The following is a 144179-nucleotide window of genomic DNA, read 5'->3' on the forward strand; positions in this document are numbered from 1 at the left end:
TTACTTATTGTTATTATTATTATTATTTATTGCAGGAGGTACTAGAAAAGACACCATGCCACCCTACAGAGGTGAGAATTTATAAAAATCACCCTTCCTATGTCAAAGATTTTGATGTTACCAGTCCTCCTGGCATATCTTTGAGAAACACTTGGAATACTTCAGTGAGCTACTATTGCCAATGGAAATAGATTGGCCCCATTTGGGAAGGGAAAATTAATGAAAGAGAAAGAGTCTGAAGATCTTTCGGTATAGAACTCAGGAGTGCAAACTCCAATTTCTACAATGGTCAGATGGGCAACATAAAAGTGTTACTCTTTCAGGGGCAGGAGTATAATACTAAGTAGAAGGCAGAGACTGGAAATCTATAGAGTGCATATCCTATTTAAGAAGATGCAATTGTTTTTGTTTGTTTGTTTTTAAATATGGAGCTAGCCAAATAAAACACATATGAATGGCACTGGATTTTGATCTTTAACAAATAGTCAAAGGGGGAAAAAATGAGAGGGTGCCCATTTTACTTGGAATGGCTTATAATATTGATCAAAATAACTGAATGTCTCAAAGGTCTGTAGGAGTATTTCTCAACCTCAGCACAATTGAAATTTTGGTCTGGCTAATTATTTGTTGTCTGGAACATTTGTGTGCGTTGCAGGCTATTTAACAGCATCTCTGGCCTCTACAAACTAGATGGCCACAGTAGCCTCTTCCCCTCTGGTGCAAGTCATAATATTTCGATGTGTCTTCAGGCATTGCCAAATGTCCCTTGGAGGGTGAAATTGCCCCCAGTTGAGAACCATGGGTGTCACATACAATTCAGAGTTTATAAATGCTTATGAAGATATTTTCATTAGTAAATAAAGGAGAACAAAGATAAAACATTTACATTAATGTAAATATTTAATAAAATAAATACCCAAACAAACCTAAGATAAAAAGAAAGAAGAAACTAATAAAGAAAAAGATAAAAATACTGATGAAACAAATAGAGTGAATATTGATTCCCCCAGAAAATCTAGAGTTGTTTTTTTATACTTGAAAATTATTGACAAATATAACTTCAAAACTAGAACAAAAAAGCCTAGCAAATACATAAAGAATATGAAATATATAAAAAATAGTGTTAAAAGAAAATATGCATAAATTTATGTCAAAATACTTAAAATTATCAGTGAAAGAAAATTCCTTATAAGAAAATAGATACCAAACTAAGAGAAAGCTAAACATATAAGATTTAAAAATCACTAAAAATAACCTCATAAAAAGAGACTAGGCTACAAAATATTCTAAGTGAATTTTTGAAACTTAAAAAAAAGCTGAGTCATACACCACACAATCTCTTAAAGTAGAGAAGAATATGAAAAATTAATTTATTTTTCAGAGTTCTTAACTATTTGCATTTTAGGAAAACCTCCCTCTCAAAAAAGGAAGAAAATTTATATCTCTATCCCAACCAACAGCCATCATCACTATTAAAATATTAGAGAAATTCCCAGTGTTACCACTACTAATAATTATTATTTTGTCAGTACAATACTATAAGCAATATAAACCAGAGGTAAAATGACTGAAGAAGGTGAAGATATATACATAGTAGAGTACTTCCATAGCTGGAAAAGTGAGAAACATCTGCTACTAGAGAAATATTGAGGACAGCTTCTAAAATAGGAGAAAAGAAAATAATCCTCCATATCACCATTTTAACACAACATTGTTTTGAGATATGATTAGCCAGCACAATAAGAAAGGATAAAGGGATTAAGATTGGAAAGAAAAACAAGAATCTGATTGTTTTGCAGTTGATATGGTCTATATAGAATCTTAAAATTTCAACAAATTATTAGAAGTAATTTGAATTTAGTAAAATGACTAGATATCCAGAACTAATTTCAATTCTCTTCACTAACAAGTAACTAGAAAGTAGTTTTTAAAAATACAGCATTTGATATAGAAGCCAAAATTATAAAATACCAAGTCATAAATCTAACAAAAATGGGTAAGATTATACAAAGAACATTTTAAAACTTCAGTGAAGAGACGCCTGGGTGGCTCAGCGGTTAAGTGTCTGTCTTCCGCTCAGGGCGTGATTCCTGGAGTCCTGGGATCGCGTCCCACGTTGGGCTCCTTGCATGGATATGTCTCTGCCCCTCTCACTGCGTCTCTCATGAATAAATAAATACAATCTTAAAAAAAAATTCAGTGAAATTCATTAAATAAATGGAGAAGTTGCACATATTCATGAAAAGAAAAAATATCTTTCAGAGATCAAATCTCCTCAAATTGATCAATTTTTTTGATGCAATCCCAATCAAATTTCCAATAGACTTCTTCAGGAAATTTGACAAGTTCCTTCAAAATTTTATATGAAAAACAAGGGATTGTTTACCACCAATATTTTCTGAGGGAGAAAAGGTGAGAGAGTTGTCCCCTATCAGATATTAAAACATATGAAAAATATATTCTATAGCTATGTTAGAGCTATAAAACATATTGTAGAGCTATAGCAATTAAGAGAAATTGACCAGTGGAGTAAATATTAAACCAGAATAGCCCATGCATACAAAGAATTTTAATATGTAATAGAAATATATGTCAGATCATTGAGAATAGAGGCTGTTAGTCAAGAAAAATGAAAATAAAAATAGAAGATGCTTTCAATACTATATTTTAAGAGGTTAAAACTCTTATAAATTGTTAAGAAAAAGGAAGTTCAGTAGAAAAATAGGCAGAAGACATGAGGGACATTTCACAGAAAAGAAAATCTGTATGTCCAGCAAACACATGACAAAACCCTCTACATCACAGCATCAACATCATTAATCAGGGAGGTATAAACACCAATTATGATAGTTGTTGACAATTATTCATATCGTAATAATTAAGAATTCTTAATAATACCAAGAGTTGGAGAGGATGTGACTCAATGTAATCTTGGACTTTGCTCTTGGTAGTGTAAACTGCTATGACAAACTCGGGAAATAATTTGGCATTATCTTATAAAGTTGAATACTTACCCCAGATTTTCCTCACTAAGGTACAGACAAAACAGAAACTTTTGCATATATGTACAAGAATGCTTACTGCATCACTTTAGTCATCCAGAAACAATGTAAGGGTTCATCAACAAGCAAATGGATAAAAACATTGAGGTATAGTTACACAAAGAATTGCAGAGAGGATAAATGAAGTGAAATAAAATGCAATGGAACACAGCCACACTTAATATTATGAATGACTCTTGGTATAATTTAAGTGAAAATTCCAGAAGACTACTTACAGACCGATACATTCCTTTTATAAAGTTTAAACCCAGCAAAATCCCACAATATGTTATTCATTGACATGTACATATGTCAGTGTGTGTGTGGTGGCTGCCTTGCTCTCTCTGGGAAGAGCTGTATCTCTTCATCAGTGTCTCTCATTTCTTCTGATCAGCAGAGATCACTTTCAGCTCCCCTCGGATGTCACCAGCTTTCAGTGAAGCACCTGTAAGTAGTCAGTGAAGATGCAACAAGAATTGGGGGATGGGGGCAAACCTGTTATGAGGCTAATGCACTGTGGAATTCTAATCTGTCATGCCAGCCCACTTAGAGCCATTAAAAGACCATTAAACTTAAACTGGTTTCTCCTTACTCTTTTCTATGGCCTGTCCTCATTCTCCTGAGCTCCACCAGGGATGACAGCAGCTGTTGGTCTATTGTAATCCATCAAGGGATCTTTGCCTTAGAATTAATTTAACTTTCTTTGTGTTCTTGTTTCTCTGATGTTTTTAAAATAAACTATGATTTTGTAGTCTATCCAGTTTATTTTGCTTGTTGTGGTGAGAGTAATGAACTCTTTCAATTCTCTACAACCTCAGCCTTGATGGCACAACATTTTAAAGCTACAAATCATTGAAAACTATCAACTGTTGTCATGTGTTATTCTTATTTTTGTAACTTTGTCATTCATTTTTTATTTTTTTCAATATATATTGATTTATTAATTTATACATCTTTAGAATCATTCCTTGAGGTTTTCTATTATGCTTAGAAAGACCTTTCTTAGTTTGGGATTACTTACAAAAAACATCTTCTCATGTTTTCTAATAGTACTTTAATGCATTTATTTTTAGTGTAAAATCTTTGGTCCATCTGGAGTTTATTTTGGTGTTGGAAATAAAGTAGGAATACAATTTTATTTTTTTTTCCAGATGGCTACTAAGTTGTCCTAACTCCATTTATGGACAAAGAATATGAACAGAGTTTTACATATAAGTAATTTTTAAACATACGAAAAGATATTCAACTACAGTCACAATTTAACAAACTGAAAATAATAATGTAGTTAAATGTTATTTGGCACTCTACACCTAAATTAAGTGTGCAGATATCTCCCAATCCAACAATATTATTTCTGGGAGATTAGGTTATCACATTTATTTATAAATACTCAACTACATGGATATTCATTGGTACTTTGTAAGAAAATAAGACAAAAAAAGTACAACCATGTAAATGCCCTTTAAGATGAATTGGTATAAAAATTTTTGTACATCCACAGTAAAGACTGTGAAGCATTTACAAAGATATAGATTACACGTTAATGTTAAAGTATGATATTTAAGACATATTATTAAACTTAAATCAAAATGCTTTTATGTATGTACCATACACTATCACTTCACCAAAAAGGAACACATATACACATACACATACACGCAAACATATGAGCACTTGCAAGTTTATATGCATAGACTTCTCAGAAAGGCTTGTCACAAGATTCGGTGTGGAACAAGGTGAGTCTGGAAGTAGGAAGAAATCTCCTCTAGTTATTTGAAAGTAAGGAGTATTTTTCCAAATGTGATTTCAAGAATATTGTTGGGGCACCACCAAATTGAGAAAAGTGACTAGTCAACTTTGTGAATACAAAGGCCCACTTGTAAAGTCTTGTGATACTCACAAGTTCTGCTGGTGGTTTTGTAAACTGAAGCCAAACGAAGAGCAGAACATTGGACTTAAAGCTTAACTTGAAACTGAAATGCATTGTTTACTTAGTACAAATTTGCTGAATGCAAAAAGAGAAAAATTCAGTTTCCAATACTTCTTTCCTCCATCACTGCCATTACAAACAGAACACCCCCACAGGCTCATTTTCTCAGCCACTGATTTTCACACTGGGATTGGTGGAGAGCCAGGCTTTCCTCATACAGGTTTCAGATGCTGCCCTGAGAAGTGTGTGTGTGTCTGGGGGTGGGTAGGGGCCAAGGGTGCTTCCCACTTCCCTCCCCTGCTTAACCAGCACAGTTTCGCTATTGTCTTCTGTTACTAATAGGGATGAGGGGGATTCTAAATAATTTTTCTTTTTAAGAAATAAATCTTCAGTCAACTAAAGAAAGGTATCAAAGCATATTCTTCTCTGTTACTGCTTCAATAGACATGATGCAATTAACAATGAAACAGCTTCATAAACTTCATGAACTTAAAACCCTGGAAGTTTAGGGCTAGGAAAGACCATACAGAAAATGTAGTCCTGTCCTCTCATTTCATAAAATAGAAGGACAGTGAAGTCACAGAGATGAAAGGATATGTCCAAGGTCACACTGTAATTACTGGTGGCAGATTCAGGACTAGGGAGCCAGCCTCTCAAATTGGTAAATGATTAACCAGCCTCTCAATATTGACATTTGACAAGGGATTTGGATCAACATTTTGCTGTTGTGGCTGTAAGTTACTCATGTGACCAAGCTCCCCAATTCCTCTCTTTGGTAAATATTTACTTTTCAGTTCAAATTTTTTTAAGATTTCCACCAATCAAATTCTGCCCAAGAAAGACAACTGCTCCCACTGGTTGTCACCTTTGACAGTCATGTATAAACCTAAACCTAGTCAAAGACAAAGCAACTCATCCAAACGGGAAAATGCATCTTTAGAATAGGTCTGAAGGTAAAAGCCTTGTGATCATTGTATCTATCTATGCATTTGTATTATCATTTCATAAGGCAAAACAGAAGGTGGCAAAAGCCTACTGCCATCCCCTAGTTTTTGATGGAACATATTCATCAAAAAAGCATCCAGTCCCCTGAGCTTGCAGCCATATGCTACAGGAAAATGTCACCAGTTAAAGATGTATTCATTTGCTGTTTTGAAAACTCTGTTTGATATTCATGCATTCCAAGTGTTTTGACCTAGATTTCTGTAGAGGCATTAGATCCAGTCTTGTGCAGGCAGCTAGACAGCTGTTGCTTATGTAGTCAAAGGAAGAATCTAAAGTTAAAAAAAGAGAGAGAATGAAAAAATGAAAACATTTATTAATGGGTGCCAACATTTTGCACAGCCAATATGTTTAATACTAGATGAACTAATATAAGCATATGGGGATGCATTTGTTGCAAAGCTTTAAAGAAAAGAACAAAGAAAAAAGTTGGAAGTAGCTAAAGTTCAAGGGGAATGGAATTTGCACTTTCTTCTGTAAATGAAAGCTTGGTGAAATGGCAACATACTTTAATTATAAGCAAGTGGCTAATGTCATAGCATTTAAGATATTTTAAGAGGAGATATATGATGTTTCATGCTCTGTGCACATCTTAGATAAACCTAAATTCTACATATCACAGCATATTCTTGAAATCTTTTTGGATATCAATCTTGTTCTTAGCCAGAGTTGTCTTTTTTTTTTTTTTTTTTTTGATGCTTATAAGGTCTAGTGAGTTCAGTTGTGAATTCATGTTAAATAATTTAATAATAATGGTAGTAATAAATACGAATACTGATTCATCCTCAGTTCTATATTCTTCCAGCAAGGAGAGCAAAAAGGTTATGTTACTCATCTAAATATTTCCATATCGCATGTCTACAAGTTATACTGAAGTTATTCATCAACATCTTCTCCCCACCTCAGTAGGATAATAGTAGTCAGTTGAGTTATAATGCAGAATCATTTAGTGACACACTCCCAGACTCTGTTCCTCTACCTCTTAGTGACAGTGTTGTCAAATACATATTTATGTAGCAACTAGAAGTGTGAATCCATTTATCTGCCCAACTGCAAATGGCTATTGAAGAGCCAGTAAGAACAGACACTGTGTTAGATTCCAGGACCATAGAGATGAAAGGCAAAGTCTTTGTCTTTTAGTGGGCTAGAGATTAATAGGTAATTACTTCTCAGATGTACAAAATGATTTTGTCCAATCAAGTCCCTAAAAGAGTTTCATTCAGCTGAAGTGTGGATTTATTGGAAGCACAGTGAGAGATCTGGAAAATCAGTACGCCATGCAGAATTACTCTGAGTACCTAGGTTCTAACAGAGGAACACAGCATTTAGACTGACCACAAACCATGTTTTCCTAATCACTATTTATTGCTGGCTTCCCAATTTCCAGTAGGGGAAATGGACTGAAACTCTCCCTTTCACACACAGGTATGTGTTAATTCAGTAAACACTTATGCGAGTGTGTACACTGTAGTAGACATTGGAAAACTAAGATGGTCACCTAAAGTCCTTGCCATTAAGATGCTTGGAGTTCAAAAGTAATGATAAGTACTTACACACCTGATTATAATACAAAGTAATAAACAATGCTTGAGATTTATGCAATGCCATTGAGTTGCAGAGTCGAGAATGATTTACGGCTGGGGAGGTAATTTATGGAATGGGTCATAAAGGATGTTTATAACAACCATTTAGAAACTTGGGAATTGACATTTCAGGCAGGAATAATGAAATGTGTGTGGAGATACAGGCCAGAATATGTTAGGTAAATGCTGGAATTGAGAAACCCGAAAATAATACAACCATGTCTTTGAAGCCTCTGTAGATGTAATAGCTTCCTTACTTCTTCATAGGGGCAATCTTACTTTCCAGAAGAATCTTCTTAGTAACTTAAATAAATACTTTGGTAAACTTATTGGGTAACTGGCAAAATCCTCAGGATATGGATACTTAAGAAAAAACTTGTGCAAATCAGTATCCTAGAATAATGAAAATCAAATGTCTGATTGTGGGGGATGATGAAACAAGAGAATGGAAGGAAGAGAGAGAGAGAGAACCATGAGATAATAAAAAGTGACTGACATTGAGAACTTATTTGAGATTGGGAATGTTCCATATGCCTCATACACAATAATTATAATGAATAATTAATTCATTTTTCACAACAACTCTGAGATGAAAATTACTGTGCTCCCACTTTAAGAGAGAAAACCGAGGCACAGAGAGATTAAGTAATTTGTCCAAGGTCACATAGGAAGTGGGAATGCAAGAATTCTGGCCCCATGGGTGCCTGGGTGGCTCAGAGAGCTTAAGTGTCTGACTTTTTCGGCTCAGGTCATGATCTCAGGGTTATGGGATTGAGCCCTGCATCAGGCTCTGTGCACAGCATGGAAACTGCTTGTCTTTCTCCTTCTGTTCCTCTTCCTGTCTCTCTCTCTCATAAATAAATAAATAAATAAATAAATAAATAAATAAATAAATAAATAAAATCTTTTAAAAAAAAATTATGAATTCTGGTTCCAGAGTCAGTACTTTTAACGTTTCTGCTCCACTGCCTAAGAAAGCTATGAGGTACATGGTGGACCTCTGCCCAGGTCAAAACTTCAGTAAGTCCTGGTGAAGTAGGTGTTTAGTGGAACAACCTGAGGAGCTAAGGTTATCAGCTAGATTGGCTGAGAGGCAAATAAGTAGAGTCAAACAAGGAAACATAGCAACATGTCCATGGTGGTCTTCATTTGGGATACCCTATACTCATGGGACTGAGAGAAGGAGACAATTTGGACTTTCCATTCTAAACAACTCTATCTCCACTTTGCAAAATACACACTATCAAGCAGAGGTAAAATAGACCATTTTCAAAAGTGGATCCTCCAGATTTTTTAATAATTGGGAAGCCACATAAATCCCTCTGTGAAGTAGTCAATGTTATTTATAAGGTGCAAACTAATCAGTGAATGCATTTCAATTCAACAGACTGATTAGTATATTTGAGATACACAGTATCATAGCTAAGAAGACTCATGGTGCATTGATCAGCCCTGCTGTGTACTGACACATGTTGTATGTACTGTATCTAATGGGACCAGAAAGGGCTCCTGCTATACTAGGCCCCATGGGGATCCACAGGGGAAGTTTTCATCAAATAGAAGCAAAACTGTCATTTGAGCTCTTGCCTGACATAGGTATAAGGACATTTGATGCTGACCCACAGAGATAACATAATGAATGGGTATAACTTCCTTTGAATCTGAAGAAAAGATAAAGAATCTACTTTTTCTTCACCATAACTTGGAGTTCAGCAGTAAGGCAGAGCAGAAACTGAGCCCCAGATTGGGTTGGTTAGCAAAGGACATTGGGAAATGGAATCGTAACCCAGTGATTATCACAGAGTTGATTTGTGGTGAGCCCCTTGCAGATGAGAAGCTAGAATCAGGCAAAGTTCAAGGTTTTAAAATTGGCATATATTGATTACTCTGCCAAAGTGTATTAAAATCCACCAAATAATCGTGACAATCAACTTCCTTCAGTTGGAAGGAGGGGGTTCATATAAAAAAATACACACAAGTAATAAAGTTGAATTTAAAAGACATAAGAATTACATGATTAAAATCATACATAAGACTTGATATAAATTTTGTTTTTATGGTAAGATGCATAAAGGACATCCCCACACCCTCCTTACCTCCCTGCTTCCTAGAGAACAAGGTCGGTTTCCTCTGCTGTTAGAAGAATTAGTAGAAAAGATTTAGATGATCCTGTGAAGAATATTTGCTTTCTGCAAGGACTGAGTATGTAAATACTGAGAGAGGATCTGGGGAAGTAAATGGTAGAAATGATGAGGGAAGAGCTGCTTCTCTAACAGATATTTTAAATTTTATTTTTAATTTTTTAAAAAGACTATTTGAGGAGAGAGAGAGCAAGCATGACAAAGAGGAGGGGTAGAGGGAAAGGGAGAAGCAGATTCCCCGCTGTGCAGGGAGCCTGGCTCTGGCTCAATCCCAGGACCCCAAGATCATTACCTGAGCCTAAGGCAGACACTTAACCAGCTGAGCCATCCAGGTGGCCCTCCATCTGATTTTAAATACTTCCAGAGCTGGTGGCCTTCTTAGTACTTCACCATGTTATGAAGGAGACCTGCTAAGTTTATTATTGCCAGTAAAGGATCAGCTTTTGATTAGAAAATGAAAGGTCCCTGTCCTCCAAATCACAATTTTTCAAGGATATAATTAACAAAGTCCAAATCCTTCTGCAATAAATGTTAAAATCCTTACCTATTACCAATACTATAGATTAAAAGGTTTTCTTCCTTAGTGCGAGTGACTGTGTTAATTTTATTAAAATCCCTCCACCAATTATAATTAGAGTAAAATGAGAATATATTTGTTTTAGCAGGTCAATTATATGTGGTATTATTTTCAGTTCAGCAAGTGTTGATTGATGACTTGCCATCTGCCCACCGTGATTAAGTAGCAGTACCTGTGGTGTGTGTATGTATATGTGCACATGTGTCTGTATGTGTATACACCTGTAACATACACACACCATATGGATTTTTTAAGGTAAGAATAGAAGAGTATACTTGATTATCATTGGACCAATTTTTAATGAAAACATTCCTTGGTTGTTTTTTCTTCCTTAAGAAGTCAACAGAGTTTTTTGGAGCAATGTATATCCTGAGGTCCCTTGCTTTTGGGTTTCACAGTCTCAATAAATGTGGCCATGAGGAAGCAACATTCAACTAAACTCATGCCACCCCATGTTTTACAAAATATTTTAATGCCATAGATTCATGCTTGTCTCAACACTCATTAGGGACATTCTCAGAATAGACTAGCTTCTACTCTGGCAACAACTACTTAGGCATCCATATGTAGCCTACTGGAAAGTCACAGAGATAAAACCCTGTACACAGTAAGGATGTTTGGAGCCATGCAACAGAGAAGATGAGTTGTCGATGTATATTCACTCTTCACGGTTACATGTGTACACATGGGAGGCAACTTTGCGTAATTAGGATTGCAGATCCGACAGTTTCCCTATGAGCTGCCACATTAGGTTAAGAACTGAGGATTACAGAAGACCAAATGTTTCTGTTTCAGCTCCAGAGGATTAATTTATATTTTCCTCTTTTTTAAACTTGGCAAAGGAAGACATATAAATGTGAAAACAGAGAGTAACTAAAGAATTGCAACCAATGCATCTTGGTTAGTCATCATAAAAGTAACAACCTCTATATAGCCTGTTTAAGACATTTGAGAAATGGACCTGGTTGGGTGTTGTTCCATTTCTAACCGGAAGTGATTTCCCAAGGAGCTTTTAGATTGTGACTCTCTTACCCCATGAGCCCAGATTACTGTATCAGAGGGGCTATGGGAAACAGTGAATATATTTTTTCATTAGTATCATCCCTATCTCTAGCCATAAAGCTGCATTTCCTAATGTGCTCCAATTTAAAACTACATGCAGCTAGCTGTATTACAGCCAGTTTGAACAGATGGATTTAAGACAGTCAGAGTCAAATATATTTCTTTTTGGAATTTGGCTGCTTCAGTCACTCATGTTACTGTTACAGAGGGAGTTGCATTACTGAAGCTGTCAGATGTTTACTCTTTTGCAAAGCTTTGTCGTAGGGTTCCCTTATTCCACTTGTAAGTAGAATTATTGAAAGGATGAACCTACAAGAGAATTAAAACATTCTCAGGTATGTATCTTTTTCTCTTGAGTAACTGGTACAGAGGTGTGTCTCTTGGCCAGGCAGGAGGTTGGCATAACCTCAGAGACATTCCAGCAGATCTAATGGGATCAATGGGGAATCCAGAAATAAGAATATGCAGAGTTCTGGAAGGTCTGACAGTTGAGATGGAGGTAAGTCCAGTCAGAGAGGAACTGGGCTACAGAGATAGTAAGTGGAGGGCATGGTCCCTGGACCAGTAAGTAACTGCAATATCAAGACAAGTCTCCAGAAAACTGTAAAGGGTATTAAGATAAAGAATTAAATATGAGGAGAAAAGAAGAGGAAGCCTTTGCTAGAGCTGAGAAGAAAAGGTAAACAGGATTGAGGAATGAGTTAATACCAGATAGAGTCAACTTGGCCGAATGGAAAAAGTTACAGGGACCTAAACTCCAAAAGGACTTATGTTAACTGAATCTGGTGCCAATGAGACTCTTTAACAAATGCTAAATATTTATTCACATAGCATTAGAGCTAATTTACTTGGAATTATTTGCTATCATTATTTGGATGTAATGGTACATCTTATAAAAGCATTAAATTCTGAAATCTATATAAAGGGTGAAAACCATCTCTTATAAGGAACACAGTTCAGAGAGTCTCACAAATCTCCCATAATCAATTTACAGAGGAGTTCTTATGCATATGATGCTTGAGAATACTGGTTAGACTATAGAAAGGAATAAAAGGAAAAGTCTATATGCAATACTAAGATGTTCAAGTCATCCTTCTTATACTAGAAAATACTAGCAAATCTCTCTTGACAATTAGGTGATGCGGGAAGAGTTCCAGTGTGGTGTCTGGCCTGCCTGCAAGATTATGTTATTCATATTTTACTATCAAGTTTCTATGACTTGAACATGTGTACAGAGATTGACATTTTGTTGTACAAGTTAAATAAGAAAATAAAGTAGTGTCTTACAAGGATTCAAAAGACAGAAGTCTACAGGAAACCAAAATACTAGGTTATAGTTCCAATACAATGTAATATATAGTTGTAGCAGTTTCTTTCTTTTAAAAAATAAGGTAGAAATAGTCCAGGAACCTTCAGCTGAATACATTGTGTACATTAGTTAGCTTAATCCTATGTGTAACCCTGAATGTTAGACATTTTTATGTATATTTTAGACATGAAAGAAGCAAAACTCAGAAATATGAAGTAACTTCCAAGTCCATACAAATAAACCCATGATTTTTGAAATGTCCTGTCTGCCTCTGTAGACATTTCACTTAATTTGCAAATGTAATTCGATGTTAATAATTTACATTTTTAGAAGAGCTTCCATAATGACCTCAGAAAATATCCCCCAAACTCTTCTATCCAATTTATGCAGGAAAGGTCAAGTTGGATGAGTAACAACCATACCCTTTTTGGATTTTATCCCCCAACTTGCAAGGTCTAAATCAGCAGAGAAGTCATGAATTGCTGGGGACCCACGAGATCAAATAGTCTAAACATCCATCTGTCTTTCTCAAATAATAATAATGATTAAAAATTAAATGAGGCAAGGTTATTTCTCAAGGACATGACTTACAAACCCTCTTAATTTCATTTAGCTAATTAATGTAAGAAGGAATGAAACTTCCCATTTTTAGCTGCTCACCATGTCAAACTGCTTCCAGACAAAATCATTGAAAACCAAATTCAGTGACCAAAAAAATAATCAATACTGTGTTAAGTGAAATTCTTCTCTTCCTTGTAAAAAACAAACAGGAAATCGGGAACTATTTAGTGATTTTATTTGAATATTGGAGGATTAGATTCAACTTTCTGACTGCTGTTGAGTTCGCAGTGTGTATGGTGTGTGTGTGTGTGTGTGTGTGTGTGTGTGTGTGATTTTATTTTGTTTTTTGTTTGCTTGGTTGCTTGTTAAGTTTTTTTGCGTCTACTTTTCAGCTAAGCCCTGCCCATATGGATAAATCTATCTTATTTTCAAGAATATGGTTGTCCAAGTTAGACCCACTGCTGTCTGAATTCATTAATCTAGCAAAGCACATGGCTAACCAATCAGGCTCTGGGGTCTCAGGACCCTCTTTTGTGAGCTTTTCAAGATAAAGGCAGATTTATGAACTCAGCCTCAGTTGGGGAGCAGACATCATGTTACATGTTTCCCATGAACTAGAACAGGGGTATGCTTTTGTGCTGGGTCATCAAGGAAGGTCTCTCCAACCTGTGATCCAAAGGAAATGCTTCACAGCAACTCTGCACTGCATTTTCTCACATTTGATAGACGAACAAGCTGAGGTCCAGAGAGATCAAGCAATTTTCTCAAGGTCTCAGAAGTATGGAGTGAAATAGGTGAAATTCAAATCCAAGTCCATCCAACTTCAAAGCCAATAACCTTGTCACCACATAAAGAAGGTAAGTTTGAACTGATTCTTGGAGAAATAGACATGTAGAGAAGAAGCTCACACATAAACCCAACTTGAGACACTTAGAAAATAGGCCATCTTTTTTTTTTGTTATTTCTTAATGTGCTGAGGCTGCTTTTCACTCAGAAAAATTTGTCTCATATAAGCCAAGTACAAGAGGGACTATACAGAGAGACCCAAGTCATCAACAGCCAAAGAAAACTGGAAAAGTTGTTCTTCCCTAGCAAATTGGCTCTGCTTCTTCTAATATACACAAAAACAGAATGATAAAAAAGGAAGAATTTAGACAAATATTTATACATATGGTGGGTGAGGACACCTGGCAGAGCAGGTGAATCAGCTACAGAACGATATGCTGCCTGCAGATACAACTATGAAGAGAAGTGACACATTTTACAGTTAAATTTAATGCAAACCAGATCTCCAAATTATCCCCCCAAACTCAATAGAAATGAAGGATCTCTTTGTTTTCTTTTACATCCACAAGATTTTAAAACTAGGTGCTTGTGTGAGCTGACCCTCTATTCTGCACAGACCAACTTATGAGGACAGAATTGAACATCTCTGCATATTACCCAAATTTGGGATGGCACCTACATCATCCCAGAATAAAATCTGGCCTGTGCAAGTATAGTTCTTACCATTAGTGTAATGCACAGACAGGCAACTGTAATGATTATTTAATTGAATATAGATGTTGGCTGAATACCAGTACAAAACACCATGCATTTTAAATCAATTATGTATTAATTCAGCACTCATAATAGACTATTTCCTATAACAAACGTAAAAGGGAAGAATCTCAGCCTTGAGATTTTATAACTTACACAAACACATATTCTACATTTAAATCTTTCATATTTGCTTGGAAAATAAGGGGAGAATTTGACAAAAGTTTAAATTTGGCATCAATGAGCAATTTATTTTTGCATAATGACGGTAATGCTTTTGAGAAAGCAATTTAAGGTTTTGCAGCCTTATTAATTATATAAATAGTCATTTTGCACAAATATTTATCGAGACATCTACTATGTACTAGGCATTATTTTTGATGCTGAGTGTAAAGCAGTGAACAAAAGAAAAAGGAGGGGAGTTGTACTGATAAACATATATGAGAGGGTAAAGATACACAACAAAACAAACAAATAAATGGACACATAAAACTACAGACAATAACCACAGCTATGACGAAGACAAAAAAATAAATTCAAGAAAATAGAAAGTAGAAGTAAGGTAGGGAAATGGTTTTATATAAGATGTTCAGAGAAAACTCTTAAATTACAAATTGTTTATTTAAAAGGGCTCTTTAACTAGTTATGTTAATGTCTACAGATGGAATATTCCAGAAGGAAGAAATGCTAAGGCTGTATTGGCATGTACATGAATGTAGAGTAGGAAAGGCAGTGTCAGGAAAGCAGAATGACCTTGGAGGGCAGTGGTTGAAGGGGAGGACAGAAATTGGGTGTCAACCAAATAAATCACAGAGCCTCTGAGGTCATTGTTATGACCCTCTTTTCCTCCCTGTGATATGGGGTACCCTTTGAGGATTGTGAGCAGAGAGTGATGATGGTTTTAGATGAATATAGACTGGAATTCCTAGAAAGCAAATGTTCATCATTCAGAACTTGCAGAATCTCCAAATTGATCTTTCTCTCCTAAAAGGCTGATGTTTTAGTCTTAGAAGCAATAAAGTTGAATAAAGCATAACTACTGAACTGATATAGACATTCTTCTTCATTTACATCTTTCTCACCTGAATTTGAATACTCTTATAATTACATGATTGTGTTTTAGTGGATGTGGACTTCTAATGCAGAGTTGGATAGGGAGGAAGGTGTTCAAGAGATTGCAGAACATTCTCGCACACCTTATAGAATTGACTCTCCTCATGTTTTGGTAAGTGTTGAATGCCAGATTGCCCAAGTACTTTATTTACATTATAACATTTAATCTTTCTAACACCTTTTGAAGTAAACATTACACTAATGTGTCCAGATTAGAGGGTGAGGGAACTGAGCCTTAGGGAACTATGTGACTTACCCAAGTTCATGATTAGTAGGAGGTAGTCCTGATGCACGAGTTATGTGTTCTCTCTCCCTGTAATGCTTAGCAAGAGCAATGTTACTTAGGTAAGGATAAGAGAAGTGGAAAAGAAAATATGAAAGATTAAAAATGAGTAACATGCTGTAGAAAGGAGCTTGGTGATTTCTCAAAAGTTGAACATATAATTACTATATGAACCCACAAATGCACTCTTTAGTATATACCAAAAGGAGCTGAAAGTAGAGATTCAGGGGCTCCTGGTGGCTCAGTCAATCATCTACCTTCTTCTCAGGTCATGATCCTGGCCGGGGTCCTGGGACCAAGCCAGGGTTGGGATTCCTTGATTAGCAGGGAGTCTCCTTCTTCCTCTCCCTCTCCAACCCTCAGTCTTTCTCTTGCTCACTCTGTCTCTCAAATTAATTAATTAAAAAATAGATATTCAAACAAATACTTGTACATTAATTTTTTATAGGGCACTATTCACAATAGCCAAAAGTAGAATCAATAAAACAAATTGTGGTATATCCATACAATGAAATATAGCTTCACCATAAAAAGAATGAAGTACTGATACATGTTATAACATACATGAACCTTGGGAACATCATGTTAAGTGAAAGAAGCCAGAGAGACAAAAGGCCACATATAGAGTAATTTGATTTGTAGAAAATTTCTGCAAGAGGGCAATCCATAAAGGCAGGAAGCAGATTGGTGTTTTCCAAGGGCAGAGGAGAAGGAGGAATGGGGTATAACTGTTTATTTGATACAGGGTTTACTTTTAAGGTGATGAAAATATTTTGAAACTTGTAGAGGCGGTGGCAGTTGCACGCCATTGTGAGTGTACTAAATGGCATTGAACTGTTCGTTTTAAAATGATTAATTCTGTTTTGTGGATTCACCATAGTAAATAAAAGGAGTAACAAAGGAAAGAAAGGCAAATAAGGGGGCAGCCCGGATGGCTCAGCAGTTTAGCGCCGCCTTCAGCCCAGGGCCTGATCCTAGAAACCCGGGATGGAGTCCCACATGGGGCTCCCTGCATGGAGTCTGCTTCTCCCTCTGCTTGTGTCTCTGTCTGTCTGTCTGTCTCTCTCTCTCTCTCTGTGTTTATGAATAAATAAATAAAATATTTTTTTAAAAGGCAAATAAATAAAAGGCAGGAAATGAATGGTTCAGAGTTGCTCACAACTTTTCAAAAATGGTGGAATATGATAGAAGCTATATGTAGTGATCCTTTCATTTCCACTGTCACCTGCTCTGGCTTCATGTTTATTGCACAGAATCACCATAAAGCCATATCTGTCCTGAACTATCTTTTCTGTTTTATTTATTTTTAAATATTTTATTTATTTATTTATTTATTTATTTATTTATTTATTTATTTATTTGAGTGTTCCCACAGAGTGAGAACATGCACTAACACGGGGAGGGGCAGAAAAAGGAGCAGGGAGCAGGACCTGGGACTCGATCCCAGGACCCTGAGATCGTGACCTGTGCCCAAGATAGATGTTTAACTGACTGAGCCACCCAGGGACTTTTCTTTTTTATTTTATAACTCAAATGTAGTAAGTTTCATCATTTAAAAGTTCAAATAAGGGATCCCTGGGTGGCGCAGCGGTTTAGCGCCTGCCTTTGGCCCAGGGCGTGATCCTGGAGACCCGGGATCGAATCCCACATCGGGCTCCCGGTGCATGGAGCCTGCTTCTCCCTCTGCCTATGTTTCTGCCTCTCTCTCTCTCTCTCTCTCTCTCTCTCTCTCTCTGTGACTATCATAAATAAATAAAAATTTAAAAAAGTTTAAAAAAAAATAAAAGTTCAAATAATATAGTAGGGCATAAAATAGTAAAATACAGTATTCTCCCATTTCCCCTCCTCAGTATTAACTGCTGTAACAATTAACCATGATTTTTTTTTTCTTTTATCTCATTTAGTGAAAAGTGGTTGCCTGGAGGATCAAAGGTCTTACTTAGGAAAACATCATCATAGTTTAATACTAATGATCCTTCCAAAAACCTACTAAATCATCTGAATCGTACCAAGGATTTATAAAGAATACTTTTTATGAGACATATTTACTCCTTACTAGTTGACCAGTTGTATCTCAGTGAACATTTTTAAAAAACAAACAGAAAAATAAATAAATAAAATTTTTCATAACCAACCATTGACCTAGTTGAATGAAGTGAGGAGTGCAGGTTAAATTAGCTAGGCTGCCATTCCATCGCGCTAAAGATGACAAACCAACTGAAACAGATAGAGGCAATGAAAGTAAATGGGACCAAAGAGCTTGCAAATAAACCTTGCTTCACCTCATCATAGAATACATGGCCTTCCAATATATTGTTGCCTTATTGTGTACGGCTAGTCTTGACCTACTATATCACAAATAAGGACTTACCATTGGAACAACTACTGCTTTTTTAAAAAATAATCTTAAATATAGAAGACTTTTCTGTTCTAAGAAGAAAAGTCAAGTTGTCATAAAGCCAAATATCTCCCATTACTATTACTATTAGCTAAATAAAAAACAAGTGAGATAAATATTCACACACTACTTTAAGTATTACATTGAAGATTTTACAAGCTGTTAAATTTAATATGAAGAGTATTCTTTGCTACATGAGCTCTTATAGTTGTCTAGCTCACAATCTACTAAGATAAAACTTTGGTATATCTCTCCCTACAGACACACACTTAAAAAAAAAATATTCTTGAATCTAGCTTTCACTGCAATAGCTGTATTGGCACAACACAGCTAATCATATTATTATTAGTAGTTGTTTGTAATGCTTGTTTATTTTTAAGTACATATTTGCTGTACAAGATTTTTCTAGCAATGATTTGCATAGCCAATCTACACTCATTATGAAATGCAACTGCAATTATGATGACACAGATAAGAGTATCATATGGACACATTTATTTTCTTCCTGGGATAAAGCTACTGAGGATTATTTTATGCCATTAATAAAGTGGCACAAATGCCTAAAATTTATTGTTGTAAAATTTATCTTTGGCTGCACTGAACACTTGGTCAATATCCATGTCTATATATCTTCTGGTAGTCCATGATGTACTATCTGTGAAGAAAACTGTATGACCTTTGTTCCTTAAGAATCCCAAGAAACTGAACATTTATTCTCTCTCGCATATGTTAGAGTGTGAAATTTTTGTATAAATTAGAGAATTTAAGAGGTCAGCTGATTTTTTTTCTTTTTGAGAGAGAGAGCACATGAGTGAGGGAGGAGGAGCAAAGGGAGAGGGGGAGAGACAGACTCTTTTTTTAAATTTTAGATTTATTTATTTATTTATTTATTTATTTATTTATTTATTTATGAGAGAGAATGAGCAGAGGGAGGGGCAGAGGGAGAGGGAGATAAATCCTCAAGAAGATTCCCCACTGATCATGGAGCCTGGTGCAAGACTCAATCCCAGGACCCTGAGATCATGACCTGAGCCAAAACCAAAAGTTGGGCACTCAACCACCTGAGCCACCAGGCACCTTGGGAGACAGAGAATTTTAAGCAGGCCCCATGCCCAGTGTGTAGCCTGACATGGGGCTCAATCTCACAAACCTGAGGTCATGACCTGAGATGTTTAACCAACTGAGCCACCCAGGTACTCTCTTATATAATATTTTTGATAATGTACTAAAAAGATGAAGTAAAACACTCTCTTAATGACATAAATCTGATATAGTTAAGTGCTTCAGAAAGTTCTGTACTGAAATTTAGTTGATTTGTTAAAAAAATTTTTTCTGCACCCTTGGGAACTACCTCCCAAAAGGGAAATAGAGTATATCTCAGAAAACCCAACAAGAATGATAATGTTTGGCAGGTAATTTGCCAACTTAGGCAAGAATGCCTTACATAGAAATTTGAAAAAGTGAATGCCATTATATGAAATCGAAGAATCTAATATTAGCAAAGATAATAAGTAAGACATGAAAAGAACCATAACTGTGGTTCTCAACTGGTCAGAAATTTACCTAGGGAGTTTTTAAGAATCTGCATTATCTAGACAGAATATTTGAGAGTGGGGCTCTGGAAAGTATTGTGGTTTTTTTAATTTCCTTTTTTTCTTTTTTCTTTTAAATATTTTCTGGTTATTATAATGAGAAGCCAGGTTGAGAACCATTGAATTATAGTTAAGGATAAGAACAATCTCAGATGTTTATGTATTGATACTTAGCATATAAGCAATAGCAAAGTAAACAGGTGTTATTGAAAGTTGACAAAATCAGATTTTCCCCGGCAATATTAATATCTTCTTCCATTGTGTTTTCATAGAACTTTGCAAATAACAATAGCAATTGTGTATTTATCTGTCTGTCTTCCAATAGGTGGCAAACTTTCTAGGAGTAAGGAGTGGATCACATCTTCATTATCCCTTTGTCTCCACATCATAAAAGACTGCCCAACACATAAGAATTCTTGATAAAAACCTGTAAATATGGCAACTGATATTTAACCAAATGGCTCTTAAAGTTTTTGGTTCCCTTCTGGAAAATCAATCCAAGGAAGAATGGAGACAAGACAGCACAATGAAAACTATGCAAAAACCACAGGAGAAAGAGAATTCTCTTTAACTTTTCACATATAGAGGATGGCACATGAGGCACATGGAAAGCTGTGGTAGGATAATACAGGAAAAAAAACTTTTTAGAGTCAGCTTCTGCTTCATTCCCACCATTGCTAGAGACAACCAATGCCTGTCCCCCAAACCTGAAAGTATCTTCAAAAGTAAAATCTGACAGCCCATAACGTGGTTAAGAGAGCAACAAAGTAAGAAAGTTCTGGGTTAAATAGCCTTGGAAAGCCTCCCTTACCCTCCCCTACTCTTTCAAAGCCATATAAAATAGATTGACTATAGTACAGGTAGTTTCTACTGTTGGGAAGGGACTGAGAGTAAGACTTCATTTGAGTTGTTCATTGGGGACAGAGGGATTAGCTGCATTTTTCTGTGTAGAGAGCTCTCCATGCTAGGGTTTATTTACTCTAGTGTCTTTGTCCTTGAACTCAAGAGAGCTGACAGTAATTAATATCTCAAGAGTGTTTGAGTTGACTGGATAAAATAAAGGTTGAGTGCAGACAAGTGTGAAAGGGAGAAGCTCCTGGGGTCACAGTCACAGGTAGAACCTCAACCTTTTGTGGATTACCTCTCCAGGGACCCCACCAAGTTTTCATGGTGAACACAAGTAAAAGCTCCTCAAGCTGCCCAGGCAATAAACAGATGAGAAGTCATAGTGAAAGCCTCCCAGAATTTTCTACCTAAAAAATCCTGGTCTCCATGGATTAGGAATTTTCCAAAGGGCACTTCTGAAACTTTATCCAACTGGGGGAAGAGAGCTCTGTCCTATGCCAGCCCACACGAGCCTTTCTGTCATATCTAAGGAATAATAAATAAATAAGAACCATGGTTAACAGAGGAGAATGCTTTGAGGAAATAGATTAGGGTTGGGGTAGCTAGGGAATGGACAAGAGGCAAAACGTTAAGAAATAGCTATACTCCCAAAGGAGGGACAAAATGCCTCTGAAGTCTACACTTCTAAGAAATGAGTCCACTAGGGGTACCTGGGTGGTATAATTGGTTAAGCAGCCAACTCTTGGTTTCAGCTCAGGTCATGAGATCAAGACCAGCATTGGGCTCTGCACACTTAGCCTGGAATCTACTTAAGATCCCCCCTCTCTCTCTCTCCCTTTCCCCTCCCCCACCTGGGTGTACATCCATGCATACATATTCTCTCTCTAAAGTGAATAAATAAATCATTAACAAAAAGAAAAGAAGTGAGCCCACTAAAAGACTGAGACTTGATAAAAATGTTAACTCCCTCCACTATACCTTATCACCACATTAGTAGACCACTGGTGATAATAGCAGTAGATTATGACAGAAAGTTCTTCAAGACACAGACTGTTTCTGAGAAACATTGTATAGGCAAGCAGAAAGCAAGAGCAGACAAAAACAAAGACACTGAAGGTAGTAGAAGCCTCTGGTGCCTGTAGCTACTACCATTAAATATAATCTACATCCTAGCTAGATTAATATAAATCCTCACCCTAAAAGCTTTTTTTTTTCTTTACCGCAGCTCTTGTTACCCCAAATTTCAACAACAGCTGCAAAAAATCACAAAAGGAAAGAAAAAAAAAAAACAGTCTGAAGAGACAGAGTAATCATCAGAACAAGGCTCAGGTATGACACAGATACTGGCATTGCCTGACAAGGAATTGAAAGTAAGCACAATTAACATATTAAAGGATTTAATGCAAAAAAAAAAAGGATTTAATGCAAATTATTAGGCAAAATGTAAGACTAAACTGGTAATGAAAGTAGCGAGATGACAAATCTAAGAAAGAATAAAAAGAAATGCTAGAAACTAAAAAAAAAAAGAAAACAACAACAACAACAAAAAAAAACAAGACAAAACACAGCAACAGAAATGGAGATACCTTCAAGAGGCTCATCAATACAATTGACACAGCCACAGAAAGAATCAGCTAACTTGCGATAGGTTGATAGAAACTCCCCAAGTGAAACATAAAAAGAAAATTAAATAATGAAACAAACATTACAGAACATGTAAGAATTATCGAATAATATTAAAAGTATAACATATACACAAAAGAAATGAAACAGTAGGGCAGAAAAAAAATCTCTAAATAAGCAATAGCCAAGAACTTTAAAAGATAAATGACAAACACCAAACCACAGATCTAAGATGCTCAGAGAATACCAAGACCACAGATCTAAGATGCTCAGAGAATACCAAGAAGGATAACAAAAAATTCACATCTAGACATGTGGTATTAAACTCAGAAAACCAAAGACAAAGTGAAAATCTTCAAGGAAGTCAGTGTGCAGGGAAGGAAACCTTACCTACAGAGGAATAAGGATACAAATTAGAGCCAGTGCTCATCAGAACCCATGCCAGCAAGGAAAAAAATGTCAGTAAAATCTATCAAAGGGGGGGGGGGGGAGAAAAGGAAAGGAAAAACCCTACCAATCTAGAATTCTATACCCAACAAAAGTATACTTCAAAAAAAAAATAATTAAAGACTTTCTTAGGCAACAAAAACTGAGGGAACTCCTTATCAATAAAGCTGTCCCCTCCAAAAAAAATGTAAAAAAAAATTCCAAAACAAAAAAGAAAGCTTTTTCGGTAGAAAAACCTATTATTCCTTTTGTCCTTTTTCTTAATTGATCTAAAAGGTAACTGCTGTTTGAGATGATAGCAGTAACAACATATTTGGGTATTCACATCATATGAAAATGTAAAATAAATCACAGCAATGTCATATGGGATAGAGGAATTTCAGAGTCCTTCATAAGTTACCTGTACTCCCTGTGGAGTGAAATAGTGTTATTTGAAGGTAGCTTAGATTAATTAAAACTATATCTTACAACTAGAGGGAAATTCCTTTAAAAATCTGGACACAAAAGATATGTAAAAAAAAACAAATGATATGTAAAAGAGAAGATAAACTGGAATAATATAAGCTGCTTAAGTAAAATCAGAATATGCAGGAAAAGACAGAAGCATAGGAGAAAGGAAGACACAAAATTAGCAAAGGCAACAGATAGAAAAAGATCATAACAATGGTAAACTTTATCTGACTATATCAATAAACACTTTAAATTTGAATTGTATAAACACAGCAATTAAAAGAAAAGAGATTGTTCAATTGGATGGGAAAAAAAAAATCCGAATAAATGCTATCTATAAGAATTCAACTTTAGGGGCACCTGAGGGGCTCAGTCGTTGAGTGCCTGGGCTCAGGGCATGATCCTGGGGTCCTGGGATTGAGTCCCACATCTTTTAAAAAAATAAAAGAACCCAACTTTAAATATAATGGCACAGATAGGTTAAATGTAAAGGGACAGAAAGAGAAATGTCATGCTAACAGTAATCAAAAGAAAGTAGGAGGAGCTATATTAATTCTAAATAAAGAGGACTCTAACACAAGTATGATGATCAGGAATAAAGGAGGGATATTATGTAATAATAAGGTCATCATTTCTCCAAGAAAAAAGATCTAAAACCAATAATATAAACTTCCTTCTTTTTTTTAAAAGATTTTATTTATTCATTCATAAGAGACACAGAGAGAGAGAAGCAGAGACATAGGCAGAGGAGGAAGGCAGGCTCCATGCAGGGAGCCTGATGTGGGACTGGATCCAGGATCTGGGGATCATGCCCTGAGCCAAAGGCAGTTGCTCAACTGCGGAGGCACCCAGGTGTCCCTATAAGCTTCCTTCTTAAGAAATTAGAGAAAGAAGAGCAAACCAAACCTAAAGCAAGAAAAAAGAAAATACTCATTTGGAAATAAATCAAAGAAATAGAAAATAAGAAAACAAAATGGAAATCAACAAAATTCAAAGCTATTTCCTTGAAAGTAGTCATAAATGCATCACTTTCTAGCCAAGCTAACCACACAAAGAGAGAGAAAATATAAATTACTCCATCATCAGAATAAAGAGGGTCATAACTATTGATCCCATGGACATTGGAAAGATAATAAATATGTGGAATATCTTTCCTTATGTTATTGGTATGAATGAAAAATGATATTGTCACTTTGGAAACAAGTTTAGCAGTTTCTTAATCAGTTACACATATATTTACCCTATGATCCATCAACCCCTCTATAGTATTTACCAGAGGGACATGGAAACTTAGGTTCACAAAAACCATGTACACAATGTTTATAGCAGCTTTATCCATAATTGCTAAGACCTAGACATGATTCCATTTGCATAACATTTTGGAAAAGAACAGTTACAGGAAAAATAATACACCAGTGGTTGCTGGAAGATGTGGAGGTAAAGGGTGGAATGTTCACTACCAAGTGGCACAGGGGAATGCTTTTGGTGATAGATGGTTTGGTATCTTCTTGTGTTGATGGTTACTTGACTGTATACATTTATGAAAACTCATGGAACTGTGTACCAAAAAGTGACGTTTTCTGTAATTAATTTTTTTAAAGTGAATTTAAAGAAATCCAAGGTCTGTCCGTGTTGTTGCAAAGGGCAAGTTTTCGTTCTTTTTTTTCTGTATAAACTTTGGTAAAAACACAAGTTGATGAGCAGAAAGGCAGCTCTGGAAATGTTCTAAATTGCTAGTATAGTGTTTGTATCTATATATCTATAATTCATGTCTATATCTATATCTCCATAAATCTCAGAGAGAGAGAGAGAGAGAGAGAGGATATATGTGGTTGTTTAAATCATGTGGGGAGGGATTTTTGATAAATTCAGTTCTCAAGAAAATTACCTAAAACCAAACTAAATTTAAAAATTACAAAAGAAAAAACCTCGAAGACATTATGCTAAGTGAAATAAATAAGAGAGAAAACAATAAGTACTGTATGATCTCCTGTATATGTGAAATCTGAAACAAACACAACCAGAAATCCCAGGTTCATACAAGGTCATAGATATAGAGAACAGATTGGTAGTTGCCACAGGCTGGGGTGGCAGTGGGTGAAATGGGTGAAGAGGATCAAGAATTATAAACCTCCAGTTATAAGATAAGCATGAGATAGAATGCACTGTATGACAACTATAGTTAAAAATAATGTATCGCATATTTAAAAGTTGCTAAGAGAGTAGATCTTAAAAGTTCTCATCACAAGAAAAGTCTGTAACTATGTATGATGACAGATGTTAGCCAGAATTATTATAGTGGTCATTTCTCAATATATACAATATATATGTTATACACTATGTTGTATACTTGAAACTATAATATAATGTATATCGATTATACCTCAATAAAAAAAAAAATCCAAGACTTTCAGTTGACCAGAAATATGTATGTCTACAGTTTCAACGGAACAGAGCAAAAACAAAGACAAAATAGAAACAGTCAAACAAATTAATCACACATCTTTTGTCTATGTTTTAAAAACTTGAGTATCCAGATTAGCAAATTTAGTAGTAATATTCTAGATTATTTTTTAGCTTAATTTGGTCCCAGTAAATAGTTCATCTAATTCCCAAGGAATGATCTGCACTTGAAAGTAGCTAAGCAATGCTTTCAAAGATGTACAGTTGGTAAGTAGATGAGCCCTGACTCCCCGTTCAGTGTCCTTATTTGTTATTTGTCAGCCACCCCTGATATTGTATCCTTTTTTAATCCTGTGTCTTACATGAATCATCCAGAAAAGGGCAATTTTGATAGTAAGAGATCTTGAAATATTAACACATGTGTAACACAATGAAATTGGTTACCCATGGTCTACAAATAAGTGATATTTTAGGTATGGGTGGATGTCCAAAAACAGTTTTCAGTGATCTGAGGGACATAAAACAAACACACAAACAAAAATTTGGACTTATCTCACATGTTTGAAGGTGTTCAAAGAGAATACATGACAAGTATCAGAGATCTTATAAAAAGTGTAAATAATAATATTGATAACTATCATAATCCCTTCAAATTCCTCACACTCTTGATTTGAATTGGAGTTCTACTGATGAGATGCATGTCCTGAAAAATATTATACCCTTCTTCACATGGATTTTTAAGAACCTCAGTTGGAAGTTTTGCCAGATGACTTTACATTTCCCATCAACCCAGAACTTTATGAGATGTATCTGCCATGTTATAAAAAGGAAACTCTTCACTAGGTGATGAATTAATGTTGGTGACTATGTTTTAACTCTAATACTCTGCAGATCTTAAGAGGTAATTAGAAGTAGATTGCTTCAAAACTAGTGAGTTTGCATTTGGGTTATAAACAGGAAATTATGAATTCTGATTTTTTCCCTCTTTATCTTCCTATTGATATTACTCAGAAAGCATAAAAAGATATACAGAATTCAAAGAATATTTGTTGCTATGTGCCAGTCTATATGTGAGTTCTACTGTTGAGACACAACAGCAATGACACACAGAAATAAAGAGAAGACTCTAATTTTATTTGACCAGTGTATCCTCACCTGAGAGAGGAAATTTCCTAAGTAGAGGTATCATCTCCAACCCCATCAACAAACCACATACACACACACACACACACACACACACACACATCACACATCACACATCACACTCCTATTGCACAGAAGCAATTTAAAGTGAATTGACTTTCTCTTCTGTATTAGCATTCTGGGTCTGTATTTCTTAACTTCAATGGGCTATTGCAAATATGGGGATGGGTTAGAAAAATTAAAAATGTCATGTCCAATAGTAAAATCAGTGATAGTTATAATGATTACCACACCTTCTCCATCTGTGTTGCTCTCTTTACCTCTGTTTGCTTCTTATCCTTTTATTTATTTTGAAATATATATATAAAATTTTTTTTTTGAGAGAGAGAGAGAAAGAGAGAGAGAGCAGGGAGTGGGAGCGGACAGATGGAGAGAAAGAATTTGAAGCAGACTCCATACCCACCACAGAGCCCAACGAGGGGCTGAATGTCACAACCCTGGGATCATGACCTGAGCCGAAATCAAGAGTTGGATGCTTAACCGAATGAGCCACCCAGCCACACTTTGAAATATATTTTAATCTATATTATTCAGCTATCAAGTACCTAAAATATCCACCAGGAATATGAAAAATGTTCCATGAAAAACAACATTTGGCACAGAGTGGGTTCTTTATTACGTTCAGGTTCTTCTGTAACACATAAGAAACAATAATAAAAGATAAACAGCAGCAGTGAGTAGGGAGTGTCCTGCATGTATTCAGAGAAAGGCAAGATTTTTGAGATTCAAAAGATCTGGTGAGGTGGAATTTTAGTTGAACCTTGAAGAACTGGTATACTTGGAGAAGAAGGAAGTCATATTCCAAGCAAAAATAGCCCTGCCACATCTACTTGATATTTTGATGACTCAAAGGCACTTGAAACTCCACATACCTAACACTGAACTTGTTACTATAACTCCCTCAACAAATCTGATTTTTTTCCACATTGTCTATGCTCAGGAATGGTTCCATCCTCCATCTAGTTTCATAAACTGAACATTTGGGGGTCCTCTTTATCACATCTCTTTCCTTTCTATTTCTCATTATGTTCTCATCTTAACTTCCTGAATACATATGGCTCCAAGCTTTCTCTTCCTTCCATTGCCACTTTCAGGGCTCTAACCGAATCAGTTCTCCTCCAGGAGCTGAACTAATACAATAGCTTTCTATCAATAGAGCATCTTGCAAATCTGTTCTGCATATACCAAAATCACCTAATGGGGAGGGGGATATATATATATATATATATATATATATATATATATATATATATATATATATATATATTTATATTTCAATCCTTTTCTAAATCTTTAAGTGGCATTCATTCATCATGAGATAAAAACTCAAAGGTCTAGGGGCACCTGAGTGCCTCAGTCGGTTAAGCAGCCAACTCTTGATTTTGGCTCAGGTAATGATCTCAGGGTTGTGAGATTGAACCCCCGTTGGGCTCTGTGCTGAGCATGGAGACTGCTTAAGATTTTCTCTCTCCCTCTCCCCTCTGCCAACCTACCACCTCCAGCATGCATATTTTCTCTAGAAAAAAATTCCAAATGTCTAATAGGGTCTATAGGGTATCCATAGCATAGCCCTGCCCACATCCCAGCCTCATCTCCAACCACACTGTCCCCCTCAGTCCAGGAGCTGCATCCACACTGACCTCCTTCCATTTTCCCATAAGACGCACCATTCTTGGGCTACCACAGTTGGGGACTTTGCAAAGGCGCTTTCCTCTGCCTAGAATATTCTCCTCTCCTATACTTGCCTGCCCTGATCAGTTCAAATTCTATTTTATACCTGAAAACATCATGTACCTCCTATCATACAACACAGTTACTATACTATTCCTATAGCCATGTCATTATTTAAATCATCTCTCTTCCTCCACTAGATTACAAATTTCATGAAATCACGACCTGTCGGTGTTTTGTTGTTTCATTTAAACACAGTACCGTAAGATTCAATAGAGATTTGTTGAATGAATGATTTTTTAAAGTCATTTATAGAAGATGAGTGTTTTGAAACATTTGAACTCTGCAGCATTCTGACTCCAAGGTAGACGTATTGATCCCTCATCTGTGTTCTTCTTTCCTATAATATAACACTTATCACATCAATTTTTAGTTACTGGTTATTATCTTTTCTGGCAACCCAGTGACTTATTGCTTTGGATATGAGAGTGTCTTACTCATTTGTGCATCCTCTGTCCCCAAAGAACACTGGCCCTTAGTGAGACCCCAGCACAAGGTAATTGGAGTGACCTCCACAGCCGCCAGAGGCTAGCTCAAACAATGTACAAAACTGGGTTGCCGTTTCTTGGTAACAATACAACTGAGGCCAGCTTTATACAAGACAGGCTCAGTCACTCATTGGAGGGGAATTTAGACCACATTCACCCAACGTGGATAAATCAGAAAACTGAAACTCCAGCCTTATTATTCCAGGTTGATTAATAAATTGTTTCAAATTTATTGGTGCTCACTTTGCTTTGATTTCCGTTTGAACACTTACCCTAGAAATGGCACGTGCTTTTCATAGGAGGGACATAGCCCATTTCAATTGAACAACCCTTCATTAAAACCCGGGGGGAGAGCCTGCGTCCTACAAAGTGTAGGAAATCATTAATAAGGAAGAACTTAATGAAGTTCCTTGTTCCTCTGACCTGTGAATTTTTGCTTTGTTACAAGATTTCCTAGAGAGCCAGCTCCCGGTTGGAGAAGAGCATGGGCTTGAGAAATGTTCTTTATTTCAGGGATCAAAATAAAATCAAAATCAAAACCATGGCAATGCATAGGTGGACCCAAAACAAAACAAAACAAAACAAAAAAAAGTTGCAAGACCTCCTTCCAGAAGTTATTGAGTATTGACTCTGGAGCTAGCCGTCTGGATTGTGATCCCAGCCACCCCAGCCAGTCGTTCCGTGTCCCCTTGGATTCTCTGTGTCTTCCTCTCCTCATCTAGACTAAGAAGGTAAAAATGCCACAGCACACACCGAGCTTGGGATGCAGAGTAAAGAATTAGTACATCCGAAGTGCTTAGAATAGCGTCTGGCGCTTTTTAAAACCAAATGAATGTCAGGGTCAAAATCGTCGTCGTCGGCATCGCCGAAGGACTCCGCGGACCATCGGGGGCTGCCTCTTAACGGAATTTGGAGGCCCTTCTCTCCGAGGCCGAGAGGCCGTTTTTAAAAAGCTCGGTCATGGCGTGAGAGCGAGCAGCGCCATCAAAGGCTCCGCCGACACAAAGGCGCTGCTCCTGGGACGCGAGCGAAGGCCGGGCCGGGCCGTCCCGCAGCCCCTCCCCGCAGGAGCGCGCGCCGCGAGCCGTTGGCCGGGGGAGCGGCTGCAGGAGGTGCGGCGGCCCCGGGGCGCGTGCGGCTGCGCGCTCGGCGAACAATGGGCTGCCCGAGCGAGCCCCGCGCCCGCCCGCCCCCCCCGGCGCCCCGGTTCCGGACTTTCGGCCGCACACATCCCCCCTTTGTTTGCCCGGCCCGGCCGCGCGTGTCGCCGCCGCGGCCACCCCACCAAGCTTTTCCGCCCGCCGCGCCGCGCCCCGGGGCCGCGGGGTCGCGGGGAGGAAGCGCCGGAGGAAGCGGAGGGCGGCGGCGGCGGCGGGCGGCGGGCGGCCGGGGGCCCGCGGAAGTGCGGCCGCCGCCCGCCGCGCTCGGGGAAGGCCTGCGCGCCGCGATAAGGCCCTGCCCGGCCCATTGTCTGCGCGCCGCGGCCGCCGGTGAAAGTTCCCGGCCCCGCGGGATGCGCCGCGCAGCGCCGCCTGCACCTGCACCTGCGCGCCGCGCCCTGCGGGGAGGGGGAGGGGGCGGGGGCGGGGGCGGGGGGCGCGGCCCAGGGGGACCCCGCACCCTGCCGAGGCGAAGCCCCGCGTCCGGGTGTCGCAGGCCCGGTGCGCCCCGGCGCACTTTTATTTTTTATTTTTTATTTTTATTATTTTTATAATAAATTCATTTTTTATTGGTGTTCGATTTGCCAACATACAGCATAACACCCAGTGCTCATCCCGTCAAGTGCCCCCCCCAGTGCCCGTCACCCAGTCACCCCCACCCCCCGCCCTCCTCCCTCCCACCACCCCTAGTTCGTTTCCCAGAGTTAGGAGTCTTTACGTTCCGTCTCCCTTTCTGATACATTCCTACCCCGCGCACTTTTAAAGGATCCTTCAGGCTCCTTGCCTGGCCCGCAGTTTGCCAAAAGAAAATGCCCTTGGCCTGGGGCCAGCGTAGGACCTACCAGTTCTCAATTCTGGGAGAGCTGAGGCCACTTCTTGCTCACTAAAAAAAAAAAAAAAAAATGGGGGGGGGGGGAGGAAAAAGGAAAAATATAACGCTGAAAGGAAAAGTGTTAATTTCTATAAATTAACGTGTTTAATATACAGACACACATCCGCAAAGGGGCACACATCGATATAAGGTTGTTATTTACAAGATTATTACAGCATTTCCAAAATATATATATATATATATATAATCTCATTCTCAATATATAATATATATTCCCAATTATATATATAAAATATATGTAATATATATTCTCATTCTCAATATATAATATATATTCTCAATTATATATATATTATATATATATATATATATATTTTTTTTTTTTTACTCTCAGAGATTGTGGTTGGAAATGATACAGTTGTATGATGAAATGTTTCTTTCTTCAGTCTGGTGTATAGCTGTGACTGCCAACCTCGCTTGGAGACAACTTGGATTTCAAAAATGTAAATAGGAGACTCTTCATAGAAGGCAGGACGAAGCCCTCCTACTCTGCGCTCTCTCCCGGGCCAAAGAACAGGCAATTGAACTAGTGGATCTAGGAGCCAGGATGGTGTGATACCCTTGTTTGAAAGCATTTCAAACCCACTTGCTCTACTTGGTAGGCTCTGTCTTTGCCTTCTTGCCAAACCTATGGGGATGTTAATTACAGACGCCACCGCCCAGAATCAGAGAATACCATAGAAAAGAACATGCCAGGGCAGCCCGGGTGGCTCAGCAGTTTAACGCCGCCTTCAGCCCAGGGTGTGATCCTGGAGACCCCGGATCGAGTCCCACATCGGGCCCCCTGCATGAGCCTGCTTCTCCCTCTGCCTGTGTCTCTGCCTCTCTCTCTCTCTCTGTCTCTCTGTGTCTCTCATGAATAAATAAATAAAATCTTAAAAAAAAAATAACATGCCATCCATTCTTAAACTATTGTATATGAGACTATCGCATTGTTTCTTTCAAACTGCCTGCTTATCTTTGGTTACATATAATGCTCTAAATGAGCTAGTCAGTACTACACCAAGGGCCTGTTGAAAAACAAAATGTATTTTAATATGCATCATGTATGTATAGCCCACTCTTCCAGCCCTGTTCGTTTCCTTTGAGCTATCTGGCAACTCTTTGTGAATTGTGGGTTATAGATAGTAATGTAAATTCTGTCCTATCCAATAAAGAAAGATTTTCATTGGACAGTACCACCTCCTTTGTGGAAACACCATTTTTGTTTCTTTTTGCGACCCAACTCAACATTCTTTTAGGTATCTGTGAATTGTGTGTATAATATGCCATATACATTTGTGGTCTTTTGACTTTTCCTTTGAACCAGTTATAAAATCTGCCTGGTTCCTTCATATCATAGAAAAATAAATTCTTTCATGTTTTCCTATTTGTATCTGTATGAGGATCACGATCTTAGCTATTTTCAAAAACGACCTTTCATCAAGCCTCCCAATGAAGAGTAACACAACTCAAAAGGAATGCATGAAGGACAAACAGCCAGAATAAATAAATAAATAAATAAATAAATAAATAAATAAATAAATAATAAACAGTGACAGCTAGTTCCCCATTCGATGCAGAAGCTAAATTCATTAACTTGTTCACCTTATATATGGAGCACTTTGTGAGAACCTTTTGCAGTGGGAGGCAAGTGTGAAGCAATTATTATCTCTTTGAATTGCTTTTATTAATCAGTGAAAAAACTGAGCGGACGTAGAAAGGGTGCAAGAATTGAGGCCAAAACATCTGTATTCAAATTGTGGATGCTGCCACTTAAAGCAAGTTACTTAAACCTTTGGACCTCAGTTTTCTATTCTATAGAAATTTATTTACCACCCCAGGGTTGTTGAAGAAATAAATGAAGTAGTCTTTCGTGACAGTGCTGCTACTGTGTCTGATGCTCTTGAAATGTTGGTTGACTCCATACTGTGTTGCATTCTGCTAGTTATTTTGGGTACAGATACAGGAAGGAGCAACATAGTACAAGATCCTGAAATTGAGGAGCTATCAACATAAGGTAGAAATAAGATTTCAAGGCAGAAGTACTTTTTTAAAGACTTTTCTTTTATTTTTACATTTTATTTGTTTATTTATTTAGGTATTTAGTTAGTTAGTTAGTTAGAGAGGGTGGTGAGGAGGGGCAGAGGGAGAGGGAGAGAGAAAATCTCAAGCACACTCCCTGCTGGGTGCAGAGCCCAAAGCAGGGGCTCAGGAGTTCAATCCCGACCCTGGGATCATGACCTGAGTCAAAATCAAGAATCAGACGCTCAACAGACTGAGCCACCCAAGTGCCCCAGATTCAAAGCTAAAATTCACATTGAGATCCTGTGTTTAGCAGTGGACCTTGAATGAGTAAAATAATCTCTCTGAGCTACCACTTCTTCATCTGAACAGAGATTAAAATGTCTAACTGGGATAGTTGTTGGAAGTGAGACAAGGAGTGCAAAATTTGGGTTGGGACAGTGCCGGGCAGAAAGAACACTCAGTGATAGATACCTCTCAATAAGGCATATCTAAATAATTAAACTCAACATCTCTCTAATTATGACCATAATTCTTGATTTGCAGCAACATATTTCATAAACAAGCCAAACACTGTGATTCCTTCTTTTCAGAGAGACCACTAATGAATCAAAATTTTTCGTTCCAACTTGTGCATATTCTATTCCCTGAAGCGACTGCCAACTGAAGAAGGGAAGTATACTTTGAAAAGTTAAAATAGCAAATCCGTTTCTACACAGAGAAAGGGATGTTTATTTGTCATCTGTAACCAGGACCGCCACTGGAGTATAAGGAAGCAGGAGCTTCAGGAACCAACCAGATCTTTAGGATAAAGGAGGAACTCTTCTCTCTTTCTTCTATTATACTGGCTAGATGCAGAAGACCTCAAAGTCTGAAGGTAGTGAAGATACACAAGACAGAAGGAGCCTGGATCCCTTAATCCTGTTGAGAAGACAGCTGCTCACTGGCCTGAATTCCTGCATGGGACTTGTGTGGGTTTCTTGTGCGAGTTAGCACACCTCTGCTGCCTTAAGTCACCTTCGAGTACACGGCCGTGAGGGTTCACTGCCACAAATTCTAGGCCATGTGTATCCCTAAAACACATCTTCACTTATTTTTTTAAAATATTTTATTTATCCATTCATGAGAGACACACACAGACATACACACACACACACACACACACACACACACACACACACAGAGGCACAGAGACACAGGCAGAGGGAGAAGCAGGCTCCATGCAGGGAGCCTGATGTGGGACTCAACCCCGGGTCTCCAGGACCACGCCCTGGGCTGAAGGTGGCACTAAACTGCTGAGCCACCCAGGCTGCCCACATCTTCAATTATTTGAGGTAACTTGAGCCAAACATCTCTGAGCCTTATATTTATAGATAGATAGATGAATGGATAGATAGTCCTATCAGTACACACACACACACACACACACACACACATGCAGTTAGAAGAGACTTATAATTTTTGTTTTTTTACATACATTTCAAATTTTCTAACATGAGCATATGTTTTCTGTAAAACAAATATGGGCATGCACCCATACATACAAATACAAACAGTCACTCTATATCTGGCATAATGAATATTTTCCTACTCATTGAGGTCCTAAAATTTCTGATAAATAACATACAATATCTTGATCCTCCTTGATAAAATATTTGCTATATGAAAAGTGAAGCAAATAAGCAATAGAAGAATCCCTGAACTTGCTGAAACAAAATATTTTTTCCTATAAAATAAATAACTAGGATTAGGGTTCTTGTTTTCCCTGGAGGTAGTCATGTCACTGATATGCTGAGAAGCTAATTACTGTTACTTATTATTGAAACCTGACTGGAAATGAGTCTTTTGTTGAGCTAGCATTATTCCTTAATGATCTCAACAGGTCACTTTTACACTGAAATGATTCTAGAATAAACCTGATATTAAAAGATGGGGGCATTGCCAATTGAAACTTCCAAACCCAGGAAAGAGAAAATATTCTCTCCAAGTTAGGTTCTCCAGTAACTAATTAAGTGTGAGGAGGTATCTGGATCTCTCCTATGACTAAAGAATATTTCTAGAAACTTAAAAAGAGAGAAAGAGAAAGAGAAGAAGGGGGGGGCAAAAGAAAAGAGAAAGAAGAGGGAAATTAAAGGAACAAAAAATGCAGAGCTATATTTTCCCTTGACATGCAAGGCCACAGTGTACGGAAATGGGATAAGTGTGTGTCAATTTCTGTTGCAGATACAAGATATAATAGTGTGACAACCCTAATGCAAATAAATGAACATCACAGCCAACTTTGAACGTCCTTTGAAAGTTAGTGGGAAAATGTGGCATTATATAATTTTTTGTGTGTGCAAAGAAAAGCAATAGGCAACATATATTTCAATAAACATATTTGTTGTAGCCAATATTCATTGGCTCTCGATTCTAAATATTCATTCAAACTTCTGGCACAAAGACACGAAACATATGAATTATAGAATCCTGACTGATTATTCTATCTTTATGTTTTGCCTTTGAAATGTGAATTTCTGCCTACCAGAATTAACAAACTCAATCCTAATCACATGCCCCTTAGGGAAGCCCTGTACTTATGGTCTTTTCGGAGGTACTGAATCATCTCTTTTGTAATACTATGCTCCTGGAACTTTTTGAGACTTCCCAAATATCGACTGGGAAGAAGCATATCTGTATAACATAGAAAGCATAAGGTACTTAATTTTAATGGAAAACTCTTTTTTCTTTCTTTCTTTTCTTTTTGACAGAGGCAGATCCTGCTGTGTTTGACAAATATGTTCTAGAAGAAAGCTCAATCTAGATGTTATGTGTAACTTTATCTTATTCCCCTTTGAGCACTACTGTTCTTACAAAATGATCTCTCCACTGCCCAAAGTCATTACATTCTTTCCCTTTCACATTGTCCCTCTGTAAATGTCAGGCATAACTACATTTTTATTTGCAGAGATACCACTGCTATGAATGAGTAAAAATTTTCTGCTCCCCCGCCTCTCTCTCTTTACCCTCTGCGCATTCTACTAATATGATTTGTTGGACAAATTGTTCCATTAATCTGGGGCTGTTTGACAGAGTGAGAAAATAAGTGCCAAAGTGAGAAGATTCACAAGAATCGGAAATCTCCGTGCCTCTTTCTCAAGGTAAATAGTTATTATATCAGGGTGTCAGACTGGTGAAATGGATGTGCTTTCATTCTCAGTTTGTAAATGTCACTTTTCCTCAGCCCATCAGGGTGACAAATGAGGTGTGGGTTACAGTAAGAGTTCATTCTTTGACAAAGTTCTTAACAGTCTATTTCAACAGAAAGCATCCAGCCTTCCTCACTTTTATAATCTAAACCCTGCACCACTGCCAGAAACTTCCCAGGGCTTGTCTTACTGCTGCATCACTGTCCTCAAAGAGAAACATGTCTATAACACAATTTAAAATCTCAAGTGAAAGTAAAAGTAAATAGATTAGAAGCTAGTTTATAAGCCGTAACCCTGATTTCCCAGGGAAATTCCATTAACTGGTTCTCAAGATTTTATGATCCCAGGGAAATTTATTATATTTTGGTTTTCTTTAAATGTTCTTTCACATTTTTTTACATCTAATCTTGAAAGAGATTTTTTACACCTTTTCTTTATGACTTAATTAATGATTATATTATATATAAATAATCCAGGTAAACCCGTTGCTACAACAACAAATGAATGAAGGTCTGAGTGGAAGATAATACTGCATCTGACTTAAATCCTTGCCCATAAAACATGCTCCCTTGATTACCATGAGAATATAATATTTGAACAGGAATGAGATAGGTTGGTTTTATATGTAAAAGAAGCTTAAGATAATACGTGCAAGTATACAGAAAACAATGTCATCAATGGCCACAAATACTATGATGGAAAGATCAATGCTAAAATATGGTGTGTAAATTGATGTCATTGCTCCAGGAATCACATTCATTTTTCTCTTGTGTGCAACTAGACATAGTTTGTTGGTGAGGCTCATCATCACTGTGATCTATCATATGCCAATTTGCCACATCAATACTTCTGCAATTAGCAATGGAACCACAGGTTCGATTATTGATGCATCATGGTCTACCTTGAACCATACCATTTGCCAACTCAGTTTTCATCTCTGTGACATTTAAGGTCCCTGAGCCTTGATCACATCTATAGAATGAATATGATGTAGTGTTTAAAAAGACGATTGTGAGGATCAGTGAAATAATGGAAGCATACCCTATATAAAGTGTATTTATTGGCACATATGTGTTTTTCTTGAGATGTAGATCAGTAGATTTCTAAAATCCAGGAATCCCCAAATGGTAAAGTACCACTGATTTTAAAATTGTTAGATATAGAGGAAAAAAGGGAAAGAATGAAAAGGAAGAGAGGAGAGAAACCTGGCATACTATAAGCCAAGAGAGAAGAAAAATGTATATTGCTCAACAATGTCATCCTCAAAGAGAGACAAGTCCTTGGGGTTGAAGAACCAGGATGTAAAAAAGGAAAGAGAAGATGAAAACTTCCTGCCAGTCCAAAGGCTGCAAGTGAAAATCTTTAAGGTATGACATGATGACTAGAAGATCACTATGAGCAAGCTCTAAGATGGAAGAAAGATAGAAGCAAAGCACCTCAAGAGGCCTTAGCTGAGGAGGGTGATGATTCTGCCATGGATCATCAGGCCTTGGACTCCATGAATGTTACTATGGTGAACAAGAGGTAAGTTCATGGCTACAAAGACACTGAGGATGAAAACACAGAGAAGGTAGCTTTCCTGCTTCTTTTACGTGGGGCATGTAACCAATCTTCTTAACTGTACATACTTTCAAAACTCATCTTTCCTTAATTTAAAAAAATACAGAGAATGGTAGCAGTAACCATAAAAGGAAACTTTACTAAATTCAACCAAAGTGTAATTGAAAACTCTGTATATCAAGATTCCATAAACAGAAAAACAAGCCACAAGCAGGCAGAAGTCGTTGCCAATGCATAAAACCAGAAAGTCTATTCTCTAGAATATGTATTTTGAAAACCTTACAAATCAATAAGTAAGTGGCAGTCAGTCCAAGAAAAAGACTTCAATGGGTACATTCCAAAATAGGAGACGTAAATGGCCAATGAACATAGAAAAAATATATTCAATCTCATTAGCATTCAGGGAAATTAAAAGAAAACTTCAATTGGCGATATTTGAAAACCAACTGAGGCAGTGTGGCCAAGGGTAAGGACTTTATTGTAGGCAAAGAGCAAAAGAAAAGTACTTAATCAAGAATGAAAGCTGAGATAAGACCATAAATGAGATGATAAATAGTGATGCTAGGAGCTCTTATTTATTTGGTTAGACTCGATGCCCAGGGTGGGGTTTGAACTCAGCACCCTGAGATCAAGAGTCCCATGCCTACTGACTGAGCCAGCCAGGTGCCATAAGGAACACTTTAGAATGTAGCTCCCAAAGTCGTTTGGGTCCTGCTGTTAAGGACTAAGCCCTGAATGGTGAGAGTATTTTAGAAACCAGTTAGCGTGCCATAGCTTTGAGAATGAGCCAACCAGGCAAGATAGGCAAGGCATAGATTCCGAATATCAATATGGTAAGTAACATGTGAAGATTTGAGTTCTGTTTCTATACCAATGAGTTTCTTTAAATAATAGGAGAATGATCTCTATCCAACCGACCTATGTGGCTACTTGTACAGTGGTACTTCCAAGTAGTCAATAGACCTCTGGAATAATTCCATGTCAGAGGTCTTCTATCTTGCCCAGTGCTCATAATTATTATCTGGGAAAGCAAAAGAAGTCTAATAAGATAGCTTCCCACTGTGCTAGAGAACTGGGCTGAGTAAGAAACTCCCATCAAAAGGGACAGGTGGAAATTGTGCCTGCAGACTTAATCAACAAGAAGTCAGAGTTTGCTATGGTGAAATAATGTTCATTAGAAAGTTAGTAATAACTGACTTATTTAACCAAGATTTTAAGGCCATCAAAAATTAGTAGTATAAATCTGAGTGACCCTAAATCCTGTTACCTGATTTTGGCTTTGTATATATTTTCCAATTCTTAGGCCATTAAGGAAGTATGTTGATGGATTGAGAGATGTGATTACAATCCCTTTGTATATGTCTTTATATTATTCATATTACATTATTTTATGTTCCCAAAAAAGTTGTAACATTGGCAAGACAGGTGTCACGTTCCTCACTTTACAAATAAGAAAACTGGGACCCAGAGTTTCTAAATTATTTATCTAAGATCTCAAGAGCAAGGGAGGAGCCATGATTGTGAAATTCAGACTTTCTGGTGGTGCTAAGTCCAGCTCTTTCAGCGATACCATACTGCTCCTGAGAAATTTTGCTGGAGCAACCGTGAAAGTATGGACGCTACCTAAAAGGAAACTTTTGTTTAGCATGTTCACCTGGAGTCTCTTACTGTGCATAGTCCTTGGTCAAGACAGCAGTCATGGAATGACAAAGTAGGAGAGTGGTGACTTGGAGGTGCTTTTCCATAAAAGACAGGTATGGAGGGTTATGGCTGAGGTGGATGGTGGTACTGACAGAAGAAATTGATAAAAAGGGACTGGGAAGAATAAGTTTGGGCTGGGGTGAGGCTGTCAAAGATAAACCTTATCTCCTTATATTACCTGAGGCCAAGTTCTATCATGGGTCTTTATATCTCTTTTCAAAAATGCATATTCATTAATTTATTTTCACAAAGAAAAGTTAACCTATGCATCCAGGGATGCAATTGTTGAAACTAAGATTCTAATTGAAAGGGTCCCTGTATATAGAGACCCTTTATTGCCATGTTAGATAGTTTTAGATTACTTCTATCTGTGTTCTTAATGTTTTTAGTTGAGAAAAATAACAAGCTGGGAAAATATTTTCTACATATTAAAGATATGTTTAATCTATAAGTGGCTCTTCTAAATCAGAAAAAAAGGGAGAATACACATGAGAAGTATAAAGAATGTGTACACTCAATTCTCAATAAGATGCAAATGATCACAATAAATATATAAAATAATATTCTCCTTCACTAGTGACCAAAGAAATTTATTTATTTTTTTTAATTTATTTTTTATTGGTGTTCAATTTACCAACATACAGAATAACCCCCAGTGCCCGTCACCCATTCACTCCCACCCCCCGCCCTCCTCCCCTTCCACCACCCCTAGTTCGTTTCCCAGAGTTAGCAGTCTTTACATTCTGTCTCCCTTTCTGATATTTCCCACACATTTCTTCTCCCTTCCCTTATATTCCCTTTCACTATTATTTATATTCCCCAAATGAATGAGAGCATATAATGTTTGTCCTTCTCCGATTGACTTACTTCACTCAGCAGAAATTTAAATTAATATGAGATCATTTTCATCTTTCATTTAAAAAATTAATGATATTTCATGGTGTTATGGAAGATATAGGAAAAGAGATGTTATATATTGCTGTGGGAAGGTAATTGGTATGTTTTTCTGGAGGGCAATTTGGTATAATATATATCAAAAACCTTAAAAATGTCCACACTTTTGATTCCTTAATTTCCACTTCGAAGAGGAAAAAGTAAAATCTCAGTGATTACCTCCTTGTATGAAGCCAGAACTATCCTGATTTTGCAACAAGACAATGACATTACCAGACAAAACAATTAGAGATCAATATACCTCATCAATACGTGTTTAAAATCTTTAAGAAAATATTTGCAAATCCAATCCAGCAATATATAAAAAGTACCATCCATATCAATTACAGTTTATTCCAGGGCCATAAGGTTGTCTTATCTTCTGGAATAAATCAGTGTAATTCTCCATTTTATTTATTTATTTATTATTATTTTTTAGAGAGAATGTTCAGAGTGGGGAGGGGAGGGACAAAAGGAGAGGGAGAGAGTATCTTAATAATCTTAAGCAGGCTCCACAGTGGGTGTGGACCCTGATTCAGGGTTCCATCTCACAACCCTGAGATCATGATCTGAGCTGAAATCAAGAGTTGAACACTTAACCAGCTGAACCACCCAGGTGCCCCTAGCTCTCCATTTTATTTCATTTTTTTAAAGATTTCATTTATTTATTCATGAAAGACACACACACAGAGAGAGAGAGAGAGATAGGCAGAAACACAGGCAAGGGGAGAAGCAGGCTCCATGCAGGGAGCCCGACATGGGACTCGATCCCCCATCTCCAGGATCCACCCCTGGGCCAAAGGCTGCTGAGCCACCAGGGCAGCCCTAGCTCTCCATTTTAATAAAATAAATAAAAACATATATTATTTCAGTAGGCATAGGAAAAGACACCTAACCAATTTTGATGCTCATTCATTCATGATAAAGAGCTTCTACATACTAGGGATAGTAAGAAACTTCCTCAACCTAATAAAGCATATACATAATAAATCTATAGGCGTCATCATAACTTATGCTAAAACAGAGAACATTTTCCTTTAAATTGAAAACAAAGCAAGGATGTCGATTCTTATCATTTATGATCAGCAGTTTACTGGAGGTTCTAACCAATGCCATAAGGTAATAAAGAGAAATAAAATACATCTATATTAAAATTAAACTATCTTTTTAAATGGTGACATTATTCCATACTTTTAAATTCTAAATAATTTAAAAGAATGAGAGAAAGGAAAAAAGAGGCAAAGAGGGAGGAAAGAAATCTTCTGTTCTTCAAAAGGCACCAATAAGAACATGTAAAGTCAAGCCTTAGGTCGAGAGAAAATATTTGCATTCTGCATCAAGAATGTTTAAGGTGCTCTTGAAACTCAATGATAAACAATCCAATAAAATGCAGGGCATACAGTTGAACAGATATCAGAAACAAACAAACAAAAAAGAAGAATGGTCAAAAAGCAAAAGGAAAATTCTCAACATCATTAGTCACAAGGAAATTCAAATTTGAAATCACAATGAAGTACCATTATTCATCTTCTAGAATGGTGAAAATTAAAAATATGGTTAGTACCAGGTTTTGATGAGGATGTGAAACAACTGAAATTCTCATTTGCTGGTAGGAGTGTAAATCATACATCCATTCTGGAACACATGTTGATAGTTTCTTACAAAGCTAAATATATGTTTAACATGTTACCCCCTAAATGAAAATATATGCTTACAAAAATCTGGATGAAAATTTTTGCAACAGTTTTATTTATATTATCAATACTAGAAACACTCAAATTATCCATCAACGTTGCAAGGAATGTATAAACTGTTGTTACATTATTATAGAATGGTACACCACCCAGCATTTAAAAAAAAAAAAAATGAACTACTGATATACACGATAACATGGAAGAATTTAAAAAACACTCATCTGAGCTAAACCTCACATACACATAAAAGATTATGTGTCCTATATGATTGTATATATATATGTTATATGTATACACACACATATATATATGTATACATATATAATGAGAAAAAAACTAATCAATAGTGATAGAAAGGAGATCGGTAGTGCCTGATACTGAAGAAAGGGGTAAATTGACTACAATGGGTTAAAAGGAGATGGAATGATGGAAATGTTTTATTATCTTAACTAGGGACATAATTACCTGGGTGCACATGTTCATCAAAACTAATTAAGCCATACATTTAAAATGGGTGTGAATTTTTGCATATAAAGTATATTTCAAAAAACCTTGACTTTAGGGGTGGGTAGGTGGCACAGTCAATTAGGCTTCTAACTCTTACTTTTGGCTGGGGTCATGGTCACAGGGTCATGGGATCAAGCCCTACCTTAGGTTCTGCACTCCACTTGGAATTTGCTTGAGATGCTCTCTCCCTCTCCTTCCCCCAGCCTCCCCCCACACACAAATAAATAAAACCCACAAACTTGTCTTTAAAAATAAGATTTAACTTTATGGAATGATAAGACAAATAACCCAATAAAATGGTTGGGTGACTCAGTTGACTGGGTCACTCATTGGCTAAGCATCTGCCTTTGGCTCAGGTCATTATCTCAGGGTTCTGGGATCCAGCCTTGAATCAGGCTCCCTGCTCAGTGGGGAGTTTGCTTCTCCTTCTCCCTCTGACATTCTTCCCTGCTTGAAATCTCTCTCTCTCTCTCTCTCAAATAAATAAAGATTCTTAAAAAAATAAGATTCAATGAGTGATTGGATGTGGAGGGTGAGGGAGAAGAGATTTCCTATTTCGGCAACTGATGTTATCATCCATTGAAACAAGAATCCAGAAGAAGCAAATTGGAGAATAAAGGCAAGAGGATGAATATAGTTTGAGAACTGGAGAGTTCAAAGTGCCAGAATATCCAAAAAGAGATGTAGAGTACACAGGAGAATATACGTCTCTGCTGTTCAAAATGTGAGAAAGATATATAAATGTAGGAATCATCTGCATATCATTGATACTGGAACTTGCCATAAAAGGTATGTAGAATACCAAGAGGTTGTTAGGAAGTTTATAATTTTAAGAAGAGTCAGCAAAAAGAGAAAAACAACACTTGAGTTGAATGTCATGTTTCATTTCAGAATCTCCAGTTTCTTGGAGATTGGGTACTTAGCTATAAATAAATAATAAACAGATGGAGTTGAGTCCTGTGACATTTCACATGAGGAGAAATGGTTATTCTGAAAAAGACAGTTAAAGTTGACCTATTCAATGGCAACATGTTATGATTTTGTGAATGATCCATGCATGGTTAACTGGTTTGCAGTGATTATTCCTGCTTGCTGTAAAAAATAATCAAAGATGCCTGTTTATATTTTACAGTTAACTATGGTTTACAAAGGACCTTTGCACAAAGTACTTTATTTTTCTATGTAAGGAAAATAAGGCAGGTATTATTATGCACATTGCAAAGATTAAAAAAATCAAGTTCACAGATTGGAATAAATTGGATTAACAACAGGCCTACCAAAGCTACAAGGTAGGTCTCTTGGCATAGTCTCTCCAGGCCCTGGAAAGAGCAAAGAACCATATCCAAAACGGCAATACACTCGACAGACAGGATTGTGATGGGATAGACCTCTAGAGCCGTAGTCCAAAGGATCCTGAAGACAGAGAAAGGCAAACATCATCTTTCAAAAAGTCAAGGTCTTTTTGTTTAAAATGTTGTTCTGGAATTAGAGGTCAAGAAGATAAAAGGGCAGCCAGGTGTATAACAAAGGATAGTTTGTCTTTTATGCTACAGTGATGGGAGAGATGAAGAAAACAAAGGGAAAGCACACTCAGAATTCATTGTCTGGAGCCCAGAAGTATGTGAGAGTCTGGAGAAGTTGAAGTCCTTGATTGAACTCCACAGCCCTGTGGCATTTGACTGCCATGGTGGAATTAAAGCTGAATGCTTGTTACTTTTCATTTTTCACTTCAGACCCACCTTCCACCTCTTGTAAATCTTTTGGGATTGAGACGCTGGCTCCTGTGTAATAAATCAATGAGGCTCCCTGGTTTTCTGGTTTCCAGCTGGGTTCAGATGATAGGAGGCAGTACTGAACGATTGGAGGAAAGGAGGAGTATGGTTTATGTCTACAATGGAATATTACTCAGCCATTAGAAATGACAAATACCCGCCATTTGCTTCAACGTGGATGGAACTGGAGGGTATTATGCTGAGTGAAATAAGTCAATCAGAGAAGGACAAACATTATATGGTCTCATTCATTTGGGGAATATAAATAATAGTGAAAGGGAATAGAAGGGAAGGGAGAAGAAATGTGTGGGAAATATAAGAAAGGGAGACAGAACATAAAGACTCCTAACTCTGGGAAACGAACTAGCGGTAGTGGAAGGGGAAGAGGGCAGGGGTTGGGGGTGACTGGGTGGCAGGCACTGAGGGGGGCACTTGATGGGATGAGCACTGGGTGTTATTCTGTATGTTGGCAAATTGAACACCAATAAAAATAAATTTATTATTAATAAAATAAAATAAAATGATATTCAATCGCAAAAAGAAAAAGAAAAAGAAATCAGAGTATTTATGTTCCTGTCCCCATGACACCACTGCTCCCTGAACAAAAAGCCCTCTTCACACAGCTTCCTTGCCTTTACTCAAGTTCCCTCCTTTCACCCTTCAGACCTATGGATGGCAATGGCTAAATGTTACTAGTTCCAGAACAATTTATTATTCGTTGTAGGTTCACTAAGTTCTATTCATACCTCAGTAAATACCACCTGTGTAAACTCTCCACAAGTTATCCTATCTGAATCTCTGCTGTCCTTTACTGTGACAGTGGTTACCTCTAAATTGGGGAGATTTTGCCCCACTATCAGAGTTAAATTGCTTAAGTAAATGATAACCCCATCTTTTTTATTTTAATTTCAGGAAACAATTTTATTTATATCAATTTTTTTAAACATGTGCACCTAGAATATCTTGTTTGAGACTAAATTTCATTTTGTCAATCATACTCAGTACTAATCAACTTCATTTTACTTCGGTTAATAAAGGACATCTTATTTAAATGCTATACCTATGATAAAGATTAGCTTGCTCCTCTTACTTAAGCAGAGCCTCTGCTCCCATTCACTTGGGACAAATATAATAGGAAAATTATTTTCCCCATCCCATTAAAATGTCAAAGTCTCCCTGGCCAACCAAACAACAAAATGTTGTTCCTGGAAGGAAGAAATAACCCCTTTAGCTGCTAGATTCTTAGTGTCCCATAGTCCCTCTTTCATTGGGTATCAGTTGCCTCTGATGTTTAATTCCCTAAGAATATAGACCCAGGAGGTAACTGTAGTTCAGTTCCCATTATAAGGGGGCTCTGTAATCTATGATCCTCATGTATATCTTTGGAAAGACTAATTACTTATGAGTGACGTAGTTTACCAGAATATGTATTATTTCTGGAAGAGGTTCAACGTTCCTTCCCATTCTTTCCTATAGCAATGATTAGTTCAGGACTCCTGCATGTAATTTCCCCTGTCTGATCATCAACATGGATTAGATAAATAGGAACTCACACCCACCAATGTATGAGTCAAGATTTTAAAGTATCTGCCTTTGAGGAGAGGCAGAGGGCCTCTTCAAAACCCCAAGTCATGTAATAAACACGTATTTTATTTTAGAAGTTCAATGTCCATTTTATATCACTGAGTAATAGTAAAAAATAGTAAAAGGTTATAAAGGGGAAAGGAGAGAAAATGAGTGAAAATATCAGTGAGGATGACTGAACATGAGAGAATGACTCCTAACTCTGAGAAACGAACAAGGGGTAGTGGAAAGGGAAGTGGGCAGGTGGTTGGGGTGACTGGGTGACGGGCACTGAGGGGGAGCACTTGACAGGATGAGCACTGGGTGATATGCTATATGTTGGCAAATTGAACTCCAATTAAAAAATTTTTCATTCTTTAAAAAAAAAATCTTCTTTTTTTCCTTAATGTATTATCATTTGTTAGTTTGTTATCTATCCTTTTCACTCAGGTAATTGAGAAACAAACTATTTTTTGATTTTCCAAGCATTGTAATTATAAATATTTTATAATTATAAGTTTTCTAGTTTAGGGTGAAAATGTCATGACACCTTACAGCATCTTGAATAAGCACATGGAAGGTGTCAGGTAAATATTTTCTGTCGTATCAATAACTGAAAAAATAAAAACCACTTCAGAATGGTAGTAGTACATATGTAAGATGAAGTTGTGCAAAATACCCCAGAAGGTTGACATTAAGGCCCATTCTTGTTAGACTATTTACACTTTGAAGTCATGCTTTCTATTAACATACATTGGTTCTATCTGCGGGATCATATTTGCATATGATATTCTGCTTTTTTTCCTCCCTCCTCAAAGCCTGTTGCCCAAAGAGGATGGCCAAATCAGTGAATAAAAGAAGGATATCAAGAACAAAATCTGTCATGCAACAGCACCTCTTTATTTGTAAACACCATGCTTTACACATCATTATCAGTGATTTATGTGCTCACCAAGCATATAGCTTTATTACTATAATGTGAGCAAATTGCCTGTAATTCATGGTCCTGGGAACACATATCTATAATTTGGGTCAAAATATGTCTGCTCACTCTAATTTACAATAAACCCTTAATGTAGTTCCATTCACAGTGGAAATTTCTGAGTTTTCATCTTCACTGTTACTCCTAGAACTACAAAATGAAAATTAACCAGAGAGTAGTTCCCAGTTTTGAGTGAGATGAATACAACTAGGATTGGGCTCCCCTGGGACATATTAAAAAAAAAAAAAAGAATCTTTGCCTTTATCTACTATTAGGAGAATATTGTACTCACTGTAGGAAAGGTGTGGAATTTGAAGTCAGTAAGACCTAGGTGTAAATCCTTGCTCAGTTTAGTATTTCCTGAAGGGCTACACTGAGGGCTAGCTTCAGTATTCTCATTGTAGTATTAATAATGCCAACTTTATGATAATCACTTGAATGCATGTCATTTAGTACCTAGCAAAGTACATTTCACATTGTGTTTATAAATTGTGATTTTTTTCCTCCTTTTTTGTTTGGACTATCTTTTCAAGAAAAAAAGTAGAAAGCAATTGTCAATTATAGATTACAAAAATGGGTCCAAATGCTTACCTTCTTATGATCTATACCATTGAGATGTGATGCTGTGAATCTCCTCATCAAGAGGTGGAATCTGTTTTCCTACCCCTTGATTTTGCATTGGTTGGTTGACTTTCTTTGGCCAATGGGTATTAGAAAACATGACACAAGTTTAAAAAGAGCTTGCACTTCAGGACTTGTGTTCTTGTACTTAGAACTGTGAGACCACTATGTGAATGACTCCACGCTAGCCTGTTGGAGGATGGGAGGGCATGTGGAAGAGGTGGAGGCACTCCATCCTCCAGTCAATTCAACAACTGATAAGCACCCATCTGCCAGAGCACCATAGCCCTGACCCAGACCAGAGGAAACATCCAACTGACCTACAGAATTATGAGCTAAAGAAAATGATTATTGTAAAAGCTACAAAGTTTTGTGGTGCACAGCAAAATCTAACTAATATACAAATCAGATTTCTTATACTTAAAGTTCTGATATGCAAGAATAGTTTTTCAAATGTATACTGTGTGTGTGTGTGTGTGTGTGTGTGTGTGTGTGCTGTAAATTTGGAAGAACCAAAATTATGGTGGTCCTTTTAGGTCTGTCCAACAAAGTTATAAATGTGGTGTTCCCTTAAGACCAAAGGGAAGGAAACTCTGGCTGGTCCTATGAAAAGAAATAGTCATTGAAGAGAAGAGAGAAGTAAAAAGCAAGGAAAGAAAGAGAAGAGAGAAGTAATGTCTAGCAGTTTTAATTTACAGGAGGAACCAAGCCAAACATTCATGATGTTCAAACAATGTGTAATGCCACCAGCAATGGGCTCTACAATCAGAACAATGGATGTGTGCTACCAACATAATAGGATGCTAACTGATTAAGGCAAAGGCAGTAGACTGTCTCAGTATAAATGTTATACAAATATCCCTACAAACACAGCACCTATGAAAGGGTGCAGAAATAAAGAGATATATGGATAATATGAGGTTTTCAGCGACCTACCTGTGCCCAAAGACCTCACTCTCCAGGAATCAAACCTTGAACCTGGTGCTTATGAGGAAGATGTTGAGAAATATGACTGAAGCTGTGACTTTAAAAATCTAGTCATGTTGGCTGTAAAACTTTCTATACATTTCCTGCTTATAGAATGATGAACACAGGACTGATGGGGATTGAGTGAATTTGCTGTTGGAAGACATTAGTGGATTCAACTCTGAGAAGGTGGCACAGAATTAGACTGTGGGATCAAGGAAGAGGGCTATTAGTGAAAATTTTGTAATAGAAAAATTAATATAAAAGGGACATAAAAGGTGTCTATGTGTAGTAGATTATCTCTCAAGGACACAAGGACCTAGGCTGATTTATTAACAACCATGTCACCCTCTACTACATGCAACATGCAGAGATGGGGAGAAAATATCCTGATCACTTTCGTCTCTTCTTTAAACTGTCCTAAGTTTAAAGTTTAAGTGTCCTAACTTAATCCTCAGTACTTACAGTCCTTAATGAAGGGAAGGAGCCCCCATTCAAGCAGTGTGTAGTGGCCACCTGAATGCATTTGAATGAACTAGTCTAGCGCTCATTCATCTTTTTAAACCACAGAATATTTTTTGTTATAATGCATTGGTGGAGCATCATATATATTTATGAGATTTAATTTTTATTTTTCATTTATGTTTCCTTATTGTACCATTCAACATTACTTTGAAGTTTTTGAACATTGCAATAAGAAAAAAATGAGGTATATATTGGACAGGAACAAAGTGATTAGAAATTAATGATATTATATTCACATACCTAAAATTTCCAAGAGGATTAATTGAAAAATTACTAAAACTATTACTCTCAAAAGAGTATTATAGGTAGCCAGATATAAGTTAGCTTTGCTTTTTTATACAACAAATAACCAGTTTTATCATCTTAAAAGCGTATTTAGAATAGCACTCAAAGTTATGAAATACATAGAAAAAACTTAAAAAAGGAATATATAAGGCTCATAAAAAATAACATTTTCCTGAAAGACATAAAATAGGACCTGAATTGTTGACAAGATATTGCCTTCCTGGATGGGATAACTAAAAATTGTAAAGATGTCAATTTTCCCCAAATCATCTTATAAACATAGTGCTACTCACTTCAAAAACCTAGTGTATTTTTTTAAACCTTGACAACTTGATAATAACTTTTAACTGAAAGAATAAATACACTAAGGTAGGCAAGAAAATTGTGAATAAGAATAATGAGAGAGGACTTGCTCTGTCAGGTATCAAAATTTACTGTAAAGCTACAGTAATTAAAGTAGCATGTTGCAGATAAAAAATCAGCAGATAGATCATTAGAAGATTAGAAATTCCCAAGATTTATCCATGCTTGTGTGCATTGTATATTTCATAAAGGTTGAATTTCCATCCCGAGAGGGAAAGATGGATTATTCAACAATTGGCTTGGCATTTGGAAATAAAATTAGGAATAACTCACAATCTCTTAAGTAACATCAAACACAAAAATATACCTACTAGATTCGTGTGTAAATTGGAGGAGAAGACCAATAACAAAAGCCTTTGGAGAAGATCTTTTATAATTTAGATACAGAAAAGACTTGTTAAAGCATGATAAGAAGGTAGGAAGCAACAGCAAAAAGTACAGTAGACTTGGGCCAAATAAAAAATGTTTAACTTCTATTTTAAGATCAACGATAAACTAGGAAAACATTTGCAAAGAAAATTACAAACAAGAAGTTGATGCATGATATAGAAAGAATCCCTACCAATCAACTTTTAAAGATCTGTCCAAAAAAAAAAAAGAAAGAAAGAAAAAGAAAAAGCGGCACAGAGCACGAACAAGCACTCCATAGAGAAAGTAATGCAATTATAAATATAAAATATCCTATTGTTAGCAAAGAAATGAAATTTTTTGAAATCTCATATAAGATTTTCCATCATATTACGAAGCAACTTTCAAAGCATGAGTCTGTAAAAGGCTAAAATAAAACAAAACAAAAACAAACGAAAACCCCAGGTACATCACTCAATCTGTATACCTAACATTACATGATTTTCCTCTGCTATAATTACTCAATAGCTATTTGCTTTTGAGTAACTCACACACCCACTCAAAAAATGAGTTAATGTACATGTAATGTAACCATGATAAAAGTCTATTTGTACTTAGACACATACAAGTTATTTTGAAGTTTATAACTTTCAATGAGCCAGTCCCTGAACTGTTTGCAACGAGATAAATACTGAAATTGAGAGAAAGCAGCTAGAAGTATTTATAGCAATTTAGCAGGTTAATTTTATGTCTGTTAAACCTAGTAATAAAAAAAAATCACAGATTTTATATTTTATTCACTTTTTTAGTAATACATTTTTACAATATTTTATAAAGGTATTGGACCCCTTTCTTTCTGTTTTCTCTTCCTTCTTCCTTTGCCGTACATCTTCCCTTCACATTTTCTCTTTCATGAACTTCCAATCTTTCCATCCCTCCTCTTGCCTTTTGTGAATGCAGGAAATAGCAGGGTGGATGCATATAAGGAAAAGTGAGGGGGGATACAGGTATGCAGGGGCAATAAAAAAGTGGGAGGGCGTAGGGATGCTGCTTGTGAGTGGAGAAAATGGCCAGAATATTTGTGAGCATGGTTTCATTAAACAAGTAAGTACAATGATTAAGCAAAGAAGTAGATATATTGAAGATCATGGAGGCATGTTTTTCATTGACAGAAGATATTTACAACCATAGCAAAGAGGGATAGATAAAGAAACAGTGATACATACATAGAGAGATCATTGTGTGTGTGTGTGTGTGTATGCCTATCCTATGTTTACATATATGTGTGGGGATACATAAAAAATATTTCCTAATACTGTCCACTGTACCGATAACAGTGAACTGACCAGCTCCATCTTTTCAGTCTGAAAAATAACACTAAAAGATCTTCTTAACTGAAGGAGATTCTCATACTGATCGGCTGAGAACAAGATACCGCTATAGGGTCTCTGGAGCCCTGTGGATACTCATTCACTTTCTGCTTGGAGGCCTTGTATGATTAGGAAATTTGTGGAAGGGAAGGGTAGGGAAATTTACCAAGAAGAGTCTGGAAAGATTCAGAACTAGAGAACCAGAACCTACAGGCAGAAGCAAGAAGAGCAGGAGACAATGACAACACTCAGTAGGCCAAAATTCACTGTATCTGACTTTCTTAAAATAAAGCCACTATCAGTAAGAAGGTTGAGGTATGCTCTGGATGACAGATCCATTCCTCACTCATCAGGGCCCACCATTGGGCTGTAGAGAAGAACCTCCTGCATTTGGAGATTTAAGATTTTTGGTTTTAAACTTTTGCTGTGTATCTTACATCCCTCATTTAATGTGTATCTAATCCTTCTCAACTCTCATGCTGGCTGCCAGTACTGTTTCTGCTTGCTCTGTACTAAATGGGTCAACCTTGCATCAACATGGCCTCCGAAGAGAAACAAGATATTGTGTCAGATAGACTCAAGGAAGCAATTTCACAACAGAAGAAAATCATCAGATAGCATTAGGTTAGGATGCTTCAAAGCAGATGAGACAAAAATGAACTGTGGCAGAGAGCAAAGAGCTTCAGAAAGCTTGATTCGATGAGAAGAGTTGAAAATCTTTAAAGATACTTATTCTTCTTACTAGAGTTTACTGTTAGGTTCTATTCCTGGGAAAGGTCTTCTGAAAGTATTCAAGAGTCTTATTTTTCCAGACCTTGCTCAACACCAAAGGTTAGATATCTCTGATATATCCGCAAGATTTTGCCTCTGAACAGGCTTTTGACCAATCTGTGGGTTCTGCTAGCATGGGATTTCTGGATGAGAAATACAATATTCTGCATCCTGAAAAACTTTTTTTTCCTTCTGGACCTCTCACTTCTAGAGAAAGAGAAACAGCCCAGCCAAAACACAGGCCACCAATTGACAAATACTAGATAAAAAATGGTCTATTTTAATGAGTGGCCAAATATGCCACTCCAAAATATGCCAATTTGGCATATGGATTATTTTGAGCCAAAGGCAATTGAGAAAAAGCAGTTACAAGAAAAGATTTGGCTTTTTCCTTCTTTTCCCCAAAAGAGAACATACATTTATAATGGTGTCCCTCCTCTTTGCAACCAGGAAGGATAAAATTTAACCTAGAGACAACTTTAGGCTCTTATCAATGGAGAACATGCTCACTTAAACACCCATAAAATACTCTTGTTTACCTTGGTTTTCGAGGTATCCTCCCCAGTACTGGTCTCCCCATACCTTTTTCTTTTGTCTTTAGTGAGATGATATTCAAGTTGGAGTTCTAAGCTATCTCTGAGAGTTATTAATTTTTCTCTAATTATGTCTCCTGTATACACAAGGCCTATTAATAAACTACTTAATTTTTCTCTTGTTAATCTGCCTTTAATTACGGGGGTCTCAGCTAAGAACTCAGAAGGGTAGAGGGAAAATTATTTTTCCTCTTCTATTCTAATGAACTGTATTTTTGTCTTTAAGTTGGATTTTAAGAAGCCTATTATATTAGGAAATCGTATTTGCAAATTTTCTCTTCACAGAATATTTTAGAACTTATATTTCTGCAAAAAGGAAGTATCCAGTATTCTGTGATTTGTCAAATTTTTGGATGAGACCTCAAGTCACACAAAAGACTACTCCCTAAAATGTCATTGGTATCTTCATGACATAGGTATGTCTGATGCATTGTTGGGTTTGGTTTGATAGCGATGGATACTTTTTTTTAGTATAGCTTATTTTTATTTTTTTAAGATTTTATTTATTTATTAATGCCAGACATAGAGAGAGAAAGAGAGGGGCAGAGGAAGAAGCAGGCTCCATGCCAGGAGCCCGACACGGGACTCGATCCTGGGACTCCAGGATCACGCCCTGGGCCAAAGGCAGGCGCTAAACCGCTGAGCCACCCAGGGATCCCTAGCTTATTTTTCTTGAATGGATCTTCAACTAACAGAAGTTGAATAAAATTTTCATAGTTAATTGCTATTGTAAAATATAAATTTGGAATAATCTAGTGTACACATTAAATCTACTTTCCAAGTTTGGCATATAGGTTCAAGGTTCAAAGAAAAGAGAGGTCTGAGGAACCTTGACTTTTATCTAACACATGCATATATAATTGTGGAAAAATGCCAAGCCTTTTCAAAGCACTTTATAAACTCTTCTCTATTTGAAGATTCACAATGTTTCACCCAAATTGATTTTCTCATTTTTTTTTCTTGAAAACTTACATAACATTTAATGAAGAAAGGCAATGAGTTGAAAAGACGGCCACAGGTAGAAAAACATGGTTCTTGTTGATATTGCTTTTCTTTGAACTCTGGATAGAAACTTAGCTTGATAAATTAGCTGCTTCACATTTTTTGACCACTAAAGTGTACTGTAATTTCTTTGCATCATATTATATTTGTGTTTTTAGACCCACAACAGATTTGCCTGTATTTTGAATTCAGGCATTCTGACTACTGTCTTCTGAATAAATTATCAATTTAAACCAAAAAAAAAGGGGGGGAACAAATGTCCATTTTTGAATAACTGCAGAACAATTAGTTCTCCCATGAGATAATGAAATTTGAAACATGTTGATGTAAACTGTAAACAATGTCACCCTTGCCCATAATCCTTTCACAACAGCCTTAGAGGAAGAGAATACAGCATGAAATATCTATGCTCAACAGCTTGGTAGCTAATTTCATCTTTTTTTTGTGTGTCTGTGTGTGTGTGTATGTGTGTGTGTGTGTGAAAAGAGAGTGGAAGAAAACAGAAGCATTCACTCATGTCAAATATCCGTGGAAATCTTGACAGGTGGTTGAAGAAGAAAAGTCCCTTCTTTACAATTAACCAAAAATCAGAGATTATGGGAAGATTTACAAAACAGCACATAAAGACAGGCTCTTGAAGATAATCATAACCAATAAATGGCATTTAAAAATCTCTCTAAAGTGTCTGAATAATCTGAAATTGGTAGGCTGGTGAACATGGTATGTTAAAGGAGTCACAGGAGAACTTCCTTCTTTGATGTAGAAGAGATCATCTTGTTGTGTTACTGAATCACACAGGGCAGATATCACAGATTCATACCATTGCACCCAATAAAGTTTTTAATTAAAATTAGTAAACTGAGGATCCCTGGGTGTCTCAGCTGTTTAGCACCTGCCTTTGGCTCAGATCATGATCCTCGAGTCCCGGGATTGAGTCCCGCATCCGGCTCCCTGAATGGAGCTTGCTTCTCCCTCTGCCTTTGTCTCTGCCTCTCTCTCTCTCTCTCTCTCTCTCTCTGTATCTCTCACTAATAGATAAATAAAATCTTTTAAAAATTGGTAAACTGGAAGCCCTCTGAAACATTATTTTCTATTCCATATAACCTACGAAGATCTAGAAATAAGAAATAAGAGAAGATAGAAGGCCAAGTTTGCCTACCTTCACCCAATGGTCACATTTAATGGTTTCATTCACTTGTTTGCTCAGTACATGATGATTAAGGATCAACTATGTGCAGGTCCTTGTTTTTTGGTAGATGTGAACCTTGGAAAAATAGAATATAAGATAAAAATGATTAAATAGGTCATCATGCAAGCTTCTTAATTACTTGTTGGGTCTCCCTAAAGGAAAGAAAACACGTTGGATTTGGTTATTTTCAGTAACATTGCTTAATGAGAGTAAATGTTCTATTATTTGTCCTCTTGGGGGGAAAAAAGAAAATATCCTTTTCACTAATCAAATCATCTAGTTCATAGAGAGATTCCTTTTAAAGAAAATATTTGGACAATATTTTTATTCAAAAATAGTTCTCATTCAGCACTTCTATCTTAATGAATACTGTAGGTCATTATATATTTTGTAAATATATATATATATATATATATATATATATATATATATATATGTGAAAAAATATATATATACAGAAAATTGGCCTGGAATCCAAAGCAGTCTGTTGTAGATCTGGCTCTGCTTAACTTGCTCAATGAGCATGACCTTTCTCACAAAGTACATAATTTTTCCTGGGCTTGTCTTTTTTTTTTTTCTAAAATAACTGCAAAAATTGTAATATCTGTATCTTTAGAATTTTACTACAAGCATGGAAAAGAACTAATACTCTTAGATTATTTGAAATCCTATGTCTTTAAACTGAAATACCCACAGAATATAAATCTTGCCTTCTGTGATGGACTGAATATTTGTGTCCTCCCCAAATCCATATGTTGAAACTCTAATCCTCAATGTGATGGTATTAGGATATGGGGCCTTTGAGAGATAATTATGTCATGAGAGTGGAGCCGTCAAGAATGAGATTAGTTCCCTTATAAAAGAGACCTCATAGAGCTTGCTCTCCAGTTCTACTATGTGAGGACACAGCAAGAGGGCAAGTCTATGAACCAGGGAGTGGTTCTCACCAGACACTGAATCTTCTAGAGCATTAATCTTGGGACTTCTCAGCCTCTGGAACTGTAAGAAATAAATGTTGATTACATAAGCCACCTAGTCTTTGATATTTGTTCTAGCAACCAAACAAACTAAGACAGTCTCTAAATTCATTCATGAGTTTGAGTTTCATCTTTACAGACTTACTTCACATTGCTACACCTTGGACTGCTCCCTCTTGAGCTTATTTTTAAGCTCTGGGGACCCTTCCATATACATTCAAAAACAACATCAATTTAAGAGAGAGAGAAAAAAAAAACTAACTTGAAATTAAAACAAGAAGAACCTCATTTTTTTCTATTCTAGAAATAAAATGGACCTGAGATCTGAATGTACATGTACTTTTAAGTGTTCTCTGACAGAGAAATAAAAAAGATAGTCAGAAACAGAAAACAAAATCCCACAGATCACTGGGGTCATGTCAAACAAACCCTACACTGAAATGCCACCTGCTATCATTGATCTGGAGATGTTTTGTGCCTTGTGAAGAAGAGAAGAAGGCTGCCCTAAATGAGGGCTCTTACCTTCAGCATCTTGAAATCTTTTACCCTTTCATGTATTCAAATATTTAATCAAAATCAAATGCTGCTGCCCCTATTTATACACGTGCTTTATTATACTGTACATTATACCACAACCTGTCTGGTTCTTAATGTGACCTAAAGAGCTAGTCGGCATTTATTACAAATGCGAGGCAGTAAGCTTCTGGCTGAGCAATTAATCACTGACACCAAGGAATTTCTTCTCTTCAGGTGGGGAACCCATCCAAAAACTAAGAAAAATAATCGGGCTAATTAATTCTTATCTGCAAAGAGCAATTAGATAAATGACCTCAAAGAAAGACTTGTCACCCCTAGTGAGACACTCACTTTCTAAATAGAATGTGTCTGAGTCTCTTTTCACTGGGCTGGTGATACTGTGAAATGGAAATGACAGAAATGAAAAGGAGGGAAATGATAGGGGAGCAGGTTAATTAGAATGAAGGTCAATGAGAGAGACAGAGACAGAGACAGAGAGATGTTGAGAGATTTGGCATAATCTCATCACCCCGCTCTCCTTTCTCTGTATGCAAATAGATAACAAAAAAGGACATTTTTAGTATTCCCAAACACGTGGAATTTATGAAACTCGACTGCAGTCTGCTTTATTCTCTGTGACACTTTGCTTTCTACTAGTGAGCTGCATTTCCCCTGCCTGGCTTTCCATGCCATGCTATTGCTCATGGGAGGTACAAAATACTATTAAAAACCAACAATGCTATCTTTTGTTTCTTCCTTTCTAAGCTCTTCTTTGATTATGGTTCTCAGGTCATATCCACACCTGACGACAGAATCAGATAACGGAATGGTTCAGCCTTAAAAACTGGCTACTAAAGCTAATGTTTTTAAAGTCCAAAATGCAACTTTCATGTGATTTTTTATAAATACAGATTTGGCTCTTTCTTTCTTACTCCCAACCTTCCTTCCTTTCTTTCTCCCTCCCTTTCTTCCTTCCCTCCCTCCCTTCCTCCCTTCCTTCCTTCCTTCCTTCTTTCTTTTTTTTTCTTCAAGAAAATGAGATTACATACCTCTCAATGGTGGATCAATTTATTCTTTTTTTTCTCTTCCTCCTCTTTGTCTTCTTCTTCTCTTTTCTTTTCCTTTATGCAAATTAATGTGAACCACAAACAACCTTTACAGAGGATCCTTCTACAATCATCATCTGCTACCAGTCATCTTAGAATGTAAGCCCACTAAGGGTTTCAACATTGTGAGGTCTAGCCAATCTGAAGAGTCTAGCTAGAGACATTAGCTCTGAGGGATGCAGGATAACCATAAATAATCTCTAATCCTCACTTTGTCTGTTTCTTGGTTCTACTGTACTCAATGTGGACATATCAGCCCGTTGTCTTTAAGGAACTCTATATAGCTACACTTTTCTATTTTCTTTCCTATAAAGTCATTAAGATCTTCTGTTATAGAAATAGAGTGGATGTGGGATGCCCGGGTGGCTCCGTTAGTTAAGTGTCTGCCTGTGATCTCAGGGTCTTAGGATTGCTCAGCAGAGAGTCTGCTTCTCTCTTTTCTCCTGCCTCCTCACCCCTGCTCATGCTCTGTCTCTGTCTCTCTCAACTAAATAAATAAAATATATATTTAAAAAAGGAAAGAAATAAAGTAGATGTAAAATCAAGGCTAATTTGAGGCTGAGTAGGGCACCATTCATTCACATCATTGGGAAATTATGTCACTGTATACTACTAATGCATTCTCTGTCTCCAAAAACTCCTTCCAAAATAATATCTCCACCACTGGCTCTGGAAAGTGCCTTAAATCATTCCTTTATCCAAGGAAATTTTTTTTCTTTGTTATCTCTTCCATTTTTATGTATAATAAAATTTATTTTATGATATTTTTATATCTACAGAAAAAATATAAAGATGGTATATAGTGTTCCCATACATCTCACACTTAGTTTGCCCCAATTATTAACATTTTAATATTCATATGGTATATGTGTTACAATTAATGACCTAATAGTGACATATTATTATTAAAGTCCACGCTTAATTCACATTTTCTTAGTTTTTACCCAATGCCCATTTTCTGTTCCAGGATGCCATTTATGATGTTACATTATATATAGTTACAATATATCCTTAGGCTCCTCTTGGTTATGACAGTTTCTCAGACTTTCCATGTTTTTGATGACCTAGATAATTAGAAGATAACAGGCATGTAGCTGCATCCCAGTAATTCTAAATCTAGGGTGGTGATGGCTCAGTGTAGCCAACAGACAGTGATTGAGACACAGGTTTATTGGGGGAACTTGCATATGGGGAGTCCAGGAGCAAACTGGACAAAGAATCTGCTTCTGGGATCTACATAAAGCAATTTTTTATATCATAGCAACTTATCCTAGCAACTATCATTGGCCCTTCCCTTCCTTGTACAGCCAGTGTTTCCAAGGAGATTAAGACTTGTCTCTTGGACATTTCATTACAAAAGAGAAGTTGGCCATTGGCTATTTTTGGACCCCCTGACCTTCAATGTTGAATAACACATTCTTCTCACATTCTGCTTAATGGGAATATAGAAGTAAAAGATCTATACTTTTGAGATAGTGATTAACAGAGACATTCTCTTTATGCTTGCACAAACTAGCTATCCAGCATGTACCATACAACCGGTCAGCTACTTTTTTTTTTTAATTTATTTATTCATGAGCCACACAGAGAGAGAGAGAGAGGAAGAGACACAGGCAGAGGGAGAAGTAGGCTCTATGCCGGAGCCCGACATGGGACTTGATCCCGGGACTCCAGGATCATGCCCTGGGCTGAAGGCAGGCGCTAAACCACTGAGCCACCCAGGGATCCCCCAGGTCAGCTACTTTGTAAGGATGCCCCTTAACTGGACCTTGTCTTATTTTTCTTTCATGATTATATGGAGTTTATGGATTTTGGAAAAGAAAACCATAGAGGTAAAGTAGCTTTCTCATCATATAACATCAAGGACACATACTATCCACATGACTAATCACTATTGTTGTTGACCTTGATCACTGGGCTAAAAATAGCACTGGTCAGGTGTCTCCACTGTAAAGTTATTCCCTCATAGTTGCCACATTTCCATACTGTACTCTTTGGAGGGAATACACTATGTGATGACCATACATAAGGGATGAAGAGTTATACTTCCTTGAAGATAGAGCATCTACATAAATTATTTAGAATTCTTTTGCATGGGAGAGCTTCTGTTCCCTCACATTTATTTAATCAAATATTTACTTATATCCATATGGATTTATGATTATTCATTTTATACTTTAGTCTATAATCCAACACTATTTTGTCACTCAAATTATTCCAGCTCTAGTTACTGGGAGCTTTTTCATTTGGTATCATGTCTCTTAGACATATCTATATCATTGCAGATTTTTAACTTTTTGAAGAACTTCCTTACTTTATGGCAGTAAAAGTTGCTCCAGACCCCAAGAATAACTTTAGTTCAAAATTAAAACTAAATGTTAAATTAACATCAAGGCAACACAAACACTGGATTAAATTCAGACTAAAGAATGTGTGTGCACGTGTGTGTGCGTGTGTGTGTGCGTGTGTGTGTGGTTTGAAGTTATACAAGACTGTTTAACATAATCACTCAGAAAAGAAGGCAGAAAACATTGTTTGAAATCTTCCACCAAATATTAGTGACATAAATAGAAAAAAGTTATGGGAGTTAAGAGGAGAAAGAGAAGAAAAACAGTAAAGTTCAGAAGAAAATGTAGAATTAGAGCCTAAAGGAGGAGTGCCTGAGTGACTCAATTGGTTAAGCATCTGCCTTTGGCTCAGGTCATGATCTCAGGGTCCTGTGATCAGGCCCTGCATCAGGTACCCTGCTCAGTAGGAGGTCTGCTTCTTCCTCTCCTCCTTGCTCATACTCTCACTATTTCTGTCATTCTCTCCAAATAAATAAATACATTAAAAAAAGAAAAGAAAAGATAAAGAGCCTAAAGAAAAAATAGAAGGCACAGGAATTAGGCTTGGTCTGAATTTCAGGTTTTCTCAAATCTACTCCCAGGTACTGCTCTAAATTTGATTTTCCTATGTAATTAATAGGTTATTTTATTCTCCATTTTTATTTCCCAAACAAATCCCTGTCCTTAGAAAAATATGATATCATGATTCCAAGGGAGAGACAATGAATGTGCTGATGTAGAAAAGTGTTATCTTTAGAATATGACAAAAAAAATTTAAATTTCTGGTTCTTCTACTTATTGGCTATGTGATCTAATGTAATTTCCAACATCTCTGAAGTTCAGCTGACTCAAAAGGGACATAAATTCAAATAGACAAATGATAGGCAGGTAGATGATAGATAGGCAGATAGGTCAATAGATTGATTGATAGACGAAGGAGAAATAGAGAATGGGATCCATCTAATAGGTTGCCATAGTAAGTTCTAAACATAAAGACTAACGTATTGGAGGTAGTTATCAGTCAATGTTAGCTCCACTCTACAAATCGAGCTGCCTGGAGTACTGACTTGTCCACAAAAGTATCTGCTTCACCAATTTTGGAGGACACAGAACTCAAAGCATTATGTGTGCAAGTAAATTGTGTTGAAAGCAGATGAGGTCTTTGAAATATTAGATCATGTCCAAAGCTCTTGAGTTTTCATATCATTCTTTGAGTATTTTTACTCCCATAAAGATTACAAGGGAGAAGAGAGAAGAGATATATATTCACAAAAGCCAATGACACTTAAAAACGTCTAAAATTCACTATTTTTAAAGACATCTTCTCTGGCAACAATTCTAATACTGAAGATTAATATTTGACACTTCTATAAAACGGATGCATTTTGTAATTCAACCCACCAATTGACCGTTTCATTTTGATGCTAGAAATAAATAATAAATAATTTGAAATAAAGGATTAGATGAGAGCATTGTACAGAAGCCCGAGTATAATTTTAAGAATAATATTCTTTCTAAATGAGGGACACTTAACAATTGCTATATTGGATTTAAAGGAAAATAAGGAAAAATGGAAAGTTTCTCCATATACAATAGCCAATCATGTACACATTATTTAATTTTAAGCAATTAAAATTTAGTAATATCAACAATTTAGTAATTGGTATAATTTCAAAAGTTGAGATGTTGTCTAATAGTATATCATCTTTTAAATCACTAAACTAGACCCCAAAGACCCAGGGTTAGCCTTTTTTTTAATTGACTTTGATTCCACTCACATTAAATATTCAGTAAGTATTTTAGCTTTTATAATCCTTGTGAGACAAGGCTGAGGATAAAAAGTAAAAACGAGTGATATGTGCCTCAATTTCTTTTCCAAGGTTTATTTCAGGCCAAAGACAAAATAAAAGGTTAACTTAGAGGTTATTTCCAGCACTACTCCAATATGTATATATTAGAAAAATAAGTAAAGCCTCCAAATGATGCAATTTATACATTAGCTCAAAGAACTAAACAAGCTTCTGCAAGTGGTAGAAGTCTCTTATCTGGCTTGCTATAACATGGCAATGTGTAGTAAGAGGGTTGCAATGGATGCAATTCGTTTCCATTAAGATAAGTTGCTAACAGAGGACTGCACCTCCACAGGACTCCAATCAGACTATTATATAACTAAAGCTGCTATTCAGTGGGTGGGAAGTGTACCTGCAAATGAGCTTCTTATTAAACTGCAATTCTACTCCATAAAACTCCACTGGAGAATAGTACATGTTGACAGCAAAACATAGGACATACTTAGTGCTAACCCAAGGTCTCTTGATCCCATTAGAGACATTTCTTTTTTTCCCAGTAGATATAGTACCAGTGTATGAGGTGCATTCTCTTGTTTAGCAAAAAAATAAAATGTCTCTTCAAATGTCTCTTAGATGCACAATAGATATTGAAACTTTCTCATACAGACAATTTCTTTCTTGAGCTCAAAAAATAAGCTGGGACATCAGGAGAGAAGGCAATGAAATGTAGATGATGATGATGATGATGATGATGATAGCTATTATTTTATGTAGTAAGCCATTATAAATATCAGCTTATTTATGTATTCTATTTTTTTAAATTAACCATTGTTAGAATTGCCTCACTTTTATGAGCGCTATTTGGAATACTTAATCAGACATTTCTCTCCTCTTCACTTTTTAGAAACCAGAACTTTATAAGGGATTGAAATCTCATTGAGAGAGATTTTTGGCAATATTGAAGAAAACTAAAATTATTTGATTTTAAATCTTATATAATACATAAAACATGGTTTTGCTATTCTAACACATAGAAGGTGTAAAGTGTATATGCAATATTGCACACACAGAAATAATTAATTTAATCCTTTTAATTGATTTATGAACTGAAAATAAAATAAAGACTATTCAGAAACTAAAATCTAACTTAAGTCCAAAGAAGTAAAGTTCGGTCTGGCCTAAAACAGAGTGTGTGCAAAACCAGGTAAATTTGAATTAAAGATTACAGGGATTTATTGGGTCTGGGAAACAAAAGACAGATCCTAGAGTCCAACCAAGGAGAAGCATCTAATAGGAAACCCACATATAAAGCTGGCACTCTAGTGTCCTACATTTCAGTACTAGACTAAATAAAAAATAAAATTGCAATAAAGATATCTCACTAAGTCGTTAGCATGGAAACTTGCTTGCATTTCTTTCTCCTGAAAGCAGGGAAATAATTCTAAAATTTGACAGCAGCAACCAAAATAAAAAACTAGATGAATTAAATGATCTTTTGATATTTTTTTATTTGCTCTTTCTCTGAGTACACTAGACCTAATTCCAAAAACACCACTCATTTGTGCTTATTAGATCAAATACCATGTGTCTTATGGAGAAAATCTTCAACTGATATTGGCAGACCCTACCATGAACCTCCCATTAGGTCTCAAATAGATTCCTCAAAATCTCTCCTCAGAATTAGTCAATACCTTATAAATAAAAAGGAAGTGACGGAATTAAGCTAATAATAGAAGACTATAATGCCCAAAGCCTCATTTTCCCTTGTACCAATCCTGCAACATTCCTATTTTACCTATGAAGGAGTCAAATGCTTATGGATGGAGGCATGTTGAGGACTTCTGATCCATAAATAATATTGTCATTCTTTGTCATTCTGTTGTCCCCAACTCTCACATGTTATTAGCTTTCATCCCTACTAAGAGCAATTTTTTTTCCATGATTGATTTATGTAGTGGTTTCTTTAGCATGCCAGTGTTTAAGGCTGGTCAATACCTCTTTACCTTTACTTGGGAAGGACAGGAATACACCTGGAATGTAATGCCCCAGAGATTAACTGAAACCCCTTTTTTATTTCTCACAAAATTTTAAGGCTGACCTAGCTGATATCTTTTTCCTATAGGCTCCACTTTATTTTTTTTTAGGCTCCACTTTAATAAAATATATGGGTGACTTACCTCTCCATTCCCTTTCCCAAGCCTCCTCCCAAGAAGATACCATCAATTTGCCACTACTCCCAGCCAAAAAGGGATGTAAAGTCTCTAAGGAAAAATTACAATTTGTTCAATCTCAAGTTCAATATTCAGGACAGATCCAGATAGACTCTGTGGCATCCTGAACTTCCCAAAGTCCAAAACCAAACATCAACTGTGAAGTTTTCTCAGATTGGCACACTGTTGCCATAGTGAGATTCCAAAGTTTTTCTTATGGCTCAACTTTTAAATGATCTGTTAAAAACTACTAGACTTAACTCTATCATCTGGAACTATTTAGATGATGTGACTTTTCAAATATTAGAGGAAAGCTTAATCCTCCCCCTGGGACACCCCAATTATCAACTCTCTTTCTTCCTTTTTAAACATGAACAAAAAGGGAATGCCCTTAGAATATTCACCTGAAAGCATAAAGATCACCAATCCATAGGCTGTAATAGCCAACAACTAGATTCTGTGGCCCAGGAATACAGACCATGCTTCAGAGCTATCCCTGCTGCTTCCTTTCTTATAAGGGCCACTGAAGAAATAGTCATGGAATCTGTTTGACCATCTTTGTGCCATATGGCTGTCAAAGCTCTTCTTAACTCTTATCATACTCAGTATCATTCAGCAAGCTGTTCTGCTTCCTATGAAATTGTCCTGTTAACTGCCCCTATATCATTCTTGCTTACTGTAATAACCTTAACCTTGTTACTCTTCCTCACTCTTGTACCTACAACCCCCTTTATAACTGCTTAATACTGACAGATCACCTCTGACCCCCTGTGATGACTTACAGAAAACTCCTTTGGATAATGCTGACTTTTCATGGTTCACTGATGGTTCTTATTTGAAAGATGAAAATGGTAAATATTGCCTGGATTTGCAACATCAAGTCCTTTTAAAGTAATTGAAGTGGCACCTTTGCCTTTGGCTACCTCAGCCCAACAAGCTAAACTATTTGCACTCACATGGGACTGTATCCTAACCAAGGGCAAAACTGCCAACATTTACACTGACAGCATATATGTCTTTGGAGTGGCTCATGATTTGGGAATGTTATGGAAACAAGATGGCTTCCTTACTTCCAGCAGAGATAAAATTAAAAATGGCCCTGACATTCAAGAATTATTGGATGCCATATTCTTACCTGCTGCTTTGGCTATTATTAAAGGCCTAGGGCATTCTAAGCTTGACTCTCTAGAAGCTAAAGGAAATTACCTCACTGATATTTCTGCAAAAACTGCTGTCCTCAAAGGGTTCAAAAGTCAAATTTCTGTCATGGTCCAAAGGAACTCACCTCCACATGATAATTCAGAGAAATTGACTAGAGACACTCAACATTCAGCACCAGAAAAGGAAAGACAACATCAACACTCAAATGGGTGTTCATAAGATGAGATATCTCTCTTTGACCATGTTGGAAAAGCCCTTATCAAGTGTTACTGGCCAATCCTTGTGCCACCAAACTCCAAGGTGTTGATTTCTGGATCCACGTGTCTTATCTAATCAAAGTTCCTGACTGGACCTGGACACCAACTGGTGATCTCAAATTCATATTTCCAAGGAATTGATGCAGAGAACCACTGAAGCAGACAGCTTTCCCAAAATGACAGGCTTGGGTTGTATATTCTTTTCTTTCTGCTGTTTCTCACCTCGTTTTCTCATTCTCTATCCTGGAGAGGAAAGGCTCTTGTTCAAATTTCCCAAACCCTTGCACAACGAGGGAACCTTTCAGACTGTTGGATATGTTCTTAAAAACTGTGACCCTTTAGCCTTCCCCATAGCAAGCTTTTCCTTCATCTTCAATGCAACTGTTAACTATTCCTGAACCTCTATAGATATTTCTTTACGGAGTCAAACTTTTACAATCAGAGGTCCCTGTGTCTCTCTTTGACCTCTCCTCTGTCATAACTCTCACTGCAACTAATCATACCTATTCCATCTATGTGGTTCCCCATTCTCATCACTACCTTAGGTCTATTTGCTGTAGCAAAATACTTCCCCTCTGTTCTGCTTTCAAGAAAAAAGTCCACACAACAGGATGGCTTCTCCCCAATAGTTTCCCAAACACCACTGACCCTTGGCTTGAAAGGGTTAATCAAATAATCTCAACTAATGGCACTATTAATAATCAAACTCTGATAAGAGTCTTATGTGCACCACTTAGTTTTATCTTTGTCTGTGGTGAATGAGCCTTAGTGAGTCTATGAGTGTTTAGACAGCTGGCAGTGGATTGGAGGCCAATGCTTACTAGGATTTCTAACTGTCTCTTTGGACATTCACACTAAATCTGAGGTTTTCCATTGGTCCTGTCATTGATCTTCCCCATTACACCTCATCATCACTTAAACAGGAACTTTCAGGAGGTATATGTGGCTCTGGATTTGCCTCCATCAGAAAGGCCCTTATCCCTTTTGTGGGAATTCATTTTAATGAAGAAATGAATAGGAATCTCTTTCTAGAACTGGGAAACTTGATGATCCCACCACTGAGTGTCTAGCAGTCCAACAATGTCATGGGACTTGTTGGCCTAAGTAATTTTAGGCAATCACATAGCCCTCTATTACCAATTTGCTGAACAAGGAGGCATTTGTGTGATAGCAAATGCCATCTGTTGCATATGGATAAATTCCTCCAGAGAAATAGAAACCTGATTACATAAAATTAGAAACAAAGCACATTGGCTACAAACTCCACCTGATGATCAATGGTCTGTTGATCTCTTTAGCTGGTTGTCTTCAAGTTTGGGCTCCTGGTTTAGAACAATTTACAAACTAGGGTCATATGTCTTATCCTTATTTTGTATATCCTTTTTATTTTTTCAAGATTTATTTATTTATTTTAGAAAGAGAGAGAGAGAGCACAAGTAGAGGGAAGAGCATGGGGAAAGGGAGAGAAAGAATCCTTAAGCAGACTTCCTGCAGAGTGCTGAGGAGCCCAATACAGGGCTTTATCACAGGATCCCAAGACCAAGACCTGAGCCAAAATCAAGTCTGTCACTTAACTGACTGAGCCACCAGCTGTCCCTGTATAATCATTTTTAAGATGTGTACCTATTACCTCTTAAACTTTTGTAGAAAAGATATACCCAATAGGGTAATACAGGCTCAAGATTTTAAGATGATTTCCAATGTTTACACTCTTTTTTTTCAAGATTTATTTATTTATTTATTTATTTATTTATTTATTTATTTATTTATTTATTTAAGAGAGAGTGAGTGGGAAAGAAAGGGAGAGAGAATCTGAAGCAGACTCCACACTGAGCACAGAGCCCCATGTAGAGCTTGATCCCACAGCTACTATATCATGACCTGAGCTGGAAACCACGAGTTGGTCACTTAAGAGACTGAGCCACCCAGGTAATCCCTCCAATGTTTACAATCTTGATAAAATACAGAGTTTAGATGGGAAACGTCTGAAATTACCCCCCTTCTGCCCTTCCTTTATACTCAAATGTGGCCTCCACAGTTTCTAATCTGTGCACTTCCCTCCAATATGGGATGTGACACCCAAGCCTGGCACTGAGGGACAAAAATGCTTCTAAAAAGAAACAGATGAGCCAACTCCTGATCAAAGAAAGACCCTGATCAGAACAGGGAAGTGTGAAAATGAGTTGAGGAAACCTTAATGAGTGGAAAAATCGTAAGTGAGGGCTCTCATGCATCTACCACTTGTTGAAGCTTACACAATCCAGCAGAAGGGAGAGAGTCTTCCTTGTAACTCAGCTACAACAAGCTGGAGGCACCTGACAACAGCATGCTGCCCTCACCTGTAGCTGATGAGAGGCTGCCACCACTTCAAACTCTCATTTTCTTCCAATGCGCTTTTGTTCAAAGCAATCCCTCCCCACTTCCTTCTTTCCCCTGTAAAAGTATGCTCTCCTCCTTTATTTTCCAGACTTTTCTATAATTCACCATCATTTGCTTGTCCCAGATTACAATTTCTCTGTTATTCCCACATAAACTACATATTACATATATTACATATAATTTGTGGAGTTAAAAGACAAGATTAAAAATATTACTGGTTCAAAATAGAACTTGAAAGTGATCTAAGTTAAACTATTTAAACATTTTTTACTTGTTTGTGAAAACGTTAAATATATTGATGAATTTATACTTTGATGATTTGTATATGGATTGTAAAACTTCTAAGACAATCAATTACAAATATATATTGATATGTATTTTTTTTGTCTGATAGTGAAAAAAACTGAATCAAGACAAAAGAGGGCAAAAAATGACAGGACAGGATAAGAAATAGACTCAAAATATGAAAGTAGAAATAGAAATAATAGAAAATAAATAATATTTAGAAATAAATCCAAATATATTAGCAATCAGAAAATTTGCAAATGGATTTAATGCTTTATTTAAAATGCAAACACTGCCGAAGTGTTTTTTAATACAAACTTCATGCTGTTAATAAAGGAAATATTTAAACATCAGAATATGGAAAGGATAGAAGTAAAATAATAAAAACCAAGCAGGTATATAATATATATATAATAACTATATATATTATATATGTAACTATTATGTAACTTGGTATATAACTATACCAATAAAATTCAATATTCAGAATAGCATTTACTTCTGAAGGGAATGCAAAAGGATGCAATTAAGTAGAGGCAATTAAAAGGCTCCAAGGGTAATGACAATGTTCTAATGTTTGATTTCTTGCACTGTTCTAATGTTTGATTTCTTGCAAGATATCATTATATCTTATATCATGTACCTATTTTTTTAAGTAGGAGCCCACATGGAGCCCCATGGAGCTCAGACTCACAACCCTGAGATCCAGACCTGAGATCAATAGTCAGAGGTTCAACCAACTGAGCCACTCAGGGACTCCTGTCATGAACCTATTTTGAAAAAAAACGTTCAATGTTTTTAAAAAATTAATTGTCCTAATTCTTAGCACCAAAGTGTAGGCCAATCGATATATTAAATCAAAACAGATCTTGTATAATGAGCCTATGATGTAATTATTACCAAGTCACATGATTAGTTCCTTGCATAATTCAGTTCCTTGTATAAGTAATGGAAACTTTTCCCACAGACTTTTTATTTTAGAAAACTCCAAGCATCGAGAAAAGTTGAAAGAATAATAGAGCAAGCATGTTTAACTGCCACATAAATAACATTTGTTGATAATCTTTCTCTTGCTTCCTCTCTCATCTCACTTTAGGTTTTTATAATAGTATATTAAGTTTAATATTTTTTAATCCATTATCATCTCAAATTGGGCCAGTTGAAGCCATTCCAAAGCTAGCTTTTGGGTTCTTTTAGCCTGCGACCATTAGTATTTGAGCCCAGTGGGACAAATTTTGACTGTTAATTTTTCATTGACAGAAAGCATACATCTTTGATGTTATTATCAGTGTTTGCTCATTTATTGTTATCCTTCTGAAATTGTCTTCAGATTCAGTAGATACAAATCAAGCCTCAATGTATCTATCCCAAATAGTTTTTTTTTTTTTCTGGAGAAATTTGTTTATAAATAAAATCTGTGTGTGTTTGTTTTAACGAATTTGAACTCAGACTTGACTTTTTAATCTTCCTGAGTGTGTGAACTGTGTCTTCCTCTCTTCTTCCTCTTCTTGAATCGGGCAAATATAGATGTTTAATTAATATTTGTTGCATTGCATTAAATACCAGGCAGCTGTGTGTGATGTGTGTGTGTGAGCGCACATGAACTAAATTGAAATAACCTGGAAGGAGACCGGGCCGCAGTCTGTAAGTTAACAGAAACCACATTTCATCTTTATCTCTCTACTTAAAAGCTGATTGGCCTCTGTTTTTCAAGGTTATCACCCTTGCCTGAGAACTGAAGAGGTTTGAAATGCTCCTCATAAATGCGGTTGTTGACTTTCAAGCCAGAACCTTCTCCCTGGCCCCCCGCTCCCATTATCCACCTCTCCCAGAAACCAGTGGGCTTTTGAGTGACTTCTGCTTCGGTGGCTGAAGTGATTGGAGCTGACTGGAACACTACAGGCAGTCCTCAGAGCCACACGCTCGGCCTAACTTATGTAAACACTGTCCTGTTGACAGAATTCTCCTACCCCATCTGCAGCTGCAAGGGAATCCATTATTTTTCTGGTCCCTGGGGAGAGAAAAGGTCTCAGGCATCATTACTCCTAGGCAAATGTAACTGACTCTACTGCATACCCTAATTTGCTTGCCATAATTATAGGTCACTCACCCGCTTTGTTATTTCCAACACCCCCCCCCACCACCACCCCTGTTTTTTTGTTCTTATCAATAATAAATGGAGCCCGTGAATCACACCGCTGTAATATTTAGGTATTATTAAAATGCTAATAATAATAAGGTAGCGTCAGCAACACCCTGGTTTTATCAGCTGATCAGATGCTCTATTAGGCAGCCAGTGAGGAGTTGGAGCAAATTGGTTATGTTAATGTCCTGTAGTACTTGGAAAAGATGAGACATTGGCAATTAATTTTTTCCAAGCTGCAGGCCGACAGGCGAATTTATATTCCTCCCTCTCCATGGGATCAAGCTAAGAGAAGGTGAGGTAGAAAAGTGAGCTTCAAGTAGCTTTCCAGGATCTAATTGAACGGTGCTAAATAAAGCCTGGAGAGGAGAGGGGAGAGGGGAAAAAGTGCACCTAACAATGGGCCGAGGATGCTCTTCTCCATTCATTCCGCTGACAGGGCTTTTGCAACTTAAACCTGTTTTATTAATTATGTTTGACATTTCCTTAATTAGTTTCATTTACATCCCATCAGCCCCTACTAGACAATTGCTCCATACATCATTTTACTAGAGGAGCGTGATGCCTACAGAATTATAACAACAACAGACAATTTTATGTAACTTACAGAAAATTAGTGGACAGCCCTTTTCATTTTAAGTGGTTTTATAGAAAAGGGAGAAATTCATTCCATCTTTTTTTCTCTTCTGAATTTCTAAAATACCTAATCTGTTTACTCTGACGTTAAAGATAATTCAAATTGTATACTGATCTACTCAAGTTCATTGTCCAGATGTGGGATTCACAACATCTTAAGAAAATTACTCTTTAGGAAAAAAAAAAAAAAAAGAATAAATGAAGTAGGGTTAGAAACATACCAGGGATGGCCTTATACCTAGCAACCTAATGTTGCCTGCTCTCACCAGCCAAGTGTACTCAGGTGCTCCTTACCTAAGAACTCAGCCAGTACTCATACAGCAACCCAGCCTCACCAAGCCCTTAGATACTAGGTTGGACACAATTAAGTTGATTGGATCAATGAATTAATGAATGAATAAATTAGGAGCCCCAGATCCTGATTTTATCTGCCCAAATTCTGTGTCAGTGAGTTATCTAACACTCTGGCTTTGGTATGAGAGTTATCAAAGGATCCAACATAAATGACAGACATTCACATAAGATATTATTTTTTTGGCATTATTGTTGTTCAGGTCTGTGCTTCTTATAGAGGTGTTTGCAGGGCTCCTGATGCCTGTTACTGTGGGTTCGTGCTTTAAAAGTCTGACTTCTAACAGTCCTGAGTGGTTCAGTTGGTTAACTGGCTCTGGGTCCTGGGATGAAGCCCCCCGTAGGGCTCTGTGCTCAGCAGAGAGTCTGAGGATTCTCTCCCTCTGTCTCTCCCCTCTGCTGTTCACACACTCACACTGGGGCTCCCACTCTATCTCTAAAATAAATAAATAAATAAATAAATAAATAAATAAATAAATAAATAAATAAATAAATCTAAAAGTCTGACTGTTAGTCCACAGATCTTTTTTTTCAGAGACCCCCAAGCCTTTTTCTCAGGTTCCCAACCTGAGGTCCTGATTTCAAGAGGTCTTATAAAATGGCACCTCCCCTGTCCACTGACCTGACTTTCTTCGGTTTAATTCTGGCCTTATTACCTTTCCTTAGCCTATCTCTGTTGCCATCTTGGAGTGTGACCATATGGAACCAGCCTGGGAACTATTCTACCCAGGTTCTGGAGTGATGGTTTGCATAAAATACATATTCAGAGTCAATATGAAATGAATAGCCTCTGGCAAATTGTATTTTGCCAAACAACTAGGGGCTATGAGTCTTGGTTATTTTTACCACCATTTAACCAAAACCATCCTGAATAGTGTCTTCCTTATTACTCCTACTACTGACCTAGCTCACATTGCCTTTCATTCCTCAAAGTTACTGCTACTTCTATTGAAATCATAGTCCAGAGTCATGACCCTTATTGGCTTGATAATGTTTTGCTGAGCAATGGTCAGTCAAGGTAAATGCATGGAGCTGGTCTTCTTGATGCATGCTGCATGTTTTAGGCTGAGCTTCAGAGACCTGTGTTGGCACTGCTTTCAAGTAATAGCCACAGCATGGACCTCCGTTAATTGGTAGCTTCTACTTAGGTTAATCCAAAACACTTTAATGAGTTTCAAAGAACCATCATCATCACATAATTCATTATTAACTGTATTAGAGATTACATTTAATGAATCTCCCCTTTCTGTAAACACCACCTCTCCAGATCTATCCTTTATTCATTCTTTTCTGTCATACAGAAATTGGTGATTCTCCTCTTTTCTAAAACTATCTGTGGCATGGAATTGCCTACTCACACTTTCTTTCCGAAGCATCTTTTTTTTCTTTTGCCCCCAGATTTTTGTCATTAATCACAGCCACTTTTCCCTTTTTACTGAGGAAAAAAGAAAGGAGAAGAAAATTGCAGTTTTCCCCTATGAGTTCTTCTCATTGCCATTTCACTTTTCTTGTTTTCAGTGGTAGAATTCTTAAGTCATCTGGACCTCTACACCCTGTTTTTCTCTCTGACCTATCACAGACTCCCTCTGCAATGTCTCTCAAATATCTCACCATTGACATAGGATTATGGAAAGTCATTATTTCCATCATAATCATCCTAGTCCTGCAATCCCAATTCTTAAGCCTAGTTTTTTTGGGGGGAACTTTCATGGAAAACTCACCTTTCTTTGTTGAAACTCAAGTTTTTCCTCCTTCCTTTCTACCAATCCATTAAAAAAAAATAATCCCTATTCTGCACAAGAAATAATGCTTGTGGATTCACACAGGGGAAAAATTCTGTTCCTCCAAGAATTTGAATCAGGAAAGGAAAATATAAACATGAGGAGAGTGAAAAAGGTCTCTAAGCAACAAACATTCCTTCCTTCTGAACCAGCCAGCCTTCCAATGCTCTATTCCTATATTAGGGCTGGTTTTACTCTCCAACTTACCCAGCTTTTCCTGCTTTTCCTGCAGGAAAAAAAAAAAAAAAGCAGCTTTTCCTGCTTTTCCATTGCTCTTTCTTTCTCTCCAGCTACTCCTTTATCCACTAAATTCCTAATTACTGATTATTTTATTGTCATTTGCTAAAACTCCGAATCCCTCAATCCACGAATTGAGACTTCATGCTTAGCGCTCAGTTCAGTATCCTCCCAGTGTGTTCTTGTCCAGCTCACTCAGGGGCCTCTCCTCACCCAAATTCTCACTCCTTCCTCAGCACTTCTGACTTCTGCTTCTGCCCTGACCTTGGACTGTTCTTGTGCTGTTGTTTTTGAGTGAATATTTTTTTCTCCTCATGTATCATTCAACCTTTTACCTATTTGTGCCATATTTCTCCAATAAGATTGTAAGTCCTTATGTTTCCATGTATTTATTTTTCTCATAGCATGGACATGTTGCTCATTAAATGCTGATGAAGCACAGAACAGCATGCTATGCTTGTCTGTGCCAAAACAAATTAATCTGGAGTATCATCATATGATGCTCAGGAAATAGGTGATGAGTGAGGATTAATACCTTCAGAAAAAAGAAATTTAAAAATCAGTAGACTCTGATAAGATCTATACTGTTATAAAGAATTATTTCTAAAACTATCAGGATACCATTTACCACATTTTGTCTAAGTAGGTACTCAAGAGGGAAGTATAATTCTGTTCATATATTGCCACTTAGAGAATAATAACATCAATAGTGTGTTTATCCAGGTATCAAACATCACACTAGGTACTACACACGCATTGTTTCAAATGTACACAGTACAAAGTGACCTTTATTATGAATGCTTTACAGGTAGAAAACGCTGAGACTTAGAAAACAAAAACTTTCGGAATGCCTGGGTGGCTCAGTGATTGAACATCTGCCTTCAGCTCAGGGCATAATCCTGCGGTTCCAGGATCAAGTCCCACATGGGGCTCCCTGCATGGAGCCTGCTTCTCCCTCTGCCGGTGTCTCTGCCTCTCTCTGTGTGTCTCTCATGAATAAATAAATAAATAAAAGGAAACAAAACTTTCATGAGTTCAACAAGCCACCTTAAACACTCGTGCTGAGCTGAGATTTGAATGTGTATCAGCTTAACTGGAGGCTAATGTTCTTTCTAGTTTGATATGGGTTATTCATCATATTAGAAACCTACACCAATTATATTAACATATAGTCATGTTGCTCAGATTGGTGCAGATGGAGAACTAGATCAAGTACTGCTTTGATTTTGACTTACCTCAAGAAGTATAATAATAATAGCCAATATTTATTGAATACTTACTACATGCCAGGCCTGTTCTGGGAGCTTTACTGTGGTTAAATCTTCTAATCATGTCTACTTCATAAGATAGGCACTATGATTCTTGCTTCATAGAATAAGAAATCAAAGCACAGAGAGTTTTGATTCCTGCTCAATGTCCTATAATCAAGAAGTTGCAGAACCATGATCTCACTCATACAAGATGACTCCAAGGCATTTAACAGCCATGTCAGTTCAAAAACTGTATTAATCCATTGGAAGCCTTTTTAGGTAAGCCCTTACACAACAAATTGACTGTTTTGGACTTTTTTTTAACACTCATACCTGCTGACACCTCTGAGTGGTAAGAAGTGTATCATGCTAAAACACCCTCATATCATTTCTTTCACCAGACTAGCACTACTCTTCTCCTATTATGGAGGAAAGCATGAGACAAAAAAAGAGAAGAAACGATCTTCTCTATCCCTGAAACAGGAGCTCTTGAATTGGTCCTTGTATAACACGACCTGAACTTTGCAGTGTGCACATACCAATCTTACCAATTTCTATTTTCTTCGGCCAAATGCCCTATGTGTTCCAAATATCAGGCCATAAAAGTCATTTTCTGTTCTATTGCTACTATTTCAATAATTCTATTTTACATTTTTATGGAGCTTCAGAGAGAGTACTTTTGAAAAAGCTGCTTGCATCCAGGGAGGTAGGACAAAGGCCAATTAGGAGACCACATGGGATGTGAAAAATACAACCAAGGTCATGATACCCAGGACCATTAAGTCCTCTTCATAGGGGTCATGGCAATAGATTTAAATAGTCTATTTCTAAACTCGATAATTATATTCTGCTCTTTTTCTTTCCTCTTGAATTCTTAGTGATGTAAATTCATCACACAAAGTCCAAAATTATCACCTATTGTCTAGTCTATAGTACTTGGAAGTAGCTTTATTTTAGTATGTGAATGAAACGAGATCTGATATCTATCTTCTGATGCTTCAGGAATCTGGCTGAAAATAGCACCAAGTATGAATTTAGCAATAAGCTACATGGTTATGTCCACCTAAAACTGCACCTAAAACTGTTTACCTAAAAGCTGCATCTGTAGCTGGTGATCATATCAGTCTGGGTCAGTACACATCACATCCTCCCATTTTGTCTCATTTGTACAATACATTCTTGGGTCTTTCTTTGATGATGAATCTTTCAGTGTTGACTCCAATGAAGAGGAACTACCGAACACTTACTATGCCTAGACAGTGCTGTTAGAGGAGTGAAGAAGGCCGGTGGTAAGGCCCTTGATGCCAGAGAGTTGACATCCTACTGGTAGAGCAGGTAACATCCAGAAGAATAACATGAGACAGTGAAAAGATACGATATAAGTTCTTTCCCTTCCTAAGGGAGCCAAAGAACTTTAGTCAGGGTGATCAGGAGGACAGAGTAGATGCAAAGAGGCAAGGTGTGCCAAGATACGGGTTGAGAGGAGTCATTCAAGGCAGAAGAAAAGGCACATACAGAGCCCTTCAGCGAAAAGGAGTTTGATGTATTCAAGGCAAAGAAGGCAGCATGGCTGGACCTGAGTGAGCAGGAAGAGAAGCACAAGACATCCGAGGTGGACTTTTGGACATCATTCTGAGCTTGATGGGAAGCCACAGAGGATACATCTATTTTACTTCACAACAATTAAAAAATCAGCATCAAAAGAACATGAATTTAAATTAGAAAATAATTTCCATGATAATGAAAGTTTAATGCAATTTTAATTTTGTTTTGTTTAGGTTTCAAATCTTGTGAATAGCTGATGGGAAAGGACTGGGTTGAGATGTGGAGGGGCTTATGGTGAGCTTAGTAAAAATAGTTTTCCAGTGGATTTTTCTCCTCCCTACACCAAATCATTGTTAGTTGTGCCCCCCAAGGATTTGTGAAGAGACTAATAAAATAAAATGAATTTTTAAATGTATTTTACGTTTTAAGTAAAAGATTAGTAGTCACACCCTTTATTTTTCTTTCATACCCAAGAAGTCACTTTTAATTGTTCAGAAGAAGCTCAGAAAAATGAAAAGATGTTTACGTTTCCTTGGAGCCTCTGACAACTCTGGGTTTCGGGCTATGAGTTCATATGTTTGTTTTTTGTTTTGTTTTTCAGGGTTTTTTGTTTGTTTGTTTGTTTTTTTTCTTTCTCTCTCTCTTCTAAGCAAAGTCCTTGAAGTCACTGATGGTCTACACGGCCTGTTACTCTCAAAATGTAAGACTCATTTTCTAATAGGATTCAGCTAAAAACCAAAAGAGACAGAGCTTCCAAGACAATTAACTGCCTGTATCATTCTTCTATAAAACAGTGTGCTAGTTTATGAAGGACTTCAAGAGATCTGAAATATCATCAAATGATGAAAAATCAAAATATTTTGCTGTCATATGCTGTCACATACTGTCAGAAAGCCTTGTGCTGTGGCCACAGTCGAGTTGAATCCGATTAAAAGATCAGCAAACAAGGCAGGTTTAGGGGTATTTGACCTCATCAGGGCTGTGCCTGCAAGTACCTGTCAGCGTTTCAGTTGTCCTATGCTGTGACACTATTGCTTATGCAGCTTGCCAATGGACATGCCTGATGACATCCTGGAGAGGAAACAACAGATTCATGTGTTCAGTTTTCTATTTTCAAATACTATTCAGTGCTGCTAAGATGGAGCTTAAATTTAATTCCAATTACCAGTTCCACAAACAATGAATTATTCAAGATAAACTGCCCAGTTTTACTGAAGCATGTGTGTAATATGCATATATTTGCTTCTGTCTACACATATGTGGACAGAGATGGAGAAATTAAATTAGCCTATCTTCCGTTTATTAGAATTCCATAATGCTATGTATTTCAAAGAAGCTAATCAATATTTGCTGAGTTGGAGTTGCATAACTCACGAAAACTCCACAGTCCCAAATATCCGTGTATCCACTTAAAAATTAGAGATAAGCCAAATGAGGGACCATGTATTTTTATATTATAAGCAAGAAAAAGAAGCTGTGTATAATATATGTATTTGTGTATCTGTGTGTCTATGTATTTTTCAGGAATGAGGTGGAGGGAATAGGATCGTTGAGACAGGTCTTTTATTTCTTGAAACAATTCTAATATTGCATTGCGTGAGTAGTCATATCATAGAGTTGTTGTCATTGTGTTAATAAAAATAAAATTTTAGCCATCTTAGAGAAGAAATAAAGCCCTTCTTTCCATTGTGATTTTTATGGTGAAACTATATACTTCACTTTCAGCAATTCTGCCCCAAGAATTTTCGTATATTTGCCTGAGGCAAACTAATTTGTTTTTATCTCACTTAAATTTTTCACATTTCACAGGGAAAGAAAAAAATCGTGCATAGCTAGAGCACAACAGTTTCCCCATCTGTGAGAAATTGCTCTGAAAACATGCATGTAAGTCTAAAAACAATTTCTATTTTTTAAAGCCCTTAATTTTTAATCTTTTTTACCAAATTATAAAAATAGAGAAAGTGCACAAATCATTAGGGTAAAGTTGGATTAATGTTTATAGTCAACACACTTGTAGAAACACTACACTGATGAAGATCCAGAATATTGCCCCATCAGAGTCCCTATCATCCCCTCTTCCTAATCAGTAGCCTCACATCTATGGCTATCAGGTAGTGTTCCTACTTCAAACTATGTGTGTATATATATATATACACACACATATATAATATGTATATATTACATATATAATATATAATTATATATAATACATATATATGTATATGTATATATTGTATATAGGATCCCACAGTCTGTCCTTTCTTTGTGTTTGGTTTCTTTCATTCAGTATTATGTTTGTGAAATATATCCATGCAGCTGTATTTAGCATAGTTTCATTCTTGTTGCTGTATAGTATTCCATTGATTGGTTAGACCACCATTTATTTAAATGATCTATAGTTGATGGAATGTTTTAAAAAATTTACTTGTAAATAGTAATGTTTTAATCATACTTGCCCATTTTTTTAGTGCACATTAGTACTTGTTAGGAATATACCTAGAGTGGAATCCCTGTGACACAGAGCATAAATACGTTCAACTTAATAGGTTGTGTTTAATAGGTTACTGAAATGCTCTCATAAATTTGCACTCCCAGTTCATAAGCATGCCTGTTATTCCACATCCTTGCCAGCACCTGGCATGATCAACCTTTTTAATTTAACCATTTCAATGGATGTCCATTGGTATCTCAATATGGTTCTTTTTATACTTAGTATTTGTTTTTTTAAAAATTTTATTTATTTATACTTACTATTTGACTGATGTGTTGTGACTCCTTGGTTTTGTTTATGGACACTTCTCTAGGCTTCTTTGTCAAGTGTCTACTTAAATATTTTTCCATTTTCCTGTTGCATTGTGTGTTGTAGTTTATTTTTTTTTTTCAATAGTCTTCTATTTGTTTAGTGTGTCTTCTGTCCTGCTTAAGGAATCCTTGCCTACTTCAAGATTTGATGATATTCCACCATGTTATCTTCTAGAAACTTCATTATTTTAGTTTTTACCTTTAGATCTTCAGTTTATCAAGAATTGTGAAATACGGGTTAGGTTCGTTTTTCTCTAAGAATAGCCATTTGAGCCAGCACTATTTGTTAAAAAGGCCATCTTGCCTCCCATTATATTGCAGTGTTAGACTTGGTATAACTCAAGTCAGCATATATGTATTGATCTCCTTTTGGTTCTTTATTTTGTTTCATTAGTTATTTGTCCATCCTCAGGAAAATACATTTTCTTTATAAGCTATTGGAAGTCTATAATACTGTAATGTTAAATAGTGTTAATATCTCAACTTAATCCATTTTTTGATTGCCATTGCAATTCTCCACCTTATCATATATATTTGTGGAAGAAAAAAAACTTCTCAATTTTCAAAAGAGTCTTCTTGAATCTATAGATCAGTTTGGGAAAAATTGACATTATTATAGTATAGAGATTTCCATCTATTAGCTTGATATATAACTCCAATGTTAGTGCTTTTTTAATGTCTTTTGATTTTGGTAAAACATTTTAGAAATTTTACATATCTTTTGTTACATTTATTCCTGGGTATTTGATTTTTTTATGTTGTTATTGTAAATAATATTTTTAAATTTCATTTTCAAATTATTTTTGCTAAGAAAGAAATACAATTAATTTTTGCATATTGACTCATTTACTAATGACATTGCTGATTTGACTTAGTAGTTTTATTTTGTATACATATTATGGGTTTTCTATATACATTATACACATGTCTTTTGTTATAAATCTTTGTACCTTCTATCCTTGCCTATTGCACTGGTTGTACTTTCCAGTACTGAAAAAAAACAGTGTTGAATACAAATATCCATAATAGACATAACTTTTGCAACCTTAGGACCTCAGGGGAACTGCTTTCAATGTTTCACTATAAAGTATGAAATTTGCTATAGATTTCTATGGACACTCTTTTTCAAATAGACCAAGTTTTCTTATAACCCTAGGCCTTATGTCTAATTAACATTTTTAATTATGAATGTGTTGGGGCCAGGCGGGAAGGGAAACTCCTCAAGATGGCGGATACGCCAAAATGGCTGAGGTTCCTGTCACCACCTCCACTTGGGACGACAGCTTGAGCAGACCCTTACACCTCTCCTTTGGACTTCCCCAACCGAACCCAATGCCCTTCAAACCCCAGAGGAGGAAGTCACCTTTGACTGGTCGAATTGCAATCCTTCCTTTGCATAGTGAGGGTCACTCTGACTGGTTGGATTGCAATCCTTCCTTTGCATATGAGCCAACCAATAGGAAACCGTTCTGCCTTACAACGTTATGTAAACCCCCTACCACCTTGTCTTGGCGCGACTTCTTCGACTCACTTTCTTTCCCCCGTGAGTCGTGGAACCTCGCCCGAGGGTGCCTGCAATAAAATCTGTTCTTGGACCCTCCCTTGCCTTGGCGGTCTCATTTCCATCTAGTTACTAAAAATACAGAATGGGTATTGAGTTTTTTCAAATGCAGAATTAAATCAAATATGAGATGTTCATATTACCATTTTATTTATATTACTGTGGAGAATTCCATTGATTGACACCTTACTTAAAGTAACTTGCATTTTTGCAATAAAACCAACATGCTGTGATATATCATCTTTTTTATGTATGGATGGGTTTAATTTGATAATATTTCATTTAGAATTTTGCATCTATTTTTAGGTAGGTAATGCATCTGTCATTTTTCTTTCTTGTAATGCCTGTGTCATGTTTGGTTACCAAAACTATGCTGCCCTAATAAAACAAATTTAGAAATTCTCCTTTTTTTTTCTTTTATCTTTAAGAATTTTTATAAGAATTATGCTATTTATACCTCTCTAGAGAATTCACTAGAAAAAGCACCTGGCCCTGGATTATTCTTTTTGAAAGATCTTTAATTATAATTTTAATTTAGATAAAGATATAGGACCATTGAAATTTTCTATTTTGTTTTTGTGTTAGTTTAAGGCAGTTGTGTTTTCTAGCAATTTATATATTTTATCTAAATTCCCAAATAAACTGACATGTAGTTGGATGGAATATTGTTTTATTATCTTAATTATGTCTGTAAGATCTGTAGTGTTTTCCATTTCATCTTTTCTGAAATTGGTAAATGGTATTCTGTCTCTTTCATTTTTAATGTCTTTCTAATGGTTCTTTGTTTTTTGAAATATTTTCAAAGAACTAGCATTTGACTTAGAGATACTGTTTTCTTTTACAAATTTTATTATGTTTTTTTCCTTTACTTGTTTGGGCATAATTTACTAGCATTTGACTTAGAGATACTGTTTTCTTTTAAAAATTTTATTATGTTTTTTTTTTTTTTCTTTTACTTGTTTGGGTATAATTTCCTTTACTTGTTTGGGTTTGATTTCTGAATTTTTAAGATACATACTTAAATTATTGATTTTTAGCCTTAGGTTTTTTGAAAACACACACACACACCACACACACACACACACAGGCCCTGGATGGTGCTTTTTTTATTAGAGACTTTAATATTTTTCCCTTTTAGTCAGAGAGGATAAGTACTTCATCATTGATCACTTTAGTTAAAATAGACTGGATTGGGTTGATATTAGGTTGGAATTTTGTTAATATTTAGTCTACTTTTGATTCATTTCTGTTCCTAGGTCATGATCTTCCAGAGATTGGCAATCTCTGTTCTCATATTTATGGCTAGATGTCCTTCATCATTTTTGGGGTATCCATTGCAATTATTGTTCAGATATTGCTTCTTCCCCACTTTTTTTCTCTTTTCCTTATGGAAATTTTAATTATAAATAGTTTGCAACTTTTGCAATCTCAAGTTATCTCTTAAACTTAGGCCCTAATTCCTATCCCTTTCCATTCTTTTTTCTCTCTAGGGCTCAGTATGGACATGTTCTACAAATGTGAATACTTATTCTCTTTTTATAGGTATCCAATCTGCTGTTAAACCCATCTAAGTTCTTACATTCAGAAAATCCATATTTCTTAAGTCCAAAATTTCCATTTATTTTTTAAATAGATTTTTAATTTTTCAGTTTCTCAGTTTATTATCCATCTTGCTGAGCACATTATTTTCAGTTATTTTACAGTCTATAATTGCTATTCTGATATGTGTATCATTTATATCTATTCATATTGTCAGTTTTTATTCTTGGTTCTATTTCTTGGTATGCCGGGTAAATAATTTTTTAAAGATTTTATTTATTTATTTATTTATTTATTTATTTATTTATTTATTTATTTGAGACAGAGACAGAGACAGAGACAGAGACAGAAAGAGGCAGAGACACAGGCAGAGGGAGAAACAGGCTCCATGCAGGGAGCCTGACATGGGACTCGATTCCGGGTCTCCAGGATCACGCCCTGGGCTGCAGGCGGCGCTAAACTGCTGAGCCACCTAGGCTGCCCTGGTAAATATTTATTACATTCTAGTCCTCTACACACAAAACTTAAGAAATTATCGATTTTTTTTCTATTTTTCTATTGATAGTTCATTCTATTTCCTAGAAGGCATATCAGAGGAGCATGTCATATTCTAATAAGCTGTGTTAAGTCAAGTTTGAAGACTTCGTAAGACTTGACCCACTCCTGGTAAATTGCTACTGCATAGTCCTCAGATGCTTTGATTAAGAGCCTGAAACTGTTTTTCAGAGACTTGCTGGGTCCTGAACTTCATTTTTTATCTCCTTAGTACTGTGAAAGTTCTAGGCAGATTTTTAAATACTTGTTGCAGAGATTCTTAGCATCTTGCCTTGCATAATTTTAGAATTTGAAATTTTTCATGGGGAAAATTGACACAAAATTTAAACTCACTTCACTGTTTCTCACTTTCTTCTGAAATAACAGGCCCTTAAGTCCTGGCTGCCCTGGCAAGCACAAATTTGACTTTTTGTCTTCAACTCTGTGAGATTGTTGCAAGTTCTACTGGTTCACTTTAGCAGTGGCCTACTACTTGACCTCTCAACTGCTTTTGCATGGCTTACAAGTCAACAAATGCCCTGAGCAAAAATTATGTTGTATAACATTGGGCTCATTATAATGCATTTCTCCAAATCTCAGCTTAGCTGGTTTGGAACTCTTTGATTCCTTAAACACAATATTTTTAGTATTTTATATAGATGTACTAGTTGTTATTAATGGGAGTTATGGTCTGCCTCAAGCTACAGCACCATAGCTAGAAGCAGAAACTGTCAAAGATTTCACTTTTAAATTATGAAATATTTCATTTTAAAATTTTACCAACTTTCTCCCCACCAAAAATACTTTTGAACTGTGATGTCTTTGTTTCTTAAATTATGCAAGAAACAGATATCTAATGGAACATAACATATCAGTGAGGATACAAAAGTGAATAATAGGAATTTTGCACATATACAAAAATTTTTAAAAATCTTAGGTAAACACATACCAGTATTTTGAGTTCTGAGCTGACCACTTTTCACAGATTTAATAAAACTGCACACATATTATACTATTACCAAGATAATTCAATAAACAAAAAGTAAAGTCATGAAAAATAAGTAGAATTTACCTTTGGGTTTTGGAAGACCTCTCATTACATATAATGTCATGACATACTGACTGGCTGACTACATGATGGATTGTCATTTATGACAGAATGACTTCAATTAGGTTGATAGAGGGATGACATGTTCTATAGTTGGTATCATACTTAGTCTTTCCATTTTTTTCTAATAGCAACTGTGACTTTAAAGGGTCACAGTCTTGGTTACTTAATGAGAATTTATTTCTTTTACTTATTTTGAGAGTCAAAACAAATATTCATTAAACATATTTCCAAATGGAGCGTTGGGAAATCCTTTTCATAAAGAGGATTTTTCTGCAGCCTGGATGCCTTAAGCATCATATTTGCCTAACAGCTTCCATTTTCCACACACACACACACACACACACACGCACATGTACTTTCACTTCTTCTCGCTCTTCCTCTTCTTTTCCCTCTCCTGAGTGAGTTAAGGTGAAAGAATGATTGAATTTCTTTTTAAAAAAAATATAGCTGAATAGTATGTTGGTACTCAAAATCTTTCCTACTTAATTTCTAATAATAAAACTTGCCTTTGATTAAGCCTACCCTAGACTGACAGTTTCCTTATCTCGAAGTCCATTATAACCTTCTTGAATTCTGTTTTGGCTTTATATTGCAGACAGCGTCCTTGGAGCTATCTTTCTCTTATGATTTGTTTTCCCCACATGAGTTACCTTAGGTCAGGCTCCCTAGACTCAGAGCCTGAGGTAGGGATTTAGATGCACATAATTGGCTGAGGGAATACTCTTTAGATAAAAGAAAAAACTACAAAGTAGAGAATGAAGCAAGATGGAGAAAGGCAAAGAACTAAGCAAGAACATGGTCTTGAATAATGTCTTGCCTTGGTTTAATTCCCTGGGTTCTCTGGAATATAAACTCCACTATAGAGTTGTATCCCTTAAGGCAAGAAGGCTGGGCTTTTGTGTCTATTACCACTCAGTCACTGTCTTTGGGACACTCTGGAGAGGGTTGTAAAACTTCCCAAGGAGGCCGCTCCAGTCAACTGAGAGAAATTCTGTGGAGAGGCAGATAACTATGGGCCTTTGGTAGCCAACAGTCATGGCAGGTGGCAGGACACCCAGAGTCTAACCTGTGAACCTATAAAAATATAAATTACACTGAGGGGGGCACTTGACGGGATGAGCACTGGGTGTTATTCTGTATGTTGGCAAATTGAACACCAATAAAAAATAAATTTATTATTAAAAATATATATATAAATTAAACTATGTCCGTCCTCTGCCTAAAGCCTTCTTATTTAGAATAAAACAAGTTTCTTACACGGTTTCTCCCCACAATGCCTTATGTGATCTGGCTCCCATCTACCTCTCAAATGTCATCTAGTACCATTTTTACCTTCATTTATTTTCTTAGCAAAAAATCTTCATTGAGGATGTGCTTTGTACATGCACTTTTCTGGCATGAGGAATGCAGCTGTGAACAAAGCAAAATTCCCACAGTCAGAAAGCTGCTTCTCCAGTCTTTTCACTCACCTCATTTGAGCATACCTCCTTTTTTTTTTTTCTCAAAAAACATGATAAATTGAAAATCAACTCCCTGGTTTGTCATAGTAGACTCACTCCTATTCTCATCTCAAGCATTATCTCCTCAAAGAAGACCTCCCATTGACCTGTTCTAATCCAGCAACCCCACCTGCCTTACTCCACTCTGGATGCTATTGCAAGATACCACAGGCTGGGTGGCTTAAAAAACAGACATTTATTTCTCAAAATTCTGGAGGCTGGGAAGTTCTAAGATTGAGGTTTAGATTCTCGAATTCAATTCTAACAAGAACATTCTTCCTGATTTGCAGACCATCATCTTCTTCCTGGGTTCTCACATGGCCTTGCTTGGCTTCCTATTTTTTCCTGTTCTAAGGACACTAATCTCATCATGAAGGTACCACTCTCATGACTTCATCTAGACCCAAGTACCTCTCAAAGACCTGACTTCAAGTACCATTACTCTGGAGATTAAGGCTTCAAATGAATTTTGGAGGGACACAAATATTTAGTTCATAACACCACTTTGTTTTTTTTTATTTGTTTTGTTTGTTTGTTTTAGATACTTTGTATTAGTTGATTAACGTTGTCACAAGAATCTCAGTGTATAATTTTTATTTAATTATAGTTTTACTTATTAATGACTGTCTCCATGCTGCTCCATGTTAGCTCTGAAAGAACAAGCACCTTGGCTCTCTTTCCCTAGAATAATCTGTAGCTACTGGGAAATTCCTAGGTGCTTAGAAAAGCATTTCTAGGTGATTGAGAAATGTTTGAAAATAAGCATCTAAGTTAAAGAATGTAGTCTAATGTGTAGTTTGGATGTGTTTGTTTTTTTTCCCTTTTTATTTTGATAAGCTTAAATTTTGATGTGTCAATATTAATGGTACAAGCATGCATCTCTAATCATTTTATATCCTTCAAGGCATTGCACACACAATTGACCATAATAGGTACCAATTTTTATTAATAGCATTCACTTTCCTTAGTTGGGTAGTCCACATTTCAGCTACTAGTAACAGAAGTCCAGAAGTGTTTTGATATACTATGATGCAAACCTCAAGTAGAAGGAGTGAGTCATATAAACCTTATTCAAGACAGCTTCTGTTTGTCAAAATTAAAAAGGAGAAGTTTTCTAGCGTGGGTACGCAAAGGGTCCCAAGAAAAATAATGCCTGGAATGAGTTGCCAATGCTACTCCAAGGGATGAGCACACAATTAGGATATTTTGTGGCCATTTATAAAGAAGTGTGTTTCCATTATGGCAGGTTGGGGCAGAATCAGCTGCTCACAAGTTAGAGGGTCATGTGTTAGGGACAAGGACTCTGGATGCATAGACTCTTTGATCGACACAGGTTGAGGAGGAGGAAGACTCATAGGGCAGGTAGATACTGGGAAGCAAGGCATGGTTTTATCATCCTATATCTTGCTGGCTCCCTCTACCTCCAAAGCAGCTTCTTTTGGAAAGGAGCATTTCCTTGATATATGTATGAACATACCATTAAGGATGAAATGCTACTTATCCTTACCAATAGATAAGTTCTTAATGATATGAAAATAATTCCAGATACTGCATCTTATAGTTGTTTAATACAGAGGGTACATACAGCCTATGTTCAGTGTCCCAGGGTGGGGTTGGGGGGAGGAAGGGTTCCAGAGGAAGGAAGCTGGGGGTAGTGAGAAATCATGGAAAGAGAGAGAGAAGAGAAAACCCTGCTGAGTTTAATCTGAACAGTGTATCCATCACCCAAAATGATACAAATCAGCCATTACTGGATCATGCAAAAGCAACTCTCCTACCTGCGATCCCTTCTTTGCTTTCTAAACCTCTTTGCAGCTCAGCCTAATGAATTGTCAGAACTGTCAGACAGCTCTAAGGAATGACAAATGTCTATGATTTGCTGCTGCTGCTGCTATTTTGCTAGAAACACCTGATGTATGTAGTCTTGCATTCTTCAGTTTCGAATTAGAGACTTGGAAAACAAAATCAACCTTGATAAATATAGCAATTTTTCCCCTGTTCTGTAAGCTGAACTGAATGGATATTTTTAAAGATAAAGAACTCTCTTTTGTTCTTATAATATGTGCATGGCACAGGGTAAATCTCAAACAAAGAGCTAATACCCTAGTGTTGGTGGTGGTGGTGGGGAGGGGGTAATCGCCAATTCATGAGTTAGAGTTCAGTTTATATTACTATTGTCAAGATTAATCATATGTCCCTTTTAAGTAAGTTGTGTTGCCTTGATTAATGCTATTAGGGACCATTAGAAATTGAAAACCTTGGATTTCCATAGCAGACATCCAGGTTCAGCCATCATTTCATAGACCATTGGTGATATTTTCTAATAAAAGAAATAGGATCGATTTCCAAAGGTTATTTGATATTTTAAGAAATATCCTTACCAATAGATAAGTTCTTAATGATATGAAAATAATTCCAGATACTGCATCTTATAGTTGTTTAATACAGAGCAGCTGAGGCTTCAATAGGATGAAATATATAAATAAATAAATAAATAAATAAATAAATAAATAAATAAATAAATTTAAGATCTTCTTCAAATAATTAGAAATTTAGTGCAAATTTCAACATGTTGGAATAAGTAAAATATCCTACTCATGGACATTCTTCTCTAGATTGTCCATTACATGTTTATGAATAGGTACATATTCTAATGATATGGCTTTAAAGCTGAAACTTCTAAATAGCTTTCTTTCTTCTAGTATCTAAACATTCTTTTTCCCCATACAATGAATTCACATTAGCTGTAACAAGCAGAAAGGTTTACAAAGGTTTATAATGCTTTTAAAGATCACCATATCCTTCAACAAATATCTCTTTTAGCTTATCAGTCCCACCAGGGCCCTCAGCCAAACTCATCCCAATTATAAAAATATTATGATTCTATCTAGTAAAATTGGTTCTTGTCTTTCTGTATCAAAACAAGAGGAGTTATGTCAATTCCTTGATGAACATGCTTCCATCTATAGTCCTCTCTTTTTGGTCATCTTCTGTTTTTGTTTTTTGTTTTTTAGAGATTTTATTTATTTATTCATGAGAGACACACAGAGACATAGGCAGAGGAGAAGCAGGCTCCCTTTGGGGAGCCCAATGCGGTACTCTATCCTCAGGGCCCTGGGATCACAACCTGAGCCAAAGGCAGATGCTTAGCCACTGAGCCACCCACGTGCCCCTCTTTTTGGTCATCTTTCACAGAGCCAACAATTACTACTGCTGAGGGGGCTTTGAGGTCATACTTTGAATGATTATCAAATGTAGTGAGAATATCTACCTTCAGTGCTATGTGTCCTTATACAAAGACTGGTTATCTTGAGCAGGGGTCGACAAGTCAGTGAGTGGACACATGCCCCCATAGTGCAAAATAGAAACTCGAAAACCATATAGATGGTTAGGGTCATACTAGTTTGTCTGTATTACTCAGTAGTGAGGAGATAACAGAAAAAAAGTGTGTGTGGAAAATAGAACACAGGCTTTTCATTCAGAAATATTAGCATTTTCTTCCCTTCACTGTGGGATTTTGGGGAGGTTCATCATCTATGAAATGAGAGACCTCAGTGTTGTTGCCAAGAATGATTAAAAAAACATGCATATTGCATGTGGCATATCATAGGTCCTTGAGAACCAGTTGGTATGGATAAGTAAATATTTATATCTTGGCCTTATATGGCAACAATAACAGACTCTCCTTATCAGATGCTTTTGTTTCTGAAAAGTATACTTTTTTGGGTCTTTTAAAAATCTAACTTCTTACTTCAATATCCTATATCTCTAGAAGCCATTCGGATTCACATGTTGCTGACAATTCTTTAGTTGAAAACTTTTGCACTTGAATTAACAAGTAATCTAAGAATTTCTTCTCTTGCCCTGAAGACTCTCAAACCCTTTAGTTATGAAGAAAGGAGCACAATTGTATTTCTCTACATAATAACATAAAAGGAAAAAGTAGAAAAGGAAAAATAAAAAGATAAATGCCCAGAGAAATAAAAAGGCCAAATGATTAAACTTGGTAACAGTATAAAACTTTATGCTTTCACGAATTATTTAGACTGTATAAAGCACTTCATATTTGTAAAATGCTTTATAATGGCTAACCAGATAGTTTTTCTCAATAACCCTTTGAAATATGCTAGTAGTATGACCTCCATCTCACAAGAGAGGATGCTGTGGTACAAGGAGATTAAGTGATCTATTTAGGGGAAAATGCTTTTGAGCTTCCATGGAGGGCATAGAGGAAATACTGAGCTTGGTTCTTTCCCCAGGGCCCAGTTCACTCCCTGAAAGTAAGTTAAGTGCTAGAATGCTGTATAGACATGGTGGTGGAGGATTAAACTTTTTAAGTCAACAGCTAGACTTGTCAAAGCAAATAACCGCAATAACTCCATGATTCTTCGCCTCTTTTCCCCCACTTTTCCTGTCTGGGTCTTTCAGTTAATGGGAGAGCACCAATGAGGTCAAATGGTTACAGGTACTTCCTTATCTCAGACACACATCAACACATGACCTCATTCACAATGGGAAGCAGGGCTCTGGGATACATCCATAGCATCACAGTTGGAAAAAAAACATGTCAAATAAATTTCTTTTTTTTTTGTATTATTTTCATAGATGAAAGAAAGCCTGATTCCTGAATTTGAGGTATTTTAGGTCTCATTTTTTAGGCTGATAATAGTGTTCTTTTTATTTTCTATAAAATTTTCAACTATTCATTCAAACTGTGGAGAACCGTAGGGGAATTAACCTTTTATTTCATATCCATTTTAACTCTAACCTCTCTCTAACCTTGCTACAGAGTTCCTTCCTCTCCTTAGGTTGATGATTAAAATAATGGATAACTAAGCTGAAAAGAGGAGAAAAATGTTGATGGGATTAGAAAACTTGGCTTTAAAAAAATTAGCTTTACTCTCTGCTGCAGCAAGAATAAAAGAGCAAAGCTCAGAATTTGGGCAGTGGATTTGGAAGTATTGAACAAGAAGGAACCAAATGGATTTGTTCTTCTAGGGCACAGAATATGAGACAGGCCATGTTTTAAATGCTGGGCCAGGGCCAGGCCACTTCATAATACAGCCGCATTATACAGGAATGAGAAAGATAGAACTGAACGCAAACAGAATGATAGAGGGACTTGGAGAGCAGAGATTCTCAGGAGGGATGGGCAAATGGTGTGGATAAAATAAGAACCAAACTGAACTCTCACCCCAGCTGAAGCAAAATCAAACTCTTTTAAGAAAAAAAAAATCTGAACGTTATATCATTTCTTTTCTCATCACATTATGTTTTATTTTTGCCCCCTTTGACATCTAGAAAATCCTAGCAATATGAGAAGATGAGAGGATGAAGGAATGGCAAGACCTCTTCTGGTGTTATTTCCAGACAAGAAAAAAGAAACCCAGTGCTGCAAGAAATATCACCAAAGCCCAAATATATATGCATAGACGATAGAGATATGGGTATGTATATATGGGATATATGGATGGGTAGAGAGACTGTAGATATAGCTATATTTATGCAAATTCCAGCAGCCAGGAGGTTAAATGCACTCAATCACACCCATGCTCAAACTCTCATCTTCCCATCTTCTGAGCTCTCAATCATCTCTACACACAAACTTTGGCAGATAATACACTCCAGCACCTCACTCTCCTATCTGTGGTGCCAGAGCCCTTGGTTTATGAGACTATCCTAAAGTAATATGTGTCAGAGGGCTGGCGAATAGTCACTGCTTTTGATCTATAGCCATTGAAGAGCCCAGCTACCACATGTCAGCTAACAATGGGCTTTCCCCTCCTTTATCATGGCATGGCTGGGGTGGTACAACCGTGTGTGTGTGTGTGTGTGTGTGTGTGTGTGTGTGTGTGTGGTGATTAGGCACTGACATTTCAGAAGTGGTGGCCTCTGCCCAGGCAGTTCCTGTCCCTAGTCCTACTAGCTAGCCCAAACTATGAAACTTCAGAAGCTCCAACTTCCCCCTTGAGACTGGCAGCCACAACCCAAGAACTTCAGGTGTGGAACAGGCAAAGCTGTAGGGAGGCATGTTTGACCCTCAAACTCATCTTTCTGCACTTGCCCCACAAGCAAACACCACTACAGATGCTGTCAAAGACACAATTCCAAGAAGCCTGGTAGTCATTCCATGTTACAGTCTATTTGTGGCTGCTGCCACTCAGCTCTCCCCTGATTAAAACCTAAAGTTTGAGATGAGACGAGAAGGAGGGCTGAAGGAACATCAGTTCCTGTAAGCCCCTCATCTCTTCAGCTGTGAATATGAAAATAATCCCCCCACCATCATAACTCCAAGAACTGCGATATGTGAAGGACTTCCCATATTGTATCTTCATAAGAACCACCTACAGATGAAGACACTGATGTCAGAGGAAAGAGTGCTCGAGCTGTTGATTATCCTTGAAAAGGGACAGCTGGGAAATGCACACTTAGACACATCACTGCTCCCCAAGCTTCATCTGACACCATTGCACAATGATGGGAAAAGAAGAGCTTCATGCAGCCATTTTAACATTATTGCTAAAATTGGTAAATAGCAGCATGCTGAGGAAGAGCCAGTGCTCTGGAATTTAAATTCAAATAGCCCTATCATTAGGGAGTTTTTTGGGTTTTGAAAAGATGCATTTGAAGTCTATTTTAAAATCAGCACAACAAGAGCTCTGATTTTCTTCTACATGCTTCTTTTATTTGGTCATCATTATAATCATCCAGGCGATGATCGTTTTCACTGGGGACTCCCACAGATGAACTGGAAGCAAACACTGGTGGAAGGTATTGGATTGCCCAGCACCTGGAGGCATCAGCCTGTAATCACCTCATACACCTGGGTTTGGTTCCTGTCAATTTGCAACGAGAAAAAAAAATCACAATATTCTTGTCATATTGCCAGAGGAAGTGGGTGACCTTAAGCAATGCAGAAAGTTTGAGCATCTTATCTCGATTGCAAAATGAGGCTGGGGACGTGGAACATGGTGACTTGAGAACATATATTTGAAAGCACACTATCATCATAACATCATTGTAATTACATTCTTCTATATTCATTGATTCTTATTGCTGCTCGTCAAAACTTGTGTCCCCACCCAAATGTGTATATTGAAATCCTAGGGCATCCCCGGTGGCTCAGCGGTTTAGCGCCTGTCTTCAGCCTGGGGCATGATCCTGGAGACCCAGGATTGAGTCCCACATCGGGTTCCCTGCATGGAGCCGGCTTCTCCCTCTGCCTCTGTCTCTGCTTTTCTCTCTCTCTCTCTCTCTCTCTCTCTCATGAATAAATAAATAAAATCTTTAAAAAAAAAAAAAAAAAAGAAAGAAATCCTAACTCCCAGTACCTCAGAATCTGACCTTATTTGGAGATTGGATCTTCACAGAGATAATCAAGTTAAAACGACATCATTCAGACAGATCCTAATCCAAAATGACTGACATCTTTACAAAAAAGGAAATTTGGACATTAGAGATATACCTACAAGGAAAATGATGGGAAGAGACACCAATCATCGATGGCGTCTCCCAAGATGATGGGAGAAGCCAATCATCTCCAAGCCAAGAGAAAGACCTAGAACAGATTCTCCCCCAATGGCCTCTGAAGAAATAAACCCTACGGACACTTCCATGTTGGACTCCTAGCTTCCAGGACTTGAGATAATACATTTCTATTAGCTCACCTAATCTGTAGTACTATATTATGGCAGTCCTAATAAACTGATAGCCAATTATTAGCATTCCACTTGTGTACCAAGGACCTTACATTAAATGATATTTAATCTTACCAAATAACTCTATAAGCTTTTTATTCTCCACATGAGGAACTGAGAATTGCCCATTAAATAGCTTGTTCAAATCACCATCTGGTGAGCATTCTGGCTGGGGTGCCACCTTGGACCTGCCTGACTTCAGAGTTTGTGTGCAGCTATAGGTGACAAGAAAAACAGTATTTTAGGCTATACATTCACATTCTTAGGGCTTGGGTTATGCCCATAAGACTATAAATGTGTATTATCTGTATGTGTATATATAAATGAGTGTGTAAGAATATTGGCACAGGAACAAGTTTGCCAGTAGTCTTCCTGTATCCTTTGGGGTTATAATTCATAATCCGTGGAGATCAACAGATCCATTAGATCTACAACACTGAGGACAATGTGGGAGGACTTATTGGAAGAAGTGCAGTGAGGATGATTGTTATTCCATTGGATCTGCTTCTCCAAAGGCTTTTGGGCCACTTGTAAAATCCTAGACAGGGACCTTAGGAGCAATCAGAATTGCTTCCCAGTAATCACTGACTCCTTGTATTGCATTAGCAGGTAGATCATAGCCAAGTCTGCTGGGATTGAACCATAAGACACCCCCTTAAGTGGCCTGAACTTCGCGCTATATCATCACTTGCTATTGTCACAGAAATAATCATGCAGATTCGGCAGCAGAGGAGCGTCTCTGGTAGAACAGAGTTCATGCATGACATATGATGTATCTGTTCAAAGGGACAGATACATCTTTCTTACTGCCGCCACGCAGCAGCTCTCATCCGCCGGCCCTCCCGTGCAAATCACCTCAAATAAATGTGAGTACTGCGGTGCTCACAGTAATTCCTTCATTTTTAAACACATAATGGAAATGTATAACTAGTCCTCATAAAAATTTATATCTCAATCCTTCCCTTTAATTTATAACAGGCCCTCTAGGCGGTTATTATTCAAACATTAATAAAATGCCTATGGATCACCACAAGCGAGCGTTTCTAAGTTCCCTTCTCTTCATATTTGTACGTATATAAAACTAGACTAGCATTAACGCCACTTCTGGTTCTACCAACAATTATGCCTTTAATAAGAGAGGGCCTTGTGATGTATTATCTTAATCATGTTAGGAATCCAGGCTCCTATCATGAAACCAAAGTTGAATTTTTCATGCCCTTTGCAACAATTGTTACTCTTACTGCCCTATATGTTTGGATTCTGCAGTTTATGCAAATACTCCCTTTCTATAAATTTTAGATTTATCTCCATTTGTCATTGTATGTATTCTAATATAAGGTGATTGTTATTTTTCCCCTAAAATATGATTAAAACCCATTTCAATTATTTATACCAGGCAGGGAAATAAAATAAAAGTAGATGGGATTTTCTTCTACGGCAGGGTTAATTATGTGACTTTTAAAATGTTAATAAATTTAACACAGGTCCAAACCTCTCCTGAATTTTTAAAAATAGTTGTCTTGAAAAAGGACTTCATTGAACTAAGAAAAGAGAAGTAATGAGCATGCAGCTCTTATTTTCATTACACAGTTGAAATGTTTGATTCAGAATGTTTGGGAGGAGAGCGTTTTTTTCACTCTCGTGATAATGCGGTTCAGTTTCTGTGTTTGCCCAGAAGCCTTACAACCTTGTAGCATGTGTTTTCCTGAATTAAAGAATAAATAAATAAATAGCTGACCTGTGTTTCTCCTCTAAACTTGAGTGATGCATTTCAAACTGTGCTTGATGCTTTCCAGCAAAGTGGTTTTGCACAAGGCCGAGTCAGCCCCCTAGAACAACACGGCTGTGGCTGGAAGTCTTGCTCTAACATCTTATTTTTATAACAGATCTTTTCCTGATATTAGCAGCGGGTCTTCATCAATGCTCAACAACCACTGGGTTGGAGAGATAACCTTTCATAGCGTGAGAAATCCAAAGTGTCTGTGTGATATGTGTTCATAAGAGAAGTTTATTTTGTAATAAGTTACATCTCTTCTCATCCATCTCTCTCTGCAGCCATTTAAGAGTACCAGGGGGGAAAAATAGATGAGAGGTTTCCAGTGAACCAGGAAAAATCTTTAATAAGGCCCGTGAGTTCAATATATTAGCCAATTTCCCACAGATTTTATCATGACTTTTGATTTTTCACCTGTGATCCCCTTTCAATAGATTTACAGCAACCAAGCTAAAAAAATCATAGGTTGATTCTGGTTAAATGTTAGTCGTTATTGCTAATGAGATCCTGTACCTTTAAAAAGCTAACTCTGCTTTAGTTCCTTTATATCCTGCTACACTAATGGTCTTTCCACTAATTGGTTCTGTGTAAATGAAACAAGCTGAAAAACACTGTGGCACCAATAAATATTAATAAGTTATTGTTTGTTTTCTTTACCTTGCTTATGAATTCATACAAAGACAGTGCTAAGACATTAACTCCAGTCTATTAATTGCCACCTGATAATTGCCACCTGATACTTTTCTCCTGGATAATTAGGTACCCATTAGTTCTAATCAAGTAGTTACTTAATTATTGCAGTAATTAGTCTAATGGACTAGCAAATTGAAGCTTTATCACTTTTGGATAGTTAATGTTCCTGACAGAGTACTTCACAAGTGTCAGGGTTCCGGATTCAGCAACCTGTCATCCAAGAACCCCCTCCTCCACTCCCACCCTCATCCCATTATCACTGCATCCACTTTCCCTTGGCATTGTTGTGGAGCCTTCCATGAGGCAACCTAGACCCCAATGCCCCACCCCGCCCCACCCCGGCCGGGGCCCTTCCTGGTGAAGCCCTATGGCAATGTGCTGCTACATCTTCCCAGGGCAAATGCATGTTGATTGGTCCAGAGTTTGGGCCACTGTGAACCAGCAGCCCATACTCAGAGACCATTCCAGGGAGATGCAGAGAGTCTGCAGACCAAGTATACAGATGAAAGGAAGACTTGTTAAAAAAAAAAAAAAAAAAAAAGAAAGGAAGACTTGTTTAGGAACACTAGGGATCTAATTAATAATGATATGTCATATCTTCCCCCATTGAACCAAGAGATGATGCATAACAACCAGAGCAATGCAAAAGCTTAACAATCTGTTTATATAGGAACTGAATAAGCCATGAGTCCAAATAAAATTCACATTTTGATGGACCGTAAGAGGCCCTGAAAAATGATAAAATTGCTTTTCAGGACAATCTTGTGTCCTCTGTTACAGAATTTTCACAGACATTGAATTTACTGATTACCTTCTTCCCCGTAAAGTGCAGTCTTACGTTGCTCAGACTTCTAGAAAATTCCTTCACAGAGTATGCCTCTTCATTTCTGATCATGGCTTATCTTCTCCAATGTCCTCTCCAAGAAAGTCACTAGGCTCTATTCAGGGTCCTCTTTCTTCATTGGCCAACATTTCCCCCTTTTATTGTTTACATTACTATCTCTGCAAATGTCTATATTTTGGTGGGCCCCTAGAGCTGTGTCCTGGGATTGTCTTCTCCATAGGTGATCACAACTCTGTCAATAACCTACAGATGTGATCCTATCATTTTCTTGCTTAAAATCTTTCAAAGGTTTTCATTACAGTCAGAATATACTCTGGACTCCTGACCCAGGAGGGCCTACTCCCCCTCCAGTTCTCTGTGTATTTCATGCTTCCTCTCTTGGGTCATGTCAAACACTTGGATTTTTATAGTCTTGGATCATACCCGTCATTTCTGCCTCAGGACCTTTTCACTGTTTTCCCTATATTTGGAAAGCTTTTCTCAGCTCTTCTCATGCCTGGTCCTTTGTTACTTTGGCCTCAACTCTGGAGTCACCTCAAAGAAGTCTTCCTTGAATATTCTATCTAGAAACACCTCCCCAAGTAAATCTCTCTTTCAAAGCTCTGATTATTTCCTTTATAGCACTTTATAACACACCAAATGCTATCTTCCCCACTCACATTTAACAACATAAAAACAGAGACCTTGCCTGTCTCGTTTGTTACTGTTATGCTCAGACACTTGAGCAGATTTGGTACAGAGAAGGCACCAAATACTTCATTCTAAATTCATCAGTAAATTAAAGATCAGAACTACTCTTCAAGCCTAAGACATGTAGATCAAATATATTTCCCTGGAATTTCTCCCTGCTGAGAATGACCTTGTGGTCTTGTTAAATTCTGGTGACAGATGAAACTTTTGAATATCATTAATTGGTACCCAATCACATCCTCTGTATTTCACTGTGTAAAGTACTGTAGAATGTATACCAGTTGATTAAAAGAGAGGGTGCCATAGTTAGAAGTGTGGACTCAGATGGCCCTGCTTTCACACCACAGCTTTCCAAGTCATGTGGCCTCAGGCTTCGCTTTCTTAATTTTTAAGGAGGAAATAATAACACCTAAAAGGAGAGAGCCTTATGTGAACATTCTTTGAGATAATGAATACAGATATGGTTAAGCGTGTGACAGCAAACACTCCCTGAAGATAGTTATCATCACTTTGAAAATATGGCCCTGTGTTGCAGAGGCTCCCACCATTTTAGCAAGCTCCTCTTTCATGACCTTTGTATCACATACAAAGGTGATTTCAGTGGATTAGGGGCTCACCAGAATTGCTTCTCTTCATCTGCCTTTGGACTTGTTTTGCTCATAAATGCACTAGAGATTTGTTTCTGTAGGTTACTCACTGCGAGGTCTCCACTGGCATCTGATATCCCTTTGTGTGAAAAATTGCATCATAAGGCAAAAGTCACAGAAATGTAAAGGAAGCAGATTATGTTAGCTATTTCCTCTTCCTTTTGCTCTGCCCCACTGCCTAATTGAAAGCCTAATGAACATAGTGCTAGGAAGACAGACATGATCCAACTGCAGGCTTCCTAAGAAGTGATGAGACCCCAGAGGATGTCCTGAGGCATTATCCCATGAAAGGTGCTGCTAACCATGTCACCATACTAAAACTGGACTTTATCTCATACATTGATTTGATTCGGATTCTTTTCAGTCCTCAAGTCAGTATCTGAATTGATCACTGAGCCTTTGACAAGTGTCATCTGCCATATATATTGCAATTTATGACATTTAAGGGCCTATTGACCTAGAAATTCTGCTCCCATGTGGGAAACAAGATACCAAGTCATTTGAAAATGTGGTGCAATTGACAAATGCTCATATTAACTCAACTATATACCAAGAGGCAAAAGATTAAGTGTTCTGAAATCTATTTAATGACTCTATTTAGATTTTACCACATCTTTATTCTTTCACTCAGCAAGAATATGTTTATTTAATGCCAAGTGAATATCAGAAAATACAACTATGTTCCCTTACTGCTGTGGAAGTGTTTCAATTTTAGAAATCATAAGAATTTTAAGAAGGGAGTATTGGATGTATTAGATACTTTTTTTAAAAAGCAGATAAATATTTAATACATTTTGTAATTATTTTAATGAAAAAAACATATTTTTAATACCAGTATTTGTCAAGATATGTTAAGAATTGCATAATATACAGGCACCTGGGTGGCTTAGTCAGTTAAGTGTCTGATTCTTGATTTTGACTCATGTCATGATCTCAGAGTCCTAAGATGGAGCCCTGTGTTTGGCTCTGTGCTCAGTGGGGAGTCTGCTGAGTATTCTTTCTCTCCGTCTCCCACTGCCCCTCCCCACCCTCACGATCTCTCTTTCTCTCTCTAAAATAAGTAAATAAATCTTTTTAAAAAAGAATTGCATGAAGTAACAATAACATGTAGACCCGGTTTGCTGGAGGAAATATGTCAATCTAATCATGAAACATAAATGATGCTACAGATTCAACCTCAAAATATATGGTTGAACCCATACTTGGCCTAATCTCAGTTTTATAATCTGTGAAATGGAAACATGAATATCTATCTGCCATGCTTACTTCACAAAGATGCTATGAGGGTCAACTGAGTAAATGTAGAGAAAAAATTATTCGGAAAATTAAAAATTTGCTTCATAGGAAAGCAAGAGATCATGAAGAAGATAGCCTATATTTTATTTTTTTCAAAAGAGAAATCGTCCAATCTCATTTGTCTTTGATTCTGAAAAACTCAACATGCTATCTTTCCTGCATATTTTTAGATGTGAGAGGTTAGGAGACCCAAGGCCATAGCTTCTTCAAACCCAGCTCTTAGTGCATGGCCTCTTGGCTGACACAGGAAGGCTGACTCCAGGACTACAGATCTGGCCCAGCAAAAGAATGGAATTTCAGTGAAGAGAGTGCCTGGACAAACTGATGGTTTGTTTTTTATCTTTGCTTCTAGTTTGATGGAGCTCCATCAGTGCTTCCCCACCATGACCATTCCTGAATGATGATGATAACAAAAAGATTACCATTAGTTGAATTGCTGCCATGTGGCAGACACCTACTATGCATCTTCAAAGTAGACAACACAGTTGAGTGGTTAGAGTTCAAGGAATGTCGAATGGTTTCTCCAGGATCGCAAGGTGGTGATTTGTAGGGCTAGAATTCAGAGTCTACCCAAACAGTGAACTCTTCTGTTAGTATCTGCCCAGAGCCTAAAAAACCTAGTACACTGCTGAATTTTCTAGACCTTTTTCTTTGAGGGAGAAAAAAAATCAAGACTTCTACATTTTTCACCTCCCACATAGTTCCTAGCTAGCTGAATGCTTACCATGTAGTGAACAAATATCTAAAACATGTTGGCTGCCCTTAAGTGATTGACTACTTCTAGCCACACCTACTTTGTGTCATGTAATTTGAGAACAATCTCATTTGTGATATGAAGTATCTCTGCTTACACTCTATGTTCACTCAAACTTCAGCCTGCTCAGTTGAGACAGCCCATACCACCAAATTAAAAGCCTGTATGAAAGTACCAGTTTCTCACAATGTCCATTTGAACTCTAACTGTCATCACTTCACCAATAGGTGCATGAGAAGTTGATTGTTCACTGGCTTCCAGCCTTGTGCTAAGTTGTTTTAATGGCATCATTTTTTAATGACTGTGGGGTATTCCTTTTTTCCCCTAAGGATGAGCACCACTTGTGTATGATGAGTATAGGCTTTGGAATATGGAAATGATGGTAGTTACTCATCCATGGATGTCTCTGGCAGGTACCACTGCTGGGTTCATCCTGTAATGTTCACCATCTTTTGCCCTCATCCTTATAACCGAAGGCATATGCTAGTCTTTGAGGTGCATGTATTGACTGTGGATGGTGAATAACAGAAATTGGAAGAAGACTGTAGCACTGGTCTCATTATTATGCTCCAATCAAGTGAATTTAAATAGACACAAGATAGGCTCTCATGAAATAGTAAACTATCTCTCTTTTTGAGCCACTGTAGTATAGTCAAGGACTTTGTTAACTGAAGTATTAATTGACATGCAATGTTATAATAATTTCAGTTGTACAACATAGTGTTTCACAAATCTATGTGTTATCCAATGTTTACCATTATGTTAAGGGTATGCTACACTAAGCGTGGTTAGCATCGATCACCATACAGTTATTACAATATTATTGACTGTATTCCCAATGTTGTGCTTTTCATCTCTGTGACATCAGTAAATCATAACTGAAAGTTTGTACCTCCTAATTTCCATCACCGATTTTGCCCATCCCCTCACCTACCTCCCCTCTGGCAACCACCAGATGTCCTCTGTATTTACAAGTCTGCTTCTATTTTTATTTGACTGTTCATTTGTTTTGTTTTTTTTAGATGCCACATGTAGGTGAAATCATGCAGTATTTACCTTTTCCTGTCCGACTTATTTCACTTAGCCCAATACCTTCTGAGTCCACCTGTGCTGTCACAAAGGGCATGGTTTTTGGACTGTGGTTCCACCATATACTATTGGATGAGATATTCATTCTCCGTGTGGCTTAGTTACCTCATCTTCAAAATGTCTTTTTCATGGGTTCTGAGGCTTACAAAAGATAAATGGGCAGAGAAAAGTATCTTGTTAATCATAATGCAGTCTGTAAATGTTAGATATTATTGTCCCTGTGAGAGTCAGCTTTTTAGTTATCAGAAGAATCTTTCTATCATTTGACTTCCTACTCTACCAGCTAGCATACTGGAGGCTGGCTTAGCTGGGTCAGGAGACCATCTGCATTTCTTCCCTGCGTTTGGTAATTCAAAGTGGGTCACTCATATAAGGCTTTATTGGGAGTATTCATACACAGAAATTGTCAAGTGCTACAAATCAAGACTTCTCTGCATCCCACCAAGGGCTTGTTGAGAAACATTTACCAGCATGCTTCTGATCCCTTCCCTAATTTCTAATCCCTCCCACCTTCTATATCCATGGAAGCCACAAATTCCCAGGATGTTGGATTTGTAAACCCTAGAGGGGAGAGACCTTTTTGGTGTGAAGTTTTGTTCACTGTCTAGCACAGAGCCTGACACATACTAACTGTTCAATAAAAATGTATTGAATGACGGGCTCCTGGGTGACTCAGTAGGTGAAGCATCTGACTCTTGATTTCTGCTCAGGTAATGATCTCAGAGTCATGAGCTTGAATTGAACCCATGTTGGGCTCCATACTGAGTGTGGAGCCTGCTTAAGATTCTCTTTCTATCTCTCTCTCTCTCTGTGTCCCTCCCCTGCTCATGCTCTTCTTTCTCAAAATAAATGAATAAATAGAATTTTCTTTAAAAAGAGTCAAAAGCATCATTTTTAAAATGTGTTGAATGAATGGGTGAATTGATGAATGAATCGCTTGAAGGACACAGGGCAAAGATATATTGGGGTGTGAATATTGACTCTAACTCATAAAAACTTTATCCTTCCAATTAACCTCCCTAAATTAGGTTTCTACATCTGTAGAATGGGTAAGTTGATGTGTACGTCACATAAGATCGATGTGAAGATTTATTAAGGTGGCATGAACAGCACATGTTGGGCAATGAATAAATGTGAGATGTTTTCCTCTTTCCCAAAGCTGATGGGTAATTCTATTCCATCTCCTATTCATCCTCCTGCTTGACTACACCCCACCACCTCCCACTGTGTTTATATACATATTTATGTTTACACACAAACATATGTTTAACAACTAGCTGCGTGACTATCATTTCACACCAGGATGCCGAGCTCAGCCAACACATTCAGATGCTAACACCTGTGACAGAGGCAGAAAGAATGAGTTCCATAAACCAACGTTTAACTTTTGAAATTGGAGTGGGTAATTCAGAAGGGTAATTCATGAATTCCCTAGTTGTTTCTTCTTCCCTTTCTAGCTCAAACCTGGTGGGGATCCTGTATTAATTTTTGCTTTACCTGTTACAGTAGCTGTAAAGTTCAAGTGGGACAATGTATATGAAACACTCTGCATACACCAATTATTGCCACTCTGAGAACAGGAAAGTTCTAGGAATGAATCCTAGAACCACAGAGCTGGCAGGCAGCTGAGATTATAATTTAGTCCAACCCCATTCATTCTTAGATGAGCAACTTTAGGCAAAAATAAAGTGACTCTTCTTAGGTTACTCAGTTTAATTCGTGGCAAAAATTAATCTAGCATCTACTGACTCCAAACCCAGCACCTTTCGTTGTGCTAGTGCACACCCACATCCTTGAGCTGACGATGATTAAAAGGGCAACCACTGGGAGCAACATGCAACCTGAGGCACACACATGATGATTAAAAGAACAAGAAGAGGAGGCTAGCATATATTGAGAAAAGATTCATATATTCTGAGTCAAATTAGTTCATTTCTGTCACATCATTTCAAATGCATTGTTTTATCACCAGGAAAATACAATTGCAGTTAGTGGAAAGGAAAACAAATGCTTCTTAGAGAGCTTTATAAAATGGCCAAGAAAAAAAAAAAGTCTTTAATGGCCTAAAAGAGGAAGAAAAATAAGTAATAACTGGGGCCTGCATTACTTTGGATGCAACGAATGGTGCTGGAGAAAAGGGAACAAAGCAGGACTCACAAGGCAACAGAGCAAACAGAAGCCCTGCACGTGTTGAACACAACAGTCTCTAGCCATGTTCAAGCACCATCTTCTCCCATCCTGAAATTCTCCAGCTCAGATGTAATCAATTTGAGCTTGTAATGATCCAGCCGCTTAAGATCTTCATAATAGTCTAGCCCACTGCTGTTCAACTGCCTGTAACTTCTGGAAAGGAAGATGTCCTAGGAAAGCACACGGTGGGAGGGAGTGTGTGGCAAGAGACTCTCAGAGATAGGAGAAAAGATGCAGGCAGAAGCATTTAGACCTCCTCAATATTTCAGATAACAGGTGACTTTGTCAGCTTCTCCCAGGGGTGACACTCGAAAGATTTAGGAACTAGTAAGGTACAGCCTCCAAATAATCTGAACTGATGCTGGCTAAGATTTAGAGCAGAGTTCTGCTGTGTCCCCAGGGGTGGCGCCAGGGCTGCCAGGGTGGGTAGAAGTGGGTAGGGATTCCCAGGGTTCAAAGCAGCAACTATTTGCCAGTAGTGGGGGGCAGGCGTAGTGCTGGAAGGAGGGAAGTTTTGGAACCACAGAAGCAATTCTCATGCCTACCCACTGAGTTATTTGTGTGCCCTTCATACTTTTCTCCTTCTTCCTTTGCCCTACCTGTCCATTCTTTCATGGTTGCTAAAAAGACATCCTGACAGGGCAGAGTTCAAAGCTCTAGGAGAAGAATTCTCAGAGAGCAGAGGGTGAGGCCATGCACATGAGCAAGTCCTGTCTGAGGTTGATTCCCATTATTTCTGAGGTGACACCATCAGGCCATGGCTGTCCAGGGATGAGGCAGCTCAGATAGGAACTGTGGAGAGCTGAAAAGCACATTCCTCCCAGAGACCCTAGCTTCACCTCAGCCCCAGGCTCACGGACATGCAGGTTCAGGTTGCCTTCAAGTCAGAAACTGAAGAGTTACTAGTTTTGAACCCTATGCAGGCCAATGCTGGAAGGATGCATTTGCAACTTCATGCTTGCCAAAAACCTGCATGGGAGTACAAAGTCTGACGTCCTCCCAGGATGAGCCGAGATTGGATTTTCTCCAGGTGGATTATTCTTTCTCTCTATGCAAGGACCAACAATCCATGTGGACTTCGAAGTTCATGGGTAATCTGGCCTCCCTGGGGAGGACCCCTCCACTCTCAATGGTAAAGGCAAATTGATGGCCTTGACAGCAGGAGCCGGGCTTGCACTGCCCTGGCCCCTTCTCTAGACCAATTTAAGAAGCAGCTGCCTTTGAGAAAGGCCCCTTGTCCATTCTTCCCTGCTTGCGGTAGCTAGACGCTTCTCAGCTGCCTACGTGGTGGAGCTTGATGTACCCAACATCTTGCAGATATAAAATGGAAAATGGGCTTCTACTCAGAACAGCAGCAGCTGTTTAACACCATCAGAAAACGAAATCATCATACTTTAAAACCATATCTAGCAGTTTAAAAGAGCTGCGAAGACAAAATGAAGTGGACACAAGAGTATGGTTTTGCAATTGCCTTTACCAAACTCTCTACTTCATGGAAGCACAACTTCAAAACATGAAAGTTCTGAAGTCTTGGGTTTTTTTTGTTGTTGTTGTTGTTGTTGCTGTTGTTTGTTTTTTGGTGGTTTTTTGTTTTTGTTTTTGTTTTTTTGAGTGGACGAGGATTGTCTCTCTATGTGTTCTTAAAAAGAAAGCATTGATCTATCCCATTCCTCCTTTTTAGGAGCCAGCATCCCTGACTTAAATCCTAGGGATGATACACTTTTACCTTGACCCCATAGCCACAAAGGTGGCTGGGCCATTCCTTTGACAGTCGTTCTCTACTCTGTCGAAACTGGTGCCAGGCAAGATGCTCAGTTTTATTCCCTCATGAGTTATACAGCTTTAACCTGAGATATCTCCTATTATTAATATTCTAAGGTCATTTTTCCTCTTTTGAGTCAGCAACTGGTAATTTCAGAAAATCTACCAGACAAATGACTAGTACTAAAGATTGTTATTCCACATAGCAAATTGTTTTAGAGGTCTTCCTGTGACTTGTTTTGGTTTTTGTGATGTTTTTGTTTTGCTTTGTTTTAGATCTAAGACATACCTGGAAGGTACACTTGTAAAGGATCCTCCCCAAATTCCAATAATTAGAGAATCACCTGTTTCCCAGAGATGTCTAGTCTGATGCTGAAGAAATTTCGGTGGGTGTATTATAAAATGTTTAAATATTGTAATTAGGCTCTTTTTTTCTTTATATATCAAATGAAATAATTGCATTTTGCTGGATTTTTTTTTATCTCCAACTGTTTTGTTTTTAAATTGTTTTGTTCTTTCTTTTTCTTTTTCCTTCACTCTGTGTTTTGTTTTGTTTTGTTTTTCAGAACTAGGTAATGAGTGCCCCTGTATAAGTTGCCTGGTTTTTTATTCCAAGATACCTTATCATAGATTGTTTGGCCTATCAATCATAGTTAAGGCGAGGACCAGCTTATTTGCCAATTTTTATTTTGGTTAATTAAAAGTAAGTGTATCAAGATCAAAATCTGGAAATGCTAGAAAGCTGGGAAGCGGGGATCCCTGGGTGGCGCAGCGGTTTGGAGCCTGCCTTTGGCCCAGGGCGTGATCCTGGAGACCCGGGATCGAGTCCCACATCAGGCTCCCGGTGCATGGAGCCTGCTTCTCCCTCTGCCTGTGTCTCTGTCTCTGTCTCTCTCTCGCTCTCTCTCTCTCTCCGTGACTATCATAAATAAAAAATAAAAAAATAAAAAAAAAGAAAGCTGGGAAGGGTGCATAGGAAGAAGAACATGCTGGAAATGCTGGAGGTGGGGAAGACTGGTGTGATTTAGGACCCCTAGAAATGAGAGGGTTCGACAAGGATATTCAGGAAGCAGGCTGAGCATGTTGCTGTTCTAGAAGCCTGTCTCTCAAGGGAATAGTAAGAACTGAGTATGTAATGGAAATCGGAAATGATCCTCTCTTCTTTGCATGATTCTGCCAAGAGAGGGAAGAGCACATGAGAATAAAGCTTAGGAAACCAAGCCAGAAGGCCAAGGCTGACCCACGTGAAGTCAGTAAGACCAGCAGTGGGCCTGGGATCCCAGTGGTTTCAGAAAGGCTGTCTGCAAGAGGGGCCCTGGATGTCCTCTGAAGGCATTTGGGACAAGCCCATCAGCTGAGGAGGTCAGCGCCTGCCTTGACCCACACCAGCGGGTAGCCAGTCAATCATCCTGTCCAATATAAAGCCTCATTTTCTTTAAAAGGACGTTTGTGTGCTTTGTTCCAGGCAAGGAACTCAAGTGACCCCAGACTAACTGCAAGCCGTCCCCTGACCCAAATCAAAGGAGCCCTCCAACACCTGCCATTCATCAGGTTCCTTTCAGCAGAGTAGCATGAAAGAGAAATAATTTTACTCGCGCCTAAAATGTAGTTCTTTGGGAAAGCAGATGTTGAACAGCAGCCCAGCAACCTGGTACAACAGTTTAGGACAGGAAGTCGAGAAAAAAAAAAATAGATTCAACAGGAATTGCAGAGGGAATTGAGAAAGGCAGAGCATAATTACCTGCATTGGAATAGAGCCTAAGCACTGACGCTAACATCATTACTCTTACATTAAGAGGAGAAGATTTTACCCTAAATACAATCAGAGCTTTGCCCTTAGATACCAGCAATCCTATGGAGGGCAGTGGAGGCAGGGAGCCTTTCGAGAAGGTGAGAAGATAGAAAGAGGAAATCAGACAGACAGACATAAGGGCACCTTTCTATATCAATACTCTTGGCCTCACTGTCTGCTTCTCTAATCCACTTACTTTTTGGCAGGCACCCGTATCACATTAAAAATGCATCCTGTGATTCTAATATATTATCTCTGCATTTGCGCTAGATGGCAAGGTGGTGCTGATAGACACTCAAAGGACAGGCTTACGTATTTCTTAGAGTGGCAATCACTTTTCAGCAACGATTTGGTATACAATCGTGATAATATTTCAGCTCATATAGTATTGATGATTGCTTTTAATTGGGAGAGATCTGTACTGGGGTGTGAATGAGGGTGGGTCAAGCACCTGGGTCCAGTTCCTAACTGGTGGTGCTGGGCAGGTCACTTAAACACTCTATTACTTCATCTGTAAAATGGGCAATGATAGAACTAAACTTGGTGCGTGCATTCAGCAGTGCAACAGTTGTAAAGCAGTATGTGATAACTGTTAGCTCATACTATCATTATTCATTACACTCCAAAATAAAAATCAAATTCAATGTAAACGACAAAGCCTATTTCAACTTCCCAAATGCCCCTAAAGCCAACAGGCATGGGATGAGAGCTCTCTAAAACCACGTCCCCAATAAGACCATAAAACTTCCCAAACCAAGACGAGTTACATTGTCCATATCAACTGACAGCCAGGTCCATTTTTTAGATTTGCTATATCATGCATGCAGGGCTGGTTAAAAGGCTTTTTAAACAAGAGCCCAGTGAAACCACAGAAGAGAAAAAGACAGAAAGGGGGAAAAAAATTCCTCCCAGGCAAGTGACAGAATTCAGAACCCAAGCATGCAGTGATGCCCTAAACCCAAAGTCTTTACAAGCTAAGTGGTCGATGTAGCTGCCTAAGATCATCCCCCAATATGGCCCTGAGAGAACTAATAAAGGACCTGGCACTAAGGGGAGAGAGAGGAAAGCGCTCGGCTGAAAGATTGACTGATCTTGCTACAGATCAGATGGATGGTTCTAAATGACCTGTAAAGACATTCCCGGAGCCCTGGGCCACAGCATTAAGAGCCCAGACACCACTAGCACTTCTGAAGTAGTTATTAGTGACTGAAGTCACAGTTGTCAACTGTGACTTCAGTTTCAAGTAATGGTTTAACAGCATCAACTCGAGGAAAGGTTATATCTCGGTGTGTCTGCCGTACTGCTGACACTCAAAGGAAATAATTGGTAGATTTAGAGCAGAGAGAGACGCCAGTGGGTAGAACAGGAGGGGCGGTCAAAACTTCGGGTAGAACTTGAGTGTGATTGCGTGAATCAGAACCAGGAATCTTTGGTGAGCTGCCGTGCATGCAAGCAGGGACCTCATCCACCTGCTTGAGGATGCCTCCTGCTGTCTCCAATCCCTTCTTCTGGACAGCAGCCAAAGAGGTCTCGAGTTCCTCCCTCCCTTGATCAACCCACCAAGCCACGAGAACTTTCCACGTGCCTAAGCTAGCTAGTTGGAATGCATTGCGATTTTAGAAGGACCGAATCAAACAATGAGAGAAGTGTGCTTTCCCAGTACCTTTGGGGTGTGCAAGGTCTGTGAATAGGACGCTTAGACCTTTCTGTTCTTCCTGCTGCTTGGCAGCTCGACATAAACCATCAATAACATGCATGGCTCCCACCCCACCACCTGACTGTCATCATGTTCAATCACCAGGATTTGATTTCGGGGAGGTGTTGAAGGTTCATGTTGGCAGGAGGGAGACTGGTGATGCATTGCAGGCAAGGGGAGAAAAATCTATTTGTGTGGGTGTGGGTGTGCACTTGGGTGCAAGTGTGCACATGCGAGCATGCATGTGTGCATGTTTATCCCCAGGTGCAGACTTTGCCTTCAGGGAAGTCATACAGGTAAGTGATAAGTTCGTTGTCAAACTTACCCAGGTTTTGATCCCAAGCACCTCTGACTTTAACCATGTTAATATTACAGAGATTTTTTTTTCTCCAGAAGACATTTCTGATGTTTTTATTAAAAGGTAACAACCGAACTAATTTCAAATCTCAGCAGGAATACTGCCACAATTTGCATATTGTAGGATTTCTATTGTTGTTATTTGGCTTTCTCGTCTTCCTTGTATTTGTCCTTCCTTCTTTTTCCCCTTGAATGATATTCCATCTGCTTTTCTCGCTCCTGTATGTGTCTATCAGTAGGAAGATGCAGAGTAAGACATGTTTAAATGACACCATTCATAACATAGGAACTTAAAGCACAAAATGGGTTGACCTGGAAGGCCTGGAGAACTGCCCTAACTTCCCACAGAATGGCTCAACCTTTGGGCCGGATGAAAGCAGTTGTATTCTAAATACAAGCAATATGGCAGGTTGGAAGGATGCTCTCCTAAATCACTCCTAGTTGCCATTGATTGAAAATATTTAGATGGGGATCTGACAGGCCAAGTTGTGTGTATTCCCTGACTCCGGTGAAGAGTGTCTGGGGAATCATTGTAATTCACCACTGAGACGGACAGACTCAGGCACTTATTTTTTCTGGGAAACCACCAAGATAAGGTTAAAGGCATAAAATAAAAAAAAATAAAAGAAGAAGAAACAATAAAACAAGTGAAAAATGAAAAGAAAAATCAGCCAAAGTTTGGCCTGCCCTGCAATTTGGCTCCTCTCCAGTGAAAGATAACCCATGGCTGACAAGGGCATTCCCTGAGCCCAGCTGACTTAACCAGGTTTACCGTGTGGACCATTGTTATGTAGAACAGGCTCCTGCTGTATTGAGCCAACAGAACTGCTTCTTCCCTCTAATGGCAGGGAATTCACCTGGGAGGTGTTAAATCTTCAGTCTTTTCCTAAAGGGACTTCATGTTCCCCATAATTAATTCCTTCACTGGATGTCTATATAACGCCATACTCTAGTGGTCATTACGAACTGGTGTGATGGCTCCTGGAGACAGCTCCAGGGCTTCTGGCTTGGTGTTTGGGGAGGCCCATGGAGACTTGCTCATCGTGGCTGTAAGGAGAATGTGACGTGAGTTCCAGCAGCACACGTGCACACACACGCAGGGAGACTTGCTCAAAACTGCTGAGATAGCTTTTATTTTGGCATAGGAAATGCTTGTCAGACACATCAGCTGATAGCATCCACAGAGCTGGAAGAAGGAAAATGAACTGCATTACAACGAACTCAGAGTCCCAAGTGAAAGCTGCACACTGACATTTATATTAGCTTAGTTTGACATGACCTAGCTGTTCGGATTGGATGAAGAGGAGCTGTCTTCCCCGTTCGCCCGCCCCATCCCATAAAGTGAGTCTTGCTGGGTCTGCAGGGGTAAAAGATCATGCAGAATGTTGCAATTTCCTGCTGGCTGTTCCCTCGGAATGCAGAAACCCTTGATAACTCAAAAGCATTAGTTTTCTATGGAATTGCTAAATGTAAGAGAAAGTTACCCATGCATCAAAAGCATGGAGAAGCATTCTAACTAAAACAGTGGTCCTCAAACTTCATGAATGCAGAGGAACAGGTAGGGGGCTAGTTCAAAAAGCAGATTCCTGAGCCTACACTCCACATAAGCCAAGTCATCTGGCCCGAAATAGGGCTTGGCTCTCTGCACATCTGATAAGCAAATTCTCACACCATTACAGCTATGATTATGGGTATTGATAGGGTATTACCGACATCAACATTTATTTGTTATTTGATCCATTATTCAATAATATCATTAGGTTAATAATCATATAGCTATACGTATATTTTAGTCATTGACTACTTTTACCACAAAGTGAACTTGTACTATGAATCAGGCTTTGATGTGGTCCAATGGCTCAGGAAAAATTGACTCATGAAGCAGAGCAGACTTGGGCTCAGCATGTGTCAGGTCACTTGGCAGATAGTTCACAGACTTGAGAATTTTTGCCAGAGAGTCAAACATCTCTGAGTTTCAAAGGGGACTCAGAGAAGTAAAGTCAGTTTAGGAAGAAGCTGTGATTAAACTTTTGCTCTTCTGACTTTCCTTCCTGATGCGAGTTTCAGGCTAGTGAAATAATCACTCTACCTATTGTCATTACAGATCTTTAGCAAGGATTATCTAACATATTCCTCAAGCTCAGTCTATGAAGCAGGCAGTGTATTTTTCTTTAGTCATTTTGGCAACAGAGAATTTGAAGTTGAAGGACTTGGTAACTTGACCTGTGGTCACTTTCCTGGGGGAGCAGCATTCAAAGTCAAGGTCTTCAGCTCTAGAACCTACGGTCTTAATCATCATGTGGTACATTCATCTCTTCATTTATTTTATGAGGAGGCACTGAAGGTCCATGATCTCCCAGGCCTTTAGAAGATGGGAACACAGTGATGTTCATGACACGGTCCCTGTCTCTGAAGCCTAAAGGCTAGCAGGATACCATCCTGGGTAATAGAACATGGTCCAGCTAGTGCCATAATGGAAGAAGAACATTGATTTGCTTCTTCTGGTGCAGTTAGAGAAGGCTTCCAGAGGACAAGAACTTGGACTGAGTGGTGACAAGATGGGGACAGAGGAATGTGAACCAAGGGATGGAAAAAGCATGTGCAAAGGCCCGGAAGTGAGATCACATTTGGAGAAGGGGTCAGACAAATACACTTTAAGACTAGGCACTTAGCTTCCACCAGCCAAGTCAATGAAATTGCTATCTACAACTCATTTAATCACTGAAGCTTAAACCATTCATACCAGCTAAGTAACATCAACCTAGAGGATTTGCTTAGCTTTGTGGTACAGTGAGGAGGAGGATGTCCTCCAGAGAAATGGTATGATATGGCTGGAAGAATGTTGGCTTTCAAGTCACGGAAATCTCTACTCAGTTCTCTCCAGCCCCTACATACTAGCTAATGAGGTAGGATTGAGAAAGTCTTTAACCTTTTCTGATCTGCAGTTACCCCAGCCATCCAAAAGAATGATAAAACCTACCCGCAGGGTTCTTGGGGATTAGTAATAATGTGTTTAAAACTCTGACACATAACACAAGAGCAAAAGCAAAGCCAAATTACACACTGGGAAAAAGCATTTGAAACACATTTGGCAAAGCAATAACTTCATTAATATAGAAAATATTCCTACAGAACCATAAGGAAAAAATACATGAAACCTGTAGAAGAATGGAAAAAGGTGTAGTCAGAGTTCACAGAAAAGGAAACACAAAAGGTTCTTAAATACCCAGTATTTCAGAAGGAAATATGCTTGATCTCACTCACGTTAAAATAAGTACAAATTAAAACTGCAATGAGTTACTATGTTCTACCGTTTAGATTATCAAAGTCAAAAGAGTCAAAGTTAAAACCACTCCATGTTGGAGATGGGGCAGGCGGAGGGATAGTTTTAGCAATATTTGTTAAAAATTTAAACTTGCAGCCTCCATGACCCAACAATTCCACTTTTGGCAATCCATCATACAGATGTTGTGACACTTGTGTGCAAAGAAGTATGTATGAGAATGTTCACTGCAGCAGATTGTGATAGAGCAAATTATTGGAAACAACTTAAATGCCTATCAAAATGGATCTAGTTCAATAAGTCGCAGTAGAGGGAAGCAGTGTAATATAAAGCAGCTGCTAAAATGAATGAGGCAGCTCATTCATGAATTGTCGCAGGACGATCTCCAAGTAGACAATCATCAGTATGAAATGCTGTATTTATTTCTGTATGCCCAGATATGCATGGGATATCTCTGGAATACCACACCATAAACTGACGGCACTGCTTCCCTCTGGAGAGGGTTTGAGAGTGGTGGGAGACTTCATGTTTTGAATTCTGTACTTAAATACATAAATATTTAAAGGAGCAGAAAATGTAAAAATATAAGAGATGAAATATAAAGAACTAACACATGATTGTCTGTGATGCACACAGCCTAATCTTGGATGTATTATTCAGAAAGGAAGAACGAACTTGAACATCCATACCCTCTCCCTGTGTCCTTGGTGACAGATGTCCCTTTTCATGCTTTGGGACAGCCTATCATCGATAAAAAGGTGCCATAAGCAACACTGGACCAGAACGAAATGGGCAGGTTAGTTCATCACTTGTGCTGTTGAACTGAGTTTAAAGCTGTGTTTGTTCAGTATAGCAGCAGAGGAAACAAAGGAGATTAAATATTTTGTTCTAACTGCAAAGTCCAGCTCCATCCACCAGCTCACTAGCTATGTGATCTTCAGTTACTTACTTAACCTCTGAGACTTAATGCATTGATAAACTAAAGGAAAATATTCCCTTTGCTTATGATGAGAGCATTAGATGAGATGGTGCAGTTACAGTACAGCAGTAGACATACAACTGTTTGATTTTGCTGCTACACTCAAGAAGAAAAGGTCTTTAATTTAGTTTAATTTATTCATTTTAAAGAGGGGGGGCAGGGGCAGAGGAAGAAGGAGACAGAGAATCTCAAGCAGACCCCCAGCTGAGTGTGGCCCTTGACAGGAGGCTCGATCTCACAACTCTGAAACCATGACCTGAGCTGAAACTAAAAGTCAGATACTTAACTGTGCCACCCAGGCAACCCTAATTTTATTTTTTAAAGTTCTTTTTTTCTCCAAATTTTTATTTAAATTCCAGTAGTTAACATTGTGTAATATTAGTCTCAGGTGTAGAATTTAGTGATTCATCACTAACACACAAGACCCAGTGCTCATCACAAGTGCCCTCCTTTAACCATCCCCACCCACCTCCCCTCTAGCAAACTTCAGTCTGTTCTGTATAATTAAGAGTCTGATTTTTGCTTTGCCTCTCTTTTTCTCCGCCCTTTGTTCATTTATTTTTAATTAATTTATTTTTTATCTCTACTCCCAATGTGGGGCTTGAACTTACAACCCTGAGATCAAGAGTCTGATGCTCCACCAACTGAGCCAGCCAGCTGCCCCCCTAAAGGACTTTTAGTTATTTACTTTTTTATGCTTTCTATTTACCATGGTTAATGTTTAGATATTGCCAAGCTGCCCTGGTAATTTAGATTATTTAAAAAAAAAAAAACACATAAATTTTTGTTCTTGGGCTCCACCTCAAACTTAAGCACTAACTTTCAACACATTTTTTGAAAAGTGGGTCATTTTGTCTGCTTCAGTTATTTTTTTTAATCAGCAAAACAGTAATAATAATTGCATCATCTCCTAGAGTTGTAAATCTCAAGTGCATGTGAGAAGTGTATTCACACATAGCAACTTAAAGTTAAAGGCTTTTTAATAAATAAGCGAAAGTAATTAATTTACATCATATGAAATGCTCATTCTTATGATGAGTAACAGGCTGGGTAGACAGTGTAGGGAAGGCCAAGCCATACATACTCCCTCATCTCCATCCCTTCAGTAAACCCTCTTGCAGCAAACAGGTTACTCTTGTGAAGTCTTCTTTAGAAACCAATATAAATTCATACTTTAATGGGTAATTGGCAAGTAATTATGAGAGAGAGACGACAGAGATGTCTTGTGAGAATATGAACAAAGGTTGAAAGAGGTAATGATTGGCTCTGGAGATAATCAGAAGCAGTGAAAAGATAGGAAAAAAAGGAACAAAATCACAATTACTGTGTAGGATTTATAGATCGAACATTTACAAAGAACACTGGGGACTGGGAGTCCAGGACCCTCCTGCTTCAAGGTAATCAGGCTAGTGTAGGGAACTTGAACAAAGGTGACATTGGTCCAACTAAGCAGAACAGGGGCTCACATTCTTCACAGCTACAAAGGGGTCACTGAAGCCAAGAGTCTGGTTGGTCTCAGATCACTGAGCAGAGCGTTATGGAACTAAGTAAAATCCTTTGTTAGCTCTAATTTCTTAGCTGACCAAACTAGACCCTGTACTTAGTCTATAGGCATATAATTTTTCTGCGTAATGCAATTAGTTATCGGCTAAATGTCCACATGTTTGTCACTCTGGGCTCAAAAACACTGAGCTGAGCGTGTTTTCACTAATACTTTGCCATTAAGAGTAACTATGTTACATGGACTTTTCTTTTTTTAGAATAATGCCAATTTCACATGCAGTATTATTTTGGCCCCATGAACCATCAAGGTAACTGGGGAATTCCCAAACTCATGTACATTCTGATTAGATTAGTCATTCCAGAAGGCATTACAGTAAAAAGTATACGTATGTTACAAAAGATTCTCATGAAAGAATTAATGTTTGAAAACATATCTAGTTACTCAAAAGACCACCAACATTTGCACTTGAAATGTAAGTGTTAATGGATATGCCATGTCCTCTGGTGCTATTCACTTAGGAGTGGAATTATTTGGACCATCTGCCAATATAGAAATTCACATGACAGGCTACAAGGCAAAGACAGTTGAGTACAATTTAAAGAGAAAGTTAAGTTTTCCAAGTTGCTTCTGTAAAGTCATTGTGCCTGCCAATCAAACCATTAGAAGTGTTCCAGTCCATTTAATTATTATGTTTTATTTTAATGTCAAAGAGAGTACAAGGAGCAGGGAAAGGAACACATGTGACTCTTTGGGAAAAATATGCATTAGGAAAGAAAATGCTATTTGGGGAATATAAATAATAGTGAAAGGGAATAGAGGGGAAGGGAGAAGAAATGGGTAGGAAATATGAGAAAGGGAGACAGAACATGGAAGACTCCTAATTCTGGGAAACAAACTAGGGGTGGTGGAAGGGGAGGAGTGAGGGGGTTGGGGGTGACTGGGTGGCAGGCACTGAGGGGAGCACTTGACAGGATGAGCACTGGGTGTTATTCTATATGTTGGCAAACTGAACACCAATAAAAAATAAATTTATTATTACAAAAAAAAAAGGAAAGGAAATGCTCATGGACCTATATTCTTAGTTCAGAAAATAATATTCTCCAGACTTTAGCTCAGATGAAAGTGCCTCAAGTTCACAAGTTATGGCAGCAGATGTGGAGGCCAGAGCAGCAGGCTGAGAATGTCAACATGGCCTGGAAAGACTGTGAAGCCCAGGATAAGCAGCAGGCCCTTTTGGATGACAGCTTAATGTGAAACAAGAAACTAGCTTCTATCCTACTCCCACCGCATGGGTGTCAACATCAGAAAATGCTCCATCACACAGCTAGTAGAAGCACTGCCTGATGGACACAGAGCCTGACCTTGCTTCCCCAGGAGACAATCCCTCCAGGTCGTGGGTGAGGGATACTGGCAAGGGTCACGGAGGGGGGCGTGCAAGTACAGCTGCTTGCTCAAAATCCATCCTCTAATCAACAGGACTCAGCCTCAAGGGGTTGTCATGCCAGCCCTTTCTCCCGTACTCACTGAACAGGCAAAAAGACAGGAAAATACTCTTTTATAGAGACCTAATGCTGCACAGAAAAGAGAGCACTGAAACAACATTAAAGCAAGCATCCAACTTGGGTGGGTGGGCCAAACTAGCTGGTTGTGTTCAGCCACACCTGAGTCCTTTATTGCAGAAACTAAAAAAAAAAAAAAAAAGCTCTACTTAAAAGTGGTGCAAAAAAAAGGGAAGATAGATGATGGATGAATGGATGGATGGATGGATGGATGGATGGATGGATAAATGGAGAGTGGGTGGATGGGTGGAGTGAGGTATGGATGGAGGGAGGGAAGGAAGGATGGATGTATGGATAGATGGATGTATAAATAAAGGGGTGGGTGGATGGATGCACGGATGCATGAACAGATTGAAAAAAGATAGATAAATATTTGGTCTACAATTACACTTGTATAATTATATCCGTACCTGTAACTTTCTCTCTTCTTGCAGATGTAGCCATGCTTGAGGTACACTGACTCAAGCAGTGAGCACATAGACCCCACTTTTACATAATCAGGGATATTTAAGTTCCCCAGTTGATTCTTTCAGAATGAAATCCTGCCTTGTGGCCTTCTGTGATATGAAGAATTCTGCAGAGCCCTGAAGGTACACATCAGAGTCCGTGGTTTATTGGGTAGCTGGAAGCTGCTTAGATTCAGGGCAAGGAGAATGACATGTCCTGCCTCTGGAAAAGGGGTCATCACTCCCCTGCACTGTGCCTTTAGCAGGCACTTCAATGTCAAGGGTATTAAGGCTCATTATTTTCTTTGCTTCCTCTGGTCCAATCTCTTCTTCGACATTGCCCATACTGGCCTCTTTCCTCCACATTCCACCTCTTCCTCTCATTAGGTTTATCTTCAGTGACTACTAGCTGGCCTGGAAGTAGAGATGTCAAGCTGAGCTTACAAAGCTAGCAGTTCATGAGCCCTTCCAGCTGGAAAGAAGTAAGACCTGGTGGTGGTCCTTCCATGTGGAAAAAAGAGATAGGTTTCTCATACGTTTGTCCAACTCAATTACACCCACGGAGGTAAATTATTTCTGACACTTACTACATTTGTCCTGATTTGTAACCCATCAAGAAAAACAAAAGAATAGGAAAAAAAGAAAGAAAGAAATAAGAATGAATAGGTCACAGTCACAAGATATTCTACTTGTTTGCAAAGGACTTAAAAAATTAGAAGTTGAATTAATGAATCCATTTATTGAGTTAATTGACATTTAGGTTAGAGAAAAAAATTATCTGTACATCTGTTCTCTAACAATAACAACAACAGCATGAATGGTTTAATGTTTGAGGAGGCTATGAACATATTTCTACATATTTGGATTTCATAAGTTTCTGTTAGAAAAAAATAGTAGGTGAAACTTACAAGCAAAAGTAGTCCTAATATTAACTAATATCATTGAGTGATTTAAGTGTCCCTAACTGCTTTACATGGATTATCTTTAAACCTTACAATCACTTTAGGATCTAGGAATTATGACTTTAACTTCATCATATAAAAAGGAAACTGAGGCACAGAGAGATTCATGGGTATATGCACAATCTCATGGGGGCTAAAAATCAACCCAGGAAATTAGGCTCCAGTGCCTATTCCGCTTAAATCTCACACTATTCTGTGCCCCATCATGTTTACTGATAACTGATCTAGGTAAATTCTCATTTGAAGCCTCCATTGGTTTTGCAGATTATTAAAAGACAAGTCTAAATGGAAGCACACATTTTGTTCATTTTTATGGTTCATTTTATCCAGGCTGTAGGTAAGAGGCATGGACACCATTTTACAAATAAAAAAACTTTCATGACAAACCAGACAGACTATTATGCAGTCAAGACAGGGGCATTCTGGGGGCACCTGGGTGGCTAAGTGGTTGAGTGTCTGCCTTTGGCTCAGATCATAATCCCAGGGTCCTGGGTTTGAGTCCCGCATCAGGTTCCCCAGGGAGCTGCTTCTCCCTCGCCTATATCTCTGCTTCTCTCTCTGTGTCTCTCATGGATAAATAAATTTTTAAAATCTTAAATAAAATAAAAGGGCATTCTGGATTAGGGATCAATCACATTCTAGGAAGTTTCAATCATTGGGGCGGTAAAAACGTCTCTGGCTCTACAAGTGAACAGGAAAGAGAAATATTCCAGAATGACTCTAAGTAGATCAATACATCTGCTTTCACTCTGAGACATGGTTCTCTCACTGCCCTGCTTTTTCCTGACACTGTAAACCTGCCTGCATGTCACAGAGAGACAATGAATCGAAAAGTTAAATGGCCTACAACCTGCTGACAGTAATGCAAAATTAGTTAAGAAGGAAAAAGTAAAATAAAACAGCACTATTTCATTTACTATATACAAAACAAGTTACCTACATCAATGTCACTGGTTACCAAAACCAATGTGAGTGAACTATATCTTCTTCCATTGAAATGTTCCAGAATAGATGTGTTCTATGTTGAAGCCCATTTAGGAAATACCACACACTCTTCTTGGAATCCATTGTGAATTACTTTTCCAAGTTCAAACAGCTTGTTTAACATCCACTTAATGATTATTAAAATAGCATTAAATAACTATTAAAGGCTCTGAGGAGTCCTGCTGTAAAGAAACTTCCTAACTTTCCTGAAAGTAGTGTTTCCCCAAATTATTTGTCTTTTGTAGTTTATGTCCATAGACATCACATCCACTCTGGGAAAGTCTTCACTTGGGTTTGAGCAACATTGAGGTAAAAGAGTATGTCTTTGCTATTTCCCCTTCCATAGCTGTTTACTGTGAGAAACCCATCAAGCTCATAAAAGACTCCTGTCTTTATAGAAGAACCCATGGAAAAGCATGGTTTGTATTGCTGCTCATTTATCTTCAGATCAGCCTGGGCCACTTATTCAATATACAGACCACCATATCCCAACCTCAATATTTGAGGATCTCAGGGATTTATCAAATTCTGGACACTCTTCCTTTGATCCTACAATACTCTCTGCCTCTCTTTCCAGAAATGTCTTTTCCCAGATCCTGGTCTTTTGGCTTGATTTGCCATCCTTAATACACGTTCCCCCTTGAACTTAGCTTTATTCATGATGCTTTTGTTTTGGACCTAGAATTTGTGCTTACCATCAGAACTAGCCATGTCAGGTCACACCAGGTAATTTCCTGGATGGCTTAGTCAGTTAAACATCCAACTCTTGGTTTCAGCTCAGGTCATGATCTCAGGGTCGTGATATTGAGCCCCCATTAGGCTCTGTGCATAGCTCAGAAATTGCCTGAGATTCTCTCTGCCATTCTCTTCTGACAACTTCTCTCTCTTTCTCTCTCTCAAATCAATAAATAAAATCTCCTGAAAACAAAACAGAACAAAACAAAACAAAAAAAACAATTCAGATCCAAAACTCAATCACAGCATGGCTTTCGCAACCCGTTTCCCCTAAAGATTGCTCTTCTTGAAGGAGAATCAGAAATCACTGCCCCAATCTGGAAACAAAATCCTGGCACTGATCATCTACAGATCTGGAGCCTACTCTGGATGCATAGATAGATGGCATTATCTATAACACTCAGCATGACATAGTTTCTCTAGTCCTTACTTTATTGGTCTATAAGATGGTGACTTTCTTACAGCACAGAGGGGGACAACAAATTGCTACACAAAAACATAGTCTTTCAATTTTTAATTTGTTCTTGTCCTTTTCTTTTGTATCAGGTTGTTCAAAATATTTGTATGGCTCTCAATACTTTACAAAATGTTGTTAACACACCTGTTTTCATTTAATTCTAATAACTAGGTGAGGTAGGGAGTATGATGGTGATTCTGATGAGACAGCTGTGCTTCCAAGAAACAGTTACTCAAAGTTGCCCAGCTGGTAAGAAAGATGGTGATCTGTGACATCATGGAGTGAAGCCAGGGGCAGAAGAGCCACCCTTGGGGTCTCTTGACCTGCAAGTGTCTTCTTCTTTGACATCAGGCCACTGGGAACCAAGACTGGTGACCTAGTCACCTGGCCTGCATATCATGCCCTACTTACAATTTCCCAAGAATGCATTCTCTCTAAAGAACAGAAAGTTGACCACATGATTGACTGTTTCTACCTTCAAGTCAAAAGTAAATCTCAAACAAATGCCCCCTCTAGACTTTCACACCTAAAGTTACATTACCTCTAGATAACCATATGGTTGAGGGGTAGAAGGTAGCTAAGTCATTGTTAATGAATGCCTTGTTCTGTGAGGTAGAGATAAAAACCAAAATGTTCATCCAACCATATATCCATCCATTCATCCAATCATTGATTTCTTCACTACAAATTGAAAACTACCCTGTGCCAGATGTCCTTCCAAGAACTGGTGATACAGAGAGAATCAAAACAGAAAGTTTCCTCTTCCACCACTGGGGAGCCAGATAATACATCAATAATCACAAATTAGATTATTTTTGATATTAAGAAGTCTAAGAAGCAAATTTGACAATAATGGGGAAGAGTTTCTGTTGAAGGTCAAAGGAACAACAAGCATCATTGATGAGGATGATTATGGAAGTCCTCTCTGGGGAGGACCATGCAAAAGATACAGCCTAGGACCTTCAAAACAAAAGAGTAGGCCAGTAGCAAAGATAAGCTGGACCTTTTATTAGTTTGTCTGGGCTCAAGCCCATCGATTTGGATTCCTACAATTCTGGGTCATACATGATTCTTTAGTTTCTTCTGGAAAAACTCCATGCAAATTTGTTTGAAATCAACATTTATTAGATGCCAAGGGGCTGAGGAAAATGGAGTTGTGGAAGAGAGTGAAAAAATTAAGGCTGACCTTGTATCAATTAGAAGTCTTCCACTTTGATTGTTAAAAGGAAACAAGCAAAAGGAAATGAAAAATTATCTTCATGAGAAGGGGTCAGATGTGGTCTGCTTACCAAGCAAAGCCAAGGTCAGTGGTGGCTGTCTTTTGGCACCATTAACCACACTCTAGTTTATGCGGTTTGAATTCTGACTGCTGAGAAGTTTTAAGCTATTCAGTGAACGTCTTCTGTCATGTTCATTTTCAAAAGGATATAATTTCCTATCCAAACTGTAACATACCAACTTTCAAAGGAAGCTGCTGTGGGTAGGTGGTGATGGCACTGTGTTTCCTAACTGGTGATTAGCAAATTTATTGCATGATAAACCATTTTCAGTGCAGTTTTGAAAAATAAAAACATGCTTCTTCCTGAGTAATTAGTTGCTCTTTACCGCCAACAAACTGTAATTTTTATTCCTTTTATACAAGCCCATTTATTAGGAGAGAGAGCTAGCACGCATTTGTGCTTTTGTGTTTATACTGCAAAGAAGACATGGCATCGAAAACCCTGCTATGAGAATTCTGAATGCCGTTATATTTTAAAATCCACATTAATTATAGATCCACTTATTCTTAGAAAAGACAGGAATTGCAGCAGGGTGGTGGTCTGGGCGGGGGCTGGGGTGGGGAGGGACTCATGTATAAATTGCCTCCCAAGGACCCCACTGAAATTTCCATAACATTCACCACATGACACTGATGTGTGAAAATTGACATGAAGATTTGAAAATTGGGACCGAGGGAGCCCAAGCATAAAATAACTTCAATTTTGCGCTCTCTCTGTCTCTCAGAGGAATAGCACGTAGGACTGACCAACACAACACAAACAAGCGAAGGGGAAAAAAAAATCCAGGGAGAAGGATAGGAGTTATTAAGGAGAAAACACACTTCTCACTCACAGAGAGAAAGGATGATCAATGGATTTAGTCACAGAGAAATTCAAGCAGAAAATTGCTGCTGTTTTTTATCTGAACGGCAGAAAGTTTAACCAAACCAGAATTCTCAAATCTGCAGAAGGCATCTACAGCTACCTGTGGACAAAGGGATGAGACTTGGGTCTCTGATCCAGACAAAAATGCTTAAGTCCTCTTACTCTTTAGTTATCTAACGAGTAGATTTTTGTTAGAGGAGACTTGCACCTGAAATGGCCTATGCCAAGGTTACCATCCACTGCAGCCCCAAAGAGCTTCAGTGTGTGTGAATCTGCTTGGTTCCAATGCCTGCCCTTGAATGAAAATAATACCCCTGAATAGTATCCAAAATGAATGTGAAAATGGTATGCAGTCCATGGACAGTCTACCTGCTAGGAGTGACAAATGTAAAATCATTACTGACAAAATGGAAAGTACCAGCAATTCTTCGCCTGGCAAAAATATTTAAAGAATGGCTCAAATCACACTATTTTGGCAAGTGCACTTTTGGGGCTTGAGGAAAACAGAATGGGAAGAACAAAACACAACAAAACCCTTCATCATTCACTCAAGTCTTTGGCTGTCCTGGGTTACTTTTAATGAAAAGAAAAGAAAAGAAAGAAAAGAAAAGAAAAGAAAAGAAAAGAAAAGAAAAGAAAAGAAAAGAAAAGAAAAGAAAAGAAAAGAAAAGAAAAGAAAAGAAAAGAAAAAAGATGGAGAACGCAATTGCTTGAACGCTATAGTTTTAAGTAAGAAGTAGCTGCCCACACTTGGAGAATAACTTCACAGAATGTCACTTTCAACATCAAGATTTTAAGACCAGTTGGAATGAGCAGAATGTTCTATGTGAACATCTATCTTCTATTCCTCTGAGACAGAAGAAGTACACAGTTTAACTTTCTTCTAGAAGAAGGTTAAGATTTTGAACAGTATAATAGAGTGTAAATGCAGATTTGGAGGGAAAAAAAAATAGAACTCTAATGAAAGCCCTCAGCCCTTGGTAAGTTTTATAATTTTAGGCAAGTGAATTGATCTCTCTAAAGCTCAGTTTCTTCAACTGTAAAAATAAGAAAAAAGGGAAAACATCTCCTTCAAAGTCGCTGGATGGAATAAATTAGATAAGGTATAGAAGATTTGCATCCTATAGTAAGAATGTAATAGATGTCAGCTGATGGTATGTTATTTTAATATAACTTTAACCATCACTCCCAATGCTTTATGCAGCCAAGCCATTAGAAACCCTTAAATCCATGTATTTTAGAATTTTCATGATTTTCCACATCCTTATTCATCTGTTTGATCTTTGTGTTGATTACCCCAATACTAGCTGCTCTAACAAACAAATCCTGAAACTTTAGTGATGTAACATATAAAAAAACGTTATTATTACTCTTGTGAAAGTCCAGCACAGGTCTTCTTGGTTGGGACACAATCTCCTTCCTGGTAACGCAGGGAATCAGACACCTCTCACGTGATTCTACCTTCCTCTTGGGCCTTAAAAGCCTCTATGTACAGTTGGCATTGTTGGCATTCGGGGGATGAGTATGGACAGTCATGAAAGCTTTTTTTTCCAAACACATCCTTCTATTTAGATTCCATCCATCAGTGAGAAGCCATGTGGCCCCAGTGAACCAAAGAGAAGATTGGAAACTGTCCTGGGAGTCCATGCCCATGAGCAGGGAAACAGTCTCTGTCTAAATCCTCTCCCTTGATAAGTTCAAGATCTACCCAGAGTAAACTTGATTTCCCTATTTTATATGTAAGAGTAGAAGTGAGAATGGCTTCTGAAAACTCCTAAAAGACTTGGACCCCATCCACATCGCAACACATTGATTTTGCTTCTAGATCCCTCAGGGTCGCAGCCAGTACCAAGACGGCTTGAAAGATAAACGACTGTCTATGTCTTTAGAAGTGTTTCCTTTGCACTCTTCCCTCCCACCCTCAAGCTATCTGGGTCACTTCAGCCAGGGAGGAAAAGGACGTGACATTTTTAAGGAGTTTCTGTCTTACGAATCCCTCTAGCACTTGTATTCAACTAGATAGTAGAGGAAGCTTCATCGCCAGTAGAGGACAAAGTTCTACTCACAACAAAGAACTGGGAACATTGCTGAGGTAGTGAGCCCTCCTTTATTAACGTTCTTGTCCAGGAAAGCAGCTGCTTTCATTTTTCTGAATATTAGGATCCACAAAGGAATGATACTTAGAAGTTCAGGCCCAGCTTGTTCTGTTCCCTTCCCCCCAGAACTGTCCGGATAAAATGGACAGAGCACTGTGAGTTTTCAAGAAGCTTGAAGATCCACCAGGTGTCATTTTAAAGATCCACCAGGTGTCATTTTAAAATGTACTAGGAAACTGCAAGCCTTTGGCCAGACATGCCCAATTTCTCATCTCACATGGCTTTAGGACCAACAAAAAAAATGGGTGGAGAATTCTCACCAGATTGTGAACCAGACCCGTTCCCCTTTTTCACCTGGAACTAGTCTGAATCAACATTCAGAGGGTGCAAGACAAAAGGTAATAGAAGTTTACCGCTGAAGAGTCTAAATTCTTTTGCCCAAAAGACAGTTATTTTATTTCACCTCAAACAACTTCAGGATATTGCCCCAGGGCTATGGGAGTATTTTGTTATCATCTGTGTAAAATATTATATTCCCTGGTGGACATGGGGAGATTGTATTACTGCCCACTGATTCTCCGAGTTGACACGGCGAGCCATGCTCTGTGACCTCAACACTCAGAGCTGCATCCAAATGTGGAGCTTTTCTGATGGAGAAACAAGGAAAAGCTCAGAGACTGGAAGAGGCCATGGAAAGCCAAGATACTAGAGAGTCTGTGAGCTCTGAGGGGCAGGGATGGGCACATCGTGTGTCTACTTGCTTGAGTGCTGTTACAGTCTGAAACACACAGTCTGATGGGCTGCTTGGCATAGGTAGCTGATAAAAACCCTCATAATTCATGCCATTTACCAATCAGTGCTCATAGGAATTGAATCAGGTGAAATATGACTTGGTCTCAACTGAGTTCTTCTGTACTCTTACATACGGATAAATCTCTCTTTGCTGGTAAAAATCAGCTGGCATGAAGACAGAGAAAGATCTGGCACATATATATAATTTTTTCAATCACCATTAGAGTTGGGATACATCTCAGAGGCACAAAAACTTCCAGAGAGGGATAGAATGCTAGGATAGTTATGGTATCAAATTTCACCAGAATAACTCTCCTCTGGGTTCATTTATTATTACTTTTTTACTTTGTGCTGCATTAGGTCTGTGACTTTCCCTAAGATGATGATCTACAAGACTGGCTGTTTGCATGCTCTGGATCTCATTTATTAGGAAGTGAAGTATGTAATGGTGAAAAATAGCTCAACGGGTTTCCTCTTTCTCTGGGGTATCTCCGCTGCAGCACGGCTGGCTGCACACACAGTCAGTGCCACGGAAATAAATGGAAGGGAGACAAGGCTTGGGACGCAGAGTGTGAGAGACCCTCCTCCACACCTGCTGGAAGCCTTCCGACAACCTTCTTTCATCCTCCTTTCTGCATATGGCTTTGGCTTGAGAAGGCTCTGGGGGTCACTAGCATGGTACCTGCAAAGGCACATGTGAGCTTCATGCTCAGTCATTTATTTTCTCGAAGGAGTGTGTGTGTGTGTGTGTGTGTGTGTGTGTGTGTGTGTGTGTGTGAAGTCGCAGCTCACAGGGCTGATGGGGCCAAGGCAGACTTCTCCGCCTCCCAGTCTGCAAGATGCCTGTCTCAAATCACCTTGAGGACTTGCCGGCATGAGCGGAAAATCCCTGAGAGCAGAAAAAAAAGGTGTTTGCATTTTGTTTTTTTGTTTTGTTTTGTTTTGTTTTAGATTTTATTTATTTATTCATGAGAGACAGAGAGAGAGAGAGAGGCAGAGACACAGGCAGAGGGAGAAGCAGGCTCCCTGTAGGGAGCCCAACGTGGGACTCGATCCCCGCTCCGGACTCCAGGATCATGCTCTGCGCCAAAGGCAGGCGCTAAACTGCTGAGGCACCCAGGAATCCCCTGAAAAACAGGTTTTAAAGACTCAGTGGGAAAAAGACTTGGAGTCTAATCTTTTAAGAAATCTTTACAAAATGCATTAATCATTTATACTTCTGCATTTGTACCTATGTGAGAAACAGTGCTTTTCATTAACATTACGCCTCAAAAGTCTTGTCCTATTTGAACATTGGTGTTCTAAAATACTGAGGTAGTGCAATGACTCTTCAAAGTCTTGCGGTAAGTCTGGAGCAGAACTCCTGCAGGACTGTGTCTAGATCCTGTTCTCTGCGAGGCAGAAAACTTGGCCTTTCCAGCCATATCATTGCTATTGATCTGCATTAATGTACTTTCACTACCTGTCTACTTTTCTCCTCGGCACTAGGAAAGAAATATTTTCCAGGAAGAACAAAATGTGTTGTGATACGGGTAACTAGCATGCTGTGATGCAATTTTGTTATGTTGGAGACACATGCACAGAGGGAAAGGATTTGAGTGATCGAGGGGCTAAGACTTTTATGCTCCTCACTGGTGAGCTGTTCTATATACTTTGACTCACGTGGCTTCACAATGCCTCTGAGAGGCAGTGGGGATGTTACAGTGTCCATATCACCAAGGGGGAAACAGAAGCTCAGGAAAAGTGACCACTTTGCTGAAAGTCCCACAGCTCACCAAGGGAAAGCCAGAATTTCCACCCAAGCTGTGATGTCACAGTTCCTGGCTGGCTCACAAATAGATGCCCCTGTCCAAGAGCAGAGACAGGAAGACTGGCCTGAAAATAAAGGCACTGAAGACTCATCCACAAACAATTATTTATTAAGGATCTGTAATATTCAGGGATACTTCTCTGTGAGGGGCCTGGACTGAATACCTATATTCACCTGTTTTTCATTTTTTAAAAGATTTTATTTATTTGAGAGAGAGGGAAAGAGAGAGAGAAAGAGAATGAGCAGAGGTCCAACGTAGGACTCGATCCCAGGACCCTGAGATCATGACCTGAGCCAAAGGCAGACGCTTAACCAACCAAGCCACCTAGGTGCTCCATTTTTCATTTTTAAAAGCCAGTGGAAGCCCACTTGGGTCAGGTATTCCACTCCCTTGTATTGTGGTTGAGGAGATTGAGGGCCCCAGAAATGAAGTGACTTTTTCAGGGTGATATAAATAAATTGGGATTAATATCTAAGCCTTCTAGATGCTTTGATGCTCTTGCTTCTGAGGCATTTTATTTTTATTTTTTATAGATTTTATTTATTTAATCATGAGAGACATAAAGAGATGCAGAGACACAGGCAGAGGGAGAAGCAGGCTCCCTGTGGGGAGCCGGATGTGGGACACGATCCCAGGACCCCTGGATCATGACCTGAGCAGAAGACAGATGCTCAACCACTGAGCCTCCCAGGTGTCCTGGTTCTGAGGCATTTTAGCACGGATTTTACCACCTCTTTGGTTGCTAAGACTGACTCCACTTCCCTAGGAGTTTGGGGAATCATTGGCCTTTCTACCTCACTATTCACACAACTCCTTGGTGATGATCATGGTGTCTCTGAGGAAGACTCCTTGGTGAGTGAAGGCTATGGGACATGCTGAGCTCCAGGGAAAGTTCCTCCAGAAGTTCAAGTCTTTCATTGGAAATGTTGGTCATATTATTCATCTGAGTCCAATGCAATTCTGTTCTTGGTTAATTTATTAGGTATTCTTCACTGGGTGACTTCTGCCTCATAACACACCCGTCTTCAAATTGCTGCCCAGTTAGATAAATAATGATACCCCAGGATAAAAAATGGTCAGACTTTCCATGGCATTCCCAGATAGAGAGTACTTCCATCATTTGGATCTGTCATCTTTCTCCTTGGTCAGGGTGTACTGCCAGGAGAAGTTCTGAGAGTTGTCTGTGCATCTCTTACAGGAAATTTACCTCTGAATGCCTTAGCCATTCTGTAGTAACACTCCATTCTGTAAATTTTTCCTCTGACATCTCACCAAATTCCTGTTTAAACCACACAGAACCTTCTCTGTCCTTGAGCGTCAAGTTCAGAGGTTCTCAATATTGGATGCACATGAGAATCCCCTGGGAAGATTTTGAAATTTCCCACGCTCCCGACAGTTCTCTGGACACGAGTGGGTTTTAAAGCAGCCAAGCCAAAACCCATGGTGAAGCCAAGGTTGAGAACCATCATCCCTGTCATATCCCATCATCATTTGTGGAAGAAAAGGAAAGGAAAATGGGCATTATTTTTTGGATATACTGTACGAAGAATTTTACATATGTTGTTCAGAATGCACCACACTTCTGTGTTGTAAGCTTTGTCATTCCTCTCTTTTAAAGATTTATTTATTTATTTATTTATTTATTTATTTATTTATTTATTTGAGAGAGGTGAGAGAGAGGCAGAGGGAGAGAGAGGATCCAAGCAGACTCCTCACTTCATATGGAGACTGACTCAGGGCTCGGTCCCAGGACCCTGAGATCATGACCTGAACCGAAATCAAGAGTCAGATGCTTAACTGGCTGAGCTACCCAGGGACTCCTATCTTTCTTTTTCAATGGAGGGGATTTAGGCTCACAAAGGTTAAGTCCTACACCCTAGGTCACACAACATGTGGGAGAAGGGGGATTTGAACATACTCAATTCTCCAGATCTCACACTTTGTTTTCCTTACATAAGACATCTAGTGTGGTGCCTGGCACACAGTGGAAAAACTTCTTTCTGATCTCAAATCTATCCTAAATAATTCTGGCTGATAAACCTTCTACTGGTTTAACTCAAATCATTATAACTTCTGAAGAAAAAACTTTGAAGATTTTTCTTTTCCTACAGTATCAGATTTGAACTTCTCTAGTTGATTTTCAAAAACCCACTTTATCATTTTGCCTCACTTGAGAATTTAATCTCACACCAAATTATATCTTGCTCTGCAAAACTATTTAATATCCCATGGAAATGCCCTAATTTTTCTTTGCATCTCTTATTCTGTCTCCTTCTTATATTCTAAAGATTATGTAATTCAACAATTAGAAATTATTTTAGAAGAATTACCAGTGAATCAGGAAAATGCCTATATATATAATATGAAGTGAAAAGGTAGCACCAAAAATGTATATAAACCTTGATCCTAATTATGTAATATAAACAGATATAAATTATGCCATGATCCTAATTATATTATATAAACATATGTTTATACATATGTATACATACATTACATATGTTATTTTATTTGCATATGTAAGCATACATTTTTAATTAGAAGCACTCATGCCAAATAATTATAGTGATTACTTCTCGGTTACAGTTAAATTTTTGTTTGCTTCTTTTTTTTTTAATATTTTCCAAGTTTCCTTCAGAGTCCTCACAAAATAACTTACGTCTTACTGTACTATAAAATTCAATAAATCTGGACTACCTCCCAGACACAAAGAAAAAGAGACTCAAAGAACTTCACTACAATGGTCTCCAAAAGTACCCTAAGAGAAATGGAAGAAAAAAGTTGAATTTAGGCTAGCAAATTCTGAAACTGATTTATGGCAACAAAAAATACTTTAAAATTTACTTTTAACCTCAGAGACGTTACAGCAAAAATAACTCTAGTCTTGCAATCCAAACCAGTGATCGTACCTCAAATTCGCTAATCTTGGCAACTGAAAACAAAATTATAGGGTAGGAGCAACCACACAGAGTAACCCTTATTTATAATTACTTTAAGTGTGGGACAAAGGAAAAACATCCATGCCAGCTTTCTAAGAACTCATTCTCAGCCAAGAGCACCTGGGGCTAAATTGTGGCTGTTTTACAGCATCCTGCTGAAGGAAAGACAGGGACAGAGCAGAAAAATCTACCCTAGGAAACATGCTGGACACAATTATGGGTCTGTCTCATGGAAACATTCCCTCCTTCCCCAGCTATGTCCAAAAGCAACCTTCATGCTTTCCAATAGACTCATGTTGGGGAAGGAATGAGGGCTCCACTATCAAGCAGACTCTGACTTTATTCCCTACAAGGCCATTTGCTAATTCTGTGACTTTGAGAAGTTCCCTTAACCTCTCTCAGCCTCAGCTTCCCCTTTTGTACATTGTAGGAGACATAAACCATCTCACGGATTTTTTGGAAGATGAAATCAGTGAAGTTATTTTACTTTGCTCCCGTGTGGGACAGGAACGATGGCTATCATTCCTCTGAAAGTTTTAAGTTCAAAATACTGAGTGAGCCATGCTAATTTGGCTGTTGAATGTGAAAGGAGTCCAAAGGTTTAACTAATACTCCTACCCAGACAGTATTACCTCTGGGGAATAGTATCTAAAATACTCATGAAGGTGCCCACAACCTTTCTCTGCCTCATCATTCTAAGGACATTTAAGAAGCAGTGAGACAGAATTCATATAAGTGCCTTGTTGTATTAGGACAAGGAGGGAACTTCATATTTCCCACTGAATACCAACTCGTATCACAATTTTGTTTGATTCTCTCCAACAACTCGATGGAACAGATGTAATATTTGCATTTGTACAGATAAGGAAATTGAGACTCTGACAAATTATGTACCTTGTTCAAATTTATACATCTTATAAGTTTAAGAATGAGGATTTATATCTGGATCTTTTTCATTTTAACTCTAAATTTTATCCAAGTATCTTAAGGGTTTCTATAGGAGTCACAGTGCAAAGTTTCCCTAGGGCAGTATTCGTGAGTTCTGGCTACCATAACAAAATACCATAGACTGGGTGACTTCAAAAACAGAAATGTATTCGTTCACTCTTCTAGAATCTGGGAAATCTATGATCAAGGTACCGACTGATTCAATTTCTGGTGAGAGTTCTTTTCCTGGATTACAGATGGTTGCCTACTCACTGTGTCTTCACATGACTCAGAGAGAGAGAGAGACCTCTCTGGTGTTTCTCCTCCTAAGGACACCAGTCCTATCATATCATATCACCAAGCTCCACCCTTCTCACTTCATTTAACCTTAATTACTTATTACTTCATTATAAGCCCTATATCCAGTTACATTGGAAGTTGGGACTTTATCGTAAGAATTTGGGAGAACACAATCAGTCTTTGGCAAGTATCTTGCATAAATTTGTATGTAAGATATTTGCTTTTTTGGTTTTTAAAGATTTATTTGAGGGAGAGAGAGAGAGAGAGAGAGAGAATACATGTGAGCTGGAGGAGGGACAGAGGAAGAAGGAGAGAGAGAGAATCCTTTGGCGGACTCCTCACTGAACACAGAGCCCAACTTGGGGCTCAATCCTAGGACTGTGAAGATCGTGACCTGAGCTGAAAGAGTCAGACACTTAACCTACTGAGTTACCCAGGTGCCTCTGTTATATATTTGTTTTGAGACTATCCTCTGCTCTACCTCAGATACTCTCCTTCCTTTTCCCAAAGCAGTGAGTTTTAAAATTCTACAGATAATCTTTTCATATCGTTTGTCACATTATTATATATCCTTAGATCAGACCTTCATCAACTCCTCCTTTAAATATTATGAAAATTGCTAATAAATCCGAGCTGCCAGTCTTCATCTTCTCAAATCCATCCATCAGACAACCATGGCCCAGGTCAGTCTCTCTCAGTCCATGTCTGAAAATCATTCACTTGCTTAACATATATGCCCCAAATCCATTTGACTGGCACTCATTGCCTCCCACTGTCAGGTCCCAGGTTCCCTTTCCAAATTCCATCTCGTCTTTATAAAGCTATTTTTCTTCCCATTAATATAATTTAAACCAGGTGTCCTACTAACTATTTGTTTGCTTTTTCACTTACTCATTTACTGAATAAGTATTTATTAAGTGTTACTAATGTGCTAAAGAGTGTGCTACACTTTGAACATCCAGCAGTGAATAATGCAGATGTTTCTCCCCACATGGAGCACATTTGACCAGGAGAGAGAGACATTAAGTGAGCTCAAAGGAATTGCTTCAAAAACAAAAACAAAAAAAACAAACAAAAAACAAAGGAATTGCTTCCATGCATACCAAAGACCCATTATTCTCCACACGCATACCTTCATTAAAATTGCCCCATAAGAAGATGTTTGGAAAATATATATCTGAAAATAAAGATCTTGTTTCTAGAACATATAAAACTGAACTATAAAGAAACAATCCAGTTTAAATAAATGAAGAAAAGATCCAACAGATACTTCAACAGAGACTATATACAGGTTGCAAATAAGCCCATGAAAGAACACCAACATCATCATATTAGGAAAATGAAAGTTAAAAACACAGTAAGTTACTATTATACATGCAACAAAATGGCTAAAATAAAAGACTGCCAATATAAAGTGTTGTGGAGGATGTGCAACAGCTGGAACTCCCACACATTGCTGGTGGGAATGCAAAATGATATAGCCACTTTTGAAACAGTTTGTGTGTTTCTCAAAGGGTTAAATGAGCACTTACCACATGACCTAGCAATATCAGTCCTAGACATTTACTGTAGTAATGAAAACATATGACCATATAAAGATGAACTGAGGTGCCTTGGTGGCTCAGTCAGGTAAGTGTCCAGCCCTTAATTTCAACTCAGGTCATGATCTCAGGGTCCTGGGATTGAGCCCCATGAGGGGTTCCATGCTTTGAGGAGTCTGCTTGAGGATCTTTTCATCTCCCTCTGCCCCTCTCCCATTCTCTCTCAAAATAAAAATAAATAAATCTTTTAAAAAATAAAATAAAAATGTACATCAACTTATGCATAGTAGCCTAAAAGTAGAAGGCACCCAAATATCCATCATCTGTTAATTGTATCAACAAATTGTGTGCCCGTACAGCAAAAGTCACCAATAAAAAGATCCCAACTACTGATAATCACAATATGAATGAATGTTAAAAGCATTTTGCTAACTGAAAAAAAAAAATGAAAGTCCACCTGTGATTACATTTATTTCAAATCCTAGAAAAGGTAAAGCTGTAGTGATAGAAAGTGAAAATCAAGAGCCAGAGGATGAGAGAAGTATTAACTTCCAATAGGCACATGGGAACATTTGGGGGTAAGAAAGCTATCCCATAAAATGTTTGTGATGATAATTATACAACTGTATATATTTATCAAGTCTTACCAATTCTTTCTTATGTTATTAATTAAAATTTTAAGAAGTAAATCTCATTTCAAAGAAAGCATACGAGGAAATTAGGGATAGGGGATACTCCTTATATTTACCTAAATCAGAATACATACATTAATCTATGTTAAGCTTAACCTCTCCTTAATCAGTTCTCCAGATGACTGAACGATGGTCATCCCTCTTTACTAACACCTACCTGACTTTCTTAAAATATTGTGAGTGCATTTGCCCTTATGTCAGTGAGTTAATGAGCCCCCATGCTGGAATGGCAGGCTCTAGCCACTTCCCTACCCATACATCAATATATGTATGTGCACCTTGCACAGAATAGGGTACCATCAATGCATGCTACATTGAGATGGCTGTGTTCTGCAATTGTTCACCTTTCACCCTCAAACCAAATCTTTACTCTTATGTAACTCTCTAGCTTAAAAAATCACTACATTTAAGTTACTGAGGTGCTAGCTTTTTCTTTTGCGGTTGGGGGGGGGGCGTTCTTCTAAACAGGAGTTTGGGCTAAATGACCTCCTAGGAAAGATAAACTCTACACAACAAATAAAGCAGAGTCAAGCAAAAATGAGGGGAGGAGAAGAGTCACCTGAAGTCTGTGAGCTTTATGCCTTGTGATTCTATGCAGAGAACATGAGAGAGAAGTAATGTGTGTGCCTACGTACCAAACACTAAAATACTGATTAATAGATTTTGATTTTGATACATATATCAAGAGGTTTTATCAGGAGAAGGCATCCCATTGTGAAGACACACTGCATCTTTTTTTTTTTTTTTTTATGATAGTCACACAGAGAGAGAGAGAGAGAGAGAGGCAGAGACACGGGCAGAGGGAGAAGCAGGCTCCATGCACCAGGAGCCCGATGTGGGTGGGATTCGATCCCGGCTCTCCAGGATCACGCCCTGGGCCAAAGGCAGGCGCTAAACTGCTGTGCCACCCAGGGATCCCCCACACTGCATCTTTTTAAAAATGATACTGATGCATCTCCATACAGAAAATACAAAGGTTTAATGTAAACCTATTCATTTAATAGGGGCTCCTTAAGGACTAAATCTTATTTGTCATCACATCCTCAGAGTCTGTCATGACATATAGAAGCCACTTAAAGATATTTGTCAAATGGATGAGTAATTGAGTGAATGCATATGTCAACTGACTCACATGACCTACCCATGAAAAATAAAACTCAACATTGTGCATACACACCCCTTGTTACTGAGATGCAATAAGCTTTACCTTTTCTTTTTAAAAAAAATGCTGATATCTATTCATCTGTATATGTAATGTAGAGATTGCAAAGGTAGAAAGACAGAGTTAGCAAGAAGGCACAAGAAGGAGGAAGAGGATGAGGTACAGTATTTATTTAGATGACAACGGAGGAACATTTTATTAAACTAAAAAAAAAAAAACCCACATCTGTATGCCTATTTGATTTTGATACTAGAATCATATCCAGTTCCCTCTCTTTAATATCTGACACAGGCCAAGATCATGCTAATACAAACTTAGCTATGAACTATGAGCACACATCATGAGTGGAGATCTGTACTAAGGATTCAGTCTTCACAACAGCCCTATGAAGAAGAGTTCATTTGGCTTCTCTTTCCTTCTCGAGTTTCTTTTCCCCCAAATAACTAAATGTTCTCTATTAGTGGAATCAAAACAATGATTTGTCTTCAGGGCAAAGTCATATTAACAATTCAAAGCAACCTTCGATTCTAGCAAAGATTCATATTACTATTCTTTCCACAAATCCTTTAATTGTACCTATAGCAATAGACTAGTTATTAATGCTCTCTGGGTATTGAAGGCTTCCATATCCTTTTCTGTGTTCTTAATCAGAATAGATGGTAAGCCCCCCATGATGCACAGCTCCAGGGGGTCACCATTTAAATCTTAGTTTATATGGATGATGCAAGAAGTGACATCATATTCAACCTGGACAGCATTCAACATGGTGGCCCTGGGTAACAGATAGGAATTCTCAAAGGTGTCTTCTTTTTAAATCTGCATGGCTTTTTTGCTCCATTTCCTCATTTGATAGTATAATAACAATGATACATCAATTTTAATGAGTGAACATTATGCACCAGGTACTTCTCTTGCATTTGAATTCTAGGCCCTAACATACAGATTTCAAGTAATCGGGCATGAAAGTTAATATGATTCCTATAATTCTTCCTGACATTCATTTTTTCTTTATGCATTTTCTCAGATTGCTTGAGTTATTCCCCCAGGCTGCATTGGAGGAGTTGCTAGGAACAGCCTCCTTTCTCTGTGTTGCACTCTGTAGGAAAAAAAAAAATCTCATCCCAAAGTGAGTGATGATGATGAGGCTTCCAGGACGTTAGAGGCTGTTCTGCTAGAAGAGGTCATCAAGAGCCAAAACCAATAAAGCAGAGGAAAAAGTTTTGTATCTATGAACCAAGCTCTCAACAACGTGTGAAATCGTCAGGTCAAACAAGGACTTTGCTCAGCTGAAAAAGATTCACCTCCAGATACCTGCAAAAGTTTCTCACTGACTTCTCCTTGACAGAACTCCCAGTCTTTGCCATGCCCTGCCTCTCTTGTTTATTTTGCATATATTTCAACTCAAGTTATGAATATGACTAAGAAAAATCTCCTCCCTGCTCTCTTAGGCATTCATCTGAAGTCAGGTGTTCTTTTGTCCCCTTCATGCTAAATTTAGTTGATTAGTCAATTCATGTAACATTTATAAGGAGTGGAACCACCGCTTCTAGGTAGATTTTTCTTTTGTTCCTGTACAACTCTAGAGTTCAAGGCTGTGGACATTGTCGAAATGCTTGACCTAGAAAAATAGTCAAGGCAACACACTATCCTGCTGCTTGGATTGGGGTGATAAATTGCACCAAACAGTCTTGTTTTGCTTCTAGGACTTAGTGTTTTAGAAACTGGCTTCCTTCCCTCGCCACTGGCATTTGAAATTAAAAAGAGGATGATACAGCTCAAGGCATATTAGTACTTCTTACATGTATCTCCTGAACTACTTTATATAATCAAAGGCATGGAAATTCTTTTCTCTGCCAAAAACTTATAAAGCTTTTTTTTTTTTTTTCAAACAAATTAAAGTTAAACAGAGCCATACAATAACTGGAATTACAACTTAGAAATTCTGTTCTACCCAATCATCACTTTGTATGGATTTTCTCTTTTTTTCTTTTCTTTCTTTCTTTCTTTCTTTCTTTCTTTCTTTCTTTCTTTCTTTTTTCTTTCTTTCTTTCTTTCTTTCTTTCTTTCTTTCTTTCTTCTTTCTTTCTTTTTGTATCTAGTTTTTCTCAAATGCTAAATCTAATTCTGGAACAAAGCTCAAACCAAGATCACTACTATTCTAAATATCTACCATTCACACACAGTCAATGGCTTTTTACTACAGGATTATTGTCTCAAATTAGCTACCCAGGGGCCAAACCCTCCTCACTGGCCAAACCCAGCCTGAAAAGATATTGCCATTTGCCCACACAGCTTTTTTTTTTTTTTTTCATAAAGTGCCATATAAATGTAGAAAATGCATATATATTTTGGATATCTGCCTTTTCTTTTTTCAAAAAAAAAAAAGAAAACCTAGTTATACTTGGATGACATTCTTGCATTCTATATTTACTTATTCAACACATTTTTCTTCAGCACATGTCGTTTTGCAGGTATACTACTTAGGTGTTAGGCATAACTCAGTGAGGGAAACAATTGCAAACCAAAAGTTTCTGTCTTCATTGCACTTCTTTTCTAGTGGGTATTTACTTGAAAAAAAAACAAAACAAAAAAAACAAAACAAAGCAAAAAAACAGTTTCCTATGTAGATGGGTCACTTTTTCTCCCATTACTCTTAGCCTCTTTACTTCTGTTTTCTTGGCATTTCCCTCACAAATGTATGCTACTTTTGTACATTCCTATCTTCTGGCCTCTACAGTTTTAAACTTCCATCTAAAGAGACCTAGGCTAGCTGTCTCCTTGCAGAAGAAAAATTTTAAAAAATAAAATAAAGAGACCTAGGCACTATGAGTTTCTACATTGAAGGTCACAGCAATAGAGTAGAAGGCAGGCTGGCATAGAGGACACAGATTTTGGAGCTGGACAGCACAGGTTCAAACCTTGGCTCCAATTCTTAGATATTCTGTAATCCTGGCACACTGTTAATGCTTGTGCCTCAGTTTCCCCATCTGTTTCATGGAGATGGTAATAGTCTCTAAGTCATACAGAGGGTTAATGTTTGAATGTGTTTAGAAAAGAATCCAGTAGGGGAGTGTTATATGAAGACTTCCAAAATATAGTGAAATATTTCTTTTTTTGGGGGGGGGGTATGGTCAAGAGAAGCAGATACAAAATGCAAAGTTGAACTTCTCACTGCAGAATTATTTACTGAATAAGTAACCTTCCACAGAATTCTGAGATCTACCCTCTGATTAAAATATTTCATCACCATGAAATGCCCAGAATGCTTTTAAATGTCTTTTAAACATGTAATGCATGTCTTCTCACCAATAAATTCAGAATATTTCAGAACTATTCTTTATGACTAACTAGAGAATTTTGCCATTATTTATAAAATTACTAACTGTTTTCATGACCCAATTTCCACTCAGGATGTAAGGGCAGCATTAATTTGAGAACACACTGATGCACTCCAGCTGGTATAGATCACACGGAATGAGGCCATTTGCTTTAATAAACAAACAAAACAAAATAAAAAAAAAACACCTTCCTTTTCTCTTAAATATATCCTTTCCTCTCCATTTCTTACAGGGTCTAAATCCTCATCATTTAAGATTCAACTCAACTAAGAAGCAACAACTATGTCGGATATTCTGCTAGGTTCGTAAATACATCCTTAGTTAAGCATCATGGGAACTTGATTACAATTATTATTTTCTTCCTTTCCTGATAAGAACACAGAAGTTCAAGGCAGTGAAGTGACTGGCCCAAGTCCTCGCAGCCTCTTGTCACTGTGTCAGCCTCAGAAGCCTGGCCCCCTAACCTTGGATCCAATGCCCCTCAGGGTTGCTTTGGACAGTGGCCCTCTGTAGGTGGTGCTCAGACCAGTTGAATCAGCACCACCTGGAACCTTATAGAAATGTGGACCCTCACACCTCACCCTAGATCCAGTGACTCAGCAGCTCTGTGGATGGGCAAAGGGTGTTGAGTTTTAACAAGCCCCTTGGGTGGTTCATATGCCCACTCAAGTTTGAGAACACTGGACTTTGGCTCATCTCAGCTGACCTGAGAGGGTAGGATTCTTTCTCCTACCCTCTACCTGTCTGAGCTTTGCCAGGATCTCCTTTTATGAATATCATTTCCATTACATCCCTTCCTTCTCAGAAACCTGGAGTCAGTCTTCATTCTTGCTTTGTGAAAGCCAGATTCCTGTCCATTCAGGGTTCCTGTGACATTAGACATCTACTCTAAGCCTGACATTACTCTGCCCTTCAGGCCAGTCAAATCAGGCTGCCCACTTTCCCATAAAATGGCCACAGGCTCACCACATTTGTGCCTTTGATTATGTTGCTCTTCCTTATCCTTAATTTCCTTCCCAAACCAGCTCAGAGTTCACCTCTTCCATTCATGTCTCATTAGGTGCCACCATCAAGAATTCCTAGTAATGAACTCAGGTCCAGCCTATCTCTCCAACCTTAATTCCTACCACTTCCCCTCACTGTTCTGCTCAAGCCACACTGGCCTTCCTAGACACCTAACTTTTTGCTGCTGTGAGCTCTTGCAGTTACTCCCTCCCCCCTACTTGGAATAGCCTTTCTGCAAATTCTTATGTATCTGGCTCCTTCTCATCATTCAGACCTCAACTCATATGTCACCTCCTAGGAGAGGATGGTATTTCTGGCCTCCCACTCCATATGCCTTAAGTCTCTCTCTCTCTCTCTCTGTCTCTCTCTCTCTCTCTCTTTTAATATTTTATTTATTTATTTAGAGAGAGAGAGAGAGAGAGAGAGAGTGACCAAGATAGCACAAGTGGGGAGGAGAGGGAGAAGCAGGCTCCCTGCTGAGCAGGGAGCCCAATATGGGGCTCAATCCCAGGACCCTGAGATCATGACTTGGGCTGAAGGCAAATACCGTAACTGAGTGAGCCACTTAGGTGCTGCCCTCCAAGTCACTCTCTTAATGCCCTATTTTATTTTCTTCGTGGCACTTACCATCACCTGCACTCATCTTATACATGTACTTACACCATTGCTGTATGTCTTCCCACAACTGGAAGTAAACACTCTAAAGGCAGATTCCATAATTGTTTCATTCTTCATTCACATCCCATTGCCTAGAATAGTGCCTGACATGTAGCAGGTGCTAATAAGTAACAATATGTGGATGTGTGGATGATTGAATAAATCCTTTATTATCTGCATCGCACTGTATGGCCATTACTTCAAGACTATCTTACAAGGAAAGCTGTTTGTATTTTCAATGTTCATCTTAGTTCCTTCCGCCTTTTTGAATAGCGATGCTTGCCTTCTAAGTTCTCTAGTCTTACGGGACACAGCAGAAGGCTGAAATAAACAGACCATGTTGGTGTTTGTATCACCCTTCTTCAAATGGTCCCACTAAACTCCATTGCATATAATTGGTATTGTATTTGTCTGATAATTATATGTTAAATGATATTTGAAGTTATATAGAAGAGTTATGCATTGAAACAAGCCTGATTGTGAATCCCTACAGAATATAATACTTTTTGTAAAGTGACAAATGAACTCAACATTTAACTTTTGAAAGATAATCCAGCTATCTAATGCTGAGTGTATACAAATTTCATTTGTCAATTGAATATCAATGTAAACTAATTTTGATGCCTACTTCTTTAGTACCCACTATCAAACTAGGCAAATTCCATGCATTATCATGAACCTATCTAATCCTCATAGAATCCAATGAGGTTAGCTTTGTTATCACCTCTTTTAGAGGGAAAGAACCCAGGATCGTGTAGGTGGGAATTTACTTGAGGCTGTACCAGCTCACAGCTAATAATGCTGAAGTTGAGATTGGGATCCCAGATTTATCTTATAATTCCATTTCATCACTTTGCAGTACATCTTCCAATATATTTGTCCCTGTGACAATATAGAAATATTTTAATTAAATCCAAAGAACTGACAAAAGAACATTTGAGAAAATAAAATCTAAAATCCAACCCTGTACTTTAGAAGCATTACATATATGTTTAGTGGGGCACCTGGGTGGCTCAGTCAGGTAAGCATTTGACTCTTGGTTTTGACTCAGGTCATGATCTTAGTTCCTGAGACTGAATCCTGCATCAGGTTCCACGCTCAGTGCAGAGTCTGCTTGTCCTTCTCCCTCTGCTCTTCCCCCAGTAAATCAATAATACCTAATAAATAAAATTATATATATATATATATATATATATATATATATATATATATATGCTAGTTCTAAAATAACAGTGGCCATAACATCAGTATATTTCTTAAAGTAGGATCCATGCTAGGCTCATCTCAAATCTGGGCCAAAATTAAGAGTAGGACGCTTAACCAACTGAGCCACCCAGGTGCCTCCATGATATCAATAATTAAACAAATAAGTTATTTGGAATCCCTTCATTTTTGGCAGTTCTACCAATTTCTACCTCTACCTAAGTTCATATTTTCCATACCAAGAAGCCAATCCTATTTGAAAAAAATTGCAAAAACAATGATCCCATTGCCCAAATCTTTGCAAAATGTACAAAAGCTTACATTTATTTACTGCTGTCAAAGTTTTTTACATATACTAACTTATCAATTCCTCAGACTTTACCTTAAGGATGATGAAAATGTCTCTTGATAGATAAGACCATGGAGAGGAAGTACAGCCAAGGGTAAGACCTCAGGATCTGCCTAAGATTGTGGCAATGCCAGACCACGGAGTCCAGTTCTATTGCCTCTTATCAAACACTCTTTGTAGATCAAAACAAAACAAAACAAACAAATAAACAAAAAAAACGATCCTACTGACAGGTGCTTGGTGGAACTTCTGAGACACCAACATTGATATGAGGCCATTTGGAGTCATAGGGCCAGATTATGCCTTCTGACTAAAGCAAGACACTGTGTATCTTCCTCCTACACCCCTCTGTTCTCTCTCTGCCACCTGGCTCAGGTTCTGATGGTTGGCTTTTGTTTTTTGGCTACATCTCTAGACATTTGCACCTCTCATCTTGTGACGGGAATACCCAGTATTTGGCAGTGACCTAACCTACTCCCCCTTGGATCAGGGCTTGAATCCTAAAGCTATTTCTCTGACACAGACCCACCGGCCTTCCCAGTTGCCTCCTTCCCTCTTGCTTGGCAATGCTCATCACACTGCATATCTCCCTGTCCAGAATGCCTCATGCCAGCCTTTGCCCATTGTTGAATTCGAGGGTAACATTCTTTCATGCCACTCATGCTAATGGTTATAGAAGAAGCCACCTCTCTGAACAATAACAAGTCATACAAGGAACATGACAGTCATTCCAGCAGTTATGGCTGCTGGAAACTCGGTGAAAAATTTAAAATACCAGTCATCAGAGAATCATAAGAAAGAAACATCATATATTAAACTTTTTAAACTTAAAATGTATCTATAATTTGTCAACCTTTGGATAGAGGGTCAAGGCCTTCTTTCTGCACACGGGCCTGCCCATCAGAGTTCCGCATCGTCATTTTGCATAAATCACACTTATTAAGCAGCTTCCATGATTTTTCAGTGTCTACAAAGAGGAGCCAGAACTTAAAAACTTGCAGAGCAATCTCAGAAGAGAATCCATCTAAATTTTAATGATCTTTCCCAATCTTATACATTTGTCTAACTCACACCTAATTTAACAGCAATTACTTTTTAGCAAATAGCCTTCATCAAATCTTTCCAAGGCATTCAACTTCGTTCTCATAGACACAACATCTTGCTGTCTTCTAACAGTAATATTTCACCAGTTTACATAATGTTTAATGAAACTAAGCAATTACAGTAACAGATGCAACTAGTTTAAATAGAAATGGGGACAAATACACCTGGTTTTTGGGAAGCATCCAGCTCAAAGGCAATAAGCACAAGTCTGTGGGTGTCCTACTGAGCAACCTACCCACCCCTGGTGGGGAGCACTCCACCCACCATGGAAACCAGAGGGGATGGTCACCAGTAAGTATGGCAAGTCATAAATGTGGAGGCTGGTTACTAGAGGCAGGTGGCTATGGGCAGATTTATCTTTTTCTGTCACAGAACCAGGAACTGTCAAAGAGAGTAAAAAGTCTTCCAACAGTGTATGTAATTCAGATTTCCATCGACAAGTTTCTTAGCAAAATCCATGGCAAGGTTTTTTTTTGTTTTTGTTTTTGTTTTGTTTTGTTTTTTGTTTTTTGTTTGTTTTGTTTTTGTTTTTTTCTTTTGGAGGCAGGGGGCTCATGAGCTACAAATCACCCCATTTCATACTTGGACAGTTGTCATAATTACATTCTCTTAAATAGTGAATCAAGACTCTCACAGTTGTGTCTCACAGTTCAACCTCCTTAATTGGAGAAGTTACCAGACCCCTCCTGCTTTTGTTATTTCTTTTCTAGACACATTCTACTTTGGGGTTATTAATTTTCCCCTTAAAGGACCTCACTCAGAAATGGACTTGATTTAGCTCAGATCTGATCCACTAGAGCAGGAGGTGGAAGACTCTCAGGACACTCTGCTTCATATTTATATAAAGCCCTCACCTACCTTCTTAAAATAATGCCATCAGACTTTCAGCTCATATTTAGCTCATGGCCAGCCCAAATTTCCAGTTTGTCTTTACCTGAACTAATACAAACCAATTCTTTTTATTTCCTGCCCTGTTTTGCTAGTTTTATTTTTCTCTTGCTACTGATTTTTAGCCAAAAGTTTGTGTTTATTTCAGTTCATCAGTGGCATTAGTTGGGTATATACCACTACTACGATGATAATAATAGCTGATGTCTACTGAGTAGTCACTAGGAACAAGGAAGAGCTCTAAGCAGTGTCCATGCATAATTTAATCCTCAGAACAATTTTGTGAGGTAAGTACCATTTAACATACCCATTTCTCAGCTGAGAAAACTGAACCAAACTGTATTTAAGTCTATAAAATAGCAACTGGTAGATGTGGGATACAATCCCAGGCAAGACGGTTCCAAAGACAGGATGCTTAATTAAGCACTACACACTATATCACTTCCTGATCCATCTCTCCTCTTGAATAGTTCTTTGTAGTTAACGGAATCAAAATGGCTGCCACGTACCTTCAGTTTGTTCAGTCAAGACACTGATAAATATTTTTCTAACATACCTTTGTTATTCGATCTCTTCCTATTCTATAGGCTTTTTCGGGGAAGGATGATGCATGTGGGTTCCAGTGTAAGACGAGACACTCCTGTGTTGAACTAGGTGCTCAGTTGGAGAGGGGGTCTTGTAGAATACAACAATAATGTGCTCTGGGGTGGGAGACACTTGAGTTCTGGTCCTATAATGCTTGATTTTGCAGCCTCAGCTCTTTACTATGCTGATTTCAGTCCCTTTTATTTGTACAGTACAGAAAATGATACCAACCTGATGGGGCTTTGGGGAGGATCACACACAATCACAATGGTAAAACCCTTAACTAAGAGCAGGCACTCTAGTAGAAGTTCATAACCTGACTGTCTCCTTCCAAATAGCAAAAGAAAAGCCCTGAATAAGAATACTCTCTCAATGGCCTGAGAAACATGGAAGAATGTACAGTACTCTCTTGAAGACCGAGGGTGTGAGCAGTGACAAGGTGACACCTCAAGCAGTTCTCCAGTGAAAAAAAAAAAGCCCCCCTCCCCATCCCCTGGTGGCTGTTCTGCGGGGGAGAATGAGGCCAGAGAACTGGCTGTGTCTGGGCAGCTGGACCCGCCAGTGTGGGCTAGCTCCTCTTCTGAAGTCAGCATGCTGGTGAAGAGGGGAGAAAGAACACTTGTGTACAACTCAAAAGAATAATTAATCATCTTGGCAATTACTCTAGTCTCAAATCAGCTTCCTGCTGGGCTCCCTGACACTGCTTCTCTTAATTTCCTGGGACCAGCAGTTCCACGTCCCTTCTTCAGGCGACCACCAACCAGGGAAGCAAATTAAGGATATCTTCCTATATAGCTTATTGTAGCATATTTTATATTTTAAAAATGACAATATTAATAGGTAACTGATTTTTCACTAATGATGTAAGATTCTTACTAAGAGCCTTGGTTTGTGTCCAATAATGTCATTGGATTTTATTTTTTTATAAGTATTTTTCTCCTAGAGATTTTGGGGGTGGATTTCTGTCCTTTTGCCCTTTGTATAGCAAACATAAAAAGCAACAAACATTTTTAGTTAATATAGTTTATACTTCATTTAGATACCATGGAAATCTGCTAAAGCTTATGAGTCTCTGAGTTCTAAGCAAAATAAGTATTTGGGAATTTGCATACCACCTTATAATTTTTAATGTGACCACCTCTCCCGCAG

At 37.9% G+C, this 144179-nt stretch overlaps 2 long non-coding RNA genes across 7 annotated transcripts; one reads left to right on the forward strand and one right to left on the reverse strand.

The window, feature by feature from the left end:
* Nucleotides 1-2187: 2187 nt before the first annotated feature.
* Nucleotides 2188-30384, reverse strand: LOC111095207. 3 transcript variants are annotated; one of them, XR_005357015.1, is made up of 4 exons: nucleotides 29595-30384; nucleotides 16115-16179; nucleotides 13873-14043; nucleotides 2188-6245 (listed from the first exon to the last, which is right to left on the reverse strand). It is a non-coding gene; the product is annotated as an uncharacterized LOC111095207 (long non-coding RNA). The 3 variants fall into 3 exon arrangements; XR_005357014.1 differs by lacking the exon at nucleotides 13873-14043 and having other exon boundaries at nucleotides 2189-6245; nucleotides 29746-30384; XR_005357013.1 differs by lacking the exon at nucleotides 13873-14043 and having other exon boundaries at nucleotides 2189-6245.
* Nucleotides 30385-39695: 9311 nt separating this feature from the next.
* Nucleotides 39696-105130, forward strand: LOC119870790. 4 transcript variants are annotated; one of them, XR_005356357.1, is made up of 4 exons: nucleotides 39696-39880; nucleotides 78072-78146; nucleotides 90610-90755; nucleotides 93612-94038. It is a non-coding gene; the product is annotated as an uncharacterized LOC119870790 (long non-coding RNA). The 4 variants fall into 4 exon arrangements; XR_005356358.1 differs by lacking the exons at nucleotides 78072-78146; nucleotides 93612-94038 and adding an exon at nucleotides 105020-105130; XR_005356356.1 differs by lacking the exon at nucleotides 78072-78146.
* The last annotated feature ends 39049 nt before the right edge of the window (nucleotides 105131-144179 follow it).

This window comes from Canis lupus, chromosome 3 (genome assembly GCF_011100685.1).
Source record: "Canis lupus familiaris isolate Mischka breed German Shepherd chromosome 3, alternate assembly UU_Cfam_GSD_1.0, whole genome shotgun sequence".
In the NCBI taxonomy this organism is placed as follows: Eukaryota; Metazoa; Chordata; class Mammalia; order Carnivora; family Canidae; genus Canis; species Canis lupus.